The following is a 144,179-nucleotide window of genomic DNA, read 5'->3' as shown; positions in this document are numbered from 1 at the left end:
ATAGCACATGTGAACAGCGGTGTCTTATATCATTCAGCTCTGCTGCAGGCTATGGAGGGGAAAAAAAAAAATTCCCCTTTTAAGTTTGTCATTTTTAACTAGATTAGTACAGACTATGCCACAATTACATTTTTTTTAACCCAAGGGTGTATATTGAATAGTGGAATAGAAAAAAGTGTATAATTTTTGAAATCATTCAATAATAGCACATGTGAACACAGCAGTGTATTATCACAGTCAGCACAGCAGCACTGAAGGAAAAACGCTTCACACAGTGACTGATAGAAAAAGACTTTTCTCCCTCCTCCTCAGTGGACAAAAAAGATGGTTTTCACTGCACCCCACACACAGCAAAATCGATGTGGACCAGCTCTGCTGCAGGCTATGGAGGGAAAAAAAAAAATTCCCCTTTTAAGTTTGTAATTTTTAACTAGATTAGTACAGACTATGCCACAATTTAATTTTTTTAACCCAAGGGTGTATGTGGAATAGAAAAAAGTGTATAACTTTTGAAATCTATGTGTTCACTGCACCCCACACACAGCAAAATCGATGCGGACCACTGACACCTGCCTATCTCCAGCCTCTCCCTAAAAGGATTGATAAGATCGGTCAATGCAAACCCCCCCCACACAGCAAAATCGATTGTAGAACACTGACCCTAAAAATCAGCAGCCTCGCCCTAAAATGCCCTACAACTCGCCCTGCCTAACACACTCCGACCTGTACCTCAATTCTATCCGGACACATGATTTTTGCCTGTCTGTCCCTAATCAGCAGCCAGCACGTATGATGTGTGCTCTGTCCCTGAACTACACAGCATAATTACGCAGCGGCGCTGGCTCGAACTTATAAAGACTTGGTCACATGCTTCAGATGGCCAATCACAGCTACTAATACATTTGTAGGCATGGCTGGGATGGCTTAAGGCACACCAGTTAAACGCTTGTTGATTGGCTGTTGAAAGCCCGCTATTGAAAAGCGCGCCAATGCATACAAAACCCGGAAATAAAATGACCGAACACGGATTTTTACCCGAATATACAGTAAAGTTTTCGGGTCCGTGTTCGGGTAACAAAAATCCAATTATTCGGTACGAACACGAATAATACAGTCCGTGTTCGCTCAACCCTACTCATTATATCTCTATGTGTGATTTGTTACATGCCTTTGTTTCCTTCAATAAAAGAATTTATAATTTCTAGTCTATCTTTACTGGCTGTCGCTCCATTCCTGGCTAAAGCCAAATTTGTGGGTGTTCCTGTGGTGGAACTACAGTGAGCACTGTTGTCACCATTTCCACTCTTGCAGTGTTCAGGCTTGCCCTGCCAGTGGTGATTGTGGCAGAACCATATGTTTATTTTGCTTAAGGGATGGACTGTTCGGCTGGGTTCATACTGGTGCGATGTGGGAACCACATCGGTTCCAGCATCGTACTTGACTCGTAGGCAGTTCACACTACTCTCTGCAAACTGCTGCAGGTGTCAATATAAAGTTAATGACACCCCAACTGCTACATGAATCAGGTCTACATGCAATTGGTCCCTTGGGAGTGCTACATACACTTGCACCATGCATTCAACTCAGAATTTAGGAATGTAGTAATACTTTTTCCCTAATTATAGGTTTTACTTTGTTTATTCTTGGGATCATTGCAATTTCCCAAGCCATAAAATAAATGTTGGGTTATCTAATCAAATTCAATTATCATTCTTTTGTATTGTCTAACCTGAAAAATGAAAGTTCAAATCGCTGATGTGATATTTCTTTTGTTTCCTTCATCTCTACAAATTCTACCCTGTCTAAAACACATTTCATTGTCTATACAGGAAGCAGATCTTTGTGTCGCACAAGATTTGTTAATGTTGGCTCTATATATCTAAAAATGTAATATTGCTTTTAATAAAAAGTAAAGGCGAAATGCTTTCTGTGAAAACACATTCTTCCTCCACTTGCTCAGATTCCCGTACTTCTTCCTCCACTATACATTTATCATTAGTATGTGTCCTTGCATTGTATACTTGCCAAGCTGAGCTTTCACAGGAGTTTCTGTATAAAATCTGCTTGCAGATTAAAATAAACTAGACCATCTAGCATGACCTTTTCCTGGACAATATAAATCTATGGTGTATTTTTAAATTCAATAGACTGAGTTCATTCTGAGAATTTTATATATGCCCCTATTGAAAGTCATATCCGCATTTATGAAAATAACATCCGTTCTACAATTTATAATATAATAATAATATATTAGCTAATAAAGGAGCTGTGTTGAGGAAATGTAAAAACACAGTAAACAGATTGCTGTAGATCAGGGGGTTTCCAAACGTTCTAAGCAAAGGATCTGTTTATTATCCTTCAGACTTTAGAGGGGCCCGGCCGTGGCCAGTGGGAGTAGAAAATGTCCTGGCCTTGGTAACAATGCCCCATCATTGGTGTCAGTAGGAGAAATAGTGCCCTATCATTGGTGTCAGTGGAAGGAATAGTGCCCCATCATTGGTGTCAGTGGGAGGAATAGTGCCCCATCATTGGTGTCAATGGGAGGAAAAGTGCCCTATCACTGGTGTCAGTGGGAGGAATAGTGTCCTATCATTGGTGTCAGTGGAGGAATAGTGCCCCATCATTGGTGTCAGTGGGAGGAATAGTGTCCTATCATTGGTGTCAGTGGGAGAAATAATGCCCCATCACTGGTGTCAGTGGAAGGAATAATGTCCTATCATTGGTGTCAGTGGGAGGAATAGTGCCTCATCATTGGTGCCTGAAGGAGGAATAATGCCCCATCATTGGTGTCAATGGGAGGAATAGTGTCCCATCATTGGTGTCAGTGGGAGGGATAGTGTCCTATCATTGGTGTCAGTGGGAAGAATAGTGTTCCATCACTGATGTCAGAGGGAGGAATAGCGCCCCATACTGTAGTTGGTATCATTGCAGGAAATGATGCCCCACTGTTGATGTCAGTGGCAGGAATTATGCCCAATGTTTAATGTCAGTGGGAGGAATAAAGGCAAGGAAAGGGCCGCATCAGACCCCTGGGCCACAGTTTAAAGACAACTGCTATAGATAAATATTATAGCTAAAGATGCATGCTTTACTTAGTTAGCAGAACTCTCTTTATACTTTATACAGAAAATAAAGAGGGGGTAACACTATTGCATGGGAAAGAAGGGGAAAGCTTTAAATTACTTTCTAATCTGTAGTAGTCAGTCTGTAGAGAGAAGTAAATTACACACGTAAAATTCAATACGCTGTAGAAAATAGCAAATGAATATTGCCTCTACCTCTGTAGCCACTATTAATCATTTCAGCTCCGGAAGATTTACCCCCCTCTATGATCAGGCGATTTTTTGTGATACGACACTGTGTCTTTAATTGACAATTGCGGGGTCATGCAATGCTGTACCCAAATAGTATAAAAGCAATATGGAGCAGTGCTATAATAATGTAAAGGGCAGTGACACAATATATATTATATATATATATATATATATATATATTAGTATATAAGTATATATAATAAATATAAAGTGCACTAGTGCATGCACAAACGATCATAATAAAACTAGTAGACAATCGTACAGTGAATGTGCGAAAAAAGTACATGAATAATAATTCACACCATCCAACAACTGAAATGATGAATCACAGGTAGAGATATAAAATATTAAAGCCAAAAAAAAGTGTAAACAAATGTCCAAAATGTATTGTGCAATGGTGAGGAAACTCTGTGTACTGTGTACTCCGTGAATACAGTGATCGAAAATTATAGTGACAACAGTGCAGTCTCCCACCAACCGGTATCCAACATTAACTGCAGTGGCTGCTCACCTTAAGGCAACATATCATTGCGTATTCACAAGAAAACAATCGTTGGTTGAGGGGATTCACTCCATTGTAAACAATTCTCCTCTCATATAAAATAAAAATAAGGTCTCCATAGTGTATTAAGTATAATAATGACTTTAATAGAAAAAGTAGTAACATACAGAAACATAGACAAATGTGAATATGACAGAAAACCGGACCAAGGGGTCTCAGGAGCCGGGTGACATCACTCCCGGTATATGGCCTAGACTGGAAGATTGAAATGTCCTCGCTGTTACAATCCTGGGACCCCTCGGTTTAAATGTAAAACATCAAAGTTCTTCATTCATTTAGGCCAATATGTATTCCCAATAGGCGTATATTGATTGCTTTGCGCAAAGGTTATAGCATCTACAAACTATAGGATATATTTATGGATTTTTTTTTTTTTTTAAGGAATGGCAGCGATTTGCAACTTATAGCGGGACTGCGATATTACGGACATGGAAATGGAACACTAACTGACACTTTTTTGGGAACCAGTGACACTAATACAGTGATCAGTGCTAATATTATGCACTGTACTAATGACACTGACTGGGAAGGGGTTAACATCAGGGGCAATCAAAGGATTAACTGTGTCTAGCTAGTCTGTGTTTTTTTTTTTACACAATGGGGGAAGTGCTCTTACTAGTGAAAAACATGGATCCATGTCTCTGCCTTGCAGGAAGACAGGATCCATGCCTTCCCTCCTGTCATAACAGCAATCTGCCTTGTTTACATAGGCAGACTGCCATTGCGCCTCTCTCTGCAGGATGATCGGTGGGTGCCGGCAGACATCGAATATGCGAACCCGCTGATCAGCTTCTGCTGTGTATAATAACAGCGGGAACAAGCCTCCAGCGACGCACATGCACGCCTCCCTACCTGAAAGTGCAGGATCATGTATATATACATGATCCTGCGCACATCGGCTGCCCTGTAGCAGTAAAACTGCTATAGGAAGGTCGGCAAGTGGTTAAAGCTGAACTCCAGATGAATGCTAAAAACACACACTAAATACATAAATGTCATAGTTGCCAACATTTGAAAAAAAGTGTCCAGGGACACTTTGCAGCACAGCTATCAATTACTTACCACACCCACTTCCCCGAAGCTCCGCCCACTACACATAATTAATCTCTGCCTACTTATCAGATTATAAGGTCTACTCAATAAAGAGAGAATTACAGGAAATTGAAAAGGGAATTTTAAACTTGAGGCCAAAGTAGCAGAGTTGGAATAATTCTCCCATTCAGCTGCACTACTTCTGCTTAAAGTTTAAAATTCTCATCACAATTCCTTACAATTCTAAAGTGCCAAATGTGCTCAGGTGTGACCATACAAAAAATGTAATATGTAAATATAAATAAAGTGCAAAGTGTAAATAAGTACATTGCCGGGACAATGTAAATTACCGGGGACAGGCTCCTATTTGCCGGGACTGTCCCAGCAAAAACGGGACAGTTGGCAAGTATGAAATGTGGCCATTTTACCTGCCTAAAATTGTATTTCTACACACACAGTCCTTTGATTTAGACAGCCCTGCTAAAGAGCAAAGCCAGCCAGTTGATCTATGCTGCACATAAGCAGCACAGGTAGGTCTTCTTCTATCCCCCAGCCAATAAATGGACAATAAAGGAGCAGGAAGAAATTGAAGAGGTTATCTCTCTGCTATTTCCTCCTGTCAGCATCTCAATGCAGAGCATCTAATTAGCGCCAAGTAAAGCTAAGAGCTGACCCTCCAACTCCTAGTGCTGCTTTATAAATTATAACAAGAGACAGAAATGATGTCGAAATCAGGTGTTTATATGTAACGCTCCTGCGTTTTTATATGGTGTGGATTTTCAGCTGCAGAAATAGTTCCACGTCAGTAGCCATGTAAGAGATATGCTGAGATACCATTCCCAACCTCAATGACTCATGTGTGGAAGGTCTTATTTCAGCCAGTAAATACACACAATTAGCAAGCTGGTTCTTAGAGTGACTTTATGCATGTGGTAACACAATGATGAAGGTTGAGGGATAGGTTGAGTGGAGGTGGTAGGTGATAGACACTTGAAGGTGAGACAGTAGCAGATGGATGCAGGAAGGTTTAGCAATGTTGTATGATAGCAGATGATAGAATAGCAGGTGGACATACAAAAGAGATCAACCCAGTGCAGAAAAGTAGCAGTAGTCTCAAGAGCTAGCAATCTAGTTTATGCAGATGTGATAAACAGTCTCTACTATGCAGAGCTAGATAGTGTAAGCTTAGTATAAGTTTATAGAGAATTCCCCTGCGGGGTACTTAGCACTATTAGCGATACAGCCGAAGGGTGGTTCAGGAGAGGCGGATGATCCAGTAGCGGGATACAGGGATCAGCGCAGCGAGGTTCCGTCAGCGAAGTAAGCTTGCAAACATGGAAGCTTCAAGCAAGGTTAGCATCCAGATAAGGGTGTTTGAACGAACACATGTGAGTGAGAACCGACGCCTTAAATAGCCATCTAGTCCGGCGCTGAGTGATGACAGCTCCAGTCTTAAAGGTGTATGTGCACCTTTCCAAAAGTAAATGGTAGGGCGCATACACTTGTGGAAAGTGTAATTTAGGGTACCAAAGGTACCGGAACATTATATTATACTACCTGCATTAAAATATGAATTATTGTTTTAAAAAATACTTAACTGCATTTATTGGTATTTGTTTAAATGTCTGCCCAAATTTCAATTTTAACCCCCATCTGGTTGGTTTATTTAAAAGTTATAGTTAAAGACAAATTTCACATTTTACAGAACAGCTTAAAAATTGCTAAAATACACGCAAGCATTATTCTTTGGCTTCATGTCCCATTTGTAGTATGAAAATGTTATATAAAGCAGCAGTTGTTCACACCTTTTAATGACACTTGCATCCAGGGAATTCCACAAGGATGTCAGCAATGTGTTGAAATGTCGCTGAACAAATGTGATAAACAGGACTCCCTCCATAGCTGATGATGTTCTCTGTCTCCAGTCAATGCATTTTCATATCATTGTTTCAAAGGTGAACATGTTATTCTAGTCATTTATTATATATACAGTATTGTGTTTTAGGCAGGTGTTAAGAAATTTTGTAAAGTAAGAATGCTTTCAAAAATATATATTTTTATTGTTTATTTTCATTAAAACATAAAATGCAAAGAGCGCAAACAGAAGAAAAATCTAAATCAAATCAATATTTGGTGTGACTACCCTTTGGCTTCAAACCAGCATCAATTCTTACACTTGCACTTTTTGTACACTTGCAGAAAGTCAGGGATTTTTTAGAATTAGAATCAGGTTTATGATTAATCAATTATACCAAACAGGTGCTAATGATCATCAACTTCATATGTAGGTTAAAACTAGTGACCGGCCGATATTGGTTTTTCGTTGCCGATACCAATAATGATATTTTGGCCAATGCATATCGTATCAGCCGATATTTTTGTACATTTAAAAATGTTTTTATTTATTTATTTATTTGACAGGTACTTTTGTGGAGGGATCTGGGGGTCTAAAAGACCCCAAACCCCTCCTCTGCACTTAAAAGCATTCAAAACACCAAATTTGGCTGTTTTGAATGCTGTAATTTTTTTTTAATCTGGCGCCAGACAGTACCCGGAAGTGATGTCACTCATGACATCACTTCCGGGTTTTTGCATGGAGACCCGATCAGAGCCCAATGAGGCTTTGATCGGGTCTTCGGCGGCCGTGCAGTCTTGTTTCCCAGGTCTCCCGTCCCACCGGAAGGCGGCGGGAGGGGGGAGACGTCCCCTCCGGCTCCTTGTAATGACAGCCGAGCAGCTTCTCAGCTGCATTGGTTGTCATTACAAGACAGCCGACCATCAGCTATGGACGCCGGTACCGGGGTGATGCCTCTAGCTGCAGACATCACTCCGGTACAAGCACTTTCCCGAAATATCGGCAATATCGGTAACCTCCAGGGCCGATTCCGATATATCGGGAAAAGTGCATATCGGCCCTCGATATATCGGCTTTGCCGATAATCGGTCGATCCCTAGTTAAAACACAGTCATTAACTGAAACAGAAACAGATGTGTAAGAGGCTTAACATTGGGTTAGGAACAGCCAAACTCTGCTACTAGGGTGAGGTTGTGGAAGACAGTTTCATGTCACAGGACATACACCATGGCAAGACTGAGCACAGTAACAAGACACAAGGTAGATATACTGCATCAGCAAGGTCTCTCCCAGGCAAAGATTTCAAAGCAGACTGGGGTTTCAAGATGGAAATGCAAAGAAACCGGCAAAGTTGAGGACTGTAGACACAGTGATCAGCCAAGGAAATGTAATGCAGCAGATGAAAGAAACATCATGCTTATTTCCCGTACTGTCTGAAGAAGTCTGACCAGAAGTGGTCTTCATGGAAGAATTGCGGCCAAAAAGCCATACCTCCAACATGGAAACAAGGCTCAACCTTGCACAAAAACATAGGAAGTTGGGTCCAGAAAAATGGCAGCAGGGAGCGCAACCCCTCATAAAAATCTGCAGCTGTTTCTGCTAGCTATTAAATTGGGGGCTGCGCCCCCACCCTCATCTTCTCCTTCTGTACAAATATCCTCCCAGCTATGGAAGGAGTTCCCCCTAAATAATTCCTCTTCTGAACCGGGCCATAAAATTCCACTTGCACTAACCATACTGAAACCACAATTTAGATTTAAAACTATGGACACCTAGGGACTCCCCACAAATGCAAGTTCATGATCTATATCAAAATGAAAAAGGCAGGGAGCTCTGGGGGAGGGGAGCTCCGAGCAGAGAGGTCGGGACTTTAAATGAGGTTACAAAGATATGTATCTCCACCCCTAATATCAATGTGAACAAGGGGGGGGGGGGTTTGGGACTTTAAATGAGGCGTGTGATTGAAGATGACCATAAAAAGTTGTACATAAAGTATATGTGCATACACGTCCAAACAAAGAACATGAAATAGTACACATGTAATCTGATTTATTATGTATGCACAATTGTGACATCATAAATACAATAGTGACATACAGTAGATCCCAATAACATAGCATATTAAAACAAGTACATAACATAATGGGTATGGTATAGGTCATAACATAACGTAACAAAGTAATAGATACTCCATAGTAATTGCATCATGTATGCTCTACGCGTTTCGTGTATTTGTAACACTTCCTCAGGAGCTGGTGCAATGGATTCACTATGAAAAAAGGGGAAATATCATGGAAGTCATAATGCATATAACAATATGAACACCCAATTAAAATTATGTTATTTTGTATGAAATTGCTTACAATGGAGTAAGAACCGTTGTCTCAAGGGATCTGCCATGGAGGGGCCTCCATACCGTCTGCCCCGGGAGCTGAGGGAGCAGTACCAGGCACGCATGGGGGTGAACACAGAGTTTGCAGTAAGAGAATCTAGGTAGTAGAGGAAATCAAAAGCATCTCAATGAGTCATCCAATGTAGTATCTATAATCGGATTGAATATGTATATTGCACAAAAATGTGCTTTACATTACTAAAAGTAATAAAGTGGTCAAATATAAATTAGAGAAAATTGATGAACTCCTGGAGCCAAAGATTGAAAGCATAAGTAAGAAAATCAGCCTGGAGTACCCCGTAAAAAGAATGTAAGGATACTGTGAGTATCAATGATAGTGAAACCAAAGAATAAATGAGTAGTGAACATGAGGTGAGTGTCAAAAGTAGCCAATATGACCCAAGGTAAAACCTATACCAAGGTAATTACATAGTGAAGTGTGATATAGAGACAGCATGGAGAAACCAGACCACTAAACTAAAGGATAAAAGACGTGAAGGAATGAAAAATGTGAATAGAGTGGCCAGAATAACAAAGTGTATTAACAAGTAGCCAAAACCAAATCACTGTGCCAAAAGATGAAAGGCGTAAGGGAGTGAGAACATAGATAAAGTAGCTGGAATAACGAAGTATATTACCAAGTGTGAATAGTACCTTAGAATGATAATCCAGGAGAGTAGTGTTCAGCCCAAGCCGTGCACCGGGAAAGCTCCCAGCGTCACGCAGCCACTCCAGAGAAGAAGCACCGGCGGCCGCCAGCAATAGCCGAGCGTGAGCCGGCGCCTCGTGGAGGGACATAGATGGTAAGTCAGCGTGTCGGTCAGGCCGCCCACACTGCGGCGTCTTAGCAGACACGGAAGGGGCGTGGCGCCGATGCGTCATGGCCCGACACGCCCCCACCCCCGCATCACTAGGATGGAGGAGGAGGGGGAGGGGAGCCAGGGCGCATCGCAGCTCCCGGGGCAGATAGACAAGGAAGGCAGCAATCAATAGGCAAATTCCAAGGAAAGCGGGGATGATGCCATGCTATAAACCAGATCTTAGTAAAATTCGTAATGATGTATCTAATAATGTGGATCGTACTGGTATTGTTGTAAATGCTGGCCACTAAAAATTAGGTGCCAGTACCCTGAATGTGACAGACCGTTTGCACTTGTACAGGGTGAGTAGCAACCGACCCCAATGGTCCACAGGGCTGGCCCCTGAAAGTAACAAACGTTTGCACAATTACAGGGTATGGTCACACATATCACACGCCTCCATCCCTAATCGTAATGAAAAAGGCAGGGAGCTCTGGGGGAGGGGAGCTCCGAGCAGAGAGGTCGGGACTTTAAATGAGGTTACAAAGATATGTATCTCCATCCCTAATATCAATGTGAACAAGGGGGGGGGGGGGGGGTTTGGGACTTTAAATGAGGCGTGTGATTGAAGATGACCATAAAAAGTTGTACATAAAGTATATGTGCATACACGTCCAAACAAAGAACATGAAATAGTACACATGTAATCTGATTTATTATGTATGCACAATTGTGACATCATAAATACAATAATGACATACAGTAGATCCCAATAACATAGCATATTAAAACAAGTACATAACATAATGGGTATGGTATAGGTCATAACATAACGTAACAAAGTAATAGATACTCCATAGTAATTGCATCATGTATGCTCTACGCGTTTCGTGTATTTGTAACACTTCCTCAGGAGCTGGTGCAATGGATTCACTATGAAAAAAGGGGAAATATCATGGAAGTCATAATGCATATAACAATATGAACACCCAATTAAAATTATGTTATTTTGTATGAAATTGCTTACAATGGAGTAAGAACCGTTGTCTCAAGGGATCTGCCATGGAGGGGCCTCCATACCGTCTGCCCCGGGAGCTGAGGGAGCAGTACCAGGCACGCATGGGGGTGAACACAGAGTTTGCAGTAAGAGAATCTAGGTAGTAGAGGAAATCAAAAGCATCTCAATGAGTCATCCAATGTAGTATCTATAATCGGATTGAATATGTATATTGCACAAAAATGTGCTTTACATTACTAAAAGTAATAAAGTGGTCAAATATAAATTAGAGAAAATTGATGAACTCCTGGAGCCAAAGATTGAAAGCATAAGTAAGAAAATCAGCCTGGAGTACCCCGTAAAAAGAATGTAAGGATACTGTGAGTATCAATGATAGTGAAACCAAAGAATAAATGAGTAGTGAACATGAGGTGAGTGTCAAAAGTAGCCAATATGACCCAAGGTAAAACCTATACCAAGGTAATTACATAGTGAAGTGTGATATAGAGACAGCATGGAGAAACCAGACCACTAAACTAAAGGATAAAAGACGTGAAGGAATGAAAAATGTGAATAGAGTGGCCAGAATAACAAAGTGTATTAACAAGTAGCCAAAACCAAATCACTGTGCCAAAAGATGAAAGGCGTAAGGGAGTGAGAACATAGATAAAGTAGCTGGAATAACGAAGTATATTACCAAGTGTGAATAGTACCTTAGAATGATAATCCAGGAGAGTAGTGTTCAGCCCAAGCCGTGCACCGGGAAAGCTCCCAGCGTCACGCAGCCACTCCAGAGAAGAAGCACCGGCGGCCGCCAGCAATAGCCGAGCGTGAGCCGGCGCCTCGTGGAGGGACATAGATGGTAAGTCAGCGTGTCGGTCAGGCCGCCCACACTGCGGCGTCTTAGCAGACACGGAAGGGGCGTGGCGCCGATGCGTCATGGCCCGACACGCCCCCACCCCCGCATCACTAGGATGGAGGAGGAGGGGGAGGGGAGCCAGGGCGCATCGCAGCTCCCGGGGCAGATAGACAAGGAAGGCAGCAATCAATAGGCAAATTCCAAGGAAAGCGGGGATGATGCCATGCTATAAACCAGATCTTAGTAAAATTCGTAATGATGTATCTAATAATGTGGATCGTACTGGTATTGTTGTAAATGCTGGCCACTAAAAATTAGGTGCCAGTACCCTGAATGTGACAGACCGTTTGCACTTGTACAGGGTGAGTAGCAACCGACCCCAATGGTCCACAGGGCTGGCCCCTGAAAGTAACAAACGTTTGCACAATTACAGGGTATGGTCACACATATCACACGCCTCCATCCCTAATCGTAATGAAAAAGGCAGGGAGCTCTGGGGGAGGGGAGCTCCGAGCAGAGAGGTCGGGACTTTAAATGAGGTTACAAAGATATGTATCTCCATCCCTAATATCAATGTGAACAAGGGGGGGGGGGGTTTGGGACTTTAAATGAGGCGTGTGATTGAAGATGACCATAAAAAGTTGTACATAAAGTATATGTGCATACACGTCCAAACAAAGAACATGAAATAGTACACATGTAATCTGATTTATTATGTATGCACAATTGTGACATCATAAATACAATAATGACATACAGTAGATCCCAATAACATAGCATATTAAAACAAGTACATAACATAATGGGTATGGTATAGGTCATAACATAACGTAACAAAGTAATAGATACTCCATAGTAATTGCATCATGTATGCTCTACGCGTTTCGTGTATTTGTAACACTTCCTCAGGAGCTGGTGCAATGGATTCACTATGAAAAAAGGGGAAATATCATGGAAGTCATAATGCATATAACAATATGAACACCCAATTAAAATTATGTTATTTTGTATGAAATTGCTTACAATGGAGTAAGAACCGTTGTCTCAAGGGATCTGCCATGGAGGGGCCTCCATACCGTCTGCCCCGGGAGCTGAGGGAGCAGTACCAGGCACGCATGGGGGTGAACACAGAGTTTGCAGTAAGAGAATCTAGGTAGTAGAGGAAATCAAAAGCATCTCAATGAGTCATCCAATGTAGTATCTATAATCGGATTGAATATGTATATTGCACAAAAATGTGCTTTACATTACTAAAAGTAATAAAGTGGTCAAATATAAATTAGAGAAAATTGATGAACTCCTGGAGCCAAAGATTGAAAGCATAAGTAAGAAAATCAGCCTGGAGTACCCCGTAAAAAGAATGTAAGGATACTGTGAGTATCAATGATAGTGAAACCAAAGAATAAATGAGTAGTGAACATGAGGTGAGTGTCAAAAGTAGCCAATATGACCCAAGGTAAAACCTATACCAAGGTAATTACATAGTGAAGTGTGATATAGAGACAGCATGGAGAAACCAGACCACTAAACTAAAGGATAAAAGACGTGAAGGAATGAAAAATGTGAATAGAGTGGCCAGAATAACAAAGTGTATTAACAAGTAGCCAAAACCAAATCACTGTGCCAAAAGATGAAAGGCGTAAGGGAGTGAGAACATAGATAAAGTAGCTGGAATAACGAAGTATATTACCAAGTGTGAATAGTACCTTAGAATGATAATCCAGGAGAGTAGTGTTCAGCCCAAGCCGTGCACCGGGAAAGCTCCCAGCGTCACGCAGCCACTCCAGAGAAGAAGCACCGGCGGCCGCCAGCAATAGCCGAGCGTGAGCCGGCGCCTCGTGGAGGGACATAGATGGTAAGTCAGCGTGTCGGTCAGGCCGCCCACACTGCGGCGTCTTAGCAGACACGGAAGGGGCGTGGCGCCGATGCGTCATGGCCCGACACGCCCCCACCCCCGCATCACTAGGATGGAGGAGGAGGGGGAGGGGAGCCAGGGCGCATCGCAGCTCCCGGGGCAGATAGACAAGGAAGGCAGCAATCAATAGGCAAATTCCAAGGAAAGCGGGGATGATGCCATGCTATAAACCAGATCTTAGTAAAATTCGTAATGATGTATCTAATAATGTGGATCGTACTGGTATTGTTGTAAATGCTGGCCACTAAAAATTAGGTGCCAGTACCCTGAATGTGACAGACCGTTTGCACTTGTACAGGGTGAGTAGCAACCGACCCCAATGGTCCACAGGGCTGGCCCCTGAAAGTAACAAACGTTTGCACAATTACAGGGTATGGTCACACATATCACACGCCTCCATCCCTAATCGTAATGAAAAGCTCTGGGGGAGGGGAGCTCCGAGCAGAGAGGTCGGGACTTTAAATGAGGTTACAAAGATATGTATCTCCATCCCTAATATCAATGTGAACAAGGGGGGGGGGGGGTTTGGGACTTTAAATGAGGCGTGTGATTTGACCACTTTATTACTTTTAGTAATGTAAAGCACATTTTTGTGCAATATACATATTCAATCCGATTATAGATACTACATTGGATGACTCATTGAGATGCTTTTGATTTCCTCTACTACCTAGATTCTCTTACTGCAAACTCTGTGTTCACCCCCATGCGTGCCTGGTACTGCTCCCTCAGCTCCCGGGGCAGACGGTATGGAGGCCCCTCCATGGCAGATCCCTTGAGACAACGGTTCTTACTCCATTGTAAGCAATTTCATACAAAATAACATAATTTTAATTGGGTGTTCATATTGTTATATGCATTATGACTTCCATGATATTTCCCCTTTTTTCATAGTGAATCCATTGCACCAGCTCCTGAGGAAGTGTCACAAATACACGAAACGCGTAGAGCATACATGATGCAATTACTATGGAGTATCTATTACTTTGTTACGTTATGTTATGACCTATACCATACCCATTATGTTATGTACTTGTTTTAATATGCTATGTTATTGGGATCTACTGTATGTCATTATTGTATTTATGATGTCACAATTGTGCATACATAATAAATCAGATTACATGTGTACTATTTCATGTTCTTTGTTTGGACGTGTATGCACATATACTTTATGTACAACTTTTTATGGTCATCTTCAATCACACGCCTCATTTAAAGTCCCAAACCCCCCCCCCCCCCTTGTTCACATTGATATTAGGGATGGAGATACATATCTTTGTAACCTCATTTAAAGTCCCGACCTCTCTGCTCGGAGCTCCCCTCCCCCAGAGCTCCCTGCCTTTTTCATTACGATTAGGGATGGAGGCGTGTGATATGTGTGACCATACCCTGTAATTGTGCAAACGTTTGTTACTTTCAGGGGCCAGCCCTGTGGACCATTGGGGTCGGTTGCTACTCACCCTGTACAAGTGCAAACGGTCTGTCACATTCAGGGTACTGGCACCTAATTTTTAGTGGCCAGCATTTACAACAATACCAGTACGATCCACATTATTAGATACATCATTACGAATTTTACTAAGATCTGGTTTATAGCATGGCATCATCCCCGCTTTCCTTGGAATTTGCCTATTGATTGCTGCCTTCCTTGTCTATCTGCCCCGGGAGCTGCGATGCGCCCTGGCTCCCCTCCCCCTCCTCCTCCATCCTAGTGATGCGGGGGTGGGGGCGTGTCGGGCCATGACGCATCGGCGCCACGCCCCTTCCGTGTCTGCTAAGACGCCGCAGTGTGGGCGGCCTGACCGACACGCTGACTTACCATCTATGTCCCTCCACGAGGCGCCGGCTCACGCTCGGCTATTGCTGGCGGCCGCCGGTGCTTCTTCTCTGGAGTGGCTGCGTGACGCTGGGAGCTTTCCCGGTGCACGGCTTGGGCTGAACACTACTCTCCTGGATTATCATTCTAAGGTACTATTCACACTTGGTAATATACTTCGTTATTCCAGCTACTTTATCTATGTTCTCACTCCCTTACGCCTTTCATCTTTTGGCACAGTGATTTGGTTTTGGCTACTTGTTAATACACTTTGTTATTCTGGCCACTCTATTCACATTTTTCATTCCTTCACGTCTTTTATCCTTTAGTTTAGTGGTCTGGTTTCTCCATGCTGTCTCTATATCACACTTCACTATGTAATTACCTTGGTATAGGTTTTACCTTGGGTCATATTGGCTACTTTTGACACTCACCTCATGTTCACTACTCATTTATTCTTTGGTTTCACTATCATTGATACTCACAGTATCCTTACATTCTTTTTACGGGGTACTCCAGGCTGATTTTCTTACTTATGCTTTCAATCTTTGGCTCCAGGAGTTCATCAATTTTCTCTAATTTATATTTGACCACTTTATTACTTTTAGTAATGTAAAGCACATTTTTGTGCAATATACATATTCAATCCGATTATAGATACTACATTGGATGACTCATTGAGATGCTTTTGATTTCCTCTACTACCTAGATTCTCTTACTGCAAACTCTGTGTTCACCCCCATGCGTGCCTGGTACTGCTCCCTCAGCTCCCGGGGCAGACGGTATGGAGGCCCCTCCATGGCAGATCCCTTGAGACAACGGTTCTTACTCCATTGTAAGCAATTTCATACAAAATAACATAATTTTAATTGGGTGTTCATATTGTTATATGCATTATGACTTCCATGATATTTCCCCTTTTTTCATAGTGAATCCATTGCACCAGCTCCTGAGGAAGTGTTACAAATACACGAAACGCGTAGAGCATACATGATGCAATTACTATGGAGTATCTATTACTTTGTTACGTTATGTTATGACCTATACCATACCCATTATGTTATGTACTTGTTTTAATATGCTATGTTATTGGGATCTACTGTATGTCATTATTGTATTTATGATGTCACAATTGTGCATACATAATAAATCAGATTACATGTGTACTATTTCATGTTCTTTGTTTGGACGTGTATGCACATATACTTTATGTACAACTTTTTATGGTCATCTTCAATCACACGCCTCATTTAAAGTCCCAAACCCCCCCCCCCCCCCTTGTTCACATTGATATTAGGGATGGAGATACATATCTTTGTAACCTCATTTAAAGTCCCGACCTCTCTGCTCGGAGCTCCCCTCCCCCAGAGCTCCCTGCCTTTTTCATTACGATTAGGGATGGAGGCGTGTGATATGTGTGACCATACCCTGTAATTGTGCAAACGTTTGTTACTTTCAGGGGCCAGCCCTGTGGACCATTGGGGTCGGTTGCTACTCACCCTGTACAAGTGCAAACGGTCTGTCACATTCAGGGTACTGGCACCTAATTTTTAGTGGCCAGCATTTACAACAATACCAGTACGATCCACATTATTAGATACATCATTACGAATTTTACTAAGATCTGGTTTATAGCATGGCATCATCCCCGCTTTCCTTGGAATTTGCCTATTGATTGCTGCCTTCCTTGTCTATCTGCCCCGGGAGCTGCGATGCGCCCTGGCTCCCCTCCCCCTCCTCCTCCATCCTAGTGATGCGGGGGTGGGGGCGTGTCGGGCCATGACGCATCGGCGCCACGCCCCTTCCGTGTCTGCTAAGACGCCGCAGTGTGGGCGGCCTGACCGACACGCTGACTTACCATCTATGTCCCTCCACGAGGCGCCGGCTCACGCTCGGCTATTGCTGGCGGCCGCCGGTGCTTCTTCTCTGGAGTGGCTGCGTGACGCTGGGAGCTTTCCCGGTGCACGGCTTGGGCTGAACACTACTCTCCTGGATTATCATTCTAAGGTACTATTCACACTTGGTAATATACTTCGTTATTCCAGCTACTTTATCTATGTTCTCACTCCCTTACGCCTTTCATCTTTTGGCACAGTGATTTGGTTTTGGCTACTTGTTAATACACTTTGTTATTCTGGCCACTCTATTCACATTTTTCATTCCTTCACGTCTTTTATCCTTTAGTTTAGTGGTCTGGTTTCTCCATGCTGTCTCTATATCACACTTCACTATGTAATTACCTTGGTATAGGTTTTACCTTGGGTCATATTGGCTACTTTTGACACTCACCTCATGTTCACTACTCATTTATTCTTTGGTTTCACTATCATTGATACTCACAGTATCCTTACATTCTTTTTACGGGGTACTCCAGGCTGATTTTCTTACTTATGCTTTCAATCTTTGGCTCCAGGAGTTCATCAATTTTCTCTAATTTATATTTGACCACTTTATTACTTTTAGTAATGTAAAGCACATTTTTGTGCAATATACATATTCAATCCGATTATAGATACTACATTGGATGACTCATTGAGATGCTTTTGATTTCCTCTACTACCTAGATTCTCTTACTGCAAACTCTGTGTTCACCCCCATGCGTGCCTGGTACTGCTCCCTCAGCTCCCGGGGCAGACGGTATGGAGGCCCCTCCATGGCAGATCCCTTGAGACAACGGTTCTTACTCCATTGTAAGCAATTTCATACAAAATAACATAATTTTAATTGGGTGTTCATATTGTTATATGCATTATGACTTCCATGATATTTCCCCTTTTTTCATAGTGAATCCATTGCACCAGCTCCTGAGGAAGTGTTACAAATACACGAAACGCGTAGAGCATACATGATGCAATTACTATGGAGTATCTATTACTTTGTTACGTTATGTTATGACCTATACCATACCCATTATGTTATGTACTTGTTTTAATATGCTATGTTATTGGGATCTACTGTATGTCATTATTGTATTTATGATGTCACAATTGTGCATACATAATAAATCAGATTACATGTGTACTATTTCATGTTCTTTGTTTGGACGTGTATGCACATATACTTTATGTACAACTTTTTATGGTCATCTTCAATCACACGCCTCATTTAAAGTCCCAAACCCCCCCCCCCCCTTGTTCACATTGATATTAGGGATGGAGATACATATCTTTGTAACCTCATTTAAAGTCCCGACCTCTCTGCTCGGAGCTCCCCTCCCCCAGAGCTCCCTGCCTTTTTCATTACGATTAGGGATGGAGGCGTGTGATATGTGTGACCATACCCTGTAATTGTGCAAACGTTTGTTACTTTCAGGGGCCAGCCCTGTGGACCATTGGGGTCGGTTGCTACTCACCCTGTACAAGTGCAAACGGTCTGTCACATTCAGGGTACTGGCACCTAATTTTTAGTGGCCAGCATTTACAACAATACCAGTACGATCCACATTATTAGATACATCATTACGAATTTTACTAAGATCTGGTTTATAGCATGGCATCATCCCCGCTTTCCTTGGAATTTGCCTATTGATTGCTGCCTTCCTTGTCTATCTGCCCCGGGAGCTGCGATGCGCCCTGGCTCCCCTCCCCCTCCTCCTCCATCCTAGTGATGCGGGGGTGGGGGCGTGTCGGGCCATGACGCATCGGCGCCACGCCCCTTCCGTGTCTGCTAAGACGCCGCAGTGTGGGCGGCCTGACCGACACGCTGACTTACCATCTATGTCCCTCCACGAGGCGCCGGCTCACGCTCGGCTATTGCTGGCGGCCGCCGGTGCTTCTTCTCTGGAGTGGCTGCGTGACGCTGGGAGCTTTCCCGGTGCACGGCTTGGGCTGAACACTACTCTCCTGGATTATCATTCTAAGGTACTATTCACACTTGGTAATATACTTCGTTATTCCAGCTACTTTATCTATGTTCTCACTCCCTTACGCCTTTCATCTTTTGGCACAGTGATTTGGTTTTGGCTACTTGTTAATACACTTTGTTATTCTGGCCACTCTATTCACATTTTTCATTCCTTCACGTCTTTTATCCTTTAGTTTAGTGGTCTGGTTTCTCCATGCTGTCTCTATATCACACTTCACTATGTAATTACCTTGGTATAGGTTTTACCTTGGGTCATATTGGCTACTTTTGACACTCACCTCATGTTCACTACTCATTTATTCTTTGGTTTCACTATCATTGATACTCACAGTATCCTTACATTCTTTTTACGGGGTACTCCAGGCTGATTTTCTTACTTATGCTTTCAATCTTTGGCTCCAGGAGTTCATCAATTTTCTCTAATTTATATTTGACCACTTTATTACTTTTAGTAATGTAAAGCACATTTTTGTGCAATATACATATTCAATCCGATTATAGATACTACATTGGATGACTCATTGAGATGCTTTTGATTTCCTCTACTACCTAGATTCTCTTACTGCAAACTCTGTGTTCACCCCCATGCGTGCCTGGTACTGCTCCCTCAGCTCCCGGGGCAGACGGTATGGAGGCCCCTCCATGGCAGATCCCTTGAGACAACGGTTCTTACTCCATTGTAAGCAATTTCATACAAAATAACATAATTTTAATTGGGTGTTCATATTGTTATATGCATTATGACTTCCATGATATTTCCCCTTTTTTCATAGTGAATCCATTGCACCAGCTCCTGAGGAAGTGTTACAAATACACGAAACGCGTAGAGCATACATGATGCAATTACTATGGAGTATCTATTACTTTGTTACGTTATGTTATGACCTATACCATACCCATTATGTTATGTACTTGTTTTAATATGCTATGTTATTGGGATCTACTGTATGTCATTATTGTATTTATGATGTCACAATTGTGCATACATAATAAATCAGATTACATGTGTACTATTTCATGTTCTTTGTTTGGACGTGTATGCACATATACTTTATGTACAACTTTTTATGGTCATCTTCAATCACACGCCTCATTTAAAGTCCCAAACCCCCCCCCCCCCTTGTTCACATTGATATTAGGGATGGAGATACATATCTTTGTAACCTCATTTAAAGTCCCGACCTCTCTGCTCGGAGCTCCCCTCCCCCAGAGCTCCCTGCCTTTTTCATTACGATTAGGGATGGAGGCGTGTGATATGTGTGACCATACCCTGTAATTGTGCAAACGTTTGTTACTTTCAGGGGCCAGCCCTGTGGACCATTGGGGTCGGTTGCTACTCACCCTGTACAAGTGCAAACGGTCTGTCACATTCAGGGTACTGGCACCTAATTTTTAGTGGCCAGCATTTACAACAATACCAGTACGATCCACATTATTAGATACATCATTACGAATTTTACTAAGATCTGGTTTATAGCATGGCATCATCCCCGCTTTCCTTGGAATTTGCCTATTGATTGCTGCCTTCCTTGTCTATCTGCCCCGGGAGCTGCGATGCGCCCTGGCTCCCCTCCCCCTCCTCCTCCATCCTAGTGATGCGGGGGTGGGGGCGTGTCGGGCCATGACGCATCGGCGCCACGCCCCTTCCGTGTCTGCTAAGACGCCGCAGTGTGGGCGGCCTGACCGACACGCTGACTTACCATCTATGTCCCTCCACGAGGCGCCGGCTCACGCTCGGCTATTGCTGGCGGCCGCCGGTGCTTCTTCTCTGGAGTGGCTGCGTGACGCTGGGAGCTTTCCCGGTGCACGGCTTGGGCTGAACACTACTCTCCTGGATTATCATTCTAAGGTACTATTCACACTTGGTAATATACTTCGTTATTCCAGCTACTTTATCTATGTTCTCACTCCCTTACGCCTTTCATCTTTTGGCACAGTGATTTGGTTTTGGCTACTTGTTAATACACTTTGTTATTCTGGCCACTCTATTCACATTTTTCATTCCTTCACGTCTTTTATCCTTTAGTTTAGTGGTCTGGTTTCTCCATGCTGTCTCTATATCACACTTCACTATGTAATTACCTTGGTATAGGTTTTACCTTGGGTCATATTGGCTACTTTTGACACTCACCTCATGTTCACTACTCATTTATTCTTTGGTTTCACTATCATTGATACTCACAGTATCCTTACATTCTTTTTACGGGGTACTCCAGGCTGATTTTCTTACTTATGCTTTCAATCTTTGGCTCCAGGAGTTCATCAATTTTCTCTAATTTATATTTGACCACTTTATTACTTTTAGTAATGTAAAGCACATTTTTGTGCAATATACATATTCAATCCGATTATAGATACTACATTGGATGACTCATTGAGATGCTTTTGATTTCCTCTACTACCTAGATTCTCTTACTGCAAACTCTGTGTTCACCCCCATGCGTGCCTGGTACTGCTCCCTCAGCTCCCGGGGCAGACGGTATGGAGGCCCCTCCATGGCAGATCCCTTGAGACAACGGTTCTTACTCCATTGTAAGCAATTTCATACAAAATAACATAATTTTAATTGGGTGTTCATATTGTTATATGCATTATGACTTCCATGATATTTCCCCTTTTTTCATAGTGAATCCATTGCACCAGCTCCTGAGGAAGTGTTACAAATACACGAAACGCGTAGAGCATACATGATGCAATTACTATGGAGTATCTATTACTTTGTTACGTTATGTTATGACCTATACCATACCCATTATGTTATGTACTTGTTTTAATATGCTATGTTATTGGGATCTACTGTATGTCATTATTGTATTTATGATGTCACAATTGTGCATACATAATAAATCAGATTACATGTGTACTATTTCATGTTCTTTGTTTGGACGTGTATGCACATATACTTTATGTACAACTTTTTATGGTCATCTTCAATCACACGCCTCATTTAAAGTCCCAAACCCCCCCCCCCCCTTGTTCACATTGATATTAGGGATGGAGATACATATCTTTGTAACCTCATTTAAAGTCCCGACCTCTCTGCTCGGAGCTCCCCTCCCCCAGAGCTCCCTGCCTTTTTCATTACGATTAGGGATGGAGGCGTGTGATATGTGTAACCATACCCTGTAATTGTGCAAACGTTTGTTACTTTCAGGGGCCAGCCCTGTGGACCATTGGGGTCGGTTGCTACTCACCCTGTACAAGTGCAAACGGTCTGTCACATTCAGGGTACTGGCACCTAATTTTTAGTGGCCAGCATTTACAACAATACCAGTACGATCCACATTATTAGATACATCATTACGAATTTTACTAAGATCTGGTTTATAGCATGGCATCATCCCCGCTTTCCTTGGAATTTGCCTATTGATTGCTGCCTTCCTTGTCTATCTGCCCCGGGAGCTGCGATGCGCCCTGGCTCCCCTCCCCCTCCTCCTCCATCCTAGTGATGCGGGGGTGGGGGCGTGTCGGGCCATGACGCATCGGCGCCACGCCCCTTCCGTGTCTGCTAAGACGCCGCAGTGTGGGCGGCCTGACCGACACGCTGACTTACCATCTATGTCCCTCCACGAGGCGCCGGCTCACGCTCGGCTATTGCTGGCGGCCGCCGGTGCTTCTTCTCTGGAGTGGCTGCGTGACGCTGGGAGCTTTCCCGGTGCACGGCTTGGGCTGAACACTACTCTCCTGGATTATCATTCTAAGGTACTATTCACACTTGGTAATATACTTCGTTATTCCAGCTACTTTATCTATGTTCTCACTCCCTTACGCCTTTCATCTTTTGGCACAGTGATTTGGTTTTGGCTACTTGTTAATACACTTTGTTATTCTGGCCACTCTATTCACATTTTTCATTCCTTCACGTCTTTTATCCTTTAGTTTAGTGGTCTGGTTTCTCCATGCTGTCTCTATATCACACTTCACTATGTAATTACCTTGGTATAGGTTTTACCTTGGGTCATATTGGCTACTTTTGACACTCACCTCATGTTCACTACTCATTTATTCTTTGGTTTCACTATCATTGATACTCACAGTATCCTTACATTCTTTTTACGGGGTACTCCAGGCTGATTTTCTTACTTATGCTTTCAATCTTTGGCTCCAGGAGTTCATCAATTTTCTCTAATTTATATTTGACCACTTTATTACTTTTAGTAATGTAAAGCACATTTTTGTGCAATATACATATTCAATCCGATTATAGATACTACATTGGATGACTCATTGAGATGCTTTTGATTTCCTCTACTACCTAGATTCTCTTACTGCAAACTCTGTGTTCACCCCCATGCGTGCCTGGTACTGCTCCCTCAGCTCCCGGGGCAGACGGTATGGAGGCCCCTCCATGGCAGATCCCTTGAGACAACGGTTCTTACTCCATTGTAAGCAATTTCATACAAAATAACATAATTTTAATTGGGTGTTCATATTGTTATATGCATTATGACTTCCATGATATTTCCCCTTTTTTCATAGTGAATCCATTGCACCAGCTCCTGAGGAAGTGTTACAAATACACGAAACGCGTAGAGCATACATGATGCAATTACTATGGAGTATCTATTACTTTGTTACGTTATGTTATGACCTATACCATACCCATTATGTTATGTACTTGTTTTAATATGCTATGTTATTGGGATCTACTGTATGTCATTATTGTATTTATGATGTCACAATTGTGCATACATAATAAATCAGATTACATGTGTACTATTTCATGTTCTTTGTTTGGACGTGTATGCACATATACTTTATGTACAACTTTTTATGGTCATCTTCAATCACACGCCTCATTTAAAGTCCCAAACCCCCCCCCCCCCCATGATCTATATCAAGGGAACTCCCTGTCCTCATTTGCAGATTTGGTTAAAACAAATTCAGACTGCCTCCAAAAACATTCCATACATACCTCCAGATGCGCTCATTTCTGCGGTCACAACCCCTTCCAAGGCACCTTGTACTCCCTGCCTCCATACACAATTACCTTCAGGAACCCCTAGGTTCCTGTAAAGGTATATCCCTCTTCTATAAAGCTTACACCCAACAAGGCCCCTTCTCCAAAACGAACACCATGGCTAAATGGGAAACCACCCTCCAAAAAACATTCCAACCCTCATCTTGGCTGAAGGCCTTCTCATCTACCTACTCTGCCACTAAGTGTGTCACACACTGGGAACAATATCTTAAACTGACGCACCATTGGTATTTAACGTCGTATAGGCTGTCCAAAATCTACCCCTCTCTTCCGGCCTTATGCTGGAGGGAATGCGGAGAACAAGGTACACTGTACCACACTATGTGGGCTTGTTTGTCGCTTAGATCCTTCTGGAACAAGGTCTTTACCCCAATATCTGATGTTTGTAACCAACCTATAGAACCCAATCCAGATTTGGCTTTACTATACCTCACCATACACAGTTTCCTGTCCAAATATCGGCCAGTAATTATCCACCTCCTCCTAGCAGCCAAACTTGCGATTACTAGACTATGGAAATCCACTAACTCCCCTTCGATAGAGGATCCTGTTGATACTTTGAACCAACAATGCGATTTGGAACGCATATTTTCGCGCACCTCTCTCACCACTAAATCTTTCTTCAGAAAATGGGATGTCTGGCTCCATCACCCTAAATGCACAGTTATCATTTGATGTAGTATTAATGAACCCAATTGACCTTTTGGTGGATGATTAGCACCTGCTATATCCCTCTGCACCCCTACTTCATAACCCACCTTATATGTTCCCTCCCCACCTTGTGTGTCGCCCCCCCCTCCTTAAATCTCTCTTGCTTTGTTGTTACCTGAAGCAAGGATTCGCTCCACAATGGAAGTCCGCATGTCGTTTGAGACTGAGGTTCCTAACTGTTGATGGGACATCCCCCCCCCCCCCCCCGGGACACAGTTTGGTCCCATTGGGGTGCCTAGGGTGGGGATGTCCACCTATTTGCCTGACATTTGACACTGTACCTATACGCTAAAATGTGTTACGTTGGACTGTTCTCCACTGATCAACACTTGTTATTTTATGACTACTTGAATATCTATGTAACATGTTGCGACCATTGTCATTGCAGCATTGTTTGATCGTTTATTTCTTGCTGTACCACTAAAATGAATAAAAACTATTGAAACTAAAATGGCAGCAGGTGGTCTGGACAGATGAGTCAAAATATAAATATTTGGCTGTAGCAGGAGGCAGTTTGTTCACTAAAGGGCTGGAGAGTACAATAATGAGTGCCTGCAGCCAACGATGAAGAATGGTTGAGATTCCTTGCAAGTTTAAGGCTGCATTTCCTGCAAATGAGGTTGGAGATTTGGTCAAGATCAATGGTGTTTTTAATGCTAAGAAATACAGGCAGATACTTATCCATCATGCAATACCATCAAGGAGGCCTGTGATTGGCCACAAAATTATTCTGCAGCAGGACAATGTCCCCAACCATATAGCCAATGTCATTAAGAAGTATCTTTAGTATAATGAAGAACAAAGAGTCCTAGAAGTGATGGTTTGCCCCCCAACAGAACCCTGATCTCAACTTTTTGGAGTGTGTCTAGGATTACAAGAAGAGACAGAAGGATTTGAAGCAACCTACATTCACAGAAGTTCTATGGCTAGTTCTCCAAGATGTTTGGAACAACCTACCTGCTGAGTTCCTTCAAAAATTGAGTGCAAGTGTACCTAGAAGAATTGATGCTGTTTTGAAGGCAAATATTGATTTGATTTGATTTGGATTTCTCTTCTGTTCATTCATTTTCCATTTTGTTAATTGATAAAAATAAACAATGAACACTTCTATTTCTAAAAGCATTCTTAATTTACAGCATTTTTTTCACATCTGCCTAAAACGTTTGCATAGCAATATACAGTATACATATATTAGAAATATGCAGCCCTGGTAAATAATGTGGAAATCTTTAAAACCAAATTCTTTGTAACCATAATGCATTGTGTGATTTTAGAAAAGATAGTTGCAATGGTCAAGAATGGGGGAATTTTTTTTATGTGCCAAGCCCCCTCATTATAAAAAGGTGGATTCCCAGCATTCAATTGTCAGTGTGTGTTGGAGAAGTTTAGGGTGAGCGGACAGTCTGTGTAGGGAGAACAAGGTGCCATACAAATCTATACTGTGCTTTAGTCCAATAAATTATTCTGGATTTGTGGATTGCTGTGTGGCACGAGTGTACCCCTCCCCTGTGTTCACTGTTCAGGACCCAACAGTAAGTTTTAGGACTACCTTTGTGCGTGTGTCACTAACCACTGTAGTTGCTGTTTTGCTGTTGCACTCACTGCTGTCTCGTTTTATAAATTAAAGTGATGCTAAAGTCTATTTTTTTTAGTTAAATATAACAAACATATTATACTTACCTCCTTATGTGCAATTGTTTTGCACAGAGCAGCCTAGATCCTCCACTTCTCGAGTCCCTCTTCGGTGCTCCTGGCCCCTCCCTCCTGTTGAGTGCCCCCACAACAAGCAGCTTGCTATGGGGGCACCCGAGCCGAGTCACAGCTCTGTGTGTCCATTCAGACACAGAGCTGTGGTCCGGCCCCACCCCTTTCTCTCCTCATTGGCTGACTGACTTTGATTGACAGCAGCGGGAGCCAATGGCACAGCACTGCTATCTCAGCCCATAAGGAGGGGAGTCCCGGGCAGCCGAGATACTCCTGCAACATCGCTGGATCTAAAAGGGGCTCAGGGAAGTATCTGTGGGCCTGAGGGGGGGAGCTGCACACAGAAGACTTTTTATCTTAATTCATAGAATACATTGGGACAAAAAAAAAAACCCTTCTGACTTTACAATCATTTAATTCAATTTAAAATGTTAAAAAGTATAGGTTGGATTTGAGTGTTTTAGTGTTTTAGGGTTTATTTTTTGCTATGACCTTTTTTTTTTATTTCAGGGTTCAGGGTATACACTTTCTGACAAAAGCAAATCTGCCCTTTGCAGCATGTACAGTGGGTACGGAAAGTATTCAGACCCCCTTAAATTTTTCACTCTTTGTTATATTGCAGCCATTTGCTAAAATCATTTAAGTTCATTCTTCTTCCTCATGAATGTACACATAGCACCCCATACTGACAGAAAAACACAGAATTGTTGACATTGTTGCAGATTTATTAAAAAAGAAAAACTGAAATATCACATGGTCCTAAGTATTCAGACCATTTGCTCAGTATTTAGTAGAAGCCCCCTTTTGATCTAATACAGCCAGAAGTCTTTTTGGGAAAGATGCAACAAGTCTTTCACACCTGGATTTGGGGATCCTCTGCCATTCCTCCTTGCAGATCCTCTCCCGTTCTGTCAGGTTGGATGGTAAACGTTGGTGGACAGCCATTTTTAGGTCTCTCCAGAGATGCTCAATTGGGTTTAAGTCAGGGCACTGGCTGGACCATTCAAGAACAGTCACGGAGTTGTTGTGAAGCCACTGCGTTATTTTAGCTGTGTGCTTAGGGTCATTGTCTTGTTGGAAGGTAAACCTTCGGCCCAGTCTGAGGTCCAGAGCACTCTGGAGAAGGTTTTTGTCCAGGATATCCCTGTACTTGGCCGCATTCATCTTTCCCTTGATTGCAACCAGTCGTCCTGTCCCTGCAGCTGAAAAACACCCCCACAGCATGATGCTGCCACCACCATGCTTCACTGTTGGGACTGTATTGGACAGGTGATGAGCAGTGCCTGGTTTTCTCCACACATACCGCTTAGAATTAAGGCCAAAAAGTTCTATTATGGTCTCATCAGACTAGAGAATCTTATTTCTCACCATCTTGGAGTCCTTCAGGTGTTTTTTTTTAGCAAACTCCATGCGGGCTTTCATGTGTCTTACACTGAGGAGAGGCTTCCGTCGGGCCACTCTGCCATAAAGCCCCGACTGGTGGAGGGCTGCAGTGATGGTTGACTTTCTACAACTTTCTCCCATCTCCTGACTGCATCTCTGGAGCTCAGCCACAGTGATCTTTGGGTTCTTCTTTACCTCTCTCACCAAGGCTCTTCTCCCCCGATAGCTCAGTTTGGCCGGACGGCCAGCTCTAGGAAGGGTTCTGGTCGTCCCAAACGTCTTCCATTTGAGGATTATGGAGGCCACTGTGCTCTTAGGAACCTTGAGTGCAGCAGAAATCTTTTTGTAACCTTGGCCAGATCTGTGCCTTGCTACAATTCTGTCTCTGAGCTCTTCAGGCAGTTCCTTTGACCTCATGATTCTCATTTGCTCTGACATGCATTGTGATCTGGAAGGTCTTATATAGACAGGTGTGTGGCTTTCCTAATCAAGTCCAATCAGTATAATCAAACATAGCTGGACTCAAATGAAGGTGTAGAACCATCTCAAGGATGATCAGAAGAAATGGAAAGCACCTGGGTTAAATATATGAGTGTCACAGCAAAGGGTCTGAATACTTAGGACCATGTGATATTTCAGTTTTTCTTTAATAAATCTGCAACAATGTCAACAATTCTGTGTTTTTCCGTCAATATGGGGAGCTGTGTGTACATCCATGAGGAAGAAGAATGAACTTAATGATTTTAGCAAATGGCTGCAATATAACAAAGAGTGAAAAATTTAAGGGGGTCTGAATACTTTCCGTACCCACTGTAACTGTAATGTGTGCACCAAACCAATAACTATTTATTTTCCATAGCTTCCAATAAATTTAGGCATACATACACTTCAATGAGACTAGGAGGCAAATGTCCAAGAGCTGAAGGTTTTTAATGATGAAATTGATTCATAGTAGCAGGCTCTTTTTTGCTATGAAACAATTTTATCATTAAAAACTTTTAAAAAACTCTTAAAAATTTGTTTGGCACTCTCATTGGACTGAATGTGTGTGGATTCTTAAAGTACAACTTCACTATCTTAATCAACACTATTTGTAATCCTTATGCACTAGCATTAGTAAATAGATCAAAAACTATATCATATTTACTTGTTTTAAACTTTTTTAATTGTTACATTTCTTCAGTTACTTCCTGGTTTCCATGCCTAGACACATGTTGTTATACATCCCAGGAGTCTTCAGGAGGGGAGGAGGGGGTTTTCTCAGCTAAGCACATCCTTCGGACTGCATGTCTGAGTTTAGGGCAGATGTATTCCAGGAAGTAACTGCTACATGAATCATCTGCCCTTACTCAACATGGCCAGGCCAGAAATGCTTTGTGGGTATTTTTCAAAGTGATTTCTCATACAAATATAGCATGAATACATGGATGAATGGGGAGTATGCTTTGAATATTAAAAAATAAATAATATAGAGTTTTTGGTTTGAGGTTCTTCCTCTGTTTCTAAAGGGTTTTCCCCAATTTGTGGAGTGATGCCAAGTTTACCCAGTGACAATTTCAGTGACCCCTAGAAAATCAGAGTTCAGTGCCCTGTTTGCACTTGTGTTTGGATTAAATTTAGGTAAACCACTTTATTAAGGATGTCAGGTAATGCCTACAATGAAAGGCAAAAGTTCTGCAAGCAGAGGTAGTAGGGGGTGAGCAAGATCTGCAGGGCAAAGCAGTGGTCCGGTCGCACCATGTAGAGGCAGAGCACAATTGCCTGGCTAACAAAGCATCCCTATTCTTCTTCCTCCCAGGTGTTGAGCAGCCAGTTGTCTGCAGCTGCTTCTAATGTACCCTGTTTTTCCTCCTCCTTATCTGCTAATCCCATCATAGTCCAACAAACTAACAATGAGGAGTTGGTAAAAATAATTTGATCGCACATTACTGATTCACTGCAAGAATGATCTTGGTCATGCACAAGCATAACTCCTTTCAGATATTGAGCATAAGGAGGATAGCATCCTGTTCATTGAGGAAGGAGAGGGAGCAACTAGAGCTTATGTCATAGCAGGCTCCAGTGATAAGGAGGGGAATCCATGATATTTTAGATGGATGGATGAAAACTCAGAAGATCTGTGAGTGCCACTGTTTGAAGAGAAAGTTCTAAAGGAGAAGCAGATCCGCAGCAAGGGAGCAGCTTGTAGAGGACTGGAGAGAGCAGCTGCCCCAATCTGGTGGCACAACTTCATAAGTACAAGCCACTGTTATCTTCAGGGCTGGTCCACACAGTTCTACTGATAACATTATGACCACTGACAGGTAAAGGGAATATCTTGTTACAATGGCATCTGAAAATTGGTGGGATATATTAGGCAGCAAGTGAACATGTTGTCAATGAAGTTGATGTAGGGAAAGCAGAACAAAAATGGGCAGTTTGCTGTTTTTGGGGCTGTGAAGCCGATAGTGACCAGTGTCCACAGCCAAAAGCTTCTACAATGGTCACATGAACATCAGAACTGGACTACAGAGCAATTGAAGAAGGTAACCTGGTCTGATAAAGCAAGTTTTCTTTTACATCATGTGGATGGCCGAGTGTGTGTGCATCACTTACCTAGGGAAGAGATGACACCAGGATGCGGTATAAGAAGGTAAGTCGGCAGACGCTGATTGATGGCCATTGATGCTTTGGGCAATGATCTGCTGGGAAACCTTGGGTCCTGCCATTCATGTGGATGTTACTTTGGTGTCCATGCCTCAATGGGTCAGGGCTGTTTTAGAAAAAGGGGGGGGGCATACTCAATATTAGCTGGGTGGTCATAATGTTATGGCTAATCGGGGTATACTAACAATAAAACTCATGCGCTGCTATATACAAATTATATGAAAAATAGGTGCCTAACATTGAACTCCTGAAACAGTGGCGTCACTAGGGGGGGCCAGAGGGGGCCATGGCCCCACCAAAATTAGTCTGTGCCTCCCCATGTGCCCCCCCCAATTTATGTGTACAACAAAAGTCATGGATTCTCATTCTGTGTCTCCGCAGATTGATGGGAAGCCAGGCAGCTGCAAGAAGAGAGAGTAGAGCTGTCAAAATGTAGCTCTGATGTCGGGGATGGGCGGAACTGATATGCGGACCGCCCTCTTTGTCAGACAGCCCATGCACAGAGACAAACAGCGGACGTTACATTGCTGGGGAGGAAGGAGATGGGGTGGGACTGATTGTAACTACTGTATGTGGACACAGCAGTGTATAATTCAGGTTTATTATACATGCTGTGGGTACACATACAGTAGTTATAATCAGTCCCTCCCCATCTCCTTCCTCCCCAGCCAGCAGGGATGGGAGGAGAGGTGGGCAGTGAAGACACCTTGGACGCAGTGGCGTACCAACGGGGGTGGGTGTCACGCACTAGGGGGTGTAAGCCGGTATCCTGCCCAGCGTGTTCTGACAGATCCTATGTGTAGTGGCAACTCCTTCAGTCTGCTGCTGCTGGCAGGCATCGGCGGTAATAAGGGGGCGGGGCCTCGGCGGAAAGAAGGGGGCGGAGCCTCGGTGGGAAGAAGGGATGCAGCCTCGGCGGGACAGAGCCTCAGATGGGAGAAGGTGAGTGCCCAAGTGTAAAGTGAATAGGGAGGTAATTGGCGCTGCCAGATGTAATTACACAGTAAGTAAAGTGTAGGTGTCAGTGTGGGGGTGTCAGTGTAGGAGGGGTCAGTGTGGGGGTGTCAGTGTAGGAGGGGGTCAGTGTGGGGGTGTCAGTGTAGGAGGGGGTCAGTGTGGGGGTGTCAGTGTGGCGGGGGTCAGTGTGGAGGGGTCAGAGTACATGTCAGTGTGGGGGTGTCAGTGTAGGAGGGGTCAGTGTAGGTGTCAATGTAGGGGGGTCAGTGAAGGGGTCAGTGTAGGTGTCAATGAAGGGGGTCAGTGTAGGTGTCAATGAAGGGGGGGGTCAGTGAAGGGGTCAGTGTAGGTGTCAGTGTAGGAGGGGGGTCAGTGTAGGTGTCAATGAAGGGGGGTCAGTGTAGGTGTCAGTGTAGGTGTCAGTGTAGGAGGGGGGTCAGTGTAGGTGTCAATGAAGGGGGGGGTCAGTGAAGGGGTCAGTGTAGGTGTCAGTGTAGGAGGGGGGTCAGTGTAGGTGTCAATGAAGGGGGGTCAGTGTAGGTGTCAGTGTAGGAGGGGGGTCAGTGTAGGTGTCAATGAAGGGGGGGTCAGTGAAGGGGTCAGTGTAGGTGTCAGTGTAGGAGGGTGGTCAGTGTAGGTGTCAATGAAGGGGGGGGTCAGTGTAGGGGGCTCAGTGTAGGTGTCAGTGTAGGAGGGGGGTCAGTGTAGGTGTCAATGAAGGGGTCAGTGTAGGTGTCAGTGTAGGAGGGGGGTCAGTGTAGGTGTCAATGAAGGGGGGGTCAGTGTAGGTGTCAGTGTAGGAGGGGGGGTCAGTGTAGGTGTCAATGAAGGGGGGGTCAGTGAAGGGGTCAGTGTAGGTGTCAATGAAGGGGGGGGGTCAGTGAAGGGGTCAGTGTAGGTGTCAGTGTAGGAGGGGGGTCAGTGTAGGTGTCAATGAAGGGGGGTCAGTGTAGGTGTCAGTGTAGGGGGCTCAGTGTAGGTGTCAGTGTAGGAGGGGGGTCAGTGTAGGTGTCAATGAAGGGGGGGTCAGTGAAGGGGTCAGTGTAGGTGTCAATGAAGGGGGGTCAGTGTAGGTGTCAATGAAGGGGGGTCAGTGAAGGGGTCAATGAAGGGGGTCAGTGTAGGTGTCAATGAAGGGGGGTCAGTGAAGGGGTCAATGAAGGGGGTCAGTGTAGGTGTCAATGAAGGGGGGTCAGTGTAGGTGTCAATGAAGGGGGGTCAGTGTAGGTGTCAATGAAGGGGGGTCAGTGTAGGTGTCAGTGTAGGTGTCAGTGTAGGAGGGGGGTCAGTGTAGGTGTCAATGAAGGGGGGTCAGTGTAGGTGTCAGTGTAGGGGGCTCAGTGTAGGTGTCAGTGTAGGAGGGGGGTCAGTGTAGGTGTCAATGAAGGGGGGGGTCAGTGAAGGGGTCAGTGTAGGTGTCAGTGTAGGAGGGGGGTCAGTGTAGGTGTCAATGAAGGGGGGTCAGTGTAGGTGTCAGTGTAGGAGGGGGGTCAGTGTAGGTGTCAATGAAGGGGGGGTCAGTGAAGGGGTCAGTGTAGGTGTCAGTGTAGGAGGGTGGTCAGTGTAGGTGTCAATGAAGGGGGGTCAGTGTAGGGGGCTCAGTGTAGGTGTCAGTGTAGGAGGGGGGTCAGTGTAGGTGTCAATGAAGGGGTCAGTGTAGGTGTCAGTGTAGGAGGGGGGTCAGTGTAGGTGTCAATGAAGGGGGGGTCAGTGTAGGTGTCAGTGTAGGAGGGGGGGTCAGTGTAGGTGTCAATGAAGGGGGGGTCAGTGAAGGGGTCAGTGTAGGTGTCAATGAAGGGGGGGGGGTCAGTGAAGGGGTCAGTGTAGGTGTCAGTGTAGGAGGGGGGTCAGTGTAGGTGTCAATGAAGGGGGGTCAGTGTAGGTGTCAGTGTAGGGGGCTCAGTGTAGGTGTCAGTGTAGGAGGGGGGTCAGTGTAGGTGTCAATGAAGGGGGGGTCAGTGAAGGGGTCAGTGTAGGTGTCAATGAAGGGGGGTCAGTGTAGGTGTCAATGAAGGGGGGTCAGTGAAGGGGTCAATGAAGGGGGTCAGTGTAGGTGTCAATGAAGGGGGGTCAGTGTAGGTGTCAATGAAGGGGGGTCAGTGTAGGTGTCAATGAAGGGGGGTCAGTGTAGGTGTCAATGAAGGGGGGTCAGTGTAGGTGTCAGTGAAGGGGGTCAGTGTAGGTGTCAAAGAAGGGGGTCAGTGTAGGTGTCAATGAAGGGGGGTCAGTGTAGGTGTCAATGAAGGGGGGTCAGTGTAGGTGTCAATGAAGGGGGGTCAGTGTAGGTGTCAGTGAAGGGGGTCAGTGTAGGTGTCAGTGAAGGGGTCAGTGTAGGTGTCAATGAAGGGGGTCAGTGTAGGTGTCAATGAAGGGGGTCAGTGTAGGTGTCAATGAAGGGGGTCAGTGTAGGTGTCAATGAAGGGGGTCAGTGTAGGTGTCAATGAAGGGGGGTCAGTGAAGGGGGTCAGTGTAGGTGTCAATGAAGGGGGTCAGTGCAGGTATCAATGAAGGGGGGTCAGTGTAGGTGTCAGTGAAGGGGTCAGTGTAGGTGTCAATGAAGGGGGTCAGTGTAGGTGTCAATGAAGGGGGTCAGTGTAGGTGTCAATGAAGGGGGGTCAGTGTAGGTGTCAGTGAAGGGGTCAGTGTAGGTGTCAATGAAGGGGGTCAGTGTAGGTGTCAATGAAGGGGGGTCAGTGTAGGTGTCAATGAAGGGGGGTCAGTGTAGGTGTCAATGAAGGGGGGTCAGTGTAGGTGTCAATGAAGGGGGGTCAGTGTAGGTGTCAATGAAGGGGGTCAGTGTAGGTGTCAATGAAGGGGGGTCAGTGTAGGTGTCAATGAAGGGGGGTCAGTGTAGGTGTCAATGAAGGGGGGGTCAGTGTAGGTGTCAATGAAGGGGGGGTCAGTGTAGGTGTCAATGAAGGGGGGTCAGTGTAGGTGTCAATGAAGGGGGGTCAGTGTAGGTGTCAATGAAGGGGGTCAGTGTAGGTGTCAATGAAGGGGGGTCAGTGTAGGTGTCAATGAAGGGGGGTCAGTGAAGGGGGTCAGTGCAGGTATCAATGAAGGGGGGTCAGTGTAGGTGTCAGTGAAGGGGTCAGTGTAGGTGTCAATGAAGGGGGGTCAGTGTAGGTGTCAATGAAGGGGGTCAGTGAAGGAGGTCAGTGTAGGTGTCAATGAAGGGGGTCAGTGCAGGTATCAATGAAGGGGGGTCAGTGTAGGTGTCAATGAAGGGGGTCAGTGCAGGTATCAATGAAGGGGGGTCAGTGTAGGTGTCAGTGAAGGGGTCAGTGTAGGTGTCAATGAAGGGGGTCAGTGTAGGTGTCAATGAAGGGGTCAGTGTAGGTGTCAATGAAGGGGGTCAGTGTAGGTGTCAGTGAAGGGGTCAGTGTAGGTGTCAATGAAGGGGGGTCAGTGTAGGTGTCAATGAAGGGGGTCAGTGAAGGGGGTCAGTGTAGGTGTCAATGAAGGGGGTCAGTGCAGGTATCAATGAAGGGGGGTCAGTGTAGGTGTCAGTGAAGGGGTCAGTGTAGGTGTCAATGAAGGGGGTCAGTGTAGGTGTCAATGAAGGGGGTCAGTGTAGGTGTCAATGAAGGGGGGTCAGTGTAGGTGTCAGTGAAGGGGTCAGTGTAGGTGTCAATGAAGGGGGTCAGTGTAGGTGTCAATGAAGGGGGTCAGTGTAGGTGTCAATGAAGGGGGTCAGTGTAGGTGTCAATGAAGGGGGGTCAGTGTAGGTGTCAGTGAAGGGGTCAGTGTAGCTGTCAATGAAGGGGGTCAGTGTAGGTGTCAATGAAGGGGGTCAGTGTAGGTGTCAATGAAGGGGGTCAGTGTAGGTGTCAATGAAGGGGGTCAGTGTAGGTGTCAGTGAAGGGGTCAGTGTAGGTGTCAATGAAGGGGGGTCAGTGTAGGTGTCAATGAAGGGGGGTCAGTGTAGGTGTCAATGAAGGGGGGGTCAGTGTAGGTGTCAATGAAGGGGGGGTCAGTGTAGGTGTCAATGAAGGGGGGGTCAGTGTAGGTGTCAATGAAGGGGGGTCAGTGTAGGTGTCAATGAAGGGGGGTCAGTGTAGGTGTCAGTGAAGGGGTCAGTGTAGGTGTCGATGAAGGGGGTCAGTGTAGGTGTCAGTGAAGGGGTCAGTGTAGGTGTCAATGAAGGGGGTCAGTGTAGTTGTCAGTGTAGGGTAGGGAGGTTAGTGTAGGAAAGGTCAGTGTAGGAGGGTTAGTGTAGGAGGGGTCAGTGTAGGTGTCAGTGAAGGGGGGTCAGTGTAGGTGTCAGTGAAGGGGGTCAGTGTAGGTGTCAATGTGGGGGGGGGGGTCAGTGTAGGTGTCAGTGAAGGGGTCAGTGTAGGGGGGGGTCAGTGTAGGTGTCAATGTGGGGGGGTCAGTGAAGGGGTCAGTGTAGGGGGGGGTCAGTGTAGGGGGGGTCAGTGTAGGTGTCAATGTGGGGGGGTCAGTGAAGGGGTCAATGCAGGGGGGTCAGTGTAGGGGGGTCATTTTAGGAGTCAATGTGTAGGGGGGGATCAGTGTAGGGGGTCAGTGTAAGTGTTAGTGTAGGGGGGGTCAGTGTAGAGGTCAGTGAAGGTGTCGGTGCAGGGGTCAGTGAATTGGGTTCAGATCCCCATAGACAGGTCCCACCCTTCTACTTATTTATTTTCCTACCTTTTTATCAAGCACCTTTTTTTGCTTTTATGGGTCAAACTGGGAGGAGTATGTGCTTCATTGGTGTACCACCCCATGTCTGACTTCCCTCTCCTCTCGACCCCCTGTTCTCCTCTCCTCCTCTTCTCTCCTCCTGACCCCCTGTTCTCCTCTTCTCTCCTCCTGACCCCCTGTTCTCCTCTTCTCTCCTCCTGACTCCCTGTTCTCCTCTTCTCTCCTCCTGACTCCCTGTTCACCTCTTCTCTCCTCTCCTCTCCTGACCCCCTGTACCATGCTCCATAGCACCCCATGTCTGACCTTTGACTGAGGGGGGGGGGGGCATTGGGTGGAGTATGGGCGGTACTTTTTAAATCTGGGAGGAGCTTGGGCGGGACTTTAAAATGTGGGAGTGGTTATCAAATTTACCTTCGGGCTGAAGCCCCCGGTCTTTTTCCCACCTAGCAACGCCCCTGCTAGCAACACAACAGACAGGCCGGCGGGTGTATGTATGTATGTATGTATGTATGTATGTATGTATGTATGTATGTATGTATGTATATATATATATATATATAAAAATTGCGTTTTATAGTTGGCCCCCCTACTTTTGATCCCGTCCCCCCATGTGCCCCCCCTAAATATAAAAGCTGGAGACGCCACTGTCCTGAAACCACCTAACATGCGTACTCAATCACTCTAATGCTAACAAAATTTTAAATAAAGGGTGTGCTGTTCCTTTAAAATTAAAATAAAATAAAACTTTTCCTAAATGTTGATAAACACACTTATTTAATAAAACTAACATTAACACACCTTTGCTGAATAAGTGCAAGTATTAGCATATGAAAAAAACATTAGGCTTAATTAATTAATTATAATCGCATTCAAATTTTATACAAATCTGTAATTATGATAAACAAACGTGCTTAGATGATAAGTATAAAATAAATAGCCACATCGAATGTCCATTGCTCAAAAAAGAAAATCAACACTTGAACCAAACGAATTGTGCTTCAGTGAATATCCAAAGGACATCCTTACAACCACCAATCACCTGTGAGTGCAATGCTCACTCACCTTCCAAACCTACCTAATAAAGGTCAGTAATTGCCTTTTTTGCCATTAGCCATGTGGATCCACCATCAAACTATTTGCACCACCTGCATAGGTGTTGTCCCCTTTAAGTGGCTTGCCAAAACTGTCTCCATTTCAGAGTATTCCTTAAACACATAAAAGTATATTCTCATAGCCCAATATGTAAAACTCTAGAAAATTCTTTATTAAGATGCTCTATGGACTCACAATTATATGTAGCATCCTCTTAGGTAGGTGCTAGTGAGACAGTAACGTGTGTTGCGGGGTCTTTGGCTGATGAGCAGAGTCCTGGAGGGAGGGTGGTGACTTCCTCCTCCTCTGTAGCAGTGGCACGTTGCATCAGGAGGTCGTCCTGAGGGCTAGAGGAATGGAGCTGAACCCAGAGGTCCAGGAAAGCTGACTGAGGGCGACACACTGGAGACCCTAGAAAAACAGTATCGTGAGTACAGGGGATCGTGTCAAGGAGGCCTAACCTGAGGGGGCCAACCCGTTGTAGGATAGTCAGTGGACTGGTGTCAGTGGTCAAGAAATACCAGGAGAGTGTCCTGAAGATAACTTTAGTTCATCAAGTCATCTGGAAAGAGACTTAACCCTAAATCCACCTAAGTGGCAAGGTGGATCAACAGCCTGGCTGTATCAAGAGACAGATGTCCTCCAACGTCTTGTGAATAGTTAATCTAGAGTATCCCACTATTCCCTTTTCCCTTCCCTACCTTTTAAATAAAACACAAACAACTACATACCCCTAGACTAATTATTGACTGAGCCAAGAAGTAAAGAGAGACTTGAATGCCAACGGTAGCCCAGGGGACCCGAAAGTTTGAAAATCCAGCAATTCTTAAGGGGGCAGTGCTACATATACAATTATAATGGGCACTTTTATCCCCTTCCTGCCCAGGCCAATTTTCAGCTTTTAGCGCTATCGCACCTTGAATGGCAATTGCGCGGTTATGCAACACTGTACCCAAATGACATTTTTTTTCATTTTTTTTTTTCACACAAATAGAACTTTCTTTTAGGGGTATTTAATCAGCACGTTTGTTTAGCAAAAAAAAAAAAAAAAAAAAAAAAAAAAAACAAAAAAAAAGACCAAAAATTTTGAAAAACCAAGCAAAACGTTTTTTTATATTTTGTTCTAAAATTTTGTAAAGAGACCATTTTTCTCCTTCACTGATGGGCGCTGATGAGGTAGCACTGATAGACTGCTAATACGCTAATAAGCAGCTCTGATTAGTGACACTGATGATAAGGCAGTGATGGACACTGATTAGCAGCACTGATGGGCACTGATAGGTGGTACTCATGGGCACTGATTAGCAGTACTGATGGGCACTGATAGATGCCACTGGTGGGCACTGATTAGCAGCACTGGAGGGTACTAGAGGGACCAATGTCCCTCTAACAGAAGTCAGTTAACAGCATTCGTCTTTTATTCATGCTGACATTATGAGGGGAAAAAAAAGCCAATAACCGGCTTCTGTTTACTCAGCTGTCATTGGCTAATAGCTGATCACGTGGTAAAGAGCCCACTGTGATTGACCCTTTACCCTTATCAGTGATCAGCTGAGTCCCAAGGGGCGCGTAGGCAGTGTGAGAATGGGAGGACGTCCATGTACGCCCCCCCCCCCGGCATTTTAATCCCGCGCTATAGCCCTCTTTCAACTATAGTGCAGGCGCCAAGTAGATAGTATCTTGAATACAACATATTAAAATATATATGGCCAGCAATTGTTTCCTCACCACCTTCCAGGTATCGCGAATGCTGGAAAGTATGTCACAGGCCCCGTCAAATGCGCTGTGTCACTGGTCACCTGACTTCCTCAGGGACCCTGAGGAAGTCACGTGACAAAAGTCAACCCCAAGTACCCCACAACATATACAACATCCCAGACTAAATGCTGCCTTGCTGTGTTTTAGGCTCATATGCCTGGGAAACAAGGGCCACAGCTGCTACGGCAGCTACTTCAGCAGGTCAATTCTAGGCTTTTACAGCTTGGAAAAAAAAAATGGTATACTACCTGAAATGATCCAAGGCCTGCTGCTGTATTTAAATCAAGGTAAATTAAAATATGTGATGAAGGAATACAGTGTCATTGGCACTGTCCATGAAAATTGTACTGCTCTGTAACGCCTCATAAAGGCCTCTTCCAAGCAATTCATTTAATTGATTTTTTTTTTTTCTCCATGACAGCCTCAAAGTTTCAGTAAGAGGACTCTCTTGATGCTGTACCTATTTTTTTATTTATTGCTATACTAAATATCCCCTATGCACTGCCCAGCTCCCTGTGCCCATTTTTTTGATAATAGTTTACTTTCTAGCCAAAAAAATTTAACAGCAGGATTTGCCCCACATTGACTTCAATGGGATTAGATGCAAAGTTTGCTGAATATAACACTGGATTCAATCAAACCCAGGCAGATCCGTCCATCATTATTGCTAATATGGGATCAAATATTTTAGAAAGGGATAGTGTTTTCAAATTTTTTTGTTAAAGTATACAAAAAAATATATATTCTTTAGTCTGATCAATATGAAACATTGGATCTGAATATTTTATATCTAATACTTCCAGCCAGCACGTGGAACTCAAGATTTGAGGCAAAACAAACTGACTTATAGTATCCTCCAATAATTAGATTCCCTTAGCTCTCTGTTTCATCAAAGAGCAAAAAAAAAAAAAAAAGCGCTCTGAGAGTGGGCCTTTAAATCTAGTCTTAGGCCAGTCATTCCTGCAACTATGGGCTAAGCCATTCTCTCAGCAGGGGGTGCCTTCCCCACCAGTTGAACACAGTAATTATTGCTAGTGGCTTTAATGGCCTCCAGCGATAATCACATGGTAAATCCAGCAGGCTGGTTGTACCTAAATTGATTGATTGATCAACTTGGGTACATTCAGCCTTCCCATACATGATTTGAATCTTGGCCAGCTCCTGCTAAACCAGCCATCTATGGCCGGCCTATTCACAGTACATGCTGCACACATATATCGCAGTGTTTGTACCTACACAAAAAATGTGAATTACTGTACCACATGTGAGAATTTCACAAACATACAAAAACCTTAAAGATCATCTTAAAAAAAATAAAACAGAATATGGCCAAAGAGTTAACACTTTGAACCTACTTTAAAAAATAACTTCATAAAGATTTATAGTTGGAAACTACTTAAAGTGGATGTAAACCCTCACATATACCCAGTGAAGTGAACAGCCTCAGATGATACACAGAGATGAAACAAATCTCTCTACATAAGTTTTACATGCATGACTGCTGTCTTCAGCTTTATATATTCTTTGGAAAGTGCACATCGTTAGATATTGTCTCTTCCTGTCAGTACTGGAAATGGATTCTTGGCATACAGCCAAGACAGCTGATTGGAGGAAAGGCACACACCCCCACTCCACATAGGCAGAGACTTGCAGAGCTGTGCTGTGACAAGACAAGCTTTCTGCTAATCTATTTATAGCGACCTCCCACTACACAAATTTCAGCCTGGTTTTATCTCAGTTGTTGGAGAACTTTTCAGAAGTTATTATGCTGATAACAGAGCAACAAAACAGCAGACAGACACGGGACTCAGGGCTTTGGAGAAAGATAAGAAAACACTACAGATAGATGTGCTTAGGTCAAATTTCATGAATCAGGTTTACATCCATTTTAACGATCAGCAGAGTTTGAGACAATAAACACTTTGGTCAGGAATATAAAATGTACAGCAGTAAGCACTTTTGTTTTGTACAACACAATGTAAAGAGTGAAGTTGTCAGCAGTGTCATAGTGTCACTTATTTTGCTGGTAGGCAGGAGGAAAAGATGGTCGCAGTCTATGACAATAGGAGAAAAAATGGCCAGCATTAATGGTCCAGAGGGGGGGGGGGGGGAAGTCTGCCATCAGTGGACAAGGGGGATGAAAAAAATGGCCAGTGTTGGTGGTCAGAAGGAGAAAAAATGGTTTGCATCAGTGTTTAGTGGTAGGAAAAGATGCATGGTGTTTGTCAATATTGGAAGGTAAAAATGCCCAAAGTCAGTGGTCAATGGGGGAAGAAAATGCCCGGTGTTATTGGTCAACAGGAGAGAAGCTGCCGCAGTGGGGGAAAACAGGGGTCACTGGTACTCAGTGGGGGGAAAAGGGAGGATATTGGTGCTCTGTGGGGGGGAAAAGGGGGGGTGGGTCAATACTCTGTGGGGAAAGTGGAGGGCCATTGGTATCTTGTGAAGGATGAGAAGGGCACTGTGCTCTGTGAGGGACGCCGGAGGCACTAGTGCTCTGTGGAAGGTGAGGGGAGTGCACTGATGGTATTGGACACTGAGGAGAGCTATTGGATGCTACTGAGGGAAAGGACACTTGTTGGGGAAGAGGAGTCCCTGTTCTGCTAAGGGAAAGGGGGTGTTTTTGCTTGGTGAAGTTAGGGTGGAGTCAAGGATGTTCAGCAGTAATAATTGGTTTTCGGTGGATTATTTATTTGTCCACACTCTGCGTCTCATGCCGCTGCCTCCATGAGCTGGAAATATAGTGCTTATGTTGGTCAGGAGAATACTCTGGCTGAAAGAGCAGCATAAATTATCATTCCAGCAGCTGACTATTAACGCAATGCTGCCGGAATCTGCAGGAAACTGGGATTTTGGTAAAGTCCGGGAACAGTCCCAGAGAATCCAAAACTGTTGGTAGGTATCCTTGTACTCATGTACTTGTTCTCATCCAGCAAGATTTTGCTGACTTGATCACTGAGCTGCCTCAAAAAAATTTCCAAGCAAGATCCAAGCATGCCATCTGCAATCCCATTCAGTCTTATGATCTTCCAACAATTACAACTTTTGACATGTGGTTACGTGATCCAGTCTTGCCAGGTTTTTTTTATTATTTTTATTTTCTGTTGCAGATTTTACACCTGCGACCCCTTCACGTTTAAAATTTAAAATTTGTATTGATATTTTTGGTTGGGGCTTTGAGGTTTTAACTTTTTCTTTTTGTAATCTAGTTTTACTTGATTGAGGACAGGTGAGTTTAACACTGGGAGGGGTTGGAAGTGCTCTACTATAACTGTAAACCAAAAGGGGAAGTTCGATTTTTGAAGCAGAACTAAAGTCCACAGAAACCTCACCTCCCCTTGTTTCTTTGCCAGAGCTGATATCTCCTTAGTGCCTTTTGGGTGTCGGGTGTTTGGCCGTTAAAGAATTATGTTACTTCTGGGCATGTGCATGGGAGTTCATTCATTCTAGCACCGAAATGTTTAGAGATTGTGCACTAAACTGTGAAAGCACATCTCAGTGGAAGTTTGTTTTCTTGCCTCTTAGAATCATCACATGTAGTAATAATAGGTGCAAGTCAAATGAGAGGAAACTGATCAGCAGCTTTCCAAGAGTGAGAAAGAGAGACAGACTAAATTTACAAAGGAGGCCCGAAAACTCACACCAAGCTAGAAGCTTTCAAGAGAAAAATGATTACAGCTCAAAAAGCCTTATTGCCAAATCTATGCAGCTTTTGTAGTGGAAAAGTTAAGTAAAGTGCTGATTGTGGAAAGGATGCAGGTTGAGTGCATCTCTGCCAGCTAATTAATTAGTAGTTTTCTTTATCAAAGGCTCATTCATGAATTAGTTAATTGTTCCTGTATAGCTCTTGTCCAGCAGCTCCCCCACCTACCTGACAACTCAGTGTCCGACTACCAAATCAGATGACTTTCCTGTATGGGAAGTTTTTTTCCTAAATTACTTTAGAGTTTATATTAGCATTTCTTAAAGTGGAACTTCACTCTCCCAATCAACATTTATTATTTGAATCCTCATGCTGCTAGCATTAGTAAATAGATAGAGAAGTAGATCATATTTACTTGTTTTAAACTTTTTTTCTACATTTCTTTAGTTATTTCCTAGTTTCCATGCCTAAGCAAATTATATCATACATCTCAGAAGTCTTCAGGAGGGGAGGGGAGATTTTCTCAGTTCAGTCAGCACACTTCCCTGCATACATACTTGAGCTAAGGGCAGGAAGTAAATGCTACATGAATCATTTGCCCTTCCTTAAGATGGCCACAGCCAGAAATGCTAGGGGTTGTTTTTTTTTTTTTTTAAGTGATTTCTCACCAAAATAAAGCATGGAGACATGGATGGATTGGGGAGATTGCTTTGAATATGAAAAATGAATTAAATAGCGTTTTTAGTTTGTGGTGCTCAGATGCAGTGAAGATCGGCTTTAAACAGCTAGGATCTGGTTATCTTTCTCTCTATGGAGGATTTAGGTACTAAAAATTCAGTATAAAGATTGCAGGAATAGATCCATACCTGTAGATGCAATTGAGAATACTCTGTAACATGTTTTTTTTTTTTGTAGAGGAGGTTTGGGTTACTTATCTTTTCTAACGAGGTACAGTTGCTGCTTCGTAAGGAAATGGTCCATTAAATCTACCACTTTATTAAAATGTTTGCCTGATAATAGACTATCTTTATCTGAAGCATATTTGACCACTTAAGAGTTTTAAACATAGGAGGTATTCCCTGAAAAAACTTCAACAGAGTTTCTAAAACATATCCCTTACTTTTACCTCCTGTCCCACTGCCGCTGCTCCCCCTGCTGCAATTATCCGCAGTTGCTGGCTGTCAAAATGACTGCCAGAAATTGCTATGTATTACTGTCACATACCTGGTGGAAGAGCCTAATACGATGAGGAAGGCCTCTCTTACACCTCTGACTCAGGGCCCCTGATAGAACAGACAGGTAGCATAAGAGTGCAGAGTGGCATAAGTGCCTATTGGTTTTGCTAGCAGCCTTGCTGGACGGATTCTCAGGATCAAGCAGGGGAAGACCGTCAGTGGACCGCAGTGGTACAGGAGTGCCAGATGGAAACCAGTAGAACATAGGCAGGGGCTTGCAGCAGGCAGTCCAGAAACAATAGAGACAGGAGCAGAGTCAGACAAACCGGGTCATACACATGTAGCACTGTCCCCATAGGGCTTGCTGAATGATGACTTGTTGGGCCTCCTCTGATTACCTGCAGACGGTCACTTAGGGACAGTTCACACATCCATCCTTACTCCCAATTAGGGATGATCGAACTTTTGAAAAGTTCGGTTCGGCCAGAACATCTGAACTACCCGAAAGTTCGGCCCGGATTTCAGAACCCCATTGAAATCAATGGACCCGAACTTCGGTAATCAAAAAACACCATTTTAAAGCCCTAAAACCCAATAAATGCCCCTATAAAGTGCCTAGGGTTCTGGGTCATGCCCCAGGGACTATTAATCACACAAAAAAAAGTTCTTAAAAATTGTCATTTTTGATAAAAAAAAGCCAATTATTGAAAAAAATGAAAAAAAAAAATGAAAAGAAAAAAAAAATTTCTTTGGATTTAGTATTTGGGGGGGGGGGGGGGTCTAAAAAGTGTACCTGTGAAGTTTCAGCTCTGTAGCATGTCCAGAACCATAAAAAAAGATTGTTTGTATTAGTGCAATTATAGATCTGGAATATGGCTTCTCGCTTTTCACACCTTGCCGGTTTAATAGCAGGCGTTTTTTTTTGGGCATTTTTTTAGGTTCTTTGGAGTCAGGAAAAACATCTGAACTTGTGTATAGTGGTACTGTATACACAAGTTCAGATGTTTTGCCTGCCTCCAAAAACCCCCAAAAAATGCCTGCAAAAACACACCTGGGCGTTTTTTTCTTTTGGCGCTAGCGTTTTTTTGGGCAGTTTTTGCCTCAGGACAGGCCCCATGACACAGATCTGTACTCACTATATGCAGAACCAGATCCTTTCCAATGTCTCCCTTCCAGTCAGGTCTGCAGGACCTCCGGGTTCAGTTCCTCACTGACTCTCAGGCCCTCAGGTCGACTACCTGAGGCCGCATGGCAACTCCTACAGATCCCTCCGGGACCCCGCTCTCCAGCTGAAAGACCTCGAGCATATGTGCCCATTTATGCAGTATCCCAACATGCACCGAGGCATTTTCCTCTGCCAATCACCAGGGCTGTACTAAATGCCTGTGCACTCTTGTCAGGTTTCCTCCCACTGCACAATATGCCTCCCTTTTGGACCAGTGTGAAACGCTACAGACAAGATGAGCTGCACCTGAGCAGCATGAGCAGACCTCACTAGCAAATTCTGCTCTTTGTTAGGCAGAGAGCAATATAAATTTACCTTGCAATCTCTCTGGTAAGCAGAAAAGATCCAAAAACTATACTCTCTCTTCTAGCACCTACCTAGGAGGGTGCTCTTCTAGCACCTACCTAGGAGGGTGCTACACAAAAGCAGACAGATCAGGTGCAGATGCCTAGGCAGAAGCATGGTCAAAGGTAAGACAGAATCAATGCAAGCAGAAGAAGTCAAGACAAGCCAGGTCGTTAACAGTAGTCAGATGCAGAGTAACGGGTTAAAGGTATGTACGGGAACACTGTAGCCAAGAGAGCACAGAAGAACAGCACAGGCTCAGTTTAAATAGCCCCCTTGGTGCCAATGCAAGCAACAGATGCACGCACGTGAGCAATAAATGTTTGCGCATGCGCACGAATATGTGCATGCCCACGTGCACGGCACTTGTACAATTTCTACGAGCATGAACAGGAATACAGATTAGCTTTCTAGAAGAGCCATTCTGTCTGCTGGAATGTCCTTCCTGACAATTACATAACAGGAGCAGCTGCATTTTGACATTTTACAATTATAAAATTAGACTTGAAAACTTAATTGGCCCTTTCACTTCTGTTTAAGGGGCGGCAGTCAGTAGTTCTCTTTCTCCAGCGATGGCGGTGGGTTGTCCCGGTGTGTGAGCGCCATTTAGAGCAGTAGTACACTGAGTCCAGCTGTAAGTTGATGAAACCCTAAGGGGTGAATTCATGAGAACCTGGGCTCATAAGAAGTAGAAAAATAATCCTGGCCATTACTCAACTTGAAATAAAGGTGACATCTAGTGTTAGAAAGTAATTACTGCAGGGTGATAACTCTGAATTGCTGGTGAGTAGTTCAGCAAATGCTTTTTTAGCCATGTGCTGGCCTACAACAACATCGAGAAGGAGATACTGCTTTTTTTTTTTTTTTTTTTGCCTCTCTTACTTTACTGTTATATATATATTTTTTTAAATTTGTTTATTGTTTTCAAAAGGAAAAAGACAATACAAATATGTTACATGCAATAAAATGACTTTGATTTTCCAATTATATATCATATCCCTTCCCTTATTGTTCCTCTATTCCCCCTCCCTTTTTCCTACTAGTCCTTCTCTTTTTCTCCACTCCATTTAGTATATTCTCTTGTTTTTTTAAACTCCTTCCAATCTTCCCATATGTCCCCCCATTCCTCTATCTCATCTTCTTCCCATTCCCTTAGGTATTCAACGTTCTTATTCTCTCTACTCTCTGTACCCAATCTCCTATAGTTGGTGCTTCTTCTTTCTGCCAAAATAACGGTATTAATCCTTTTGCGGCATTCATCAGGTGGGGTATCAGTGTCGTTTTGTATTGCCTTACTGAGTTTTTTATACCGTGGAATAAGCAATACCAGGGTTCTTCCGGGATTTCTATTTTCGTGATGTTTTTAATTTGGCCTAGGATTTCCTTCCAATACTTGCTGATTTTTGGGCATTCCCACCATAGATGGGCCATTGTACCCTCTTTTGTACAACCTCTCCAACAGTTTTTTTGATTTTTCTTTTTGGTAGTTATGGGCTTTATCGGGGGGTAATATACCATCTTGCAATGCATTTGTAGTACATTTCAACTGTGTTCTTATCTACTGTAGAACTGTGTATTAATTTTAAGCTTTTTTCCAAGTGAAAATCCTTGTTTTGTGTTCCCAATTCCCTCTCCCATTTATCGATGAAGGGTGGTACCGCCGGTCCAGTCATATCAACCAATATTTTATATATGTTTGATACATTGTTTTTATATTTCTCAGAGGAGCAGATCTGCTCGAAAGGGAGCAAGTCTTCTCCTCTTAACGGTTTGGGCAAAGAAGCCACAAAATGTTTTAACTGGCTGTAGCGCCACTCATCGATTTTCAAAAAAAAAAAAAATGTTCTGTTTTAATGCCTCTAGTGTGTGTATTTGCTCTTTGTCCATAATATCTTTTAGACGTGTGTCCTCATTTCCTATCCACTTCCCTCCCATTTTTTCTTGTCCTGGTGGAGAAAAATTTGTGCCTTTCAAAGGAATTAACGGTGAATTATATTGCCATTTATTTCTTTTGTGAATTAAATCCCAAATTCTAAGTGTTTGAATTGTAATCGTGTGCGTACTTGAACTCAAATTCCTAAATTGTGCAGGTATCCGTATAATTTTACCTAAGTGATTGCAGCTCATAGTGGATTCTATTTTTACCCAGATTTTTTCACTTTTTATTTTTCCCCATTCCATTGCGCTTGAATGTAGTGTTGCATTGTAATATTTTTTTAAGTCTGGTACCGCTAAGTCCCCTTGGTTTTTTCCCCTTTATTAATACTGCGTATTGTATTCTGGGTTTGCCTTTCCTCCATATGAATCTGGATATTAAAGATGTCAAGGTTCTAAAGTATGTCTGGGGGATCGGGATAGGTAACATTTGGAATTTTTATGTTATTTTTGGTAGAATTGCCATTTTTATTATGTTTATTCTCCCTATCCATGATAACGGTCTGTGTGATATCCTATTGAGTTCTTTTTTAATTTCATTCAATAGTGGGATATAGTTTTCTTTATAAAGTCTTTCGGGTTTTGTTGTCAGGGTAATTCCTAAGTACTTTAGTTCTAATTTTTTCCACTTAAAGGGGAATTCTGATTTTAAATTATCTTCTTCTTGTTGTTTTACGTTGATGTTTAATATCTCTGATTTGGCTGGATTAATTTTTAAATTAGATAGTTCTCCATATTTTTTCAAACTTTCTATCACGTTTGGAAGGGTTATCTTTGGTCTGGAGATGTACAGCCGTTACTGTTTATATTAATGTTATGCTGCACCATTCTCCTCTAGCCAGCAGGGAGAGAGCTAAAGCCAAGCAAGCCCATAAACTAATATGCAGAGTGTGCAAGGGGTTGTAGTTTGAGATGGAAATCATGGCTACACTATAATGGTTATAGTACAGATCCCAACGTGAACTGTGCAGTAGGAGGAGTGGAGTAAGGATTTTTATCAAACTACCCAGGAAAGTTATTCCTCTTGGCACCAAGGGAATTAGAGAGAGAGCACCCCTATGTGGATATTCTCCTGCCAGTGAGAGACCATACCAGTGGAGATCCAAGTCTGAGACTGGGAATGAGGATACCCAGGGGCAGCACAGCACCGCCCACATCACAGCACTTGCACAGCTGCAACACAGACTGAAGCGTTCACTCACCCTCTGCTTCCCAACACTGGTCACCGGAGGCTTTTGGAGAGTGACCAAGGGGGCCCCCCTTCTACAGCGAAAGCTTACCGCAGCACCCTGGGGATTGGTGATAGGTCTGTTCGCCCATTGATGATACTGCTAGCAGGGACTGAACCACTCCGAGCAAGACACCAAGTGTACTCTATGTGGCACTTATTCCAAACCTAGACTGCACTTATACCAACCCTTTACCGCATTATACTGAAGCTTTTCTGAATCTGAACCACTTCTACCATGCACCTGTACTGAGACTATACAATACCTTTACTGTACCTATACTACATACAATTTAACTGGAACTGTTGTTAAGTGCAAGGCCACCCTAAACGCTATCTGGCAGAAGAACATCTTAAAGGACTGCCCCTACTGTAATAATTATTCTGCAAGGCCTTTTGTTTTCTTGCCCCTCTGCTAACATCCACCTTTTCTTTTAGGCAGTGCATACCCAGTCGGTCTAGGACTAACATTGCCACCATAAATGCGCACTGGCAGTATAGTTCCAGCACTCGATATATGGGGAGATGCAGTGTGGTGGGTCGGCAGTAAACATTCAGAGTCCAGTTCCAAGAACAGAATTTGTACTAAAGTTAGAGTTTGGCAATTCACAACAAGCCTGGCAGGAAGGCATCCGACAGAATGCAACAGTGAGGTATAGCAAAGCAGCTCTGTTCTGAGGGGTGGAATGCCACCTGGCCATTTTGTGCCCAAATGCGGAGGTCTTCTGTGGCCCCGTCTTTTCCCTACTTATCTGGAACCTCTCCGTGATGCTAATCACTGTCCCTGTTAGATATTTACCTGTCACTACGCTACCTACATGCGAAATGCATGCCAAGCCTGGGATTCAGGGCCTATAATAGGCTCTGCCTGACCCAAGATGGCTGTCAGAGTCACATGGGGCAGCAACATCCAATTGGATAGCTTTCCCAGTGACCAGGAAACCATAGAGGAACCATGTTTCTCTTGACTTTCCTCTCCCACTGCAAGGCCGCTGCGGTTGAGCACCACCTACAGGAAAATTGACTGCACCTGCCTACAGGTAGATTAAACTTTACTAATGCAAACTACTGCACTTAAAGTGGCCTTACCACTGTTTATGCTGATTTGGACACCATATGTCATCTTATGCCTACTCCTCACTGTTAATCATGTTGTATGCTAAATTGTGTTATTACCATTGTTAATCCATTTTATGCTTGCCTTGTTACCAACCATATTGGGTGCCAATACATTAGGTTTGCCATTACTACCTGGTTTGGTGACAGTTTTCTTTGATATAGCACTACTATTGGGTACTAAATATTACTTTCAATGATTTATTTTGATATTGTATGTTTGTACACTCAACCTCAGAGTGTAAGAGTGGCTGAGGTACTTGAGAAGGTTGAGGCAAGGAACAGAGGACCCATCCTATCCAGTGGCTCTTACCGGGGTAGCGCTACACCTTTTAATTTTATCCTTCAATTATCCAGTTTTGTTTTTTTCTTTGTGGAGTTATAATTTATTGTTTATTCCTATTTCTGTGTTTGGTTAAGAGATATTTTCTGCTGATTTACTGTACTTGATGGGTTAAAATGCTCCAGTCAGCCTATCTGATAGACTCGTGAATAATTGAGTTTGTTTGAATAACTGTCTTCTCATTGCTGGTCTATACCTGCTTCCAGGTACCCTAAGTACTCCAATGCTTTACATTCTACTGCAAGGCAAAGCCTTATTGATCTGTCTGTAATGATCAGTGTACTGCTAGCAGTTAAAAGGTTAATTTTAGATTATTAACTCTGCAGTATTGTAATATCTGATTTTTTTTTTGGCTTTCAAACTCTGCATGCTGATTGATTTTCAATAGTCTGCTTTTAGTATTGTAGCCAAAAGTCAATTAACAAAAAAACAGTAAAAGCAGCAGAAGAACATTTTCAGCAGGTGCCCAAAATCCATCCAAGATCCGAAACTCCATGCCAAGTAAAACTCCCGCCTGCAGAAAATGGGTTGCTCTCAGGTAGAACAGCTCCCAACATTGCAGAGCAAAGAATAAAAAACGTTCAATAACAGGCAAAAAAAAAAAAAAAGCTGCACGTAATATGGCTTCAGCTATAAAAAAGTTGAAATAGATTTCCATTACAGAGAAGGTCAAAATAACCCAGCAATTATCCAAGTATGCCTGTTTTACAGTTCACTATACAGGTGAGGAAGGTGAAGGAGTGGGTTTGTGAATGGTTTGTAAGAAAAGTAATTAAAGGGCCAATAAAGGTGCAAAATTATTTGTCTTCGATCACTTTAATATATCTACAGAAACGAGCAGATCTGTCACATGTGCAAAACAATCACACAGTTGTAGAAACAATGAAAACCGAGGAGTAGTAATCGCTTTTACTTTTAAATTCATGCAGCCGTATCTGAGTACTCAACCGTGGAGAATCAGCAATTTTGTAAATCCTAGCTGGACGACATTTAATTGGCTAACGCAATGTTTCTCAACTCCAGTCCTCAAGTACCCCCAACAGGTCATGTTTTCAGGCCTTCCATTACTTTACCAGGTTGTGATTTGATCAGTTTCATTGCCATAGTAATTAACACAGCCGTTTCACCTGAAGGAAATCCTGAAAACATGACCTGTTGGGGGTACTTGAGGACTGGAGTTGAGAAACATTGATCTAAAGCACTGTGGGGTTAATTAACTAAAACTCAAGAGTGTAAAATCTGATGCAGCTGTAAATAGTAACCAATGAGCTTGTTCGGTTAGGTTTTGACAAAAAAAAAAAAAAAACCTGGAAGCTGATCGATTGGTTTTCTTGCAGAGTTGCACTAGATTTTGCACTCCCCAGTTTTAGTAAATCAACCCCTGTGTGGCATAATGTAGGCATAAATGTAGCACCCCATTACACTACTAGTGGTTGTAATTTAGTTTTTGGCCTCCCTGCAGTTAGAGAGAGCAACAATTGTTTAGTCAAGTCTGCTCTGGGCTCTCCTGATTTGCAATCTGCATAATAATGCCTCTCCAGCCAATCCCTGGTCAATATGGTGGTTGACCAGAAGGGGGATGGGAGGGGTATAAATAGGCTAGAACCCACAGCAGAGGTTTCTTGTTTCTGAGGGAGTAAGACCCAGCCTGAGGGTTGTGGCATCTCTGGTAAATCCACCGGCAAAATGCTATGGGGTCCCAGATACTATTTGGCTAGGGGAACTTTGTTCTATTCTGCTGAAGCACTTGCAGAAAGCTTCCTAAGGATCCAGTACACAGGCACTTGGAGTAAAGAAGTTGACTGATGCTGCATGTGGCTACACAGTATGCAGGACACAGTGAGTACCAGTCTGCTGGACCTAGAGACTTTCTTCTTTGAGAGATTTGCTGTACTACTTTTACCCTCAGGACTGTATTCCTGTTGAGAAGTTCCTGTTTAGTACCTCTTTCTCTACGCTCAAAGGGGGTGCCTTCACCCTTAAGTATTAGTTCAATATTAATTCCTTATATTACAAGTTTTGAAGTTAATGGAGTATCCTTAGGCTCACCCTCACCCTATCCAAGAACATGGTGAATAAGAAACAGCTATTTCTTCAGAAAAGAATGAGTAATGGTCTTCAGAAAAAATGTGGAAACATTCATGCAATGTACAGTACATAGATCACCCAAAAGGGATTGGTGTTTTCTCAACTTAGTAGAGTTGCACTTCAAAGAAAGTCTGTAGTTGTGTTAGAGTACATGTAAGCCCAATTACTAAAATGTACTTGTTAATGTAATTTCAAAAATCTGTTTCAATATTTGGACAACTAAGTAAATGCTTCTTACTGCACAAGGAGGATCTATGACTTTGCAGCTTTTAATAAAAATAATACCTGTTGATCCTGCCAATAACATCCCTTTTCACCCACTTCCTGCTGTAGGGTAACACTTTGTCCCCATCTGACAATTGTGGTCCATTTTAATGGGTAAACAAGTTAATATTGATTAAATTCCTGTTCAATTATCATGTAAGTGGATTTACCAAAAATAACAAATAAAATCATATTTTAATGTAATAAATGTAATTAGTAATTAATAAGTTGGTGCAATGTACTCTGAAACACTTTCCAAATAAAATTGTTTTTCTGACCAGCAGAGTATTTCTCTTTTTTTGAGGCTACAAAAAAGAAGAAAAGAAAACCAGTAGAAGGCAACTCGGAAAAGGTCAGTTTTTCTCAGGTTTGAGTAGAATATTGAGCGAATGTATGGATCGAACAATTAGACTCAGTGGAGTAACAATAGCCATAGCAGCCCACTCGGCCGATATGGGGCCTGGGTAGGAGGAGGGTCCCATTAGGAAGGCTGTTAAAGAAAACTAAACTGTCAAGTTTCCAGTATAGAAGGCCTGAAGTCAGACCTTGGACCTTCGCTGGTCACGGATATCCCTCTGTGCTGTAAGAAGCATTTATTTAGCTGTCCTAGCAGCTAAGTGAAATGATTCCATTATTATTCTATTTAAATTCTTACTATATTATTATTATAAATGCTACTACAGCTATACTTTTATCCAAAGTACTGGTTCATTGTAGCATTCTGACTATGGTGACAGCTCTCTTGCTGCCTGTCTTTGATTCAGTCATACGTACGTATGTTGAAGTGATAATAACTTCTCAGTTTTTAATAAATGCTCATGTTCAGCAGCTGATTTATTCACTTATTGAATATGCAGCTTTGTTATCTTTTAATCCTTACCCATGTTGCAATTTAAGCTGGCGCCATGACCGCTGCCCCAGGTTTTCTGTTTCAGGGTGGCTCCTTTCTCCTGCGGCATCCTATAGAGCCACCCTTGTATGCAGAAATGTTTCTCTCTACACTGTATGCATGAATAGAACCACAGCCCATAGTCTTGGATGGCAAGGTACTCCCATGCTCCCTCTTCACCCTTCAAGCTAACAGAGTGGTTGCAGACTGCACTGTCCACCGTTAACTCTTTCCTGTGAAGTCTAGAAATTCGGAGAAACAGCACTATATGTCACGGCGCTAGCCAGAATAGAGGTGTGCGTTCACCAATTTACAGGCCTAGCACTTCTGTCAGTATCTGAATGGGCTTTATTATCTGCGTGGGAATGCATGCAGATGCATTGTGGGCACATGCCCGGGTGGAGCGCAAGCACCCCATCCAGAACTGGTGCCAAATGCCCTGTTTTTAGAAGGAAGCAGCCACAGAAGATTGCTGGATCATCTTCAGCTTCCTGTGTGTTCCTTGCATTTATCCCAATTTCCTGTTACCAATACGGCCTGCCTCTGGATTTCCTTTTGCTTGACTCTTGTTTGTGACCCCAGCTCGTTTTGAGGACTCTTCTTCTCTCTACCTATCATGTATGACCCTGGCCTGGCTCCTGAGTATTCTCCTCAGCTCATTTTAACGACTCTTCTTCTCTCTACCTACCATATACCCTGGCCTGGCTCCTGAGTACTCTCCCGGCTCCAGTCAACTCCAGTAACTCTATTTGTCTGAACTAGCATGTTAGACCATGTTTACGCTTCTAACCATTTTGTTGTCTCTATTGTGTATGACCTTTGGTTTCAGTTCCTGACCATATATTATTACCACCTCCTCCTCTATGAGTGCCATCACATGGCCCACTGCTGAAACCTGACCTGCTTACCAATAGTAGTAAATATAGGAACCCTCTAAGAGTGGGACAATAGAGGCACAGGGTCACAAAACTGTTACATGAGTAAAAGTAAAAAAAAAAAAAAAAAAAAAAGCGTTATTTAAATTTTTTAAGATTCATTAACCACTTAAGCCCCAGAAGATTTTACCCCCTTCCTGACCAGGGCCTATTTTGCAATTCGGCACTGCGTGAATTTAACGGACAATTGCGCAGTCGTGCGACGCTGTACCCAAATGAAATTGACGTCCTTTTTTCCCCACAAACAGAGCTTTCTTTTGGTGGTATTTGATCACCTGTGCGATTTTTTGATCATGCGCTATAAACAAAAAAGAGTGTGACAATTTTTCAAAAAGAACAATATTTTTCACATATTTTCACATGAAATTCCCCCCCAAAAAAATGTAAAAATCAATTTTTTTTAACATTTTAGGCCAATTTGTTTTCTGCTACATATGTTTGGTAAAAAAAAAAAAAAAAAAAAAAATCGCAATAAGCATCTTTTAAATGGTTTGCGCAAAAGTTATTGCGTTTACTAAGAGAAAGATTTTTGTCATCTGCGATTTTTTTTTTTGCGGGACTGCAACATTGCGGCAGACAGATCAGACCCTTGACTGACAATTTTGACACTTTTGGGGGTACCAGTGAAATTACTACAGTAATCAGTGCTATACATATGCACTGTTATTGTAAAAATGACACTGGCAGGGAAGGGATTAACTTTATTAGAGAAAGAGGGGTTAAGTGTGTCCCTAGGGGCGTGCTTCTAACTGTAAAGGGGCGTGGCTTTTCATGTAACAGCAGAGATCTACGGTCCTACATAGCAGGACCGTATGATCTGTGCTGTTACACAAGGGAGAATGACAGGCGGCTGTGTTTACATTAGCCGCCTGCCTTTCTCCCTCTGTAACCGACGATCGCGAGTGACTGGCGGACATCGGGTCCGCCGGTCACACCCACAGGGATCCCAGTGAGCGAGCGGGGGTGGGAGCTCGCCCCCGGCGGCGCGCGCTCGCCCCCTATTGGCTTGCAGGCGCAGGGCTGACGACCGCGGTATATGTACTGCGGCGGTCGGCAAATGGTTAAAATACAATTGCATTTTATAGACAGCGGTTATACATTGACAGATGGAAAATCTCACATAAAAATCCAAACGGGTAACCCAAATTTGCCACTAAGTAGACCATTGCGTTGTTTTGAGATAGGATTTTAATTTTTTTCTTCAGAGGTGCCTAAATATTATATTAGGTGCCTCTAAACAAGAGAGCCTGTGCCTCTACAGTCCCACATTCAGAGGGTTCCTATATTTGCTTTACATGAGAATGATGGCCCTTTTTAGCACCATACCATAATACATCATGCTTACCAACACCTCCTGTTTCTGCTGACATTCCTGTCCACCTGCCTGAGAACATCCCAGGGGAGTCCTTCCCTGAGCAGCCATTAACAAACCTCCACACTTGTGCTTCTCTAAACCTTGTATTCCTTGTCATTACCTCCAGGGATGCTTGGGCCATAGCTGCAAGGGGAGACCTCTCATCATTTTTGCCCTCCAACCATGTACACGACACTGAGAGAGCAAGATCCATTAGTATTCAAATTTGTAAACTGCAAGGGCTGGGGTAAGAATTTTAAGAAACAGTTTACTGGTGAATGTTTTAAGCTACAAAATGCTGGGGGTTTTATAATGCTTAAGGGAAAAATGACTGATGCTATTGTCAAAACTGATGCTGCCAGCTGCTACAAGGAGAGTTAGATGGGGCTCCTATATTTTTAGTTCGACCCCTGATTAGACTGAAACATATACAGTTTCCGCTGAAAATATTTGCCTGACAACATGTGTCCCTTTTAGCTCCACAAAGCCTGAAATTAGTAATTGATGAACACCAGAAAATCTGAGCCATGCAACAATGATAGAATATGCACACAGGTGCTAAAAGTGGTTGTAAACCCCAATCATGAAAGTTGAACTAAGCACATATATCTATTGTTTACTTATCTCTCTCTAAAGCTCTAAGTGTTGTTTCTCTCTGGTGCTTCATTCCCCGTTAGCAGCATGAGTCACTTCTGAGAAGTTTTCCCACACATGAGATAACATGAGCTAAAATCTGTGTTGCGGAGGGAGATAAGCACACAGCTTGTCGATTCAGAATACAGCTCTGCATTTTCCTTTGTTCCTCTGCCCATTGGGGGGGAGGTGTCCCTTTCCTCCAAACAGCTCTCACATAGTGTATAAGAGCTTTACCTGCAGTTCTTCACTTTCTTCTGCTTCCTGCCCCCCTCCGGAGACACATTTGGCACCTTTCATGGTAGAGGGAGGAATGGGGTACCTGTTTTTGACTGGTATCCTTCCCCACTTCCAGGAGACAGCACCGCGGCGCCGCCCCCCAGAAGTTTGGCTCCCCTCCCTCATTCCTCTCCTGCTGAGCCAATTGGAAAGGGCAGCGCGCTTTGCGCATGCCCAGTAGGGAACTGGCTGTGAAACTGAAAGTTAACAAGTTAACAAAGTTATTTGTTGCTAGGACGCGGACGGTCCTATCAACAAATCACCTACTTGTTAACATGAAAACATATGCAGCTCCCGCCCTCCATCCATCCTTGCCATGCCTCCTGCCTTCGTTCTGCTGTGTAAGGTAGGATTTTTAGGTTGCGAGAGGGCTGTGATCAGAAGAAGGAAATGTAATGTAAAGAAGGAGGCATTCGTGTAAAGTAAACTGGTATGCAAGGAATGAAAGGTGAAGTGTGATGCAAAGTGAGGGCTGTCATGTGAAGGGATGTAAAGAGGGTAACTGATGTGAAGGAGGGATCTAGGGCACTGCTGTAAAGGGGGTGGGGGTGATGTAAGTAGGGAGACTGGAATGTTTAAAGTCGCTGTGACTTTAAATCGTACATATTTGAAGGGCTGTCATTGAAAAATATGGGGTGCAACTTGTCATGCGACTTTAGTGTCCAAAGTTGCATGACAAGTCGCACAAGTGTAAAAGGAGCCCTACTCTGACTTTTACTACTCACTGCTCACTAACTCTTGAATTTACTTGGTTTGTGACCTGAAAAGTATGGAAGTCAAATAATAAGCATCTCAGACATGTAACTAGCGTTTTCAGATGGATAGTTGAGTAATGACAGGTAAAGGAAAGCTGTGCTGGTAAAAAAAAATATCCGTCTAGTTGCTAAACCTTTTAGTCACTGACCTATAACAAAAATAATCATAATCATAAACTTATAAATTGCATGACCACAGTGTTCCGCATTCACAGCATATAATAAATCTTCACTGTGATTGTCCTAATATGTCTATTTACTAGGATCATCAGTGCCGCCTAGTGTCAATAATTCAGTATTTTTCCTGTTTGAGGTATTTCAAGAAAAAACAACACATTATCACCACTAGATGATGCTTATGATTCTAGGAAGTAAACGTATTAATGCAGTATTAAACCCAAATCCCAAAATGTAATATATTGCATTTACCAATCATTAGATGTGGTGGCTACATTAGTTTTTATTTTTGTCTGCGCATGAGCGGTTCCATTTCCATCCAGGCTGTAGCGGCCTGGATGTAAGGGTGTTCCTTGGGCGCTCTTCCTGGGACACCGGAGGAGGGGGGGGGGGGGGAATTGTTTAGGTGGCTCCAGCTGATGATAATTATGCCCAATCTACCCACTGCCTTTTTACCAGCATAAATATAGCAGCTCATTTTCTCTGCCCCAGCCATCAGGGTGGCTACTTCAATCCTATATGTATTTCATCCATCTTTTATGTCCATCCACCCTTGGCTGGGTAAGTTTTTATATTCTTTTTGCACTTACTAATGATAAAACCAGAAGGTAATTGTGCGGTACCCCTGTGAATTGCGAACCAAATTTAATAAACCCTTATTGGTTAACAAGGACCGAATACGAGTAAAGCTGCTGCTATCAGCTAAATGTGTTCCCAGATCCTAACATAAATAATATGTAATTATGTGATAGCACTGCTCCAGGTAAATCCAAATATACATAAAAATATAAATATAAATAACAGTAGCAGTAAACAAGTGCTAGTAAAAAAAAAAATAATAGAGATGTCGTAGAATGACTTAAAGTGCAATCCAAAGTGAATGACTCCCATTTGAAGGGATTGGATTGGATCCGATCTAATAGATATCAAAGACAATATAAATTACCCCCCCCCCCCCACACACACACCGCTCGGTTTTTCCTCCAGTTGAAGCCACGTGGGATGGGGCATAACACGTAGAGGTACCAAGCGGTGGGCAGGTTTGAAGCTACATATTTGAAAACTGCTGGAATTGATTTTATATATGCTGTGTTTTTCTTTTAATAAATGTGAGTGTAATGTATGAAGCTGGGATTGTGATTTATTGCAACCTTTAATCCGGGTACTGCCCTATTGGAGATTGTCTTTTTCTTCCAATATGTCATTTTGGAGCACTGCTAAGTAGTGTGGAGCCATATAGCATTGGACGCCAGAGAGTACTTTCATATTTGCTGTGTTGTCCCCTTATGGGTCTATAATGGAGGTGAACAAGCACTTCACCCAGGGATTTGAGCACAAGACTGAAGGAGAGGACACACACCGAGTGTTTATTACATGCACATTAATTAAATAGAGACGTTGGACTTTTTCACTTTTTTGCACGTCGTTTACTTTGGATTGCACTTTTAGCCATTTAAGATATTTTATACATACATTCACTTTAATTTAATAGAGACGTTGGATTCTTTCTTTGCACTTTTTCTGCACTTTAGAAGTCGTTCACTTTGGATTGCACTTTAAGTCATTTTAAGACGTCTCTTTTGCACTGCAATTTTTTTTTTTTTTTCCTAGCACTTGTTTACAGCTACTGATATTTCTATTTCTATGTATATTTGGATTTAACTGGAGCAGCGCTATCACATATTTATATGTTACTACTATATATTATTTTCTCTACTTGTCTACCTATTGCTGGTTGGGTATGTTTTACACAGAACCTTATTGGCTTATTACAATAACGTTATTAAATCCATACCATTCTAGTTTTTTGTTTTTATGTTTATATTCTTAGACTATTAAGCACATGTTCAAATTCACAGTTTATGCCTCTGTTTGGCTATCCCTGATTTTCTGTGGGTTGCATGACCTTACCATCCACACTGAGGTCCCACAAGATGTGCTGAAACTAATTTTTCGTTTTACACCTGGTCTATCCACCTATGTGAGTTTAAGTTGATGATTTTGTAGTTCATAGCTTTTGTTATTGTTTCGTAATATATTTGGATCTATATACATGTTGTCATTTTTTTTTTTATCTATTCAGAAATATTCCAACCTCATATTTCACCTGAGGAAGACTTGAGTACAGTCAAAAGGCGTTTGGAGAGTTTGGTGGTAATTCAACTATTAGACAATGTTTAAGGTATTTCCACTCCCTGCTAGGAGAGTATGAGAGAATAATGAAATGCCAGATCAGGAATTTGATTGTATAAATTAGAGATATTTTATTCTTGTTGTATAATAAACAATTTTTACTTTTATACATAAAAATCTATCTTGTTTGTGCCTACTTTGCTGCAACAAAGTCACATGGGAGATGCATGTGTTTTTCAATTTAATTAGGGATGAAGCAGCTGCTAACCAATGATATATTCACCTGTTTGTTCCAGTTAGTTTTTGTTTTTTTAGGCTTTTCCCCCACTCTGTTTTCATCTGGTGATCCATCCAGTAACACCCCTCCTGTATTAGATTGCCTCCATTCTGGATGAAGGAGTACAGGGAGCACAACAGAGCAGACATCAGGATTGCCAGTCTGAAAAGGAAGGGGAGTTTTAAATGGACTAGCAGATTTAAATACACTAACACATCAAAGCCAAACTCCAGCTTACACTTTATAAGCATTTGCAGCAAACAGCTTTTTTCCATTTAGGATAAAAGTTTACCATGGAAAAATAAAAACTGATCATTTGTAAGCACCCCAGCCATTGGTAAATGGTTTGTCTCCTTCCTGTAAAATAATACATCTGGAAGAAAGCTTGTTATATTGAAAAACAACATATTTACTAACTGGTAAACAGATGAAATAGAGAGAAAGCCCCCTCCCCCCCCAAAAAAAAAAAAAAAACGATCGCAACCATCACGTCTAAGAATTGGTGAGCTGTAATATAATACATTTTTGCTTTTGAGTTCACTTTTTTTTTTTTTAAGAAAAATGAAGAGGTAAACTAAATCCAAATATTCTGGCCCTCCTTTAAGGCCCTCCTCCAAACAGTGGCTATGACACCCCCTGCTACCAGTGTAGTTGTCAGTAAACCATACACAACAATACACAGCCCCAGAGTGAGTATCCATCCTAATGCTTGCAATGGCAAGAGCTCATAGACAAGAGCATCATTTCTCAACGTTTTCAACACATAAGAACTCTTGAAAAAAGTTTCTAGTCTCAGGGAACCCCATCTAAAAATGACTAAATCCACAACTCATGATACATTAGTGTGATAATCAGTGGGAAGAATGCTCCTTACACTTGTGATATTGGGAAGAATTATACCCTTACAGTACTGTAGCTAAAAAGATCAATGGTGTCAGGGGGAAGTTATCTTAGAGGCAGAAATTGCTCATTGCTCAAAGAACCTCTAGCAATCTCTGGAGGAACTCTGGTTGAGAAATCCCTGATCATGCTGACCAATGAGATGAGCCCTGAGGCTTCTTTTTAAGGTAAGGTGTCCTAGGCCACATGGTCGCAATGACCAATGTCCCGGTGCCAAGGAGATTTCTGCACCCATCGACGGTACACTTTGTGGGCTACCCACCGCTACCCTCAGTTCGTATCTAGGTGACCGGATTGCCGCGCTACGGACCCCGTGTCCTACTTGTGGTACCGCCGCCGGCTCATGTGCTGTGCATCTAAGGGGCCTTGGCAATCACCACCCGTTAAGGAGACCTGCCATTCGCTCCCTGTGCCCCGACAGACACAATCTCCTTCCCCTCTGACACCCGGGGACCCGCGGGAGCTGCCTCTCACATCCACTTCTGAGGCCTTCAGTGGCCGGCCGCCATTTTCTCAGGGCCTATACTCACCTCCATCACTGCAGACGCTTCACCACTCCGGCCACATTGCGTACCTGCCTGCTCTGCTCTCTTCCCGACCGGACTCCAGGCACTTACTCACTGTATAGCGGCGGCCCATGAATATGAATAATAAATAAAGGTTCCCGACCCCTGAAATATAGTGTATGGCTCTCACGGAATTACATTTGAAAATATGTGGTGTTCATGGCTCTCTCAGCCAAAAAAAAGTTCCCGACCCCTGACCTAGGGTCTCTGCCAAAAAAAAAAAATGTATAATGTTTGGGAGTTATAAGTAATTTTCTAGCAAGTGGAGAGCACCTGACAGGTTTTATTGCTGTTGGTGTCCCCAATAGGGAGAGTCATCATCTCTATCTGTCCTGTTTCCGGCTATCACCACTTAATGAGAGTGGAAAAAAAAATCCAAATTTTGACACCAGAAAAGGGAAATCTAGTTCTTGTGACCCAGATGACAACCACAGATTCCCTCTTACTTCCTATTTTGGCTATGGGACAGGAAGTGAAGGGAAATCTTCCCAATAGGACACAGATGGCAAGAAAAAAAAAACTGCTGGGAGTTATAGCCCTCCTTACTCTATCTGAAATGAAAAAAAAAAAACCTGCCTTTAGTGCTACATTAAGCCCAGACTCAACCAGCCTAAAATCTATCCTTCAATTTGACCATTTTTCAATATTTCAGCAGCCCAATGATGACAAGCTCTGCATCCCCCGGGACCAGTAATCCAGACAGTCTGGCTGGAATCCGCAGGTAGTGTGTTATGCTATTGCTGCAAAGAAGCACACTGCAAGGGCAGCAGTTTATACCCCGTGGCAGCACATTAACAAAACTGTTAGCTTGCTCTCTCCTCATGCTTCTAAAATCCAACCAATATTTGCACTTTACGTTATGCTGATTGCAGATTTTTGCGATAGATTCAAGCAGAGCTGAGCAAGCTGTGAAGAGATTTGGGAGCCAGCAGACAGCTTCAGTTTGATGGATATCATCTCTGTTCTTCAAGTGTCTCCCAGCTTTGAGAAATCAGTAGAACAGGTATAATGAAACGCACGCAGCCAGGGTTTCAAAACCCAATCTCACGAATGAAACAGAATTCTTTAGCAATTAACATCTGTAACCTCCAAAGTCAACACTCTCCTCCGATAAAATCATTACGATCAAAGAATTTAGCCCCCAGGAGGCTTCCTAGGAAAGGAGAATGAGAGTGACTGACAGCATACTTTGTACTCTGTTCATGACTTGTTATTATTCTTTACTTTTCTTGGACAAATTAAGGAGAATGCCAGACTAGGGTGCCAAGTAAAAATGTATTGTCAGCAGCCAGAAACATTGCCATGTTGTCTCCTGCTTAAAGTGACCATAGTGCCAGATCATTTGTTTAACCGCTTCAGCCCCGGAAGGATTTACCCCCTTAATGAGCAGATCCTTTTTTGCGAGACAGCACTGCGTTGCTTTAACTGACAATTGCGCGGTTGTGCAAAGCTGTACCCAAATAAAATTTAGGTAATTTTTTCCCCACAAATAGAGCTTTCTTTTGGTGGTATTTGTTCACATCTGCAATTTTTAGTTTTTGCTGCGCTATAAACAAAAAAAGAGCAACAATTTTGAAAAAAAAAAAAAAAATAATATTTTATACTTCTATATACTGCTATAAAACATTCACAATAAAAAATTAAAAAAATCAAATTTTTTATCAGTTTAGGCCAATTTGTATTGAGCTACATAGTTTTGGTTAAAAAAAACCCCAAAAAAGAGCATAACAAGTTATAGCGTTTACAAACTATGGGATATATTTTTGGACTTTTTATCGGGACTGCGACATTGCGGCAGACAAATCTGACAGTAACGTGACACTTTTCGGGGACCAGTGACATTAATAGAGTGATTAGTGCTAAATAATATGCACTGTTCCTGTATAAATGACACTGGCAGGGAAGGGGCTAACACCAGGGGTTTTTAAGGGGTTAAATGTGTTCTCTATATGTGCTTTCTTACTGTGGGGGGATGGATTGAACAGAGGAACAAAGAGATCGGTGATTCAGCTTAGCTGAATCATGCAATCTTTACCTGCCTCTGACAGGAGAGCTGTCTTACATTGTCTACATTCCAGACAGCTCTCCTGTCAGTCCCGCTCCTCCCGTGGTCTGCCTCCCTTTTTTTTCTAATCATAGTGGGAGCGCGGCTCTGGCAGCACGTGTTTGCCCCTGAGACCACGTGCACATAATCACGTAGATCGACGTGATTATGCGCAGCCCAGCCGCCCTGCCACGGTCAGCAAATGGTTAAATGGTAACTCCACTTTCATGGGGAAAAAAATAGCAAATAAAGAAAATATAATATAGCGTATACAATTGCAACACAAGTCATATTGTAACTTAATGTTATTAAAAATTACCTTTCCTTTTCAATCGGCAGCTTTGTAATTTTCTTAGTAATTGTTACAGAATGTATACAGAACGCCCCCCCCCCCCCTAAAAATAAAAATAATTTCCTACTTGTGTGATTGGCTCACTGACTATCCCAGAAGTCTGCACTAAGATACAAGTCAAATTTCTGGCATCCCCTGCAACAAAAATGTCATTTTTGGTGAGATACTCTAATAGGAACAGGTCTAAAGGAATGCAGACCCAGCAGTTTTCCTCATTAGTGCTCTGCAGCTGCTTGATAATTGTGAAACCACTCCCATTAGACTCACTTTCCCATATGGACACAGACAAACACAGGAATTTCTTCAGAACAAAATAATGTAGGAATCTGCAACAAAGTTTGTTAAAATCCTTGCAATGTACATAAATCAACAGACAATGGTATATGGTGCTTTATTTGCACTTTAGAAGCTGCCACCACCCACTATGGATTAACAATATCCCCAAAAGACAATTTTGCCATTTGAAACATAATTGTACCAGCACCCAGGACTACCACCATCATGGTCTTCTCCTGAAACAAAACGTTCTAGAAAAAGGGTATCCAGATACTATCACATATGAGGCATTCCAGTTCTACTTACATAAAGAGGTTAGGGGGGACAGGGAAGCACGTACAAAGGATAGTCGCCATCACCAACACTCTCTACGTTTCATCACCCATTTTCACATGCAGTTTAAGAGGATGGAACGCATCTTTCAAAAACATTGGCCTATACTTAAATAAGATCCACAGTTAGAAAATGTTCTCACTGACCGCCCTTTCATTACCTACAGACGAGCCAAAAATCTTAAAACCCAAATAGCGCCTAGCAAAATACACTAGACTCGGCCCACTGCTAGCGCCTCCCTTACATTCTTTAACATCAAAGGATGTACCAATGCATTGTGTTTCACATGTAAACACGTGAGACACACGGCCAAATATAATTTACATCCAAAGGCAAAAATACTCCATATCTTACTTCTATACATGTTCCTCACTTGTCCTTGCGGCCTACTTTATGTAAGTCGTACCACACGCACGCTAAATAAACGGTTTGGCAAACATCGGGGCCTTGTGGAGAAGGGCTCAGATAAACACAGTGTCCCCAGACACTTTACTGAATACCATCAACAGTCCTCACAGGGCCTATGATGTTTGGGTCTTAGAAGCCATCCCCAAGAATCTCCCTACAGCAGAACGCTACAAGCAACTTTGTGCTAGGGAGAATTACTGGATTTTCACTCTAGACCAGGGTTTCTCAACCAGGGTTCCTCCTGAGGTTGCTAGGGGTTCCTTAAGCAATAGGCAATTTCTGCCTCTCAGATAAGTTTCCAATGACACCATTGTTCCTTTTAGCCATCTATAAGGGGGTAATTCTTCCCAATGATGACAAGAGTAAGGAGCATTCTTCCCACTGACTGTCACACTAATGTGTCATGAGTTGTAGATTTTAAATTTTTAGCAGGGATTCCCCAAGACCAGGTTGAGAAAGACTGCTCTAGACACTCTATCACAGGGTGGCATCAACGAGGACCTTGAAATTAATACTCTCCTATAACCTGGTTGTCCAGGTACATATGAGTCTCATTGTGGACCCATGTTGTGTGTATATATATATATATATATATATATATATATATATATATATATATATATATATATTTGCATATGCGTGTACCGCTCTACACATGTGTGCTGTCATGCATGTGAGCATATGGTTGTGTACATATGTATAGGCACATTTACAGTTACTTGTATGTATGGATCTTACTATACACCACCATCACTCTTATTGATCCTGTTTTTCTTTTTATCTGCCACTACAACCTATAAGTCTATACCTTTTACTGGTATCAAGGTACGTATATCTTGTTATTGAGTTATTTTTTCTTTTTTTCTTTATTTGTAATTATGTTGTCCTACTGTAGTTCTATTTCTCATCAATACTACTATTGTTAGTCATTATCATTATAATTCTCCATAGATATTCTCACATTAATATATACTGTGTATATATATATATATATATATATATATATATATATATATATATATATACACATATATCTGATATAAACCTTTTTAATTTAAAAAAAATCTTTATTTTTGATTTGTTATTTTATTTTATACATATGATTTTTATCAAATATTGTGTTTATTACCAATTGTTTGGTAAACAGGTTAATCATTCTTGTTGTTGGTTATATATGTCCCTTCTGGCCATTCATGTATATATCCAGTATTGGCACCTTGATGATTTATATGTGATTGACACCCACTGCCCGCCCTCGCCAGCCTTATATCCCTTACCCAAGATGGCCCCGGACAGAGCCTGATGAAGGAACTTGTATGCTCTAAACATGCTCTTCTCCTGCTTACCCTTACCTGGAACATGACAATGAGGTCACTGTGCTTCAATGGCCTCCACAGTCACCAGATCTCAATCCAATAGAGCACCTTTGGGATGTGGTGGAACGGGAGATTTGCATCATGGATGTGCAGCCAAAAAATCTGCAGCAACTTCGTGATGCTATCATATCAATATGGAGACCAAAATCTCTGAGGAATGTTTCCAACACCTTGTTGAATCTATGTGTAACACTGCCCCATAAGAGCTGCTAGGAATTCCCTCTACGGGTCCCCCTGGTCACCAGCACATGGCCATAAACAAATGCAATTTCTTATTTCCACTTGGCTCACACTTCAATAATCAGTCCAGGGGTATTTGGTTGTTTTGTTGTTTATTTTATAATGGAGATAGGAGAAGGAAATAGTGGGATACTCCAACCAACTATTCACAGTATTTGAGGACTTCTATCTTCTCAATTTTACTTTTAGATGTGGAACAGCCAGGCTGTCAATCCATCCTACCACTTTGGATGAATAGGAATTAAGTCTCTTGGTTCTTTCAAGACGACTTGGTGGACAAACTCTTATCTTGAGAACACTCTCCCTAGTATCTTCTCTCTCTCTCTCTGCTGACACCCGTCCACTGACTATCCTATGAGCAGGGGTGGCCCCCCTCTGGTCAGGACCCTTGACACGAGTCCCTGTACTCATGATACTGCAGCCACAGGGTCTCCAGTGTCTCCCCTCTCATTCAGCTTCCCTGGACCTCTGGGTTCAGCTCCTCTCAACCGCTCCTCTGGCCCTCAGGATGACCTCCAGGCTCCAGCATCTGCATGGCACCTCTACAGAGGAGGAGGGCGCCGCCCCCTCCCTCCGGGACTCCGCTCTTCGACAAAAGACCCCTCAGCACATGTGCCCCTGGCTTTTATACAGTATCCCAGAATGCACCGAGGCGACCTGCCCTCTGCCAATAATCAGGACTGTATCAAAAGCCTATGCACCCATTCGTCTGGTTTCCTCCCACTGTCCAACATGCTTCCCTACTGGACCAGCGTGAAACACTATTCAGACTGAATGAATCCCATACTGAGCACAATGAGCAGACCTCATTAACAGATCCTTCTCTCTGGTAGGCAGAGAACAATACAGATTTACCTGCAGCCTCTCTGGTAAGCAGAGAGAGCTCAAACTATACTCTCTCTCACTAGCACCTACCTAGGAGGGTGCTACATATGCAATGACGAGTTAAGGCAGTTCTGAAGGTAAAAAGGGGTCCAACCCAGTATGAAAAGGTGTACCCAATAAAGTGGCCAGTGAGTGTATATTCATACACACAAATCCACGCATAAAGAAAAGCGACCCCTGTGAATTTCATTCATGTCACCTGCTTTTGAAAATCGACAGTCTTCTAGTCTGGAGAAGGGAATGTGTAGAAATGGTCTGAGAAGCTGCTAATTAGATTCAGAGTCATCTATTTTTTTTTTTTTTTTAAGGGTTCCTAATCCCATCTGTACTTTGCAGTGTATCATTTTAGCAGTTTCTGCAGTGTCAGGGCACCTGTCATGCAAGCAGAGATAGCAATCAGATCCACAGCTTTTCTCCACTCTGCAACCTGCTAATTTGATAACATTTGCTTATCACATTAGTACTGCTGGGACAATGTTCTGGAATAAAGCGACACATGTTACAGGAATCTCTCACTACTTTACATTTTAGCGATGTCCCCAAAGGCCAGCCAGGGAAAAAAAAGGAACAAAATGAGCTGGGCAAATAAGAAGCAACTGCACATAATTATCTACTAAATGTTCAGCCTGACAAATTAACTGAGGGCTCCGAATGACGATCTGGGGAAGCTGCACTGGGAAAAACCCTTTTCATGGTCGTTTTTTGTGCTCCCCAGGATTGTGTTTTCCTCTTTCCACTTAAAAAACACACCCTATGAAAAAAAAAAAAAAAAAACACAGATTTTATATAGAAAAGAATTCCAGCTATAACAGTTTATTAGTTGGAAAAGTTATGACCCCGGTTAGGTTTTCCTGCTGTCTGTGTTTCCATAGGGACATTTTTCCCTTTCTTTTTGGTCTAATTTCAATGGTCAGCAGGTCAAAAGTGAGAAGTAGACTTTTAAACATAGACATCTATACAATAAACAGAAGGAGCACCACACTAATGGAGAGTTCAAGTGATGTTTTATTAAATGGTGAGAAAAAAAAATCCAACACGTTTTGGGAGTATGGCCACCCCTCCTTCATCAGGGCTTGTGTATTTAAGTGTGAGAAGTTATACTAGGAAGTATAGCTGGGTGCCACAGAGGGGACTTTACAATAGGGTGCTTGGGTATTATGTGGTGTACCAGATATGAAAAAAGAACCATATATTAAAGTAAAAAAGCAAAATATAACTTTATTGTAAACAGCACTAAAAAATACACTGTGATTGGAGGAGTCACAGTATATTGTACAAAATTAAATTGTATCACACCGACAATAAACAGCCATATAATTTCATACAAATATAGTCATATACATATTCTCCTAAACACAAGGGTAAGTAGTGTATATGCTTTTGTACCCAGTTGCATCCACAATGGATGGTCTTTGTGCAGGAGGCGTGGTAGCCCACAACAATTAACCCAACATGTTTCGCAGCACTACCGCCGCTTCTTCAGGGGTATCTTTGAGGGTATCACATAAATATATTTGTCATGAAAGAAATGTACTAATGTGCTAAGGTGATAAAGAGAAAGATAAATACAATTAGTACAAAATCATAATATACATGTTTGTAATGGTTTGTACACTTAATGATATAATGTCAGAGCTTATTCAAAATAGTGACTATAGTAAACCAAAAAAATTGAATAGCGTCCATGACACAGAAGTCAAAAGTAATGTACACTATCCTACCTGTTCGGCATGCAATGAAGCACGCTGTAGTAGGAGGTGCGGCCACAAGGCCAGAGGGAAACCCCCCGGGGGCGGACACAGGAGACCGAACACAAATAGGGCATACAAATGCAGCTGAAGAAAAATATGATCTACAAGATGAGAAAGAAAAAATAAATAAATAAAATATATGCTTTTTATTTTCATGTATGGCCACCCTGTTGTCTCACCTAGAAAGAGGAGACAGGAGGGGCACTTAGTATTTTTAGCTTAGGCCGTAGCTCATGGGGCTATGGTGGTTAAGAGAGGTTGTCTTACCTCAGTAATGCCCGGCCATAAATATGGGCGGGGACTGGATAGAGGAAGAAAGTGGATCAGAATGGAAGATCCCACAATAATGTTTCCTAAAAAGAAACAAATATAGGGTAGTATATATCTGATATGTATCAACTAGAAAAGGCAATCTGCAATATTACGGCAGATGCATGTATCACATTATCTAGAGGTTAGACTAGTCATCCTTAACGAGGATCTAAGCCATTAAATTGGGCTTGCCCTTCGATGTAGGTGCTGCCGATACAAGAAAATAATGAAGGCACAAGGCATATGAATTACCTGATGGTAGAATAAGGATCGCGTCCAGTCCCCGCACATCGCGGTGGTGGACGCCAAGTTGCCGCTATTTATGTGTCCGGATAACTCCACCCGGGTGGCGCACAGGACGTGCGTCCTGTCGAACATCCGGGCTGACGTCAGGGACGCGCGCGCACCTCGCGCATGCGCATCAGCCGCAGGCCCGTCAACATCCAAAGCAACGTCCGCGGGAGCCATGGGAGTGGCCACCACGAACGTGTAAAGGAGGGGCAGGCCAGACGACATATCAACACCAGTCCCCCACAGGGGGGAGGGGTAATACCTGACGTCATGTGCCCGCCAATAGGGGAGCCCAAAGTGGTCGCTTCAAAAGAGAGCAATAGAATAGCCCATATTTAGAACCTACAAAAACAGGAAAAAACGGAGGGGAAAGTGTATATCGTTGGACATTGTGTCATGGACAAGCAATAACTGTAAAATTACAGAAAAACATCAATAATATTGATAAACTTTATTCATCAAAAAAAACACAACAAATAAAATACATATCAACAACTTAGAAAATGTATAATCATACTGAAAGGAAAAAAAGAAAAAAATTTAATTTAATCAGTACATATATAGTGCACCACTATATATCAACAGTCCATTTGTCCATGGGGTATTGAAAACTCCTCAGGAGGCTAAGACTGGTATAAATTAATAGAGATGTCGCATGGATAAATTGGTGAAGTTGGACAGGGGGAAAAACAGGGAGGGGGGGAAGGGGGGGGAGAATATGTAAAAGAAAAGAAAAAGAATGAGTAACTGTACAAAGGAAGGGGGGGGGAAAGAAAGGGGGGGGAAGGGGGGGGGGAACAAATTCAATTCCATATACATGACCTATAAAAATGCCTTATAAGAATGAGCTTCATTTAATCCTGGAGGTATAGTGGCGTTTAGCCTTTCTATCCAAAGGGTTTCACGTTGTAATATTTTCTGATCCCAGTTACCCCCTCTGGGATCAGGGGGAATAATTTCCAATACCCTGAATTTGACAACCGAGTTGTCAAAGCTATGTTGTAGCCCTATGTGTCTGGTAACCGGGGTGAGGATTTTCCCCCCCCCGGAGAGGTATATGTGGTCCCCCACTCGTTGGCCTAGTTGTCTGATCGTTTTACCAACGTAGAAGGTGGAACACTGGCATGTCATAAGGTATATTACACCCTGGGTCGCACAATCTGCGGATCCCCGCAGTTTGTGAGAAGAGCCGTTGGGTAGCTGTGTAATCGGACCCTCCTCAATCCAGGGGCAGCGAGAGCAACCACCACATCGGTATGTGCCTAGCCTGCCCATGGGTTGTGGTCTGTCCACAATATAATGGCTTTTGATCAGCAAGTCTCTAAGAGATGTGGCTCGTCTGAACACAATCTCAGGGTATTCCTTGACATATTTGCCAAGAGTGTTTTCCTCTTTGAGTAGATGCCAATGCCTCTGGAATATAGCTCTAAGTTGCTGATGATTACTAGAAAACTGGGTAATTATTTTTACAGTTGGGTCAAAGTCCGTTCTCTTTTTACGTTGTAAAACATCGTCTCTAGCCAATTCCTTGGCCTTGTTAAAGGCTTTTCTCAGAATTGTACGAGAATAACCCCTTAGGAGCAATCTTTGTTGTAGTTTTTTGGCTTCCCGAAGGAAGTCTTTTTCCAGAGAGCAGTTTCTCCTTATGCGCAAGTATTGCGCAAAGGGAATACTGTTCTTTAATGGTACCGGATGCGCACTGGAAGCATGCAATAGCATGTTACCTGCACTCGGTTTTCTGTACAGGCTCGTAGTGATATATCCGTTAATATCCTTCCTAATTTCAATATCCAAAAACACAATCTGTTCTGGATGAAAAGTATAAGTAAATTTTAGGTTAAAATCGTTCACATTAAGTGAACATAACATTTCCTCTAATTCAGTTTGAGAACCTGTCCAAATTAGGAACAAGTCGTCAATATAACGAAACCAATATTTTACCTTGGTCAACCAGAGTGCATAGGTGTCGCAAGAGGAAACGTGCTTCTCCCACCCCCCCAGGAATAAATTCGCATAGGAGGGGGCACAGCACGTTCCCATTGCGACACCCTGCTGTTGTAAATATGTGATTTCCATGAACGTAAAGAAGTTATGCATTAAAATAAATCTAAGGAGGGATAAAACAAAATCACTATGAGGCCATGTACGTTGGTGTTGACCATAGAGAAATGATCCAACCTGCCGGATGCCCTCCTCGTGCGGTATACTCGAGTACAAAGCCTCGATATCTACCGCCACGAGGAGGGCATCCGGGGGTACCTGAACACCATCGATACGTCTGAGTAGGTCAGGGGTATCTTGAATGAAGGACGGTAGAGATTGGACAAAGGGGCGCAAGAAAAAATCAACATATTTGCTTGCGTTTTCTGAAATTGACCCAATTCCAGACACAATGGGTCTACCAGGGGGTTTTAGAGAGTTCTTATGTATTTTCGGCAGGGAGTACATTGTTGGGGTCCTAGGATGTTTAGTTATGATGAAGTCATATACATCTTTATCAATGATTCCAGATGCAAAGGCTTCAAAACATAAGTTTTTTAATTCATTTTGAAAGTTTATAGTCAAGTCAGGGTCAATGGGAGTATACCATTGACGGTTCTTCAAGATATCGAGGCACATCTCTTGATATTGGTCGTGCGTCATTATGACCACGTTGCCCCCCTTATCAGAGGGCTTTATGACATAATGAGGGTTTTTCTGTAAATGTTGAAGAGCTATATTCTGTGAAGCAGTAAGGTTTTCAAATGTGGGTGACCAACGGGCTTTTTTTAAAAACCCCTTATTGTCTCACAGACAAAAGACCAAATCTGCGGACAGATAGTCAGGTCAGGGAATTTAAGGGATTTAGGTTTAAAAGGCTTTTTTGGAAGACTTAATGGGACATCAGGTCCATCGGGAGGGGGCGGGGGACCAACAGGATCCAACGACCCCTCCTCATAGAGGAGCATAAGGTCCCTTAGGGCTCGAAATTCCTCCATAGTATAGTTTTTAAGTTGTTCTGTGAGTTCCAGTTCAAGTCTTTTCTGTTGTCTATTATCATCAAACATGAATTTGTAGGTCAAAAATCGAGCAAACAGATAGACGTCCTTGATAGTGTCAAAGACGTCTATCTGTTGTGTTGGGCAGAAGCCCAAGCCTAGCTGCAGCACCTCAACCTGGTCGGGTGTGAGTGGGAATTCGGTGAGATTTATGATATTAAATGCATCAGAGAGGTTATCTAAGGGGCTGTGATGTTGTTGGGACTTTGGGTGACAAAACCTGTTAGTTTGGTCTGTTTCTTGGTGGTTTTTGGAATAGCCCCTAGTTGTGGGTCTAAAAAAGCCCCATCATCCTGTGAGGGGTGTGATGTTTGTGATAGGGGGGGAGGGTTGGACAAAATTTTTTGTAGTGCAGGAGTGAGATCAGTGGTTTGAGCTTGTGGGAGGGAAGGGCGTCTCTTACCCCCTGGGTTAGAAGGAGACCCACCTCCGTGTCGAATACGTTTTGGTGCTCTCGAACGAGTAGACGGGGCTCGTGCATTTGTCTGTGAGGGAATAGAAGAAAGGTTAGATACACCATAATCAGTTTGATCATTAATGTGAGATTGTGAACCAGGCTGTCTGGGTGTCACAGCAGGTAGAGGCTGTTTTTCATTCCATTCATGTGCGTATCCGCCCCTAAAGGCTAATTTGTCTCGATTGAACTTAGATTGTTTTTTGAAGAAAATATCTTCATTTAATTTTTCAAGTCTGAGTTTGATGTCAGACCATTTTTCTGCAAATTCCTGTAGTTCGGTGACATGTTTATATTCCAGATTAAGATCATTGATCTCATCATCTAGGGTTTTCATGTCTGCTTTGTATTGTCCTATCAAAATGTTCATGAGATTTTTGGTGCATTCATCAAGAGCCGCCTCCCAGCTCTTTTTGAAGGCATCAGATGGATTCCTCAGTGTTGGAAACGTATGAAGTCTCAAACCCTGAGGATTCAAGTCCTCACTTACATATTTCTGCAGAAAATTGATATGCCAATAAAGGTGTGATTTCCTCTTTAAAAGCCCAAAAACCTTTTGTAAATAAATCTTTAACTCTTCAACATTTTTATGATTGGATGTATAGGTCGATTGAATTGTGGACATAAAACCTGTCCAGGCTTCACCAGATAGATCCATGCTTACAAATATAACTCCCTAATAGGGGGGAGAGAAAAGGAGACAAATAATTGCAAATTACAAAAATATGATTGTATAAACAAAAGCGTAGTATGTGAGATAGTCAAAAGCGTAGGGCACCAAGGGTGTGTTATCCACCAATCGATTATGTAAACAGAGGACTATCTCTATTAAGTTTAAAGTGTTTGAAAGCACCACGTCCCTATTGAATATTTAAGTGTGAGAAGTTATACTAGGAAGTATAGCTGGGTGCCACAGAGGGGACTTTACAATAGGGTGCTTGGGTATTATGTGGTGTACCAGATATGAAAAAAGAACCATATATTAAAGTAAAAAAGCAAAATATAACTTTATTGTAAACAGCACTAAAAAATACACTGTGATTGGAGGAGTCACAGTATATTGTACAAAATTAAATTGTATCACACCGACAATAAACAGCCATATAATTTCATACAAATATAGTCATATACATATTCTCCTAAACACAAGGGTAAGTAGTGTATATGCTTTTGTACCCAGTTGCATCCACAATGGATGGTCTTTGTGCAGGAGGCGTGGTAGCCCACAACAATTAACCCAACATGTTTCGCAGCACTACCGCCGCTTCTTCAGGGGTATCTTTGAGGGTATCACATAAATATATTTGTCATGAAAGAAATGTACTAATGAGCTAAGGTGATAAAGAGAAAGATAAATACAATTAGTACAAAATCATAATATACATGTTTGTAATGGTTTGTACACTTAATGATATAATGTCAGAGCTTATTCAAAATAGTGACTATAGTAAACCAAAAAAATTGAATAGCGTCCATGACACAGAAGTCAAAAGTAATGTACACTATCCTACCTGTTCGGCATGCAATGAAGCACGCTGTAGTAGGAGGTGCGGCCACAAGGCCAGAGGGAAACCCCCCGGGGGCGGACACAGGAGACCGAACACAAATAGGGCATACAAATGCAGCTGAAGAAAAATATGATCTACAAGATGAGAAAGAAAAAATAAATAAATATTGTATAAAATATTGTATTGTATAAAATATGTAAAGTGCAGCGCTAAAAACAAGGTGATATAAGTGCAACTAAATCACTCAAATGAACAAATAAATGATAAGAAAAGAGTGAACAGAAAAAATGAGTCCCAAGTGCAAATGGTGAAGTAAATAATCCAGGGTGATGTGTGTGATCACAATAAACGCCAGATCCTAACATCAGCAGGGAAAAACGTGTATGTGCTCACCAGAAGGAATGGACCCAAACGACCATATAGTAAATGGGTCAAATGGGCTCACATGGCATGTGGTGGGTCTCCAAAGCAGTGCTGCAACCTCGGATGCTCCAGTATACAATCACAAGACGAATGAAAGAAGATGGAAACTCCCATTCACCCGATGACATAAAAGAATAAACCAAATGGAGCAAACATAGTGTAAATTCACTTAAAACGATTTATTGAACAAGTAAGGGAATACACTTACAGACATCCAGGGGTATAAGCACATGTAATGGACACACAAATAAGGCTGTCTTTAGAATGGACTGACGCGTTTCGTCACAGATGACTTTATCAAAGGATATTGCCAGCCAAAATGAGGTGAATAACTTGTATTTATATAAAATAATGAGTGTAAAAACATATCCCATCTGTTACAAGCTGCCAGGCACCGCTAAGCTGGCCAATATGTTTTTTCCCTGCTGGTGTTGGGATCTGACATTTATTGTGATCACACACATCAACCTGGATTATTTACTTCACCATTTGCACTTGGGACTCATTTTTTGTGTTCACCCTTTTCTTATCATTTATTTGTTAATTTGAGTGATTCAGTTGCACTTATATCACCTTGTTTTTACATATTGTTTTACATTTTGTCAACTATTTTGTCAGTTGAGTGTGCTAGCAGCTTGTTTTATTGATAGCGCAGTATATTACACCTCTTTTTTACTTGTGTATTGTATACTCTCTATCTAAATGTGTCTGAACTTGGTTGAAAAGAAGCAATAGTAACATATTAGATACATTTTTGCCACTGGCAGTCTGTGCAACCTGGAGCGAACCCCCAAAACCCATGAAGTTCTTTTTACTGATCATTTAATAGCACTCCCTCAAGAGCTGGTTCTGGTCAGCCCTGTAGATTGTTATTGGAACAGCCTGGATTATTTTCTAAAGAACGTAATTCAACTGGAAACCAATATTTATAGGTAAAATTAATCCAGGGAATATCCAATTTCCTCTTGGAGGACCAGCTAGGAATTTGTTCCCCCCGTTCCTCTGCAGCAAATTGGATCATGCTTTATTGGGCTTTTAACCTTCCTCTGGATCAACTGCGGGTATTGGATAGTGTATATGGATGTTTTCTATTTGAGTGTGTTGGTTTTCTTTTTTTTTTTTTCCTCTGTTGGTTGAACTGGATGGATTTGTTTTTTTTTTTTTTTTAATCAGACTAAATATATACTGTAACTATGTAACATTGCTTTGGACTCTTTTACATTTGGTTTGGCATGCCTTCTGTTTCCCATATAGCTGAACTTTGATAAAGACCCCCATCCTTTTGGGGATGTTATATGGTATTTGAGTGCAGCCTAACTGAACCCCTCGAAAAATTAGATTTCTTTTTTGCTGATCATTTAACAAAGCATTGCTTTGGACTATTTTACCATTGGTGAGGCAGGTCTTCTAATTCCTGTATAATTAGACTTGTCTTACTCTCCCCTTTTGAGGGCATTGTCTGGTATTTGAGAGCAGTCTTACCAAAACAAGTTCACTTGACAAATCAAATGGCTTTTGACAACACTATGGGGGGGGGGGGGATCTACTAAAACTGGAGAGCGCAAAACCTGGTGCAGTTGTGCATGGTAGCCAATCAGCTTCAAGCTTCAGCTTGTTTAACCACTTGCCGACCGCCCACCGCATATTTACTTCAGCAGGCTGGCTCGGCTGCACCATACATCATAGCCCTACATCGGTCACACGCATGGTGCTGGGGCAGCGGGATGCCGATCCACGATTGCCGCCGGGCACCCGCAATCACTCCCCGTTGAGAGAGAAGGACGGTCTGCTGTTGTAAACACGGCTGGCCGTTCTTCTCTCTAAAATGATCAGCTGCTTTGGAGGGTCAAGGAGAGACCAGACTCCATATTAATGCAAACACACATGTAGGTCCTGCACGCATATGTCAATTTTGATTGCACCACACACGTGAGGTATCACTCTGAATGTGAGTCAGAATGAGAGCAATATTTCCAGCATCAGAGCTTACGTGCAACTCTAAACCCATAACCTATAAAAACTTTTTTTTTTTTTTTTCAAATATTTTATTTATAAAGGCAGAACAGTGGAAAAGTAAATATAAGCATACTTTTGTCGGTAAGTTACAATAATCACAAGGTGTAAATACCAGCAAGACAGAATATACAATCAAGACCAGGTTCCAGTGCAAAAAAAAAAAAAGGTAGAACCATCCCTCATGTCCAGGGGAAAGCCCCCGGACGACGTCAGGAAAAGGACATATTAAGGCACCTTAACTTGCATAGGAATAATGGGGGGATACCAAAACATTCCCAACTGTCACTGCCAAGCTTTTTCAAGGTGACGGAGACACAAGAGAAAGGAAGTCAGAGCGCAGGATAGAAAATCAGGGGAAAGACATGAAGGGAAAGAAGCTAGAAAGAGCGAAGAGGAGAGAGTGAGGGGGGAGAAAGGAAGACAAAAAAAAATCGGGGGGGGGGAGGGGAAGGGACAAGGGAAGACCTCGACATGGGCAATACCGTTTGCCACTCAGGACATGTCTCTAGGAACACAACAGGGATTTCCCCCTTTCAGATAAGACAAAGACGTTCCAGTAACCCCAGATTCTCTCATAATGCTCCCGTCTGTGCTGCGCCATAAGGGTGAGGTCTTCCATCCTGTTGATGTCCTCCATCCTACTCATGCAATCTTTAATAGTGGGGACCCGATTTGATTTCCAAAACATCGGGATGCATGATTTAGCTGCACAGAGCACATGCGGGATGATCGATTTCTTACACTTGGAAATCGGCATGTCGGACAAGTGGAGAAGATAAAAGGCTGGGGTGTCAGGGATGGTACGGTCCATAAGTTCCCCTATGAGGGCCTGAACTTCCTTCCAAAAGGTCTCAAGCCGAGGACCCTATAAAAGCTTTTAAAGTGTTGACAGCCACCCCACTAGGCCAATTAGTATTCTCTACCAATAACTAGACAGTGTTTTGTCTTTGATTTAGCAAATAGATAATAACGGGTGCCTGGTGCCCCTCCCCCTTTTGTTGTCCCCTCGTCCTTTTAAACTGGATTTTTATGTCTCCATCTAGCTTTGTTACAACTGAGGTTTACATCTCTCCCTATCACATGATGGGCTCTCCAGTAGATGCTTATGAGGATCACATGTGGATTTGCAGCTTTATATGATGTAGGTTGGTATAGGCAGGGCTGCTGTTAGAAATCGCGGGGCCCCGTACAGACTACCTGGCAGGGCCCCCCCAAGAAAATATTAAAGATATATTTAGCTAAAATTACACACAAAATTACTATCAGAAGACACAAATATAACATAACTCGCATAATTCCTGCTAAATCTAAAAAAAAAAAAACCTATGTTAAATAAAAAAGAAGATGAGATGAGAAAAATATACAGGCTGGGCAGTTGGAGCTCAGTGATCAGAGAGGGAGAAACAAAGTTACAATTTACAAATAAACTCCTGAGCAGAGATAAGTGCTGGGAGGGGGGGGCACACAAGAGAGGGGGATTAGTGAGGGACAACTGTCTTTTTCTCAACAGATAAAAGCTGATAGCAGGGAGAGGGACAGATCAGATTCAGGTGCTGGAGGAAGATTTCTGTATTTGTTGTCCATCACTAATCCCCCTCTCTGTGTGTGCCCCCCTGTGTGCTCGGGCCCCCTACAAGAGGACTGATGGTCCCCCCCCCTATCAGCGGCCCAGGGTATAGGTGGTAGTTCTTAGAAATGTATTGAACACATTTGAATATTCATGTTTTGATGGCAATGGTATTATCTTGTAGTGTGGTATTTCCCTGATGAAGAACATGTTTTAATGTATGTTCGAAACACATTGAATTAGCTCCAGTTGAAGCGCACTGTGAAAGTGGCATCCCAGTTAGCAGACAACAACTGGTCATACCACTATCTGTCAAGTATAATTTTGTAATAGTGATCCTTTGTTATTTCTGTGAATGTACCAATTTTTCTTTTTACAAAATACCACTCACCAAGGTGATGAATTTTATGGAATGTTATCAATAAAGAAAGCTATTTTTGTATTTTTAAAATAAGTGTTCATTTTTCTATGGTTGGTTGCTGACAAAGTCCAATGAGAGGTTTTAAACAGTTTCTATATAGATATATGTGGGATGGTGGTAACCTCTACCTACTTTCAAAGCAATAGAACACCTTTCTCAAAGTGTTGGCTATGGAGATTTTTAGGTACAGTAGTTTGTCACCTTTTATATTTTAAATCATGGCATGTTTTATATCTTTTTACTTGACACAGCATCATCTTTTATATTTTACAAAAAAAAAAAAAAAATGAGTAGTATACAGTGTTGTGTTTGTATGCACTAAAATGCATTTAGGTATATTTTTTTTTTGTGAAAATATGTATTTTATAAAAGGCTGTGCAAACATTATGTGAGATACACAATTGCAACAACCAGTATTCTATTTTTCAGGGCCTTTGCTTTCAGAAAATATATAATGTTTAGGGTTCTAAGTATTTTTCTAGCAAAAGAAATGCTGATTTTTACATGTATGTGAAAAAGTCAAAATTGGCCTGGATGGCAAGTGGTTAAAGCAGATGCTGCACCACGGTTTTCAGCCAGCCTCATAAGGAGGCCCAGTGGAGCATCAAATACGCTTTCTAAGCAGGGTATGCAGTGGCCAATATACAAGCCATCATTAGAGGTATAGGTACACAGGCCAACAAGGTACTAATATGACACAAGGAGAGGCGACATAGCTATTATGGCACACAGGTAATGAAAAAAAACTAAGCTTGGAAACAATGGAAATGCAGGGCAGATGGCAGACCTTCAGAGTCAGGTCCCAAGCTGAAGGTTAATAAACAGGCTAGATCAGAATATCAGCAAGTAAAAAAAATCAAGCCAGGTTGAGTTGAGTGAACAAGCATCTAGAGAGATGCTCAAGAGTCAACATCAAGTTTAAAGTAAACCAGTACTATAAGGCTGCCGTTATTAGCCTCCAAATCTTAAAATACTGGATCCCTAGATGTTATACTGATCTAGTTGCTTAAGGGCATTGTATTGCATGGCAGAACCCAGGTTAACGTTAAGCAGTGATACTGTTTACTGTATGGGCAGAAACAAAGCCAGCCTAGCTGTTTACTTAAATCAGAAAATTCCATGAATAATGGGAGCAAACCCTGCCATAAAAAAACGCTGCAAACTGTGCAACCAGATCAATCTGTCTAAAAGTGTCACACACACAAATGGGACCTTTAATATAACAGGATCATACAACTGCACCTCCAGTAATGTTGTGTACCTCATCCAATGCAAAAGATGTAGCAAAGGATCTTATGTAGGCGAAACAGGACAGAAGTTGCAAGCGAGGATGAATTTGCACAGACATACCATCAAGGAACATAAAGAAGATAATTTCTGCACACCTTTGGGACATCATTTTTCACAACCGGACCACACTATAGAAGACCTCAATGTTTTAGTTCTTAAAGGGAATTTCAGAACTATCCAGGAAAGGAAAACCTTTGAATTTAGAATGATACTTCTTTTTGACACAAAAAAATAACGGCTTAAATTTTTATATGAGTTTCCTTACTCACTACCCTACAGTTTTATGACCCCCCCCCACCTCCCCCCCCTCCCCCCCCCCCATTCTTCAGCTCTCCCTCTGTCTTATCTCACTAACTATGCTAGTTTTATTACCATTGGCAGTTACATTTGTTTATGTTTGTTTGGTTTTCTCCTTTTTTTTTTTCTTTTGGCTTAGAGATTGTGTCTTGTTTTACCATTCTGCTAAACATTTTGTGACTCAGTACTGCTTGGATCTTGATGAAGGGGACATACCCCGAAAGCTTGTCCTGAAAAATTGTATGTTAGTGCAAATAAAAAAAGTATCATGGACAGTACTAAATGGCTTTGTAGAAAGAATGCTTGTGGGCTGGTAGAGCTCTTTCTTCCTCCCAGTTGCTGACCATAAATGGCAACATGAGTGCTCAGAAAAGTGCCTGCTTGTTCTACAGTCCATTATCCAAAAAGGTTGTCTGAAAAGTTTAAAGCCTGAAGCCTCTATTTTTTCCCCTTACAGTGCTAAACACCCATTTTCAATGCAAGCTAGCATATTAAAAGTCTTAAAAAATTTACTTTTTTTTACTGGTAAATGTAGCTGAAAAGCTGGATTTCTACAGCACCCTTCTAAGATACTGCAGTTAGTTATGGGTTTCCTGATAGGGTTATTAATGGTGTCGACATCCAAGCAATAGCAATGACGCAAACATTGCAGACGCTGTCACCCAATAAAGAAAGGGTTCTACTGGCAGGATTAGCAGATATTTACACAATGTTCCAGGGGATGCATGAGAGCCCAGTCTTACAGGTATGGCAGCCTACATGTGGTTTTGTAATTTGACCATACAGTAAAGTTCTATATTAAGTTCCAGAAGACGCTGCAGGAACATATACTTACATTCTGCCATCATGAGAACAGTGCATCAAAGTCCAAAAAAGTAGCCTAGAAGCCACACGGGGAGCTGGATGTTCTTCTATATCCTGTGCCCATGTGTACAGAACCTAAGTGTCACCTAATTAGAATGGATTGGAACATGAGCACCAAATCGCTTTGTCTAATACAATGATGGGTAAAATGTGCTGTTAAAGATTGCATTGGATATCCTTAATTAAATATATTTTATGTTCATTGAAGCCCTTCTGCCTTAATAAATTAAGTAATTTGACAATGTGTAGATTTTAGGTCTAGAACGCTAGACTTTAAAGATAAATACACAAGAAAGTGACTCATTTCCTTCTGGCAATTAACGTTTTAGTCAATTAGTTTAGACATTGTCAATGTACTTATTGACTGAAGCATGAACCCAAGTGATAGGATTCTCTAGTGCTGATTAAGTCGAATACGTGGACTTTGTTTCATTGGGAGGCACGCTTAACATTTGTAGGTGGCAGTCGTTTTCATAGGATCCTATGATCTATTATATGGCCTGTTAGAAGAGTTAGCTGATCCAGTTTTAAAAGGAGAATAAAGTGTATTTTTAGTGATCACATCTATTTATTAATTATTGTGTTGGTTACCTCAAAGGGTAAACTTTCCCACAAAGAGGTTGATTTCCGTCATCCATCCATTATCTATCCATTATCCAATCATTTGAAAACAAAATGCTTTTGTTTAAATTTTCCTTGCACTTGATTGGGTATTCATTACAAAGTAAATTTTGGCCACATTCACTATGTAAAAGTGATTGTAAAGAAAAGTTACATAAAATAACAAACATGTCATACTTACCTTCTCTGTGCAATGCTTTTGCACAGAGCAGCCCAAATCCTTCTCTTCTGCGGTCCCTCGTCGGAAACTTCTGTCTCCTTCCCCTTTCCAAGTGCTATCATAGCAAGCCGCTTGCTATCGGGCCACTTATGCAGGCTCGACCCTGAGCCAGGTAGTGTGTGTCAAATGACACGCACAGCGTGGCTCAGCCCGCCCCCCCCCCCTCCCTGCTCACAGGCTTGCATTGGCAGCAGTAGGAGCTAATTGCTCCCGCTACTGCCTCCATGACCAGAGAGGAGGGAGAGAGCAGAGAGAGTCACTGCTCTCGGGCACAGTGCTGGATCGGGATCAGGATCAGATAAGTATAAGGGGGCTAGAGGCTGAACATAAAATGTTTTACCTCAATGCACACAATGCATTTCAGTGGGTTTAAAGGCTCAAGGTTTTTTACCTTCATGCATTTTATGCATGAAGGTAAAAAACCTTCTATGTGCAGCAACCCTTCAGCCCCCCCCCCCCGTTCTTAGCTGAGCCCCATCACAATCCAGCGATGTGCCAGAGAGCCTTGGCTCTCCGGGAACTCTCCCTCCAACTCATTGGTTCAGACGGCAGAAGGAGCCATTGGCTACTACTACTGTCAATCACTTCCAGTGAGCCAATAAGAAAAGAGAGGGGGTGGGGCTGAGCTGTGGCTCCATGTCTGAATGAACCTGCAGAGCAGCAGCTCGGGATCGAGCCAGCATGGGTGTCCCCACAACAAGCTGTTTGCTCTGGGAGCACTTGGTGGGGGGGGGGGGGGGTGGCAAGATTGCCAGCAGGGGACCCGAGAAGGTAAGAATGACATGTTTGTTGTTAGAAAAAAAAAAATCTCCCTTTAATATCACTTTAAAGAAAAGACCTTCTGCCCTTCAAACCACTTTAAGTAAAAATTCCCTTGCAAAGTAAACAACATATTTCTCTTTACTAAATCAATCCCAACAATTCCATACTATTTTTCTTCCACCCTCCTAATCAGATGTAGCCCATCATTTCCCCTCAATGCTCTATACTTACCTAGATCCTCCAATCAGGGCTGTGGCACTGTTTACATTGCACTGTCGGCATGCGCATTTCAATGCGAAAGACTTTTATAAGACCAGGAGATGGATGATAAAGGAAAAAAACAGAGCACACAGGCTCCTTATGCAATATAGTTTTATTGAGTGTAGCAGGATTCCCAGCCGTTTTGCTGGATATGGGTCCGCCTGGGTTACCGCTATCAACAACAGCACATTTTAGCATGTTTCTCCAAGTGTGAGCACTGAGACAATGACCAGTCCAGTATCTTTGGGTTTTTGTATTTATTGAGAACTTGGATGAGAGAAGGGAATGAGTGGGATACTCCTTTAGCTCAACTATGCACAATTTACTATGGACAACTGAAAAATGCCGATTGGCGCTGACTTGACACTGCCTAGATGCCGGTTGATGCTGGTTAATGCTGGCTTGCTGCCTATTAACTCCAAACTGACTTTGGACTGCTTTCTTGCATAAAGAAGTCCTCTTTGAGCTCCCTTAAGCACTCCTTGCTGAGGTAGCTACTTGTACTACTGCTGTGCTGCTAAACACTTCAGGGCCCACACCGGCGCCCCCTTTCTCTCACTTATCTTCAGGGCTATGACTCTGGCACCCCCTTTCTAAGCCTTCTCTACTGGTTAACTGGCTCCTGAATCCCTCTAACCTTCTGGAGTGGGCCCCTCTCCTAGGCAGACCCCTAGGCAGTTTCGAGTACTCACAATACTGTTTTTCCTGGAAACCTCTGCCCAGTAGCTCCACTCAGTCCACAGCACACTGGATCCCTCTCTGCAGCTCAGCTCAACCTTTGTCCTCTAGGCCGACTGCCCAGGACACCCTCACATCCTGACAGGAGGAGAAACAGACGTCACCCTCCTCCTGGGATTCTGCTTTCCACCAAAGACGCTCTGTCATGTGCTCCCCTCAGACTTATACCCCATCCCAGGGTGCATTGTGGCAGGTTCCGCCCACTGAGACTAATATTAGCCCTGATGCGCTATTGGTCAGGTTTCTTCCCCTGCCCAACAAGAGCCCTCATTGGATACATTTGGGAGACTCCCCAAGCTCAACAGACACACCTGGAAGCACATGACAGCCTAGCTGAATGATCAGGCCCCCATGATAAGCAGACAGGGCCACAATATGCTCTTTCTTAGCACCTACCTAGGAGGGTGCTACATGAGTAACCAAATGAAGATTAAAAACAAGTTGCACTTGCAGAAGTAGTGTGAATCTGAAAGTTCCTACAGCGAATCCTGGCCAGCATACAAGGTGTGATCCTCTGGATGGCGGGAGAGCAGAGGCTGAGAGGAGTGGAATCCAGCATGCAGAAGTAGACAGGCTGTGTGCGAGCTGCTCGTTTTGACCAGGGATCCTGAGACCACAGTGAGGCTGGTCCCACCTCCAGGATCACACATCTCCAAGCCGTTCCAGTTGACAAGGGATGCATCAGGGTTCCCAGGATAATGCCTTTCAGTAACTTGAAGAGGCCACACCCTCTGAAACGGGAAGTCCTGGCAACCCTAGAGTGTCCCTTGTAAGCTGGCATGATTTGGAGTCACGTGATCGTGGAGGCGGGACCAGCCTCACCATGGATTTAGGATCCCTGGTCGGAACGAGCAGTTTGCACGCAGCCTAACAGCTGCTGCATGCTGGGCTCTTCAGGACCTGTGAGGATGCTGTGTAAGGATAACCAATGAGAAATGTCCACATCATTAGGCAGCAAAGTTTTCACCTGAAGAAGGAACATTCCATGCTGAAGTCCTTAAAAATGAAGACTTGGGACCCTGACAGTCAAGTAAAAACACATTCAGGTAAGCACTAATTTAGGTCTTTTCTTTAGGGGTTTTTTTTTTTTTTTTTACTAATGATATTCAGGTTTAGGTAGGGCTAGGGTGGGGTAAGGTTTATTGGGGAGTAGGTCGAGTCCATGGATCTGCATTAAGGCTTGCTGAAACATTCATGATAGATTGTAGAGGTAATAATCTTGTGGGTGAAATGCCACACAACAGTATATTGCAGTTTTCAAGGTGAGAAATAATGAGGGCACAAACAAAGACTCTGAAGTTAGAAATGACCATATTTTGGAGATGCTGTACTCTTTATGCAGATAATATCTCATACGTTTTTGAACAGCGAGGACGGGTGATTGCAGTAAAATACAGTGCTTCTTCTAGTAACAAATCCATACAACTCCTAATATTTAATATAATACCTAAAATGCAGTTATATAAAAATATAAAAGATCAAAAATATTTGCAAACATCAAAATATATGCCCAATAAAATTCACAGTACATTCCCTTTAACACATTTTCAAAGTAAACTACATAATATCTCCATCTGCCATTGGTCCATATAAGCGGTGCTCATTATCTTATTGATGTTAATCTATCACCAGTCAGTTTCATGGACACACTTGTTGACATAGCACTTAGCATGTAATTCCGGCATGTTTAAATTGGAGACTATACATAGGCTCTCATTCTGCTAGCTGTGCTGTATTCATTGCCAGCTGTTATCACACGGATTTGTGTGTTGACATATGTTTAACAGTGTTACAGCACCTAACATATAGGAGATAAGCGTTTTTTAAATAGCAATGTGGACTTTTTTAAAACTCTTTGAAATAACAGTAAACAGGTTCATTGGAGCTTGAAAATACCTAACCTGAATTTCATCAGTTAAAGCTATTTTAATAAAATTATATTTAGAAAAAAAGACAAAAGGATAAAAATACGGGTATTAGCAGCCAGTATACAAATCTTTTATAGTCAGGTGTATAAATATGCACACCTTGGTATGTGTCTCATATCTATGCATTGAGCTGACACACCTGGTGCTAACTTAACACCCATCTTCAAGCAAAATCTATTCAGACATATTTTCTTTTATTATCTTGTGGGGAATTTTATGCCCACCTATGTACATCTTTCAGGTCTTTCACCAGTGCCATTTCTGGTCAAAATTATTGTGCATTTGAATTTGAAAAAAGAAATAAATAAATAAAAGAATAAATAATAAATACAGCAATTATTATTTATTAAGCAGTTATTAACCACTTTGCCTCCGCTCACATTGAGCGTACTGCGGCAAAGTGGTTCGTTATCGTCCAGCGACGTAGACCTACGTCGCTGGACTCCTCCTCCTGTAGGCGGCGCTCGCGCGCCGCCGGAGGCGCGCTCCCGCTGTTTTCATTCACAGCGGGAGTCGGGCCAGGGGAGGAGCGGCGGCGATCGCCGCTGCTCTGCTCCGATCGTCGGGGAATCGAGTGAGGAGATCCGCCCGCCTGTGTAAACAGAGCGGGTGGATCTCCTAAGTGACAGGGACTGACAGATCGGAGTGTTCAGCATAGCTGAACATCCGATCTGTCCTTCTGTCACTCAGTCACCTCCCCCCCCCCACACGTCAGTAAGCACCAGGAATACATTAACCCCTCCCTCTCCACTAAAATTAACCCCTTCACTGCCAGTGTCATTTTTACAGTAACAGTGCATATGTATAGCACTGATTACTGCAGTAATGTCACTGGTACCCCCAAAAGTGTCAAAAATGTCAGTCAAGGGTCCGATCTGTCCGCCGCAATGTCGCAGTCCCGCAAAAAAAATCGCAGATCACCGCCATTACGCGTTAAAAAAAAAAACACCAAAAATGGAAATCTTTCCCATAGTTAGTAAACGCAATAACTTTTGCGCAAACCAATCAAAATACGCTTATCGTGATTTTTTTTACCAAACATAGGTAGCAGAAAACAAATTGGCCAAAAATTTTAAAAAAATTAGATTTTTACATTTTTTGGGGGGAATTTCATATAAAAAAATGTTAAAAATATTGTTATTTTTTCAAATTAAATGCTCTTTTTTTGTTTATAGCACAAAAAGTAAAAAGCGCACTGGTGATCAAATACCACCAAAAGAAAGCTCTGTTTGTGGGAAAAAAAGGACGTAAATTTTGTTTGGGTACGGCGTCGCACAACCACGCAATTGTCAGTTAAATTCGCACAGCGCCGAATCGCAAAAAGTGGCCTGGACGTAAGACAGCAAAATCCTCCGGTGGTAAAGTGGTTAATATTTGTTTATTGAAATAAATACAGTAAGGTATAAAAGTGAAATAAGATGATGATTCCTACTAAGGCTGCTTATAGAATACAATAAAACAGAATGGAATAGAATAGAAAACAAAAGAATAGAATAAAACAAAACAGAATAGCATAGAAAATAAAATAATGGGATAGAACAGAAAAGGAAAAAAATATAAAATAAAAGAATAGAACAGAATAAATCACAATAGAATCAAAAATAATAAAATAGAACAGAATAGAAAAAAATAAAATAGAATAGAACCGGATGAAAGAAAATAAAATAGAAAATAAAGGAATAGAATTGAAAATAAAAGAATAGGATAGAAAATAAAATAAAGGAATAAAATTGAAAGAAGCGAAGAAAACAATAGAATAGAAACGGTAGAATAGAATAGGTAATAAAGAATATAATATTTTCTATTCTATTCCTTCATTACCTATTCTATTCTGTTTTAGTCTATTCTACTCTTTTTTTTATATTTTATTCTATTCTATTCTGTTCTATTCAATTCTTTTTTTCTATTCTATTGTATTCTATTCTTTTCAATAAAGCAGCCTAAATCGGATTTATCTTATTTCACCTTTTTACCTTAGGCCCCTTTCCCACGGGCTTTCCGATCCGGTCCACCTGTCAGTTTTTCAAGCGGATCTGATCAGATGCTCCATGTAGCCCTATGGAGCAGCGGATGTCAGCAGAGACATTTCCGCTGACACCCACTGTTTTCCGATCCGATCCTGTCTGTGAAATCCAGATGGACGAAAACCCTATTTTCCATCCGTCTGGAGGATCGGATAAGATCGGATGAAAATGGACAGGCGGCCCATTTTCATTCAATATCCCATAGAGGAGAGCGGGGATCTGACAGGTCTGTCTCTGCAAAGTAAGCGGAGACGGAGCTGTCATCCGCCTGCTCAGCGGGGATGGGTGGATTGATCCCTGCTGAGCAAAATGGAGTCCGCGGGGCGGAAAGCCCGTGTGAAAGGGGCCTTACTGTGTGTATTGCAATATATTTCCATTTCAAATGTGAATTTGTTTTCAAATTCTATTTGAAAATAACGAATATATGAAATGAATGCCAAAAACAAATCATTCTAACATATAACGAAACTAAATTATTAACTTAAAGCCCAGTACACACGTACCGATCGTCGGCCGAACGATCGGCCGTCTTTTGTCCGAGGGCTGTCTTGTCTGTTGAAAAGTGCAAAAGACTGCACACGAATTTTGTCGGTCAACAACAGCCGACTGCAGAAGTGATGTCATGTGATGGTTAACTTTCCTGGTCTTTTTTCTTCTCTGAGCATGCCCAGTCTTGCAAATCTGCTGTCTGTCGGCCGAATTCTGTACTGACTGGCGAACAATCGGCCGTTCTGGTGTCGGCATACAAAAATTTTAATGCTTGCACGACAGATTCTGTTCGGCCGAAAGTGCGCTGTCGGCTGTCGGAAGCATCATACTAACAAGCCGAAAATTGGCCGATCGTTCGGCGGCCGAACAGTTTCGGCCGACAATCGGTACGTGTGTACGGGGCTTAACAAACAAATCTGATACAAGACAAAATTTTCCATCCTGCGTATCATTATAACACCCGTCTGTCTTTTCAATAAAATGGTGTAAAAAAAGTTTGACAAACATCCTTAAACTGTAGTAAAAGAATTAAAGTCAGCTAATTTGACCCATGATTCCATTGCTGAAAACTGCAAAATTGTGTGCCAGTTTTTTTTTTAAATTGTTGGTTTTTAGGTGGGCATTTGGATTTAACCATTTGGTGTCCAACATAAGTACAATGTATAATGCTCTTATGGGTGTTTTTTTTTGCCCTGTAACAGCTTGTGGCAGCAACCATGTAACTCTATGAGCCTTAAAACATCTATGCTGGGCTAAAAAAACTAGAAAGGCTCTTTACTTTGACTTGTTCTCACACATGTTTGAAAATGAAACTACAATTGCATGATAAGAAGTATCTAGTCTTGATGATTTAAGAGGATCCACTGTCCAGCTTGGAGAACGCAGGCATCAAGTACAGCACTATATCACATAACCTTCCAAAGTCCCCGAAATATTGGGTATTTCTTTTCACTCAGATGTCATCAGTAGGGCAATGAAAACAGTGTAAATAAAGTTTGCAGAAGAGGCAAATATTGTACATGTTTACTTTGGCCTGCACGGGCGAAGCAAACTTAAAATATGTGCTGTAATATCTGTTCTTGGGATCACCAGACAGCTGTTTGTAAAAGTAATCAAGAATAGCTTCCTTCAGTAAAACAAACGAAAACAATCCATACATCTGGCGAGAAAAAAAAATGTTGGCTCACCACCAGTACACCAATCCCACAACAGGGTTTTAGGGTCCCCACTAGCGTTCCATCGATATCGGTATTGGTGCAAATCTAAGCATTTTCACGGGTATTGGTACTCGTGCAAATGCTCCAATACCTGAAACCAATACTTTCAGGCTTGGTTCTTTCAGCTGTCTGTGGGATTCCCCCACTGACAGCTGAAATGTAAATAAAAATAAAGCTGACAATTATCGGTTGTTAAGGAGCGGGGCCCCTGCGTCCTTAACAACCGATAATTCATTCAGCTGTCAGTAGGGTTCTCCTGTTGACAACTGAAGTGTAAAAGATGTCCAGGCAATTAGAGGTGTCAAAAAAAACAGCCAGGCAATGTTTATCAACAACATTGCTCAGTCGCTGAAACAGAAACATATATAGAAACATTGTTTCTTTTTGTATCTTTCTGTTTATTCATCTACGGATCAAAAGGTTAACTTCGATCTGCAGATGAAGTCAGTTTAAAGCAATCTGTCAAGTAATTAAAACATATGTTTTTTTTTATGTTCCTCTGTTTAACTCCTTTTTAACCCTTATTTTTCTTCTAATGAGCCTTAATTAACTCCTTATTCTCCTCTATGTAAATATTATTTCCCTGCTGATTGATTTTTTTTCCACTTCTTTTTTATAAACGAATATTAATTAAAAAACTTTTTTTATTTGCGTTGTTCATTAATATTTTTTAAATGAAATGAAATCAGCATCTCCATAAAGCTGGCCAGAAGAAGGAAGAATGAAGTGCTCTAGAATTTCCTGGTAGAGGGCTGCGCTGACTTTGAACTTGATAAAACACAATGGACCAACACCAGCAGAAGACCTGGCTCCTCAAATCATCACTGACTGTGGAAACTTCACACTGGAGCTCATGCAACTTGGATTCTGTGCCTCTCCACTCTTCCTCCAGACTCTGGGACCTTGATTACCATATTAAATTTTCCACAGTCTGTGATGGTTTGAGGAGCCATGTCATCTGCTGGTGTTGGTCCATTGTGTTTTATCAAGTTCAAAGTCAGTGCAGCCCTCTACCAGGAAATTCTGGAGCACGTCATGCTTCCTTCTGCTGACCAGGTTTATGGAGATGCTGATATTATGTTCCAGCAGGACTTGGCACCTCCCCACACTGCCAAAAGTACCAATACCTGGTTTAATGATCATGTTATCACTGCGCTCGATTAGCCATAAAACTCACCTGACCTAAACCCCATAAAGAATCTGTGGGGTATTGTCAAGAGGAAGATGAGAGACACCAGACCTAACAATGCAGATGATCTGAAGGGCACTATCAAAGAAACCTGGGCTTCCATAACACCACAGGCTGATCGCCTCCATGCCACGTGCCACGCCGCATTGATGCAATAATTCATGCAAAAGGAGCCCCGAGTATTGAGTGCATACTATTCTATACATACTATATATATGTATTCCCTTTTTATTGGTTTATGTAATACTCTAATTTTCTTAGATACTGAATTTTGGGTTTTCACTAGCTGTAAGCCAAAATTAAAAAAAAGAAATGCTTGAAATATATCACTCTGTGTGTAACGCATCTATATAAAATATATGAGTTTCCTTTTTTGAATTGAATTACTAAAATAAATTAAAGTGGTTGTAAACCCACTTTAAAGACTTTTGCCTATAGTAAGCCTATATTAAGGATTACCTATAGGTGCTATAAATATCTCCTAAACATGCACAGTTTAGGAGATATTTACAGTGCATGCAGCTGATGACATTATCGGCGCATGAGCTCTGAAGAAACAGCTACCCGGGAGTGGCTCCCACGCGCATGCGCGGGAGTGATGTAATCGCGCCTCCAGCCAATCAGATGGCCGGAGGACGCGAACCAGGAAGCAGGACAGCCGAACATGTTGGCCATTCTGTCGCTGAGCGGGCGGCACTGCGGGGGCTTAGTTTTTAGGTAAGTGCTTCATAATGAGCTAGTATGTGATGCATACTAGCTCATTATGCCTTTGTCTTTACAGGTTTTTTTTTTCTCATTTTTTTTCAGAGGGTTTACTTCCTCTTTAACTTCTTGATGATATTTTAATTTTTATGACATGCACCTATAGTTGTATAAGATGCAGCAGTCTGAATGGCATCCATTTTCCCTTTCCAATTTTGGTAAGAGTGATTTCTGTGATCTCATCACACTGTCCTGTTGTCTCAAGTGAGTTACATAAAAACAAAGCTTGTTCATGCAGCAATCCGCACAGCAAACACTATTTGTATCCACATGAGCCTCTCTTTTATGCTTAGCCCTCTATCCACACAGACACATGTACTGTCTCCTGCTGCTGGGTCATGTAAGTAGCATCGCTTTATCCAAGTGTTTCAGCTTGTAATGCTGGGTTATACTTTCAGAAACATCTGTAAAATGTGTTCTGCTGTGAGGCGGGATGATCCTGCCAGCTTTCCCTGGAGCACAGATGGCAGAGATCTGAATATGTTGGAAACAAGGGAGAGTAGCTCGTTACATAGAACACCAAAGGGGGCTCATAATGCAAGGTAAATGGATTGTAGCATAGGGAGGAAACAGGTACTTTGTCTGCTTATGGGTCTGGACATCCACTTTATACATTGATATATCTGTGACAGCCAATGTACTGAGCTCTAAGCAATGTGCAATTTATAGTCCTTTAAGGGATGAGCAAAGCAGAGTGTGGGGAGTGCTGTGCAAAAATTACATTTATGTCTAATTGTTGACAATCTTCCAGTATAAAGGTATTGTAGATTTTCAATTGCTTTGGCTCTTTTAAAGTGATTGTAAAGTCTTGTTTTGTTTTCTATACAAATAACAACCATTTTATACTTACCTCATGTCTGCTGCCCCTTCACCCTTATTTTTAGATGCTGGTAATTAATTTATAAATAAATATATATATTTTTTTGGAACCATTCATTATTTTTATACATGTTTTCATTTATTTCGATTTTTAGATCACTTTGCATTATATTCTTGAAGAAGCGGATAGGGTTCCGTGAAACGCGTCAGCATGCCAAGTGGTTTTATTCATCGTGTCCATATCATCATGTATTTATTTCTTATATACAGTATATGATCAGTATATGATCATGTAATTGCATTATGTATTTACTGTATCTATCATGAATTGTTATATGTCAGTTCTCAAATACATATTTTTACTTCATTAAGGATTTTTTTTTGCATTTATTTTCGCTGTATTGTTCTATTTCCCTAACCAACTTGTTAATATATGTACTTTATATACAGTATCTACTTTGGTAAAGTGGTTGGCCTCACTCAAAGTCCCATGACCTCCTTTATATATTTTTTTGTATATTTTATACTTACCTCCTCTGTGCATATGGTTTTGCACAGGACAGCCTAGATCCTCCTCTTTCCCGGTCCCTGGCTGGAGCTCCTGGCCCCTCCCTCCTGTTGCAGCAGCTTGCTTTTGGGGCACCTGAGCCGAGCCACAGCTTTGTGTATCCATTCAGACACAGAGCCGCGGTTCAGCCCTGCTCCCCCTCTCTCCTCATTGGCTAACTGAGTTTGATTGACAGCAGAGGTAGCAAATGGTGCCACTGCTGTGTCTCAGCCAATCAGGAGGGAGAGTCCCGGATGGCTAGGACATTCATGGACAACGCTGGATCGAGAGAGAGCTCAGGTAAATATTTGGGGGCTGAGGGGGGGGGGGGTTGCTGCATGCAGAATGCATTAAGATAAAAAACCTTCTAACTTTACAACCCCTTTAACCACTTGCCGACTGCCAGCAGTACATATACTGCGGAAAGTCGGCTCTGTCCTGTGAAACGACGTACTTGTACATCGCTTTGCGGGACCACGAGCGGGGGGAGCGCATACGCGCCCATTCACCACAGGGGAAGCTGATCTGCGGGGCCGGTGGCCACGATTGCTGCCGGGCACCCGCAATTGCTCCCCGTGGAGACAGAATGGCGGTCTGCCATTGTAAACACAGCAGACTGCTGTTCTGTCAGCAATGAACACAGGGCTTTTATAGGAACACAGGTCCCTGTATTCATTCCATAAGTCCCTCCCCTACACAGTTAGAAAGCACCCCCTAGGGACACATTTAATCCTTTGATCCTTGGTGTTAATCCCTTCCCTGTCAGTGTCATTAGTACAGTAACAGTGCATATTTTTAGCAATGATTACTGTAGTAATGTCACTGGTCCCCCCAAAAGTGTCAAAAATGTCAGTTAGGTGTCTACGTTGTAGTCCCGCTATAAAACGCTGATCGCCATCAATACTGGTAAAAAATAAATAAATTAGGTAAAATTACATAAATCTTTTCCCTAGTTTGCCTAATTACCCACTAAAGCCCCGGAAGGTTTTATCCCCTTAAAGCGGAGTTCCACCCAAAAGTGGAACTTCCGCTTTAGGGAGTCCTGACCCCCCGACATGCCACATTTGGCATGTCATTTTTTGGGGGGGGGGAGCGGGTACCTAGTTTTGACAGGTACCCGCTCCCACTTCCGCTCGGAGCGCCGCGGCGCCCTGAGCGGAAGTTCTCCTCTCCCCCTCCCTCCCTGCAATCTTCTGGGACACGTCAGAGGTCCCAGAAGATTGCCGGCCAATCACGGCGCGCAGCGCGACTCGCGCATGCGCAGTGGGCACCCGGCTGTGAAGCCGCAAACTGTAACAGCCGGGTGCCCACAGCAGTGATGCCGGCGCCGTGGGAGAGGATCGAGGCTTCCGGCGGCCGCATCGCTGGACCGTTGGACAGGTGAGTAAATGGCTGGAACTCCGCTTTAATGACCAGGCCATTTTTTGCGATTCTGCACTGCGTTACTTTAACTGACAATTGCGCAGATGTGTGACGATGTACCAAAAAAAAAAGTTATGTCTTTTTTTCCCCACAAATAGAGCTTTCTTTTGATGGTATTTGATCACCTCTGTGGCTTTTATTTTTTGCACTATAAACAAAAAAATACAGACAGTTTTAAAAAAATATATGTATATTTTACTTTATGCTATAAAACACTTCCAATTAAAAAATATAAAAATCTAATTTATTCATCAGTTTAGGCCAATATGTATTCTGCTACATATTTTTGGTAAAAAAAAAATCCCAGCAAGTGTGCATTGATTGATTTGCGCAAAAGGTATAGCGTCTACAAATCATGGGATAGATTTATGGAATTTTGCTTATTTATTTTGTATTTTTAACAGGACTGCGACATTGCGGCGGACAAATCTGACACTAAGTGGCACTTTTTGGGGACTAGTGACACTAAGACAGTGATCAGTGGTAAAAAAATGCACTGCCACTGTACTAGGGGCAATCAAAGGCTTAAGTGTGCTCCTAGGGAGTGCTTACTAACTGTGTGGGAGGTGGCCTAACTGGAGGAAGACAGATATTCGTGTTTCTGCTTAGCAGAAACAAAAGATCCCTATCTTCCTCTGTTTACATAGGCAGACCACTGTTCTGCCTCTCCTTCAAAACATCGGTGGGTCCTGGCGGACATTGCATCCGACAGAGCCGCTGATTGGCTCCCACTGTGTCCAATCACAGCAGGAGCAGCTTATCGTCTGCACAGGAATGTGAAGATTTACTTTACTATAGTCTGTGTGTGCAGGGCAACAACTTACACCATGAAACTACATGATCAATGCACATATTATGCAGGAGGAAAATGCGAGGTGCATGTACGATTGTTTACAGTTTTGAAAAAAAATAAAAATTGTATAAATCCTGAGATTGATTGTTTGAAATCATGCCTTTACCCTAAAACTGTGTTTTTTGTGTAAGATTGTTTACAATGCCTTTAAGAGAACATGTTCCAAGAGAAACATTGAGACTGTCTTTGATGTCCTTCCAACATCGGCTAGATTGTCCCTATGCACCATGGGGACAAGACAACTTCCTGTTCCGGGTCACACTGTGTCCAATACATGCCTGGCCATCAGTTCTATGTTGGATCACCAATGAAGGAGTGCTAATGTAATAAAAAATCTTTCAGCTGCATGGTGAACTCTTTAAATGCTTTGCCTGCTTGTGTCTCTGTCATATCTAATTACTGTGTAGCTCTCACCTGCACCAGCACTAGACTGGGAGACCCAGGGATTGTGGGATATCTAGTTTCTTGACAGGAAATGTCAGTTCTTACACTACAGACAGAGGTCATGCATTAACCTGTGCAGTACCATGCCAGATAACTCATACTTCTATACAAAAACCACCTACTATAAGCTGTGTGTACAGGACAACAACTGCCACCATGAAACTACTTGATCAATGCACATCTCATGCAGGAGAAAAAAGGCAAGGTGCAGGTAGGTATGTTTACAATGCCTTAAAGAAAACATGTTCCAAGAAAACTATTGGGTCTGTCTTTGATGTCCTTCATTAAAGGCATCTTGACTGTCTGTTAAGGTCGTGTCACTCACAGCCAATGGTTTCACTAAACATACCACAGCCTAAAATGCAGCATAATATAAATAGGAAAGAACCTCAACCAACCATAATTTATGGAGGAGGAGAGAATTGGGTTGGGGATTTTTAAGGTGACAAAAAAACAAAAATCATTATTATAAAAATACAAAATTTATTTTTACAATTAAAATAACACAAAATGAAAAAGGAAAGACTTATATTGCACATATTTTGTTAAAATCAATAGGAACGCTGCATATATACTCAATTCAGTGGCAGATTTGATATACTGGTATCATGGAGTAGCAATCCCGACATCTTTCACCAGAACGGTTTCTTCAGGGGATAATTTCTGAGCTACTTCTACAATATAAGACACATATATAAGTAACAATATTATTTAACATTCCATCTCATATGTCTTTCATTATAATATACACATATCCAAAAATTGAAAAACAACAAGAAATAACCATAATAAGTGATATAATAAAGGGCAAAATATGTCATCTGGGGTGCTTACCAATGTGGAAACCAAAAGAAGGTTCACTTGCAATACAATAGCATACATTAAGTTGGTTATAGCACGGATCAAGGGGCACTCACATAGGGTTAATAGGTCAACTGCAGGAGGAGTATTAATGGAATTAGTATCAATCAACAAAAAAAAAAAAAATATATATTTGTTGAAAAATTAAACTACCAACGCTCAAACCATCTGGTTTAAAGTTTGGATATATTGTCTCTGCATTTCTGCAGGGATGCTCTACTGAGGGCTGTTCCAGCCTAAATTATGTATTTAATTGGTAATTAATACTAATTGAATGCACATTCAAATTTATGTAGGTTTGGGCATATATACACATGCACATGTGATCATTTGGATGTTATTTGTGGATGCATATATGTTCGCCCATGTGGTTTATGCACATGAATGCTGTGTGCGTGCATCACCTGCATGCATGTGGGTGTATGGATGGGTGCGGTATGTGTTAATATGAGCGTGTGATATACATATGTGTGGGCATGCACCAATGTATGTATGTGCGTACGTGCATGTGTCACTGCCTTTTATATGTGATATATGTGTGGGCATATGTGCGGATGTTAACATGTGGGTGTCCACATGTATGTATGCGTAGGTTTATGTATATGTGAGTTCACATGTGTGTACATATGGATCCGTGTGTGCATGTGTACATCTCTACTGTATATATAACAAGTAGTTTAATTTTTCAACAAATATAATATTTTTTTTTTGTCGATTTATACTAATTTCAATAATACTCCTCCTGCAGTTGACCTATTAACCCTATGTGAGCTCCCCTTGATCCATGCTTTAACCAACTTAATCAACTTAATGTATGGTTTTGTATTGCAAGCGAACCTTCTTTTGGTTTCCACATTGTTAAGCACCCCAGCTGACATATTTTGCCCTTTATTATATCTTATATCACTTATTATGATTATTTCTTGTTGTTTTTCCATTTTTAGATATGTGTATATTATATTGAAAGACATATGAGGTAGAATGTTAAATAATATTGTTACTCATATATGTGTCTTATATTGTAGAATTAGCTCAGATATTATCCCCTGAAGAAACCATTCTGGTGAAACATGTCGGGATTGCTACTCCGTGATACCAGTATATATAATCTGCCTCTGAATTGAGTGTATATGCAGCGTACCTATTGATTTTAACAATATATGTGCAATATGTGTCTTTCCTTTTTTCATTTTTTGTTATTTTAATTGTAACAATAAATTTTGTATTTTCATAAAAATGATTTTTGTTTTTTTGGCACCTTAAAAATCCTCAACCCAATTCTCTCCTTCCCCATAAATTATGGTTGGTTGAGGTTCTTTTCTATTTCTCTAATTGGGATGTGGTGCCTTGGGGTTCTTTTTCCAGACAAAATGTCCTACTCGCAGCATAGTATTGTTTTCCAGCAAGGGGGCAGTAAAAAAGGTTATTCAACTTGTTTGGAATAGAAAAACAGAAACCCTGTAAGAGCTTTCCTAATGATCTCTTGATGTCGAGTTACCAGCCTTCTGTTGATCCTTTGACTTTAATAGTTTTAAGTCAGTAAAACATGTATAGTATCTCTGGAAAAGTCAGAAGTCCTTTTTCACATTCTTGACACTGGCTCACTGGTGACTCAAAGACTCAATGTAAGAGGGTCAGCATGGCAACCAGTTACCTAGCATATTAGCAAGAAAAGGTCATCAACGTCAGCCTTTACTTTCCTTTCATGACAGATTTCCTTTAAAGTAAACCTGTACTCAAGAGCAGCTAGCACATTTTCTAGCAGACACGAACCAAAGTGCCTACCCTTACATATACCAAGCTCCTCTGATACCTAGTTTGGAGCTGTATAACCTGGAAGAAACTGTACTTTGAGGCAGCCTGACACTCCCCTGGCTCTCACAATCTAATGGTTGGCACCTGGCAGTGTTGGGATAGTTACTCAAAAAATGTAACTAGTTACTAGTTATTAGTGTAACGGGGTTTTGAGGGCGCCCCCTAGTGTCTTTGGGGTCCCTAAACCTAGTTAACTCACTATGCCTGACAGGCGGATCCTGAGCCTCCGCTATCTGGGAGCTGGGGTACATGTCTGCGGCAGTGCCTCCACCCAGTGGGGCATCCAGGGTAGGGATGTGGGGTCCCACTGGGAACATACTTGGTGCAACGAGACTGACACAGCCTAACTGGAACTAACTTTATATAGTAAGTAGCAAATTAATCAACATACATGGGAAAATACAATAGAGTAACACGGATAACAATGCAATGTGGATTTTCCTCACCCACCCACTAGCACACCTGCGTCCCAACCCCTTATCTTCACCCTAATGGCCGTTGGTGCACAAGGAGAGTTGGGGCCCTTATAAGTCCTGCTCCGCAGGGTCACTGAAGCAGCCTGAGCTGTGCAATGTCCACTCTGGACCTCAGAGTGTTTACTGAGAGTGAGGAGACAGGTGCCCTGGGGTGATACAGGGAGAGGCTTGGCTTACCCTCAGAAACGCAATTAACCAGGTCAGTCCACTGCAGTCTCCTCTCACTGGATTCACCAGACGTCTGGACTCAGTGCGTGTCTTTGAAAACAGGTCCCTCTCTCAGCTGGTGTGGTCTTGGGTGAAGTAAGTTCTCTCAGCAGGGTTCTATCTCTGTGCAGCAGTCTTTCACAGCTAGTCACATGTTCTTTCTCTGGCTGAGCATGTGGTAACTTCTAGAAGTCTTCCATGACCTCCTTCCTCAGAGCTGTGCAGGAAGTCCTCCCAGGACATTAATAGGTGAAAATCCTGAGCAGAAGGATAAGAAGAAAATCCAGAGCTGGTGTCTATCTCCCTCAGTCTTTCCTCACACACCACTTCCTGGTCACACTGTGATGATGCCACAATCATGAGACTGGAAAGGCAGCCAGTCATGTGATCAATGCTCAATGTTTAATTAACAGCATACTGAGTCCATCTGCCATCTACTGGGCATTTCAGATAATACAGCCTGTGTAACTCTACAGGGCTACATTAGTTACTTCTGTAAATTGTAACGAGATTACTTTACTAGTTACTGCATTTGAAAAGTAACTTCACTACTTATTACTTTACTTTCCTCTTTCTTAATTGACCGTGTAGAAGAAGATACATGACACTCTTTCTGCATAGAGTTTATTGTATAAACACAGGCTTTGGGAAACATGAGAACAAAACCTGAAAAAACAGAATAAAACATAAAGTGCAACAAAAAGTCATAAACTTCATCCCTCTCTATTCTTCGAAATAACGATTGTATCGCACGGCTTGGGTAACGCAGGAAAGCGCGTTCCTATAGCCTAGTAAAGTAGTGTAGTTACCTCCTATAGCCTAGTAAAGTAGTGTAGTTACCAATATTAGTATTGTAACTATTTGTATATTAAGAACAGTATACAGGTAAATATGAGGGATGATATTAATAATGGAGCTGTGGACGAGGCAGAATCCCTATGGGTAGAGCTTCAAAGGAAAGGCACGGTGGGGAAGGTAATATTGGGCGTATGCTATAGGCCCCCCAACCAGAGGGAGGAGGGTGAGGTGGACCTCATGTTACAGATAGGATTGGCAGCAAGGATGGGAAATGTCATTATAATGGTGGACTTTAATTATCCTGATATAGACTGGGCAGAAGGAACCGCGCATACAGCCAAGGCTCGGCAGTTCCTAAATGTTTTGCAGGACAATTTCATGGGTCAGATGGTGAATGCACCGACAAGAAACAATGCGGTACTTGACCTACTGATTACCAACAATACAGACCTGCTCACGGATATAGAAATACGGGACAACTTAGGGAACAGTGACCATAGGTCAATTGGTTTCAGTATTAATTACAGTAATAGGAAACACAAGGGTAATATAAGGACACTGAATTTCAAAAGAGCCAATTTCCCTAAACTGCGCTCGCTGCTAGAAAATATCAAATGGGATAGAACCCTAGGAACAAAGAACACGGAGGAAAAATGGGAGTGCTTCAAGAGCATACTTAACAAGGGGGTGGGCCAGTGCATTCCACAGGGAAATAAATTTAAAAGAGCAAAACTAAACCCTGGGTGGCTAAACTCCAACATAAAAATGTATATTAGAGCTAAAGAAAAGGCCTTCAAAAAATACAAGACTGAGGGGTCATTGGCAGCATTTAAGCACTACAAAGAGTGTAATAAGAAATGTAAAGACGAAATCAGGGCGGCTAAAATAGAACACGAGAGACATATAGCGGAGGAGAGTAAAAAGAACCCCAAGAAGTTCTTTAAGTATATAAACAGTAAGAAAGCGAGGCCAGAACACATTGGCCCCATAAAAGATGATAAAGGAAAAATGGCCACTGAGGACAGAGAAAAGGCGGAAGTGTTAAATAATTTATTTTCTTCAGTCTTCACAAAGGAATCGGGGGGCTACACGAACCCCGCTTGTAAGGCCGAACTAAATAATACACCTCAGGAAGTGCCGCCATGGCTAACAGAGGATAGACTTAGAGCTAAACTAGAGAAACTTAACATAAATAAATCCCCGGGACCGGATGGCTTGCACCCGAGGGTTCTTAATGAGCTCAGCCAGGTGATTGCCAGACCATTATTCTTGATCTTTAAGGATAGTTTACAGACAGGTATGGTGCCAGCTGATTGGAAAAAAGCCAACGTGGTACCAATATTTAAAAAGGGGCCGAGATATATCCCGGGTAACTATAGGCCGGTCAGCCTAACATCAGTAGTCTGCAAAATTTTGGAGGGGATGATAAGGGACCACATACAAGACTTTAGTAATGAAAACGGTATTATAAGTAGTAATCAGCATGGATTCATGAAAAATCGTTCATGCCAAACCAATCTATTAACCTTCTACGATGAAGTGAGCTGCCACTTAGATAAAGGTAAGCCTGTGGATGTGGTGTATCTGGACTTTGCAAAGGCCTTTGACACCGTTCCCCACAAACGCTTACTGTACAAACTAAGGAAGGTAGGTATGGACCATAAGGTGAGTACCTGGATAGAGAACTGGCTCCAGGGGAGAGTCCAGAGGGTGGTGATTAATGGGGAGTACTCTGATTGGGCGGGTGTGGAAAGTGGGGTCCCCCAGGGTTCTGTCCTGGGACCAATCCTGTTTAATTTATTCATAAATGATCTAGAGGAGGGGATATCTAGTACAATCTCAGTATTTGCAGATGATACTAAATTAGGCATGCCAATATCTTCTATGCAGGATGTGGAAATCTTGCAAGCAGACCTGAACAAAATAACGGGGTGGGCAACTACATGGCAGATGAGATTTAATGTAGAAAAATGTAAAGTAATGCACTTGGGGGCCAGAAACCAGAAAGCAAGCTACTCACTAGGGGGGGAACCTCTGGGTGAGTCTAGGATGGAAAGGGACCTGGGGGTACTGGTAGACAACAGGCTTGGAAGTGGCATGCAATGCCAAGCCGCTGCAAGCAAAGCCAACAGAATACTGGGTTGTATAAAAAAGGGGATTCACTCCAGAAATAAAGAGATTATTCTTCCACTCTACAAGACTCTGGTCCGGCCACATCTGGAGTATGCTGTCCAGTTCTGTGCACCGGTCCTCAGGAAGGATGTGCTGGAACTGGAGAAAGTCCAGAGAAGGGCAACAAAAATAATTAGGGGAATGGAGGACATCAGCTATGAGGAAAGACTACAAGCACTGAACTTATTCTCTCTGGAGAAGAGACGATTGAGGGGGGATATGATATCAATGTACAAATACTGTACTGGCGACCCTAGCATAAGGAACAAACTATTCAGAGAAAGGAGATACAATAAGACACGTGGCCACTCACTAAAACTTGAGGAAAGGCGGTTTAACCTTAAAGTGCGTAAGGGGTTCTTCACTGTAAGAGCGGTAAGGATGTGGAATTCTCTTCCGCAAGCAGTCGTATCAGCGGGGAGCATTGATAGTTTCAAAAAACTATTGGATGGACACCTTAAAGACCACAACATACAGGGGTATACAATGTACGGTTAAAAGCAAACACACACACACATCATAGGTTGAACTGGATGGACTTGTGTCTTTTTTCAGCCTCACTAACTATGTAACTATGTAACTATGTAACTAGTTACGTTACTTTGTTACCAAAAAAAGTAATGTAGTTACTGTAATCCATTACTTTGTAACTCGTTACCCCCAACACTGGCACCTGGGTGGTTAATAGCTGAATCCAATTTTCTTTATATAAAAGAAAATGTGGGGCTGCAGTGGCAGGCAGACATGAAATAGGGAGCTTAGGGTGCTTGCTACAAAACTTGATGATTATTTTAGGAAACCCCCTATTTTGGGACTATAACGGATGCCAACTCAAATTGAAATTTTAAATTTTATTTAACACATATTACAAAAAATGAAACACAAATGAAAACGTAACAGTATTTCAATATACAAAATATTATAAAACACTTAGGCGACTGGATGAATGTGGTTCAGATACTATGTAGCAGTGACATGAAGGAATCTGGACGTCTGGTCCTGAGAACCCGACGCGTTTCAAAATTAAGTCTTCCTCAGGGGTTTTTTGACCAGAAGATTCCAATTAACAATATTCTATAGTAGAAAAAACATGATTATTTAGAGTTCATTGTATATACTCTTATATGGTTTTTATACATCAAGCATAATATTTAGATATTTTAAATACACATACCATGTCTTGCATCACAATTTCAAACCACAGAGTCGCCTTATATTTAAAAAACTTGAGATGGTCAACTCCACATGCATCAACGTATGACTGGAGTAACTCTGCAAAGCCCGCACAGAAAAATCACCCAACCCCATACACCACTGATGGATAGGTGTAAAATGGCACAACAGTGGGTGTGGATGAAGGGAGGGGGGGGGAGGGGGAAAAAGATAAGCAAAGAAGGGGAGGGCTGGAGCCTCCTAGTAACACCACATGAGGTCCAAAAGAAGAGCAATATTTCTGTATTCTGATCTTGGCTTGTAATTCTGAAAAATTTAAAAATTAAATGACAAATTAGAACATGGATGTAAATCATACAGTCTAATTCAAAGGTCAGATATTAGTATCAAACTTATCCAAAGAAGAGAGTGGAAACTTATTTACCTTTCAGGGATCTGCAGCTTTCAAATGTGTGAGTTGTCCTCCTGGGTGGAGTGCCTTAGAAATCCCCAAAAACGCCAGTCTATTTATGTTGGTGAATTGATTCAAGATCAGAATCAGCTGTATCGCTCATGGGCTTCCCGGGTGGGCGGTGCCGAGGGCGGCCCCACATGCAGGCTGACCAATGGGGTTCTAATGCCCTGACAGGTCCGGTATTTACATCAGGGCTGTCGTCATGGCAACACCACGCTTGACCTGTATGGAGTCCTGATCGGCATCCCCTTCCCGCCGACGCACAAGATTGGGAAGTGATGGACATGCCATTCACTTGTTCCCATGAAGCCACTCATCTCCCAGCATTGATTATGCCCGAGTGAGCAGCCTCCGTGCGCCGGGTGGTGTAGTGGAGATCCGCCCCTCCCGACTCAACATAGCTCCACCCCCTTACCTTGCCGTCCGCTCATTGGAGGGTGACACCAGTGCGGACAGAGACATCCGGCGCATACAATTCCCATGATGCATGCGGGGCCTCTCCATCTCTAATACGAATATGTACAAATATATACAAAGAAAAAGAAATCGAGTTTGAAAACATTTACATAGGAGTGGCACATAGCAACTTTGATATTGCTACATATATATTGCTGGGCAGATTAGTACATTGCAATTCCATCATTTGTCGACATAGTTCTATTACAATATCCAGTACAGTGCACATATATGTTGTTATTGTGACCATTAACATCCACTATTTTTCTAATGAATCATAGTCCTAGTTTTTTTATTTATTTTATTTTATTATCAGTGCCCACAGGCATATCAGTGCATGAGAGGAGCTATCCCATATGGTATCCTTAACAGGCTCTAAACTCTGTAGTGATAAGCCAGATTAGACACTAAATGATAAACTGCTTACCCTGGTGAGATACAATATACCAGGAGAGACCAAAATAGCAACCTTTTTCAACTTTAGGTAACAACTTTTTTCTACGGAAACCTCACTATGATATATAACTTATACACAATTCTGTCATTTAATTTTTCAGAATTACAAGCCAAGATCAGAATACAGAAATATTGCTCTTCTTTTGGACCTCATGTGGTGTTACTAGGAGGCTCCAGCCCTCCCCTTCTTTGCTTATCTTTTTCCCCCTCCCCCCCTCCCTTCATCCACACCCACTGTTGTGCCATTTTACACCTATCCATCAGTGGTGTATGGGGTTGGGTGATTTTTCTGTGCGGGCTTTGCAGAGTTACTCCAGTCATACGTTGATGCATGTGGAGTTGACCATCTCAAGTTTTTTAAATATAAGGCGACTCTGTGGTTTGAAATTGTGATGCAAGACATGGTATGTGTATTTAAAATATCTAAATATTATGCTTGATGTATAAAAACCATATAAGAGTATATACAATGAACTCTAAATAATCATGTTTTTTCTACTATAGAATATTGTTAATTGGAATCTTCTGGTCAAAAAACCTCTGAGGAAGACTTAATTTTGAAACGCGTCGGGTTCTCAGGACCAGACGTCCAGATTCCTTCATGTCACTGCTACATAGTATCTGAACCACATTCATCCAGTCGCCTAAGTGTTTTATAATATTTTGTATATTGAAATACTGTTACGTTTTCATTTGTGTTTTATTTTTTGTAATATGTGTTAAATAAAATTTTAATTTGAGTTGGCATCCGTTATAGTCCCAAAATAGGGGGTTTCCTCTTTTTGTGTTTACTTCAAGTATAGGGACGAGGGTGCCTGAACTCATTCTCCTTGATACATGCCCAGCTCCTACACCTTTTTCTTTTCTGATGATTATTTTAGTAGGCCTGTACAGGTTACACGTTCTGAGACGATTTGTTGACCAGTTAGCTGTGCTTCCTGTCAGGGATACCACATGCAGGCATCCAGCAAGGGTGATCAGATCAGTTGGCTGCACCAAGGAATCAGGACCCAGATGGATAAAGATGTAAATAAGTTTATTTAGCAAAATGACACACTCCAATACCAACACCAGTGACCATAAACAAGTAAACAAAATATAAATGATAACAGTACAAAACCCCAATAGAACCTAACAACCCATATACAAAAGGATGAAGCAAACAATAGCAGAACAGGACAGGGACAGGAGACAAGGAAAGCAGGTGACCCACGTAATGACACTGATCCTGACAGTTTCCCCCCTTTAAGGAGCGGCCTCCAGACGCTCCATTGTGCTTCTACCCCGAAAGTCCAAAAAGGTCTCCCCTCCATGTCTGTGGGTCTTCTAGCACTCTCTAGGCCAAAGTCCTTTAACTTGCCGGAAGGCGTGCCACCAGAGTCCAGCAATTGATCATGCGCCCCACCACCAGGGTCTGGAAACCGTCTAGGCACCCCACAGGTCAAGTTCCTGAAGAGGCGTTACATTAAGGATACACCTGCCCTCATTGCAACACATGTCCCAACACTGGGACTGAAGGCAAGCTGGACATCAAGCAGGGGAGCACCAGCGGCATGCAGGATATCCGGCAGTGGCACACCAGGCTGGGCAACAGACAGTGGCACATCAAACAGGGCGGCAGACCGTGGCTCAGCAGGCACTGGATCAGCAAACACTGGGTCAGCAGGCACCGGAACAACAAGCACTGGGTCAGCGGGCACTGGAACAGCAAGCACTGGGTCAGCAGGCACAGGATCAGCAGGCACAGGATCAGCAGGCACGGTAGTGGTCACCGGAACAGCGGGCACGGGATCAGCTGGCACCGGATCAGCGGGCTGAGTAAGAGACACCGGATCAGCAGGCACTGGGTCAGCGGGCACTGGAACAGCAAGCACTGGGTCAGCAGACTGGGTAGTGGTCACCAGAACAGCGGGCACGGGATCAGCTGGCACTGGATCAGCGGGCTGAGTAAGAGACACCGGATGTGCGGGCACCAGAACAGCGGGCACTGGATCAGCAGGCTCAGTAGGAGGCACCGGATCAGCGGGCACTGGACCAGCAGGCTCAGTAGGAGGCACCAGATCAGCGGGCACTGGAACAGCAGGCATCAGAACAGCAGGCACTGGATCAGCAGGCTCAGTAGGAGGCACCAGATCAGCGGGCACTGTAACAGCAGGCACTGGATCAGCAGGCTCAGTAGGAGGCACCGGATCAGTGGGCACTGGATCAGCGGGCACTGGAACAACAGGTATCAGAACAGCGGGCACTGGATCAGCAGGCTCAGTAGAAGGCACCGGATCAGTGGGCACTGGATCAGCAGGCTCAGTAGGAGGCACTGGATCAGCGGGCACCGGAACAGCAGGCACTGGATCAGCGGGCTCAGTAGGAGGCACCAGATCAGCGGGCACTGGAACAGCAGGCATCAGAACAGTGGGCACTGGATCAGCAGGCTCAGTAGGAGGCACCTGATCAGTAGGCACTGGATCAGCGGGCACTGGAACAACAGGCATCAGAACAACGGGCACTGGATCAGCAGGCTCAGTAGGAGGCACCGGATCAGTGGGCACTGGATCAGTGGGCACTGGAACAGGCTTTAGAACAGCGGGCACTGGATCTGCAGGCTCAGTAGAAGGCACCAGATCAGCGGGCACTGTAACAGCAGGCATCAGAACAGTGGGCACTGGATCAGCAGGCTCAGTAGGAGGCACTGGATCAGTGGGCACTGGATCAGCGGGCACTGGAACAGGCTTTAGAACAGCGGGCACTGGATCAGCAGGCTCAGTAGGAGGCACCAGATCAGCGGGCACTGTAACAGCAGGCATCAGAACAGTTGGCACTGGATCAGCAGGCTCAGTAGGAGGCACCGGATCAGTGGGCACTGGATCAGTGGGCACTGGAACAACAGGCATCAGAACAACGGGCACTGGATCAGCAGGCTCAGTAGGAGGCACCGGATCAGTGGGCACTGGATCAGCAGGCACTGGAACAACAGGCATCAAAACAGTGGGCACTGGATCAGCAGGCTCAGTAGGAGGCACCAGATCAGCGGGCACTGGATCAGCAGGCATCAGAACAGCAGGCACTGGATCAGCGGGCACTGGAACAACAGGCTTTAAAACAGCGGGCACTGGATCAGCAGGCTCAGTAGGAGGCACCGGATCAGTGGGCACTGGATCAGCAGGCTCAGTAGGAGGCACCAGCTCAGGGGGTACTGGATCAGCAGGCTCCATAGGAGGCACCAGATCAGTGGGCACTGGAACAGCGGGCATCAGAACAGCGGGTATCAGAACAGCGGGCACTGGGACAGCAGGCTGAGAAACAGGCACCGGATCAGCAGGCTGGGTAACAGGTATAATTGTATGTGTTGGGAAAAATCTCCTTTTCTTTTTAGGTTTAGATACAGGAATCTTGCTAGTGGTTGCAGGGCTATGAATAGATTGTGAAGTAGATGGAAGCGAAATGGCAGTATTGGGAGATGGTGGAAAAGGAGAGACAGTTACAGAGGAGAATTTCTGAGAGGTTGCTAGGGACAACAGAGTAGTAGAGGAAGTTTTCACAGGGTTAAATGCAGGAAAAGTGCAACTCGTTAAGCCAGGATATGAACAAGCAGTAGAAAGCAAACCATACCTAACTGCAGCTGTGGTTGCTACGGGTAACGGAGAGGAGAAACTTTGAGAAAACTGGTGTCCAGAGGCAGAAGTGAATTGGTGTGAGTTAGCTGATGCTAAATTGGAAAGATCTGACCAGGTTTGCAGTAAGGGCTGAACAAAACTCAATTTACAACCCCCTTGTCTGATTAGAGAATACACAGCATTCATACAATCCAACAGGGCCTCTGGAGAATACACAGAATAATGTTCAATAAAATAGGGTTTATCATCTTCCAAGAGCCACACAAGAGATACCACCTGAGAGACACTAAAAGGAGGAGAATAATCATCACTACCCTTAGGGGTATTAGATAAAGCCAACTCTGCACAGAGCTGAATAAGTGGCTGAATCTCTTTGAACAAAACTCTGCCTTGGTCAACAAACAAGTGGGCCAGACAGATGCATTCCAACAACTGCTCGCTAGTGTAAGTTTTCAAAATTTGGCGACAATATTCCCTGTCTTCTGTTACAAGCAAAGAAAAATAAAAGACCTCCTCTGACTGCATCTTGCAACAACCAGAAAATTCCTAATTCCCAGGTGCAACCGATCTGATCATTACTGGCTTCAGTATTCTGTCAGGGATACCACATGCAGGCATCCAGCAAGGGTGATCAGATCAGTTGGCTGCACCAAGGAATCAGGACCCAGATGGATAAAGATGTAAATAAGTTTATTAAGCAAAATGACACACTCCAATACCAACACCAGTGACCATAAACAAGTAAACAAAATATAAATGATAACAGTACAAAACCCCAATAGAACCTAACAACCCATATACAAAAGGATGGAGCAAACAATAGCAGAACAGGACAGGGACAGGAGACAAGGAAAGCAGGGAGCCAGGTACAGGAAGCAGGGTACAGGGAACAGGATTCAGGATCAGAATACAGGTTTCAGGATACAGGTTTCAGCATCAGGCTCAGACAGGGACACGGCTAGCAGATAAAATACTGAAGCCCTGAGCCTCAGTGAAGGGCGGGCTTATATTCCCTCAGCAGTCCTCCTCAGGTGCAGCTTAATTAAAAGAACAGTCCAGCTGCTGGGAGACACCTGCTGGTGGGCCCTGGAACTGCGCCCCTCAGTTCCAGAAACAACAGTGCCACCAGCAGGTGACCCACGTAATGACACTGATCCTGACACTTCCTTTTTACAAACTTTCTATGGACACAATTCCAAAAAATCACCCTGTATGAAATGTAGTTTTTACTCTCCATGGGAGTAAGTTTACCATCAATGTCAGTTTATCAATAAGAAAGTTCCATCCCCAGGCATCACATTAGACCAGCATTTTTCAACCAGGGAGCCGATGCCTGGAAGTTTGCCTTGGCAAAATGCCTAAAAATTGCCCCAAAATTGTAAACAAGCCAGCGTGTGGATAAAGCTGCCTTTTAGTTACACAAAGCCACAGGTTTCTATTGGGCACAATTTCAAACTTCTTAAGGGCACCCTAGCGATGGAGTGATGGAGAAAAACTGAGGAAGAAGAGGAATATAAGTGGAATACTAGGCGGTACCAGTTTGCAAAAGTGTATTTGCTATGGAACAATTAATCACCTCTAACGTTGGGTTTTCTACTTGTGTGGATGTTGCTGTGTTATGCAAAACTATTAATAGTTTTTACATTTTAGAATGGGGTGCCTCAAGACTGTCCATCATTTTTAAGACTGCCTATAGACTGTCCATAATTCTTTAAGGATGCCTCGAGGCTGTCCATAATTTTTAAAGGGTGCCTTGACTGAAAAAAAGGTTGAGAAACACTGCATTAGACAATGAGTCAAATAGCACCCCATTAGATGAATTAAAAAAAAAAAAAAACATTTGTACATTTAACAATGCAGAGAGACTTTTAAAGATAATACAATTGAGAGTTGGACCATGGTAGAGTGTGGGCATTAATATCTGTGCCTTTTTTTTGGCCTTCATCTGTTTCCAATGTTTAAGAACACTTTCCACAAGAATTTGGAGTGTGTTGGTAGGAATGTGTTCCCAATTAACCAAAATAACTTTTTTTGATGTCAGAAACTTATGTTAGACAAGAAGTTGGGCTAGCAGTCAGAGTTGCAATTCATCCCAAAGGTGTTTAGTAGGGTTGCAGTTAGCGTTCTGTGCAGGACATTCACATTCCTCAACATTTACTAGTCAAACGTGTTTTTAATGGTGCTGGCTTTGTGTACAAGAGCACAGTCATGCTAGAACAGAGAAAGAAAGACCTTCCCAAACTGTTATCACAAGGTTGGAAGCTCACAGTTGCCTAAAATAGATATGTACAGTACATTATAGTATTAGTGGTACCCTTTACCGGAAAAAAACTAAATTCAATAATTTGGAGGGATGTCCAAATACTTTTGGTTTTTTAATGTTTATAATAGTACAGGACAATGAGTGAGTCCAGGCTTTCAACAAATGCCACAGGGTCTTGCAAAATTGTTTTTTTATTTTAAAATGAAAAATCTTGTTTTTGAGTTTTTTTTTTTTTAAAACAGGGGCCTACCTTACAGAATATGGAAAATTACAAAAATTGGGTAAGTTATCTTGATGGTTTCATTCGCACTGGTCACAAATACAGTTTTTAGAGTAGGAATGAATTTTAATGAATAGAGTCTGAGACCTGGATGGGATCTGGAGATATATAAGAAAGGTACAGCACTACATTAAAAGATGATGTCATGTACTTATACAGATTTGCTGCAAGTGCTAAAGGTTAATATAGTGCGGGAATAAATATTTCAAGAACAGACATATTTTGAAGTCAGAATACAGGGGAACAAATTGCAGAACAGAAGTAACTAGATATACTGTAAATCAAACTGGAAGAGAACCTGGTAGTGGGCTTCTTTAATACCTAACAATGCCTGCCGCACAATTAAAGGGTTGCAAAAATATAATAACTAAGAGACAAATTTAAAGTGATTGTAAAGATTGATTCTTTTCTTCTTTATAAAACAGCAAGCATGTCACACTTGCTCTGTGCATTGGTTTTACACAGAGCAGCCCGGATCTTCCTATTCCCTGGTCCCCTTGCGGTGCTTCTTGCTCATCCCCTCCTGTCAGTGCCCCCATAGGAAGCTGCTTCCCCTGGGGATATGCTTGATCCAGAGTCTGCTGTTGGCGTCTATTCAGACACACAGTCCGGCTCAGCCTCGCCCCCCCCCCCCCCCGCGCGCGCGCGCTCTCTACTCACAGGTTTTAATTGACAATGGCAGAAGCCAATGGTTCCTGCTGCTCTCAGCCAAACCTGTGAAAGCCAGGAGAGGGGAGAAAAGATGTGCAGGTGTGCACAGTGCTGGACACGAGATTGGGTTCTGGTGAGTATTTAGGTGGAGCTGAGGGGAAGCCGCTATTAAAAGGTTTGTCTACCTTAATTAAAAGGTTTGTCTACCTTAACCTTTTACCTTTCTTACTACTTTCAGTGACTGTGAAGGCAATTTTTTTAATTTTATAAAAATAACAAACATGTCCTACTTACCTGCTCTGTGTAATGGCTTTGCACAGAGCAGCCTGATCCTCCTCTTCTGGGGTGCTCCACGAGCTCTCCTGGCCCCCCTCCCCTGCCGAGTTCCCCCATAGCAAGTCACTTACTATGGGGGAACTCATGCATGCTAAAGGTTATTATAGTGAGGGAATTAAATATTTATTGATGACAGAGTCCCATTTTGTCTCCCTCTATCGATTGTAATCTCCCCCGGCTGTTACGGATGCAGGTGAGACCACAGGACCCAATGTTGCTGCATCGCCGGTGCGACCGGACCTTCTTGATTTTTAATTCATTACCCCTGTTCTACACCGTCACACCGGAGAGTACCGGCCACAGAACATGAGCTCCAATCCCAACAGACACATTAAAAGAAAATGCTTGGTAGACAGTTTTGTGTCTCCAGAATTTAGAAAACATTGACATTCTATGTAAGGTGCCTGTTTTGTGGTAGTAGTGACAGTTTAGAAATGTTGATCTCAGGCTCACTTTAAAAATAAACAATAATTTTGGTAGACTTTGCTTACACCAGCATTAGGCAAGGCATATCACAATTCACTGCATGATTTATAACAAGCGCAACTCCAGGCAATCCTTTTTTATCTGGATAAGGCAGGAAAGAGTTAAAATTCCTGTACGTTTTTTATTTGGTGTGTCCCCCACTTTGGTACGGCTTAAATCCTCTTACAGTACATCCAGACACAATGGAACATTAGGTAAGGGCAAATCTTTCTAATAGGGGCCACATTGATAAAAACCTGATAGGGGTTCTAACCTTTCCCTAGAGGACTATAGAGTTTAATGATTAAATCTACATGGGGGGGGGGGGGGTCAGTAGATTCTGTCAGTTTGCCCTAAATGGCTTTAAAATCTTTTTAAGTTTATTTTTTAGCATTTAACCTAAGTTTACTAAGCTTAGTTTGTATCCTTAAAGTCTAGTTCTGGGCATACCAAAGGGTTAACAATATGGCTGTACAGAAGCTAATGTTTACCAGTGACAGGTTCATGACAGTGGGGAAGCAAGGTGACACTACCTGCTCGGTGGAAATGCAGAATTGCATTAAAGTTATTAGATACTGGATTATCTTGCCATGCAATGTCTCCGCTATTACAAGCATCTGTCAGCTGGTGGGATTCTACACTCTGTCCCTGCAGGCCCTCACCAATCAAATCAACTCCATCACTGATCTGCTCTTCTAGACACCTCCTTGTTGGCTGGAATTACAACGCCGTTGTAATAACATTAGAACATCACAATCATAGCTTTCAAAGCTCGGGGAGGAAGGGGGGGGGGGGGGGTTCTGCAGGAAAATACATCAACTTTGCAGGCCAAGGAAAGGGCTCAGTTCAATTATGGGCTGCTTCTGACCTTGATTATAAAAATCCAGATAGATTTTAACCATTTCGAGAATGTCAAGTTTTCCCCTTATGACCAATTCAGTCTTTGGGCATTTTACAGCCATTTGAATTATATGTATATATTTAGTTATACACTGCTCAAAAAAATTAAAGGAACACGTTTTAATCAAAGTATAGCATCTTTTCTTTCTAACACAGTACCCAGTCCATATCATTATAGATATTTAGCATGATATTGTTCCCCATTGAGATCTGGCGTGTTTTCAAAGTGCTCCTTTAATTGTTTTGAGCAGTATACTGTATATATATATATATATATATATGTATATATACAGTATCTCTCAAAAATGAGTACACCCCAAAAATGTGAGGGGTGTACTTGTGAGATACTGTATACAGTATATGTATATAGTCACTCCTCTCTCCCCAAATCCCCCCAGCAGAAATCCAACCCCCCCAAACGACCCCTCCTAGCTCAAATCCTCTGCCCCTCAATGGACCCCTCTGAACATAAATCCTCTCTCCCCACTCCAAATCCCCCTTCCAGCACAAATCCTCCCCAACCATCCCTACTAGCACAAATTCCACCCCAACCACACACACACACACACACACACTCCTAGCACAAATCCCCCCTTCCCTCTACCATATCCCCACTTCTAGCACAAAACCTGTCTCTTACCACACATCCTCTTTCCCCACCCTCACTCCCATCACAAATCCTTTCAAATCACCATTCCTAGCACACTCCCCAGATTTCCCCTCCTAGAACAATTCTTCCCCCCTACAACCTTCCAACTTCCCCGTCCCAACACATATTCCTCCCAATCACCTTGCAGTGCCATCTCCCTCCCCACCTCACATGATACCACAATGCTCTGGGCAGCCGTCTCTTCTGCCTACCCCTTGTCCCAGCCATGCTCCCCCCAGACTGATAATGCTGCTGTCCAAAGGTGTGTCCTCATCGCCCATCCACCCAGAATAGAGATTCCCAAAGACAGAAAGTGTGTTCCTGATTTGATCAGTGGGTGAAAATAAAGGGAAATAAGCCTATAATAAGAAAACCTAAGGAATTTTGTTTGGGGGTTTAATACTACATTCATGATTCTTGGGTCTTAAAAGCTACAATTTTGGTTATACATGGCTTATAGTTATGGTTTATTTATTGTTCAATATTGTGCATTTTGGGATGGTAATCCCATTGATGTAAGCTCTTTATCTAGCCCTACAAAGAGCGGGCAGTATAACAAACCTGATTATCTGTTCAGAGGTACATATTTAGGTCACTATGGTTTTCATTCAGCTGTTTCAGACAACAATTTTTATTTAACAGTAAAGTTTTCCTTTATATTGCCCAAATACCAGTGGATGACATATTCCCATATTTTCTAGAATCTCGTTTTTTTTGCCCGGGTCTGGCAGAACTTTTGAAAAATAATGAATTAAATGGAAAGCCAACAGAAGAAAACATTTCATGAAATATTTTAACCTTTTTGCTAGTGGTGCCAAACAGATAGAAAGTCAGCCGAAGCAATTCTCCTTTATAATAGCAGCAGTGTGCAGTATATCATATAAAGGAAGCTATTCTGTCAACCTCAAAGGACGGGTGTCTGTGTGGAGTAGAGCTTTTGGACTAGCAATATGTCATTCCCCTGAAAAACTACAGATTTCTATCACAAAGGATCCATTGATGTCTATAGGACTCTTGATGGGGATAAAAAAACAGAGTTACTTTGGATCTCTTTCTTTATGTGACATTTGCTAGTGATGCTGGCAAAAGCGGAATGGCGTGGGGTTGCATGGTCACTGAGAGAGAAGAGCAAATTTAAGCAGAGGAATGCAAAGAAAGAGAGAGAATGTTTGTTTAATAAGATGGAAAAGGCAATGGCAAGTAGCCCTTAGAAATCAATAATCAGCTTTTACAAGTTTAGAATAGTCAGAGCACCAAGAAAAAGATATTTTTAAATTTGGTTGCTACGTCTTCCTGCACATTGTGTCTGCATTATTAAAGTGTATGTAAACCCCCCCTAAAAAAAGTTAATATATAGCTTGTCTGGTCTACTGTGCTGCCCTGCTGTTACCAAACTTGGCTTGCTTCCTGGATTTGCTCTGCTTGCTGACTCGGTCCCTTGTTGCCCAGCTGCTGCTGGTCACTACCTGCATACCGTCTCTCCTACCATCTCCTGCTCTGGTGCCAAGCTGCTTCAGTATCCTGTTCTTAGGACTGTCACCTCCAGCTTCATCCACCTAAAGAGCATACATTGGTAGCCTGCTGCTCTGGCACTCGTGCCACTCTCTGCCCTCACACTCTCTGTCTCCACCTTCAGCAATGTTGGGCAGGAGGTGCAAGAGAGGCCTGCACAGCATTCCAGTCATCACCAGGTACATGATATGGTGACTGGAAGTCACCTGCTCTCTGCTTTGCCCTCCAGCACTCACTGGAGTGCTGGGCTGTGACTGGGGCAGGAGCGTCTGGCTCAGGCTATCAGCGGATTGCTGAGAAGCAGAGTCAGTTTCTGGTCAAGCCAGTTGGGTGGATCTCAACCATATGGTTGGTATCTTCTCAGAGCATGGACCAGCTCTGTGACATCAGTCAAAAGAAGGGTTTAGCTCACTGTTGGCTTAAAACGGGTTGCAGAACAAAGTGTGATTTATAGGAGAAGTACTGCCAAAAAAGGTTTGGCTATACATCTTTAACTTCTTGCAAAAAAACAAGGAGTTAAGTGAAAGCCCTGGTGTGAGGGTCGAACACAGACACCTTGTTTAAAGTGATGAAGGTCTAGAAATGATGAAGAAGAGGAATGAAAATAGTGAATTTAAGCAGAAAAAAGGAGAATGGGGAAAAGTTGAAAGAGAAAGGGAAAGTAAGAGAGCTGAAAGAAAAATGGTAGAGGGGAAAGAAGGAAAAAGAGGGAGGGAGTGAAGGGAAAGGGGGAAATAGAAAAAAGGAAGGAGAGAGGAGGGAGAAGGGGGGGGGGGAGGGAAAAAAGGGGGAAGGGGGAGGAGAGGGAAAGAAAAGAAAAGCAGAGGGTTGGATGGGGAGGGAAGGGGGGAGATAGGAAGGAAAGTTAGTAGAGGGCTAGTGGGATTTTAACGGTACTTAAATCAACGATGGAAAAACCACCATGTATAAAAATATATAAATTTTATTATTCCATTAAAAATTACATACAGAGAGAAGAGAAAAAGATTATTGTAAAATAAAAAATTGTACAGAATAGATTACCATCATAGTCATATCAATTACATACAGTTCTGAACATTGCAGGCAGTATCGATGTTATGCAAGCTCCGATAACCCCAAAACAGGGTACCGGGCCTTAACCCAACATGTTTCGCGGGTTTCAACACTCCGCTTCTTCAGGGGTGTAAAATTGTACACTATATTGGTTGCCTTAGAGTTCCTGTGCAATAGAAATATGTTATGAGAACATTGTAATCAACAGTTATATGCAGAGGGGTTGTTTGCATGCACAAACACATACAGGTCCAGGGTTCCCACCACCAAAACACATGCAGGGGTATCCACCCAGTGAACGCCTCACCCACGGATGTGGAGGGGGTCATTAGGGTAGCGTGATTTTAATAATAAAGGTTATGTGTGACAATGTCACAATACCTGTATGTGATAGTATCAGTATCAGGTAGGTCATAGAATGCCCATGAGGTTGTATGGCCAGACAAAGTGGCACTTCTTTCTGTTGAGCATAAAAATATTTATGTAATGCCGTAGCCAAGGGGGGGCTCTAAGCCTTTAAGGACACACGGTTCCATTAAGATTAAAGCTTACCAAACTTGAGTTGGAAGTATGCAAGTGTATCTATAAATACATCATGATGTTCCAAGTAGTTCTTTTTTGGCTCCAAGTTTGCATATAAGCAATTATGGAGGGATGTATGGGTGTTCCGGATAAAGGCTCCCTTTAAGGAGGTAAGAGGCACTTGAATGCCTGTATAGTAAAAAACAGATTGTATATAGATTAGGAGAGCATGAATCTAGGCATATGCAAGTCTGTCATATCCAAAGAATGGCTCCCAGCGCTTACCTCGTGTCTGGTCTGCTAGTGTATACCCCGGCATCTGCAAGGGAATTGTTTGCCCGCCACCTTATGAACATCCCCTCAACCCGGCGTGTATGCGCACCTCCGGGCGGAAGTGACGACATCGCGTCGGGTCAGGTCTCTAACGGCGCTCGCCACTGCGCAGGCGCGCGCCGTGCTGCGTAATCCACAACCGCAAGAGCAGCTGTACGCAGCCACATGATCAGACATGGGCGGGGACATTGCCCCGTAAGTCTGTCAGTCTAGAGACCACACATCCGTTGGGAGTGCTGAGTGATATCGCCCCCCGCAGTTGGATAGTGGGAAGTAGAGGACAATGAATGTGCATGCCAAAAATCTTTCTGTGTGATGCCTAGTACTAGTTATTGTTGGTGCTGTTATGATTGGGAACAATCTCAGCATCCTACAATATACCCTTTAATATATGTATTTTTGCAAATATTTCTTCAGTATTGGTGTTTCATGTTCATATATGTATATATTATTGTCATATTGTTGTATTTTTCTAATATTCATAAGAATCATTTTCCATCTATACAAGATCTGATTTCCGCATTGGAGCTTTGGCATGCACATTCATTGTCCTCTACTTCCCACTATCCAACTGCGGGGGGCGATATCACTCAGCACTCCCAACGGATGTGTGGTCTCTAGACTGACAGACTTACGGGGCAATGTCCCCGCCCATGTCTGATCATGTGGCTGCGTACAGCTGCTCTTGCGGTTGTGGATTACGCAGCACGGCGCGCGCCTGCGCAGTGGCGAGCGCCGTTAGAGACCTGACCCGACGCGATGTCGTCACTTCCGCCCGGAGGTGCGCATACACGCCGGGTTGAGGGGATGTTCATAAGGTGGCGGGCAAACAATTCCCTTGCAGATGCCGGGGTATACACTAGCAGACCAGACACGAGGTAAGCGCTGGGAGCCATTCTTTGGATATGACAGACTTGCATATGCCTAGATTCATGCTCTCCTAATCTATATACAATCTGTTTTTTACTATACAGGCATTCAAGTGCCTCTTACCTCCTTAAAGGGAGCCTTTATCCGGAACACCCATACATCCCTCCATAATTGCTTATATGCAAACTTGGAGCCAAAAAAGAACTACTTGGAACATCATGATGTATTTATAGATACACTTGCATACTTCCAACTCAAGTTTGGTAAGCTTTAATCTTAATGGAACCGTGTGTCCTTAAAGGCTTAGAGCCCCCCCTTGGCTACGGCATTACATAAATATTTTTATGCTCAACAGAAAGAAGTGCCACTTTGTCTGGCCATACAACCTCATGGGCATTCTATGACCTACCTGATACTGATACTATCACATACAGGTATTGTGACATTGTCACACATAACCTTTATTATTAAAATCACGCTACCCTAATGACCCCCTCCACATCCGTGGGTGAGGCGTTCACTGGGTGGATACCCCTGCATGTGTTTTGGTGGTGGGAACCCTGGACCTGTATGTGTTTGTGCATGCAAACAACCCCTCTGCATATAACTGTTGATTACAATGTTCTCATAACATATTTCTATTGCACAGGAACTCTAAGGCAACCAATATAGTGTACAATTTTACACCCCTGAAGAAGCGGAGTGTTGAAACCCGCGAAACATGTTGGGTTAAGGCCCGGTACCCTGTTTTGGGGTTATCGGAGCTTGCATAACATCGATACTGCCTGCAATGTTCAGAACTGTATGTAATTGATATGACTATGATGGTAATCTATTCTGTACAATTTTTTATTTTACAATAATCTTTTTCTCTTCTCTCTGTATGTAATTTTTAATGGAATAATAAAATTTATATATTTTTATACATGGTGGTTTTTCCATCGTTGATTTAAGTACCGTTAAAATCCCACTAGCCCTCTACTAACTTTCCTTCCTATCTCCCCCCTTCCCTCCCCATCCAACCCTCTGCTTTTCTTTTCTTTCCCTCTCCTCCCCCTTCCCCCTTTTTTCCCTCCCCCCCCCCCTTCTCCCTCCTCTCTCCTTCCTTTTTTCTATTTCCCCCTTTCCCTTCACTCCCTCCCTCTTTTTCCTTCTTTCCCCTCTACCATTTTTCTTTCAGCTCCCTTACTTTCCCTTTCTCTTTCAACTTTTCCCCATTCTCCTTTTTTCTGCTTAAATTCACTATTTTCATTCCTCTTCTTCATCATTTCTAGACCTTCATCACTTTAAACAAGGTGTCTGTGTTCGACCCTCACACCAGGGCTTTCACTTAACTCCTTGTTTTTTTGCATTATTATTAGGGATGTTGGTACCTTAATACTATTATACAAACAAACATCTGTCTATATAATCTTTAACTTCTTAGTAAAGACCTGCTGACACATCAAATTTTCTGTATGTGACTCTTCCCCCATCATCCTTTATTTCACCAAAAAGGCAAATTTGTTGCTGAAATCTTCCTATTTTTGCCAACATTTTGTGGAAATGAAAACTTTCAGTACTGATTATCCATATTTGTCATTTGCATATCATAAATGTCCTATAGAATTTGATACTCTTTTTCAGTTATATATTGTATCTTTAAAAGGACAAAGCAACAAGTTCTAGATCTATCATTACAATTTTCATTTCACAGTTCTGTCCCCCCTTGGGACAAAGTGCACATAGTGCTTTCTAGCCCTAGATATGAGTCCTGACCTGCCCCCTCCCCTCCTGCCACAGCCAATCCAACAACATCTTGCAATCTTTTGAGTACATTCTTGAGATAAGCAACAGCAAAAGGAATGCAGAGGGAGGGGAGGATGTGTCAGCTTATACATTCCTCTTGCCAGTACTTGTCTTGACAATGTGTACAGAACACATCTGAGCAGCTCTGTACCTTCAGATCATAGAGAGACTATCTGTGAGACTCCCCCCCCCCCTTTCCTCTTACAATGGAGGAAGGGGAGGAAACAACAACTACTGATTGAATGACTCATTAAATTCATTAAATTTAAATTCATTAAATCCTTAGTAAAGTACAATCACGGAAGCAGCAGCTGCAAGTAAAGTTTTAAACTCTTTATTCCCCTCCGTTCCTTAAAGCGGAGTTCCACCCTGGAATTTTTTATTTTTTTTAAAAATACCCCCGGGACAGTCAGGGCTAGTGCATTCCACAATGGCTAGCCTCTGATCTGTCCCGGGTTGCACTTACCTGTTAGGACAAATACTTACGTCTTGTCCAGCGCTGCCATCTCAGGTGTGGGCAGCTTGAAGCCAGCGCGATCCTCTTCGGCGTCCTCTTCCGCCTTCTTCGGTCCCATGATGCCCTGCGCCGGCCCCGCCGTCACTTCCTTGGCATGCCCAGAAGCTGTTTAGAAGGGGATGACGCGCGCGCCCCGGAACTGACGTCGGGGCCGGTGCAGGCGCAATGATTCCTGGGAGCGATGACGTTCAGCTCCCAGGAATCATTGCAGAGCCAGAAAGTGACGACGGGCCGCGGCCGAGGAAGGAGGAAGAAGGAAGTAAGGTAAGTATTTTTTCTTCGCTACGAGGTAAGTAAAAAAAAAAAAAAAATGCGATTAGCCATTTGTTTTTCAGGTGACCCGGAGCGAGAAGATGGAGGTAAGTATAAAATTAGGGTGGAACTCCACTTTAACATCTGATCCCTCTATGTGACTGGTATATTAACCCTTCACTACCCTTATCCTGCACATTCCTTCATCTCTACCCTCTCCCTATATGCAACGTTTGCATTAACCCTTTCACCACCTTTCCCCTATGTGCCGCAAGCTCTGTATGTAGTGCACTATTACCAAACATGCTGGTAGCAGTGTGTTTTTTTAATTTCCCAAAAATTTTGACAAAACATTAGATCAGCCTGGGTTATCCATGCTCTAAAAAAGGGTAATTTTGATAGTGTTTGTACTGTCCTGGCATTTTTATTTTAACAGATAAGTTTTTCCATTTTTTTTATATTCAAACTTCATATATATATATATGAATATTGCATACATAGTAAATATATATATATATATATATATATTGCTAATTAAATGCCACCAAAAGAAAGCTGTATCTTTCTCAAAAATGCTATAAAATTCATGTGCAATGTTGCATGATGGAATAATTGTCAGTCAAACTATCACAGCACTGGAAACTGAAAAGTGTCCTATTAATAAAGCCCCGTACACACGTACCGAATGTTGGCCGAACGATCGGCCGTCTTTTGTCCGATGCTGTCCTGTCGGCGGAAAACTGCAAAAGACTGCACATGAATTTTGTCGGCCAACAACAGCCGACTGCAGAAGTGATGTCATGTGATGGTTAACTTTCCGTGTGTTTTTTCTTTTCTGAGCATGCCCAGTCTTGCTAATCGGCTGTTTGTCGGCCGAATTCTGTACTGACTGGCGAACAATCGGCCGTTCTGGTGTTGGCCAACAAAAATTTTAATGCCTGCACAACAGATTCTGTTCGGCCGAAAAGTCGCTGTCGGTTGTCGGAAGCATCATACTAACAAGCCGACAATCGGCCGATCGTTCGGCGGCCGAATATTTACGGCCGACAATTGCTACGTGTGTACGGGGCTTAAGTCTAATGCCTCATACACACGCACCGATTGTCGGCCAAACGATCGGCCGTCTTTTGTCCAGTGTTGTTGTGTTGGTTGAAATGTGCTCTAGACTGCACACGAATTTTGTCGGCCAACAACAACCAACTGCAGAAGTGATGTCATGTTCTGGTCTACTTTTCGTTTGTTTTTTCTTCTCTAAGCATGCCCAGTCTTGCTCATCTGACTTTTGTCGGCCGAAATCTGTACTGACTGGCGAACAATCGGCCGTTCTGGTGACGGCCAACAAAAATTTTATAGCATGCACACCAGATTTTGTTTGGCCGAAAAGTCGCAGTCGGTTGTCGGAAGCATCATACTAACAAGCCGACAATCGGCCGATCGGACGTTGGCCGAAAATTTACGGCCAACAATCGGTGCGTGTGTACGGGGCTTAAGGCCCCATTCACACCTGCATGTTCCAGGAACTTGTGCAGAAACACAAAATATTGCATGAGTTTTAGAAACACGCTAAAAACACGCATTGCACTTGCAGTGCCATTAGTCATTAATGGCAACCCGAATGTGGTTAGCAGATGTGCATTTTGTCGTGCAACAAATAATGCTACAAACACTCCAAAACGCGTGTTAAAAAAACACTGAAAGGTTGTCAAACAAAAAGGTGCAGGAGCTTATCTGGCGCATATGTTGTACATAGGGCAGCTAATTGAAATAAATGTGGCGCATGGAATTACAGAAACAAAATCTCAAAAAAAAAAAAGTGTGTTAATGCGGCCTAAGGATTGCAAGGACAAATTCCACAGCACAGCACAGACAGAAACAAAATCTTAAGGGAAATGGGGCACTTATGGGTGCTGGCTATATTGTGAATACATAGTCTGAAATTATTTCTGTTATTACTCCTAAAGAAGGGGAATCAGATACAACACACATTGGTTCTCATGGAACTTTCAAAAAAAAAACATTCCAACTATATAAACTTAGCAGACTTATAGCAGAATGTTTTAGATTCAGGTACGTGCATTTCCTTTGCTTCATCTAATTTGGCTAACACATAATTTTATCCATAGAGAAAGTTGTTCATGCTTATCAAACAAATGAAATCCAAGGTTCCAGGCCACAGTCTGGGCGGGTATCTAATGAATACAGGTGTGTAGGCAGTTTCATCTTCTCACATCCAAGCTCCCCAGACTTACAGGCTGATGAAGTCGCAGGTAACACAAATCACAAGGGGAGAAGGCCACGCTCAGAATGGCATACAACAGAGGTTATCCTTCATTGCAAGAACATGTATAACCGCTGTAAAACATCCAACGGGTTTCTGCCATCAGGCCATGACTAAGGCCTGAAGGCCAAAATAGGTTGGCTGTTTTACAGCTGTTATACATGTTTTTGTAATAAAGGATAACCCCTGTTGGATGCCATTCTGAGTGCCAACTTCTCCCCTTGTGATTTGGGCTTGTATAGGGCAGCAGGGTGAAAGAGGGCAGAACCAAGCTTCAAAAGGTGCATATTGTTATAACATTACGTTTTTTCTTCTTCTGTCCACCTCTGCGTTATGGGGTAATATTCAGCAAAACAACTATAGAGGGAAGTAGGCTTTGGGAATATTAAGAGGAATCAGAAGACTTTTATAGTTAGGGAAATGCAAAACCATTTATCCTATCTCTTGAAACTCTGCATATAAGGCATATAGCATGCTGCCTCTAAAAATATTTTCCAGCGGGAGTTTTCTAACTAAAAATAATTACAACATGACAGGCGGAACTTGTTTAAAAAGAAGCCATTATAAGGGTTTGCCTAAGAAACCAGGGGGTGGCACAGATTAGTGGTTAGCATTTATGCTTTACGGGACTGGCATCCTCTGCCAAGACATCCTCTGCCAAGACACTATATGTATGGAGTTTGCATGTTCTCTCTGTGTCCATGTGGGTTCCTCCTTAGTACTCGGTTTTTCTTCCCACACTCCAAAGACATTCTGGTAGTTTAATTGGCTTTTGTCTAAGTTGGCCATTAGTAAGTGTGACCAAATTGGCTATGCACATGTTATCATATTCTGCATGCCAGTCTCAACCCAAGCAATTGGGAAGGGTTGAGGAAAGACCTGACAATCTGCCTCATAAAATTGTCAAGAAAATGTTATGGAAAACAACCTTATATCAGACATGGTGCCCAGGGAGATGGCCCATAGAACTGCGGAGATATGGATATGATCGAATGAATATATTCATAGATAAACAGGGTAACAGCCCCCAGTAAGCTTTGAACCTCAGAGAAAAAAAAAACTCATGCTACATGGACTAAAAAACAATATCCATGTAAATACAATATCTATCTAAATACTTTATAATATCAATGTTTTTTTTTCTTTTTGTATTAGATTTAGTTACAGCAGTTATTTGGTTGCATTGAGCAGTAGAGTGGAAACCTGTGTGAAATAAAATCTATAAAACAAATTAAGAAAAAAAAAAATATATATATATATATTTCACAAGTAAAAAATAAAATACAAAATAAAATAAAAAATAGACAGACTGTATACTGAAAAAGATCCAAGGACTCCACTTTAATTCTATTACAGTGAGACCTTTGAAGAAAAAAACAGATGGGTTTTCAACTTTAAAAAAAAATTGATTGCAAACAATTAAAATAGAAAGCTCAAGTATAAAAGAATAAAAAGATTCCTCCACTAACCTCCAGCAGATTAACATCTGCTTGTGCTGGACAGAGCTTGTTCTGTTCTGTGATGTGACTGATGCGTATGAAATTGAGGTCAGTCCCAGACTAATCAAAGTTCAAACACTAGCAGCAAGCAATAAAGAATTTATATATCATAATCTAAGTGCTTTTAAAAGAGTGGGAAAAATACAGTAAATTGTATTACAAAAATGACAGGAAATAATCACAGACCTGGGCCCCTGTGTCCCTTTCTTTGACACACCATGATTAATCGATGTCCGTCAAACCTGCAGCCTGCTTTGGCGGCTGTCTTGCCTTCCCCTGCCTACCGCAGGGGGTTACTTCTATGGAAACTTCAATGATTCTGGAATAGTTAAGCTCCTTTTATGAAGTTAGTAGAGCACACATTTAAACATTCACCAATCAAGTCTTGTTTCAGTATTTGCAGTGAAGATTCAATAACATTTGTGGCACATTGGTCTAAAAAAAATCAAAAAAATAAAAATAAACTGGCATTAGAAAAGAAACAGCATGGACATACAAATGTAGGTTCATAAAAGTGCAAGTATATTGGTTAGGTTTTCTCAGTGCCCCACAAAGCAAGGCTTCAACATCAATAACCAATTGAGGAGCTTGGGAATAACAATAAAAAATTCTGGACAGGGTCCCATGCTTTGATTTTTATACAGTTCATATTGGACAGTATGTTTAAGTGGCTTTGGGGTCACTCTGGAGAGCAAGAGAAAAAAATTAAATTGGTCTTGCATTGCACAATTGGAATCATTTATACAGCAGGGAAACATCAATTACAACTATGATTTCTTGTCTGATGTGTGTGTAATAGAGCTGAACCAATAGAGGTAATGCTTGATTCTGATGGATATACATTTGTGTCTTCCTTCAAAGTAGCTCATTTGAAATAAAGATATAGTGTGGGTGGACCTTGTCTTTGTCCTAGGCTGATACTTCTGTGCATGGGCGTCCACAGAACTTTTTTCAGGGGGGGGGGGCATAATTTTAAGGTCACCCATGCTCTGCCCCTTTTCAACAATGTCATGAAGGGGAGGGGCTTAGTCATTATACTTATTTTGAGTATATTCCCTTAAAGCATTTTATACAGCGCAGTGCTTTGCTGTGTAATTTGGCCCCTTCTATCACCTAAAATACCTGGCTGATCCTGCCTGGCTATGTCCTCCCCTCTGTAAACTGACCACGGTATACCATGGCTGCTGAGCCCTGACACCGTGGTCAGTTTACGTGCCTCCATCATCCGCAGCCCTCCTGTCCTCTCTCCCCCCCCTCCCTCCCTGCCTGCCTGCTCCTGTGTCAGTGCCCACCCCCCTCCGCTCCTTCTGCTGTAGTTTCATTTAAAGTTTCATGTTCTGTCTACAGTCTGTTTAATAATCCTGTGTGCCCCTGTATCTGTTTTTTATAAAAATAAGAGTGCCACTCGCCGATCACGTGACCCGCCACCTCTCTCCTCCTCTCCTCTTCCCCTCCTCCCCTCCTCCTCCCCTCCCAACTGACATCAGTGAGGAATCCTTGGCCCCGCCCGCTGCAGGCAGCTGTCAGCCGGAGAGAGGAGAGAGCCGACTGGTCACGTGAGCGGGGCTCGGCCCTCTGAAAACTGGTAAGGAACAGACACACATGATTATTGAACAGAACAGACAGGATGGTATAAAGTGGCTTAACAACCACTTAAATGGGAAGTTGAGATTCCAAGGGGGGGGGGGCATTTGCCCCCCCTTGCCCCTACCTGCGGATGCCCATGCTTCTGTGGCAAAAGGAGCACAGATGACAGATGGCTCTGGGGTGGGCAATGCGGAGCACTTAGTTCAAAGGTTCATATCACTCAGAGGTCTTTTTGAAATGTTTATTGGTTGAGAGCATCAAATACAGCCAACTCTTTTCAGGGGAAATGAAATGAAAGTAGAATCAAAATGAGTTACACTATGAGACCTATGTTAGAGCTTGATATAAAAAAAAAACTGTCAAAACTTAACAGCACTATGAGTGTTATTTCCTGTATTTTGCTATTTTTGTTATGTATAATTTGAAAATCCTTTTTTTGGTTTAGGCTTTTAAAACTTTTAGTTTCTCTGGATTTTTCTTTGTATGTCTTTCTGACAGTTTGCCCCATTTCTCTTTGACAAAAGTTTTCACCATTTTGTTTGTCTATAGTCAAAGGAGACACAACAATCAAATTCTCATAGGCCTTGGAAATTGTCTTTGCCTCAAGATGATGAAAGTACAGTTAAGAGGGCACTTCATTGCTCCTTGTCACACAGATATAAAAGCACTTATTGATATATTGATAATGCTGCACTCCGTTTGACAGCTAAAAGGGTCTTTATAAAATATTTCTATGTTCATGGCCATGTTTCCAGCCTTGGCTTGTCTTTGATGGATCTCTATCAAAACTGACTTATGGTTGAATGGATCTTGATTTTCTATTTCTCTTCCAGACCTTTTGACTTGATGGTATTATGACGTATACCTTGTTTATGTTAGGGATTGAATTAGATTGGTAATATCATAGGTTGCCATGGAAATCATAATAACTGTTGATACTGAATAATTAAATGATGGCAGCATTGAATTTATGTTAACTTTCTGCTCTGGAGAATATTTTAAGGTTGAACACGGCTAAAATAGAAGTATGGTAGCATCTTTGTATTCCAAAAAATGAATGTATATTTCTCTCAATCCAGTCCACAGATTGCATTGACATGCCAAAGGGCACAGCCACATTGGTGACTTCACGTTTCTCAGCAGCAGTTAAATAATGGAGATTAGTCATGAACCAGCCCCCAGTCTGAAATATTTGTTCAATCTGAATCTATTCAAAACATTTTTTAACATATAGAATTATTATACAAAAAAATGGTACACATGTACCAACAAAAACAATAGGAATAGACAAAAAACAAAATTACACACAATAACAAGACTATAGAAGGTACCAAAGTGTAGAAGTGCACATAATATATGATGTGTAAACACCCCACAGAGGGCATAATACATATTCAATAGAGACCAGTGCTAATAACAAGAACGGTCCGGTGAAGATACATAGCTATAACAAAGAATAATAAACCAAATAGCACCAAATGTTAGGTTTTTAGGGGGGAGTGGACACGCCACAACCTCCTAATACCGGTAAAAATTATGGCCAGTCTTTAATATTAAACAACAGCTCCAGGGAGGGTGCAGATGGCAGAGGAAAAAAAAAAAGAAAAAAATAATGAAATGTATTGGTGATGGGATGGGATGGGGTGGGGGAAGATACAATGGAAGGAAATAAAGTTTGGGGACCAGCAGAATGAGAGACAGCTAGAAACAGAACAGCTGATGAGTAAACACAAAAAAGGATTGAAACAGCCAGTGGTGGACAACCAGAAGAGACTACACACAACCGTAAACTATGTTCAGGTCCTATAATTGTCCCACAAGGAGATTTTGCATTTCAGGTGACTCCCTGAACAACTTCCAAGAGAGCCACGTTTGGTGGCATTGTTTATATGTATCCAATTTGCATGTCAGAAGGACATCCTCTCAATGCAATCCATCTCTGCAACCCACTCAATCAGGGGTGGAATTTTTGCCATCTGCCAATGGAGTGGTATAACCAATTTTGTTGCTGTCAGCCAATGCCTGAGGAGATCCTTTTTATTGCACTTAAGGGAGCCAGGTAAGATCGAGAGAAGAGTGATTTGTGGTATGTTGGGAACAGTCACCCCCGTGACAGTAGTGTAAATCAGATCCCAAAAATCATGAATGAGGGAGTATTCCCACCAGATATGCAAAAGGGAGCCCTTAGCAGAATGGGTTTGCCAGCATATGTTGGAATCATCCGATGGAGCACCGATGGAGAGAAGCTTGAAGTTCATAGGCCTTAACCATCAAAGACAGACACCAACAACATCCCTTACCCCGCTTAAAAATAATGGCTCTAATTTCATACGTCCGGACTGTAATGACTATGTGTGCTACAAACAACTGTGTGGATCATCGCTAGTGTGTAGCAGAGGGGACATTACTCCCTTAAAAGAACACCAGAGTTGTAGCACACACAGGGCCCCGGGGCTCCCAGCAGTGAGTATTGCGATGTAACTATCTGATGGTAGAAAAGAGGCTGCCTACACTTATCTAAGGACCTCCTATGGTAATGGTCTGAATGGTGCAGGGATTGGAATAAACACTTTTAGAGGTAAAAGCAGTAGTCCGTGACCCTCTTGGCATCAATAATCAGACATAAAGAGTCTTCCTCCGGTGTCCTTTTGGTAGGGCAATGGGTTCACTTTAGTGTTGCAGTCTCAATAGCATGGCTATACACAGGATAGGATGGAGTTTAGCAAGAAGGATCCTATAAATCCCTGAAAGTACATGGTCAGGTGTACAATCTTGCAGGAGAAGAGACTCAAAATCATCCAGATCCCTAGTAAAGGAGTGCGTTGGAAAGAAGGGAGAAAGGAAATATGATAATTGCCAATGTTCCAACCAGTGCGTAAATGAAAACTGCTGTAAGGAAATCAAATTCGACAAGGGTGGAAGAGTTTCCTGACTGAGATTTTGCACCAATCAACGATTTGACTTCTATTTCCAAGCTAGAAAGCATGTCCGGCCCACCACAGGAGGAAACTGAGGACTTCAAAACAAGGGAGTCATCTGGCCTACTTGGGAAGAGAGCCCCTTTCTAGATAGCAGTTTATCCCAAATATACAAAAAATTAGAAGTGAGGAAAGGTAGGGAGGATGGTGGGCCACAAAAAGATGGTTCTACCTAAAGGAGCGCTTTGAGGTCCTAAGGTGACTGCTCTATAAAAACCCATTACTTGGAATAAGGGTGGTGAAACCAATTCACTAGCCTTGTTAAAACTGCTGCGGCATTGTAATGATACAGATCTAGTGCATCGACACCTACTTTCAGTTTGGGGAGGGATAGGATTGTTCTGTGTAGTCTCGGTCTGTTATGTCCCCAAATGAACTTTGTAAATGCAGATTGTAAAGAAGCAAAGAAAGAGCGGGGAACAACAATGGGTATAGTTTGAAAAAGATAACGGAAACAAGGTACTATGTCCATTTTTAAGATATTGATCCTCCCGTATAGGGCACGATTGTATGTTTTAAGGTCTTGTAAAGTATGCTGCATTAGAGGGAGATAATTCTTCGGGTACAAGTTAGTAAGATCAGAGGGGATTCTGACACCCAAAATATAGAAGCGCAGAAGAGCAGAAAATGAATCCTAAGGGTCTGGACTTGATGTGATAAAAGGGATACATTGCGGTTTTCTGATTGAGATAGATTCACCGTAAAATTACTAAATGCCCTGAAATTCAAGCAAAATAGAGGGCATGGACACATGTGGATTGGTGACATAAAGTAACAGATCCTCAGCAAATATGGCAAGTTTCACCTCCTGTTGGTCTTTTTGTATACCAGTGACAGAAGGGCTTCGTCTAAGAGCTGTTGCCAGATGTTCCATTGACAGGACATATAAAAGAGGGGACAGTGGATATTCCTGACCGGTAACATTTTTAATAGAGAAGCTTGGGGGTCAGGGATCCATATTCTTGCATTGGGTTTAGGATAAAGTGCTAGGATCCTTCACAGCAGGACTGGGCCCAGCCCTTTTTGTGCCAGCGTTTGCTCTCGAAAAGGCCAACCAACATGGTCAAAAGCCTCTCTGCATCAACGGAGAGAAGGTAAGCTGGTATTTTTGCTGTTTGGGCATAATTCATAAGAAGCAGGGATTCAAGCATATTCTCTCCCTTGAAAAAACTAGGCCTGGTCTGTATGCACTAAAGTCAGGAGAAGAGGTTGAAGATGCAAAGCGATCAATTTGGCAAAGATTTTAAGATCTAGTTTAAATAACGATAAAGGCTGATAGCTGAAGCTAAGTGTTAAATCCTTATCTGGTTTTGAGAGCAAGGTGATATGAGCACCCAATGTCTGAGTAGGAAGTACATTAGTTTTATAGATGCAGTTGAACACTCAAAGCATAAACAGAGATAGGTGCTCCTTGTATGTCTTATAGAATTTTGAGATAAATCCTTTAGGATCAGGACTTTTACTTGACTGTGTATTAATGATCGCACCTGATAGTTCCTCATGTGAAAGGGGAGCATCCAGAGAATCCCTACCAGTCTGGTATTTGATAAATCAGCCTATTTCTCTGCTCACTCAGCATATTCATTGTCCTATATGTTCATGCAGCACAGCTGATTGACTCCTACATTTGCCCCTTCTGCTCCCAGTTCTACAGTACAGTGGGCAGACAGGAGCCTGGTACCAGGTCAATGTAACTATATTAGTTTAATTTAAATTAATATTTGAAGTTCATGTAATTTTTTTTCTTTTTAGTTTTGGATAGAATATGGAAAGGCTAGAACCTTTGTCAGGTTTTTATTGTCCTCTTTTTAATTTACTTTTTTATTGGTCCTGTGACCATTTTCTCTGGTACAGAGAGTGACGAGCAATCCAAGTTTTTTGAGTTGTCACAGGAACATCAGATAAGCAGAAAGCTTTCAATAAGTTAACTTGTTCTGGTGACAACTCTCTTTGAAGGCATATCCCCTTGCTATTGAAACATTCTCTTTTACTTCCTTCTGTGTTTCTGGGAAAGGACGTAAAGAGGCATTCCCTTGGTGGGACAGAAAAAAAAAATCTGATGAAGGCCAAATCCACCTCGTCCAAATACCTTGTTCGAAACTTAAATAATGTTTTGGATTTGCATACCAAGTACCATATATCTTGGACAGTATGTATGGCTTTCTTTGTAGTGTCTCTATAATTATTATGGGCATACATTTCCATGTCTGTATATCAATGGGGTATTTTCTGCCAGCTCTACCACCAATAATAATACAAAATAACAGCAGCGAGGAGAGGGGAAGGTAAATACAGTTGTTGCAGTCTACATAGAACAGGAATAATACCAGAAAATGGAACAACGGATGGATGCATACATCCGCGAGGAGGTGGACTTTAAGGGCACATGCATGAGGTAAACCGTCTCATGCCCTTAAAGTCCACCTCCTCACGGATGTATACATACATCCGTTGTTCCATTTTTTGCTAATTTCAGGATTATGGCACGCTCATGATAGCTCTTTTCTCGTTCAGGAAGAATACCAGGTTAATATTGTGTGAGAAGGAAATTAATATTCTGGTTGTAAAGTGGAAGTGTAGGAAGGAGGTATGGTCCTTTCACACAGGCTTTTTCTGCTCCATGCAGATCCCCTGATGAATCGGAGCTGAACGGGTATCAGTTTTGTACATCTATGCCTGTTCAGTTAGTGTCCACATTTAGATAGGGGACAGGGGCATATACATGATAACTCTGACTTGTGTCTGTTTACATTAGGCTACCTCCGAACCATCATGTTTTCTGTTTTATTTTCAGACCTGTACAGACTTGGAGGTAGATGGATGTAAATGGACACAAGTTACCTGTCCATGAAGCTGCATGGAGCTTCCAACCAGGTCCACCTGAAAAACTGACTAAATATACAGCTGAAATATATGAGCGTGACCTACACTATATTACCAAAAGTATTGGGGCGCCTGCCTTTACACGCACATGAACTTCAACAGCCCTTTATTTGGCCCTCCTCCACCTCAGCTATGACTTTTGTTACGCCACTGGGTCCTACACTGTAGCACGTTAGCAGGGGAAAAAAACCTTTCTGCTCAGGCTGTGGCTTTTTTTTTAATAAAAAGATGAACTGTAAGTCTTTGCACACCTTTTACATACACTATAGTGTCAAGTCAAAAGTATTGCCTGCCTTTACATGCGCATGAACTTTAATGGCATCCCAGTCTTAGGTCTTAGTCCATAGGGTTCAATATCGACTTGGCCCACCCTTTGCAGCTATAACAGCTTCAACTCTTCTATGAAGGCTGTCCGCAAGATTTAGGAGTGTGTCTATGGGAATCTTTGACCATTCTTCCAGAAGCGCATTTGTAAAGTCAGGCCAGTCAAATTCCCCCACCCCAAACTCGCTCATCCTTGTCTTTATGGGCCTTGCTTTGTGCACTGGTCCAAATTATTTGGTGGAGGGGGGATTAAGGTGTGGGGTTGTCTGTCAGCGGTTGGGTTTGGCTCTTTAGTTCCAGTGAAGGGAACTCTTAATGCATCAGCATATCAAGACATTTTTGACAATTTCATGCTTCCAACTTTGTGGGAACAGTTTGGGTTGGCTTGGCCCTTTCCTGTTCCAACATGACTGTGCACCAGTGCACAAAGCATGCTCCATAAAGACATAAATGAGCGAGTTTGGTTTTGAGTAACTTGACTGGCCTTCACAGAGTCCTAACCTCAACCCAACAGAATACCTTTGGGAAGACATAGAGGGCAGACCGAGAGCCAAGGCTTCTTGTATACATCTGTGCTTGACCTCACAAATGCGCTTCTGGTAGAACGGTCAAACATTCCCATAGACACACTCCTAAACCTTGTGGACAGCCTTCCCAGAAGAATTGAAGCTGTTATAGCTGCAAAGGGTGGGCTAACTCAATATTGAACCCTACAGACTAAGACTGGGATGCCATTAAAGTTCATGTGCATGTAATGGCAGGCGTCCCAATACTTTTGGTAATAGTGTATCCTACATGCAAAAAAAAGAAAGCCGTCCCTGCCAGTAGAAGACAGTGATTATCTATAGCAGCAGCTAGCGATAATCGTAAGAGAATCTGGGAGGCTGGTTGTACCCAAATTATATTTAAGGAGGACTAAAGGTCTATAAAGAAATCTTCAGAGAGGATCAGCCGGTGAATTATAAACAGCTTTATTGAAGTATATTTGGTAAAGATAGAACGATTTCTAAAAAAACCTTGTGCAAAAACCTCCAAAATAATAAAAAGTTAAAATGACAACGTTGTCAAATCTAGAAAAGAAAGCATCTGCAGACACCCACACATCCACCACACACTCATCCAATCTGATGATTAAATGAAAGAGGCACTAGTGCAAGTGGCTGAAGATGTAGTATAATGTGTTTTTTCACCACAGTTGGCCAGTCTATGGCTTTAAAGGTAGTACCCGGCCAGACGTGATATGGTGTATATGAGGGATGGATGAATGGGTGGCTGGATCCGCTGAAACAGTGTCAATTAGTGGTGCATTTAAATAGTACAGCCGTATGTTCAGGTGAGGGCTAAATGGGGTCTGCCCACCGATGTGCTGAATGGTAGCCCAATGGCTAACCTAGCTGTGTAAAGCTGGACGATTAATCAAATTGGTACATTCAGCCTGTCCATTAATGGTTCCTGCTGAACTGGCCAAGAATCAAACCATGTATGGCTGGCTTTAGACTTAAAGCACTGGGCTAGACACAGAGGGCTGATTCTTCTTCTCCTGGCCTCAGGTCAACTGTGCAAGATGTTACAGGAGCTAATATTAAGGGGATTCAGGAATAAAATGCAATGAACTATTTCCTTATTCTCCAAAAGTAATCCGTGCACATCTACTACTCAATAGCCCTGTAATCTACTTTTCATGAAATTGTCTCTTACTGTATTTTTCTGCCTCCTTATAAGCTCCTGAACCTCTCCTTTTCCTCTATCACTTCCATTTATTTGGAACAAGCTATTTAGTTGTGGTCTTGTATACTGCTCTATGCGCACTAAAAATCCCATTATCCATATTCCATCTTAGACGTAAGCAATTGAGGTTGGCTTTGTTCCTACATACAGCTCCTGTAGTGCCTCTTTTTCACCACTAGTTGTCTTTAGTCTCCTGGGTGGAGTGATGTACAATGTTACTCAACCCAGAAGACCGAGGAGGTACTGTAAGGGCAGGGCTTCATAGAATCTGCCCCTTGCTGGAGAATACCAGAAGTAGAAGAGATCTCTGCATGTGATTTGACTAGCCTAAAGATTTTGAAAAAAAAAAACTATAAGAAAGCAAAACATATAGTGGCAGAGCATCCAGAGGAGTATGGGGAAAATCAAGGGAGCAAGGGGCAGAGGGCTGATCCCGGAGTTGGTAGTTAAATATAGTGGTCCTGTTTCTTTGTGAATTGCACAGACTTTCTCCATCTCCACTGACACCTTCCTGTTCAGTAAATAGCAATCAGCCTGGACTGACCCAACTATAACCTCACAAATTTATTGAGGTTCTCAATTGGAATAAGTCCAACTTTCCAAATTGTGACAATTAGCTCCAGTCTTGCATGGATGCTCTAAACAACACTGCAATTTCTCTTTTCACTCCTGACAGCTACTTCTTAGTAACATTCATATTTTATGCCATTCAGATGAATTATGCAGGCCAGCCACCAAGCAGATTTAATGATATTTTGCTTTTTTTATGCCCATTATGCAACAGAATCAAGTCTTTGAATTACATTTCATTTTCTCCTCAAAGCTGCAGGGATGGAGAGAGTTTCTCCCCTCCCTTAATCCAAAGCAACTATTTTTTTGACAAGCACACTTTGCAAATAAAACCTGGTATTGATCTTATGACGCCCTCCATGCTACAAGACCGGTAAACTTGATTTGAAGTCTTAGAGAGGAGAAAGCCCAGAAATAACAGAGTGTCAAGGAGCTGTCAAGCTGAGAGAGAAAGCAAGTGCTTGTCATAGAGTTCCTGTTGCTTAGACCTCACAAACCATTTTCCTGTTGCCTTTAGCTACCGCTATGCAATTAGAGATAGGCTGCTGGGCTTGTTCTATCCTATTGTGATGCTGATGCTGACGGTATGATAATACATCTCTTTTAACTATGAATTCTAATTAATTGACCTCCTGTGTGTAATTGTGAAAGTAAAGGTAGTACCTACGTTATATTTAGATTCCTGTACCTAGAAAATCTTTTTGTGCCAAATAAAACATTAAAAGCAGAACTCCATATAAGTACACTATATTGTCAAAAGTATTGGGACACCTGCCCTTACACACACATAAACCTTAATGCTCTCCTAGTCCGTAAGGTTCAATATTGAGTTACCACATCCTTTGCAGCTATAACAGCTTCAACTCTTCTGGGAAAGCTGTCCACAGGGTTTAGGAGTATGTCTCTGGAAATGTTTGACCATTTTTCCAGAAGCGCATTTGTGAGATCAGTCACTGATGTGGACTAGAAGGCTCGGCTTGCAGTCTCTGCTCTAATTCTAAAGGTGTTCTATCGTGTTTAGGTCAAGCGAGTAAAGTTTCTCCACCCCAAACTCGCTCATCCATGTCTTTATGGAGCTTGCCTGTGCAGTCATCTTGGAACAGGAAGGGCCATCCCCAAACTGTTCCCACAAAGTTGGAGCATGAAATTGTCCAAAATGTCTTGCTTTGCTGACATCTTAAGAGTTCCCTTCACTGGAACTAAGGGGCCAAGCCCAATCCTTGAAAAACAAACCCACACCATAATCCCCCCTCCACCAAATTATTTGGACCAGTGCACAAAGTAAGGTCCATAAACACATGGATGAACGAGTTTGGAGTGGAGGAACTTGACTGGCCTGCACAGAGTCCTGACCTCAACCCTGATAGAACACCTTTGGGATGAATTAGTGCGAAGACTGTGAGCCAGACCTTCTCATCAGTACCTGACCTCACAAATGCGCTTCTGGGACAATGGTCAAATATCTCCATAGACACACTCCTAAACCCTGTGGACAGCCTTCCCAGAAGAGTTGAAGCTGTGTTAGCTGCAAAGGGTGGGCCAACTCAATATTGAACCCTACGGAATAAGACTGGGATGTCATTAAAGTTCATGTGCCTGTAAAGGCAGGCGTCCCAAAACTTTTAACAATATAGTGTCCTGAAGGTGATTGTAGCTGTATTAGTGCATTTGTATCTACTTTTATTATTTGCTCCAACATCCAACATTTCAGGACAACCTTTCTGGATATATGCCCTTCTTCTAGGTCCAAGCAAAACTGAATACTGCTTGGACCTTGAAGAAGGGCAAATACCCAGAAAGGTTGTCCTGAAAATTTGGATGTTAGTGTAAATAAAAAAAGTATCATGGACAGTACTTATTTGTATTTGTCACACCTTTTATACCTCACACAACTTGAATGTACAATATTTTTTTTTTTTAACAAACAGAGATTTTATTGAAAAAAAAACCCAGCATATTACAAAATAGAGAAGGAACAGCCAAAACTGTGCAGTCAGAAAGAAGAATTGGAGCTAAAAAGCAAAACAGAACGCAGTACAGTGACAGAGGATAATGCAGGCAATACAACACATCAGTCCACAATAGATAGGCAGAAGGATACAGAGATGACCATTAAGTGCATGTATCCGAGCTCTGAAGCCACCTGTCTCAAATCTTGTTGTATTTAGCAGGGCATGCCTTGTGCATATACATTATTTTGTGATATGGGAGAACAGAATTAACTTCCTTCAGCCACATTCTAAAGTCAAGGGGGCTCTCCCGCATCCATAGCCTAGCTATCAGTTTCCTGGCGATAAAAAGTGTGAAATGTAAAAAAGTCTTCAGGAACTTGTCCATATCCTCCTCTGGGTACACACCCAGCAGGCACTGCCTAGGGTCCAGCTGTAGAGGAGATCACATTTGATCATGTAGGAAGGCCACAATTTGCTGCCAGTAGCCCTGGACACGTGGACAGCTCCAGAGTATGTGAAAAAATTTACCCGGGGAGGCATGACACACGGGGCAGTCTGGAGAAATACCAGACCGATAGCGCGCCAACCTAATAGGGGTAAGGTAAGTGCGGTGGATTATGAACAGTTGGGTAAGACGATCAGACAGCTAGGGAGACACCTGCTGACACGTCTCAAAGGCCTCGCTCCAGTCCTCATCCTCAATAACACCCACCTCAGGTTTCCAGCTAGTTTTAACAGCATACGCTATGGCAGAGGAAGAGGGAGAGTGCAGTTCCGAATAGAGTATGGAAATTAGATGGCGGGGGTCAGTGCCCTTGACTATTTCCAGGACGGGAAGGGATTCTAGCGGGGACATAGCTGATGGGAACTGGGTCTGGAAAGCGTGTCTAATCTGGTAGTATCGGAAGAGCATATGGTCCGGGAGGGAGAATGACGTGCGGAGGTTATCAAATGTACGAAGAGTGGACACCTGCAAGAGGTATGTGAGATAGTAAATACCCCTGCTGCTCCACAGTGTGGAGTCTGGTAACGAACAGAACTTTGCCAGGGCTCCGTTATGCCATAGGGGGGGTAAAGCTGTGTAGCAGGGGTATTGCATTTTATCCATTACCATCTCCCAAACTCGACTAAAGTGGTACAGCATAGAGTCAGAGTCTCCCCCCACCTCGTGACCCCAGGTTCCTCGCAAAACGACCGACAAAGGGTCAGCAGTCGGACGGGACCACCCTGGGCATAGTAGTAGAAGAAAACAGGTACTGTCTACTTTGTCAAGATGAAATAACTGAGATAACTGGGCAGCTAGGTAGTATAAGTTGAAGTCCGGCAATGCCACGCCCCCTAGATTGGAGGGGTTTTGAAGTTTTCACCAAGAAAGTTTGTGGCTATTACTTCCCCACACAAACGCCTTAAGGAGAGAGTCCATTAGTTTGAAGTACTTCAATGGTAAGTAAATTGGGGAATGCCAGAGGACATATAGAACCTTAGGCAAAAGAACCATTTTTATAAGGTATACCCTACCCATAATGCCCAGGGGAAGCCTGGACCATACCTGGATCTTAGATTTAATCAAAGTATAAAGGGGATGAATATTATCCAAGATATAATCCCAAGGGCGTGCCGTGACCGGAACTCCAAGATATTTTATACGAGTTACCCGTTGGCAAAGCCACAGGGGGTACCAGGACCGCAGGGGGGTCAATGGGGAGAACCTGAGATTTGTCCCAATAAATTTGTAGCCTGGAATATGTACCATAGGTTTCAATGAGGGAAAGGGCCATGACCAGAGAGCCCCCGAGTCTGCATACATTCTGATCTTCTCGGTCAAGGACCCCACACACAAGCCGTGTATAGCCGGGTGGGCCCTAATGGCTATAGCCAGCGGCTCAGCCACCAGTGCATAGAGCAGGGGGGAAAGTGGGCACCCCTGCCTAGTACCTCTGGCGAGCAGAAATGCTTTAGAGTGCCAGCCATTAGCCAGAACTTTAGCTACTGGTGCACTGTACAACAGATGCACCCATTTAATAAAATTAGGTCCAAAGCCAAAGCGCACAAGGCATTCCCACAAGAAGCCCGACTCAACTGAGTCAAAAGCTTTGGCCATGTCCAGTGTCACCACCACTCTCTCACCACAGTTCTCATGCGTAGATTGGAGATTCATGAACAGTCTACGAAGATTAAAGGAGGTATTCCTGCCTGGCATAAAGCCGGACTGATTCTCATGAACTAGGGACAAGATGACTTGATTTAGACAGAGTGAAAGTATTTTGGCCAATATTTTAATATCCACTTGCAGGAGAGAGATAGGGCGGTAAGATTCAGGGTAATGAGGGTCCTTACCGGGCTTGGGGATCAGCACTATCATGGCCTCCCACATTGAGGAGGGGCAAGGTGGATTCCTCAAACATGGTGGTAAACAAGGCAAGGAGCTTAGGCAGGAGAACATCAGAGTAGTGGGCAGAGAATTCGATTGGGAGACCATCAGTACCTGGTGACTTTGATCTAGGGAACCTGGACACAGCCTCCACAATTTCCTCCTCCATAAGGGGTACCTCCAGGAGCATCATTTGCTCGTCCGTTAGTTTAGGAAATTCCACCATGTCAAGGAATGACCGCATGGCGGTATGGTCAGAGGGGGCTCTAGAAGTATAAAGTTGGCTGAAAAAGGCACGAAACCGCTCCGTCACCTTCCCCGGGTCCATCAGCAAGGTCCCTGCCTCAGACCAGAGGGTTATAAGCACTGGTGGTCTGTCTTCACAATGTACCAGGTAAGCCAGCAGTTTCCCTGCTCGTTCTCCGTGTTCAAAAAGCCTCTGTTTTTGAAAGAAAAGTTTAGACTTGGCCTGTTCATATTCTAGCTGGGAGAACACCCTCGACAACAGCTGAAGTTGGGAGGCATTGGCCCGCGAGGGGCCCGTCAGGTAGTCACCCTCCGCCGACCGGAGACCAGCCTCCGCCCGAGATTGTGTCCCAGTGGAGGTGGCTTTAAATTGTTTGACGCAGGATATTAGAGAGGCTCTGGCATGTAGCTTAAACTCCTCCCAAACCGCTATAGGGGAGGCCGTTCCCTCATTATCAGCGAAGAATTGAGCCCAACATGCGTCCAGAGAGGCCTCCTCAGGCAGCAAAGATAGCCACATTGGGTTGAGACGCCAAGCCGGAGGCAGTTTATCATGGTGTAATCTTATCGTCACCCAGTAAGGGCTATGGTCAGACAGAGATCGGGGGGAAAATCCCACCGACACCAGCCTGGGGGTCAGAGCTCGGGACACTAGGATCATATCAACACGGGACATGGAGTGGTGCATAGGGGAGAAACAGGAGTACGCCCGCTGCAGGGGGAATTTAGCCCTCCGCGTGTCCACCAAACCCACGCTCTCTAGCAAATGGGCAAATCTAGTACATGTCACAGGTAACGGTGCCAGGGGGTTAGTTTGTAGGCGGGGTTAAGCACATTATTGAAATCCCCCAACCAAATGGCTGGTAGATTCGGAAAATGAGACATATAAGTGAGGCCCTCAGAGATAATGGACATAGATAAAGGGGGGGGGGCACATAAAAGGCTAGTATCAACAGGGGTTCCCCGAACACCAATACTTGCAGAAATATATACCTTCCCAGGGGGTCAGCACGAGATCCTCGGAGCTGAAAGTGAATTGATTTGGCCACCAGCACCGCCAGCGGAGTGGGAGGTATGTGTGGAATGGTATGCCCACCTCACCCATGGACTCTTAAGTGATAGATGCATATGGCCGTCCAGATGGATCTCCACCAAGATTAAAATATCCACTCGGTGTTTTTTGAGGAAGGCGAAAGCCGCCAAGCGTTTGAGCTTATCGCGGAGGCCCCTAACATTCCATGTCATCAATTTTAAGGTGGCCATCTAACTGGGAGTAAGAGTAGAGGCTGCCAGAGCTCCAGGATCTCGGATATCAACCCGCAAAAGAACATAGAGATTGGCAAGAGGAGAGATAACCCAGCACTAAGGAGGACAGATTGATCCATATTGCACTGTCTCTGCACACAAAAACAAACAGTAATATTGGTTTTGCACATTAAATTAAAAAGCACATACCTAAAAACAGTAACCCCCCCACCCCGCCCTGCACCAACCCCAACATGTGCGGGCATAAAGTCCCGAAAAAACACTAAAAAAGGTCCCCAGTCTGTAATCATGAGAGAAAAAGGGGGAGGCCCGGCCATCCAAAAACAGGGACAGCACTACAAAAATAAGGAGTCCACAGGCGTGAGCAATGGGCCCCAGGCAAAAAAGAAAAAAAGGAAAAAAGAAAAAAATCAGAGGGACCAGGCGCCTGAACCAAACAGATGCAGGGGACCAAAAAAACGCTGGGCGGCATGTCGGACCGTGACCACAGCCCAAGTAGTAAAGTGGGTCTCGGTTGAGTCGGGACCCTCCGTCGGGATAACTAAGTCGTGTCCCCACAGAAAGATGAGAAGTGTACAAGGATGGGAATGGCAGCACAGTCCACCGGAACCAGTAGCACCCCACCTTCCCCCAGGTAGCAATAACATGGGAATGGTCAGTTCACAGGGGGAAAGTGCAGAGGGGGGAAGGATAGGTGTTGCAAGAGATCAAGCCGCCATCAGAAAGCACCGGTATGAGGCATAAGTAGTAAGGAGGTGAGTAAGAAAGAACAGCAGCAAAGGGAAGTAGGAGGCAGCAGCAATTCAACAGCGGGTCTCAAGGTGCTCCAACCAGGAAATAACCACCTCAGGGTCATCGAAAATATGAACACGGTCTTCACCTTCCACCGGAAGGCGAACAGGGTACATCATGGCATATTTGAGGTGCTTGACCCGAAGTCTCCGTTTGGCTTCCAGGAAACCCTTGCGTCACCTTTGCACTTCCGCCGAGAAGTCAGGAAAAATGTCCACTCTGCCATTGCCCATTGGGATGTTCCCCTTCTCTCTGGTGTCTCTATCCGGGTAATTAAGAAACTTGGCAATGAATGTGCATGGCGGGGCACCCTGCAGCGGTGGGCGACCCGACAAGCGGTGGGCCCACTCCACCACAAACGTGGGCGAAAGGGACTCCCTGCCATAGGTTTGAATTAGGAGCTGCTCCAGATAGGTAGAGGGGTCAGTGCCTTCCACCCCCTCAGGAAGGCCTATAAACCTCAGGTTCCAGTCTATTCTCCATATTGTCCTGTTTTTGCAGGATTTGTGTAACCTGTAGTTGGAGCTGATCAGTGGAATGCTGTATGGGGGGAAGGGAGTCCTCCATGCTACTGAGTCTATTTTCTGCCTCAAACACCCTATCCCACAGCTTCCTCATATCTTGTCTAATCAAAGATATGTCCACCTTTACCTCGTCAATTTTTGATGTAAGGGTTGCCTGACAGGCAGAGATAGCTTCTAGTACAGTAGCTGTGTCAGCTCCCGCCGCCGTGCCAGCATCCGTGTGCAGCTCAGCGCCATCTTGGGAGGAGGCCTTTCTGTCCTGGCGGCGGTATTTGTCCAATTTAGCAGTCATCTCCGATGCCTTCTTGGGCGGCGACATGACGAGGTAAGGTCCGGGGTACCCTGGGAAACAGTGAAGCACAGAAGCAGACCGTGGGGAAACAGGATAAGGAGTATAGGATAGGATTTAGACGGAGATCCAGCTACTCGTCTCATGCCATGCCAGGCCACGCCCCCGAATGTACAGTATTTAAAGCAGAACTAAACCCCTTCTGTGGTTTTCAGCCAAGGAAGTGGCCATCTTAGCCTCTGTTTGCTCTTCAATTGACATGATGCTGCACATGTGGTCTGTTATGACACCAGCCATTTGATGGTTTGACAGTTTGGTTGAGAGCACAAGCAAATGTGAGTTATATTCTTGGTATGTGCAGTGAATGCAACTTTTTTTGAAGCAGTGAAACCAATGGATTTAATTCCCCTTTAACTGATTTAGGGCATTTGGCTCAACCTTAATGGCACGTACACACGATCCGAAAATCAGGCGACAGATCATCCTTTTTTTTTTTTGCATGCTTGTCGCATATCGAAAATGGAGAGGTTACTAAAGCTACAAAAATTCTCGTACGACAGAATAGAAAATCGAAAAATTGATGTAATGTGTTGATGTAGTGTATTTGTATTGTATTTTAGGAGGACAACTGTATTAATTAAAGGAAAATCGTACAATCTGGTATGAACTGTCATGATCGACTCTCGAAGGCTCTGTACTAACGATCCGATTATCGTACGATTGCTTCGAAAGTGGTATTTTCAGGTCGTGTGTACAGGCCATTACACTTGTGTTGATGAGATTATTCAGAATTCATTACCAGGTGGACTTGATCTGCCATTAATCTCCTTCTGCCCTGCATTCAGCATACTTCAAGTGAGTTATGCATTCCCATAGACTTGTATGAACTAAAACCCATCAACACAAGCCCTTGAACCAAAAAATGGATTTGGGCTTTAATGTTTCCTTACTATAAACTTGAAATTTCCCATAAGACCACCCTTAAAATAACCTCAACCCCTCCACCAACATCCACTAAGCTTTGTCTCATACAGGTAAAACAACAACAAGATACAATATGAAAAGAAGGAAAATATTCAGAAATCCCGCTTCACAATGTGGGATCATAAGTTGCTCTCGTTTAGAATCCCCAGCTTGTCTGAAGTAGCCGTCCTTATTTGTTCAATCGGATTTCATTCTCAGCGGCTTAGAGAGCTATTGAGAAAACAAGCCAAGTAATTCCCCGGGGCAGAGACCCTGAAGAAAACAGCATTTTAACATGTCCCTCCACGCAATCCAATCGCCTAGGCGAGACCAGAAATGTGCTAATTCCAGGCCTCAGCTCCGAGAATCATTATTTGCAGAGGAGAACGGCGCAATTACAGATACTTCTTAAACGCATGTTCCTGCAACATCTGCTATGACTCTCTGCATCCGTGCAGGCATTGAGATAACAATTACAAATCAGATGGAATGTTTGACTGAGTCCTGAGTGAACTCGGTGCTCCTAGGAATACTGCAGGCCATAAAACAACTGCCAATTAAAAAAGATCAGGGTGAGAGGCGAAGGATTCTGCTCTGGAACACTGAGCTGTAAGAAAGGATTGAGACTGACAGCAGGATAAATATCACGTGCTGCTAAATCTTCCCACTGCACAGAAAGCAGCCGAGTGATGAGAGACTGAAGTGCCAACATTTCCGAATGCAAACCACACAGCTGCCATTAATCTAATACAGTTCCTACTGGTGAAAAGCACCGGCAGTAATTAGAATGTAGCATGCCCCTTCTACAACATATAGTGGTTAATTTACAATGAGCAAATAGAAAGTTCACTTTGCAAGGGAATTTGCACTTTGTAGTGGAATTTTCCCTTAGCTTGTTGAATGTGGTGAAAATTTTCTTTGCAAAGAATACCCAATCAAGTGCATGGAAAAAAACAATCTGTACTTTTGGTTGCACATGATTGGATGATGGAAGTTAGAAGAGCTTCACTTCATTCACTAAGCTAAGGGCAAATTCCCTTGAAAAAGGGCATACAATGGGGTGGGATTACTAAAGACAAATAGGCTGTGC

Source organism: Pelophylax lessonae (assembly GCF_965119305.1).
Source record: "Pelophylax lessonae genome assembly, chromosome: 6".
Taxonomy (NCBI): domain Eukaryota; kingdom Metazoa; phylum Chordata; class Amphibia; order Anura; family Ranidae; genus Pelophylax; species Pelophylax lessonae.
Note: the sequence above shows the minus strand (reverse complement) of the source record.